The 144,179-nt window shown below is 39.0% G+C and overlaps 1 protein-coding gene, 1 long non-coding RNA gene and 1 pseudogene across 2 annotated transcripts; 1 reads left to right on the top strand and 2 right to left on the bottom strand.

Annotated features, from left to right (window-relative positions):
- Positions 1-55,883: 55,883 nt before the first annotated feature.
- LOC122680380 lies at positions 55,884-57,498 on the bottom strand (annotated as a pseudogene).
- A 24,318-nt stretch (positions 57,499-81,816) lies between these two features.
- Positions 81,817-102,668, bottom strand: MGST1 (microsomal glutathione S-transferase 1). The gene is made up of 4 exons (XM_043881591.1): positions 102,513-102,668; positions 95,236-95,383; positions 92,301-92,395; positions 81,817-82,427 (listed from the first exon to the last, which is right to left on the bottom strand). Exons 2-4 carry the CDS (start codon positions 95,359-95,361, stop codon positions 82,181-82,183), a joined length of 468 nt encoding a protein of 155 aa, XP_043737526.1. The 5' UTR covers positions 95,362-95,383; positions 102,513-102,668; the 3' UTR covers positions 81,817-82,180.
- A 12,963-nt stretch (positions 102,669-115,631) lies between these two features.
- On the top strand, positions 115,632-119,229 carry LOC122680339. The gene is made up of 3 exons (XR_006336679.1): positions 115,632-115,762; positions 117,573-117,574; positions 119,217-119,229. It is a non-coding gene; the product is annotated as an uncharacterized LOC122680339 (long non-coding RNA).
- Positions 119,230-144,179: the final 24,950 nt, after the last annotated feature.

Genomic DNA, 144,179 nt, shown 5'->3' with positions numbered 1-144,179 from the left:
AATGCAGAGTTCCAAAGAATAGCAAGGAGAGATAATAAACCCTTCCTCAGTGATTAATACAAAGAAATAGAGGAAAACAATAGAATGGGAAAGACTAGAAATTTCTTCAAGAAAAGTAGAGATGCCAAGGGAACACTTCATGCAAAGATGGACTCAATAAAGGAATAAAATGGTATGGCCTAACAGAAGCAGACGATATTAAGAAGAGGTGGCAAGAATACACAGAAGCACTATACAATAAAGATCTTTATGACCCAGATAACTGTGATGGTGTGATCACTCACCTAGAGCCAACATCCTGGAATGCAAAGTTAAGTGGGTCTTAGGAAGCAATACTATGAACAAAACCAGTGGAACTGATGGAATTCCAGTTGAGCTATTTCAAATCTTAAAAATTATGCTGTGAAAGTGCTGCACTCAATATGTCAGTAAATTTGGAAAACTCAGCAGTGGCCACAGGACTGGAAAAGATCAGTTTTCATTCCAATCCCAAAAACAGGCAATGTCAAAGAATATTCAAACTACTGCACAATTGCACTCATCTCACACGCTAGTAAAGTAATGCTCAAAATTCTCCAAGCCAGGCTTCAACAATACATGAACTGTGAACTTCCAGATGTTCAAGCTGGATTTAGAAAAGGCAGAGGAACCAGAGATCAAATTGCCAACATCCATTGGATCATCAAAAAAGCACGAGAGTTCCAGTAAAACATTTACTTTTGTTTTATTGACTATGCCAAAGCCTTTGACTGTGTGGATCACAACAAACTGTGGAAAATTCTTAAAGAGTCAGGAATATCAGACCACTGGATCTGCCTCTTGAGAAATCTGTATGAGGTCAGGGAGCAACAGTTAGAACTGGACATGGAACAACAGACTGTTTCCAAATCAGGAAAGTAGTACGTCAAGGTTGTATATTGTCACCCTGCTTATCTAACTTATATTCGGAGTACATCATGAGAAATGCTGGATTGGATGAAGCACAAGCTGGAATCAAGATTGCCGGGAGAAATATCAATAACCTCAGATATGCAGATGACACCAATCTTATGGCAGAAAGCGAAGAACTAAAGAGCTTCTTGATAAAAGTGAAAGAGGAGAGTGAAAAAAGGTGGCTTAAAACTCAACATTCAGAAAACTAAATCATGAAATCTGGTCCCATCACTTCATGGCAAATAGATGGAGAAACAGTGGAAACAGTGACAGACTTTATTTTGGAGGGCTCCAAAAGCATTGCAGATGGTGACTGCAGCCATGAAATTAAAAGATGCTTACTCCTTGGAAGAAAAGCTATGACCAACCTAGACAAGCATATTTAAAAGCAGAGACTTACTTTGCCAACAAAGGTCCATCTAGTCAAAGCTATGATTTTTCCAGTAGCCATGTATGGATGTGAGAGTTGGACTATAAAGAAAGCTGAGCATCGAAGAACTGATGCTTTTGAACTGTGGTGTTGGAGAAGACTCTTGAGAGTCCCTTGGACTGCAAGGAGATCCAACCAGTCCATCCTAAAGGAAATCAGTCCTGAATATTCATTGGAAGGACTGATGCTGAAGCTGAAACTCCAATAATTCAGCCACCTGATGCGAAGAATGGACTCATTTGAAAAGACCCTGATGCTGGGAAAGAGTGAAGGTGGGAGGAGAAGGGGACGACAGAGGGTGAGATGGTTGGATGGCATCCCCGACTTGATGGACATGAGTTTGAGTAAACTGGGAGTTGGTGATGGACAGGGAGGCCTGGCGTGCTACAGTCCATGGGGTCGCAAAGAGTCAGACATGACTGAGTGACTGAACTGAAATGAAACAAGATGAGTTCCATCTCTAGGAAAATATGATTTGAATAAGGGCAGCTTGAGCAGAGTAGCAAAATGACTCATAAGCTGAGCTATTTTGAAAGAGGCAGAAGTCTCATATACAGCATTCCTTCTTGTACTAGACTTTCCATTGGACATCAAATAAAGATTTAATATTATCTTCCTTGGATTTTAAGAAACAATATGACCTTAGTTGAGAGTTGAGAATTAGTTGTATAGAAGAGTGAAGACGTTTTGTGACTGTTCAAATACAGTTGAGTAGTAGAGAAGTAAGACAGTAGGTTTGCAAAGAAACAAAACACAAAAAACTAAAATATCTACTTGAAAAAACGTGTATTAACCTTTTCTGAAGCTACTAAAATTGACATCAAGAAAGACTGTTTATACTACACAGGAAAAACAAATTTGAAACTAAAAACTATTTCATGTATTTAACTTAGCTTTAAATTAAATTTTATAAGTTTATGTGCTATTTTTTAGGTTATATATGAATAAGACAGATGCTACTTTTGAGCTCTGGATGTTCAAAGAAAATGGCTGCTAATCTACTTAGCCGAGGACAATAAGTTTTATCTTGTGCTCAGAAAAAAATCAGGAAGACATTTTTACCTATTTTACCGAAACAGCAGGATAAACTTCAAACTAATCTTTCTCTTTCAGCAAAACCACATATAAAAGTGAGTGAATATAAAATCTTAATATAATTCTTTAGATTTGAATAGCATCTTTCTTCCAAGAGCTTAAAGCAACTTGCTTTATGTTCGTATTCAGTCTAGAAACCCTTCTGTGATGGAGATGTACATTATATGATAGACAAACATATATTTTTACCCTCATTCTATGAATAGGAGAATTAGTACTTAATAGATTAAGGCTGATTGGCTCAAGATTACAAAGCTGAATCCATATTTCCTGACTTCCTGGCCAAATCTTTTTCCAAAGACTTTATTTACACTTTAAGCAATGCAGAAACTCCTTTTCTCCCACTTGATGTCAGGGAATGACCTTGACTCCTTGTCAGATCAGGCAAATGCCATGCTGTCTTCCAAAAATTAGATTCTTTTTCACCTCCATATTTCCATCCATGCAGAATGTTCTTTCTGCTTTTGATGTATTCAAATCCTTCCTTCAGGTCCCACCTCATTTAAAAATCATCCTCTGACTAAAAGGGCTCAACTTTTGTGGATTCAGCCAACAAAATGACTACATTTATCTGATATGTTTAACCAACCATAACCATGATTCTGGTATGGTAAGAATATCAGCATATTTCGGAAGAAAGTACTCCATTACTTTGTTTTCTTTGAGGACAGGGGCCATGTCTTTGTCATTTTTGTTGGTTCAGTCCCTACATATGTCTAGAAATACAGTAGACTGTGAGGGTAAGTGCTTGCTGAGGGAAGGTTTTGTATAGAGCCATGTTGATATATTGTTCTTTTTGAAAATTCATGGAATAGCTGACATATAGACCAACAACTATTATTACATTCTTATGTTAGTATGTTTGAATCACAGAGTGCAATGTTGATTCAGTTGATGGTAAATAAAGCTGGCAACTGCCTCATAACCACTGCTGGCTCCCTGCCCATCCTGTAATGTCTTTGATGTCTGTCGACAAGCTTATGATGGTTACAGATGTGGGCAGCCTTTCATTGTGCCCTCATCCCATCACACCATTCTTAGTCGCTAGCTACATTCCCTGGGCTTATCCCACTTTTGGTTATTCTCCAAACAGCTGCTCATTTATTACCAAGTCATCCCTGGTTTTTTGAGCAGGAATATGAAAGTGGGTGCATGTGATGGTAGATCGTAACATGGCAGCTGAGGTATCTACCTCCTCTTTCTGGCCATGATCATTTTTTCCTCCCCTTTTCAATATTTTAACTCTTTTCTGAACTGACAAACAGAAATTAGACTTTTCCAGGTGGTTATGAGTTTCCTGTTTTACCATATTGTTTGATATGTGGCTCTCCAGGTACCTAACAATGAATCAGACACATAGTAGATGCTAGGTAAAAACTAATTAATTCATTAGCACCCTGGAAAGGGAGTTCAACGGAGGCACTTCTGAAATACCAGAGGGAAGAGTCAAGGTGACTAATGTTAATAAAAATTACTATCTAACCTTCAAATCAGCAGTAGAATTGCTACTTCCAAAAGCAGTTCTTAACCAATCCGATCCAGCAAGCCATATATCTATTTAGTTAAATTGCTGTCTTTTCTACTCTTCTTTTAGGAGCATAAGAAATGTTTTTTAGTAGGAATAACAGAACCAAAAACTTCCTATTTTTCCAGATTCTTGGCAAACTGGAATAGGAAAACAGAAACAGTATTGCCATTAAAACTGAAGTTACATAAGAGATATTGAGATCATCAAAAGCACTGGGCTTCATTTACCTATGAATAATTAAGAATCAAGTTTAAAAAGTATGTTTTAAAAGATGGCAGATCCCCAATAGCCTGGAGACTCTGGCACTTGCATTTTTAAAGTTATGTTCATTAGCTTTAATATATAAGGCAAAGCTTTCAAACTAAGAACTCATTGCTTCTCTTACTCTTCCTTTCCACTGTTCATTAAAAAAAAAATAGATGTGGGACTCTCTCACCCATTTTTATGAAGTTTTTTTTTTAACATTCATTGAAGGACTCATGTATATGCTAAGCCTTATTAGGGAGATAGCATTGGTTTTGCATTTTCCATGGTCTTGACATAATTTGCTACTGTAATCCACAAATGACTGCGATTGTACCTTTTGTTTCACCTTAAAGCCAAAAGCAACTCAAGTTAAATGCCAAGCTTCCCTTAGTTATAAATTTAGAATCTCTCCAATGTGCTTGTTTGCAGGGTGCATTAGCCCACTGCCTGCTGTTGATTAGCACACTCTCTCCAAGTAGTGTATTGACTCCCAAATACGCTTCCAATTTATCATAATTATGTTCATTTTATTCTTATCCCAATAATGACAGCTTTCATGTAAAATGAAGGGAGAAAATAAGATTAATATCTTCTCAGTACACTTTTCACATCATGCACAAGCACATGGGCTTCTGAATCCAACATGTGTCTTCTCGGAATTTGGATTTTAGTCTCATTATTATTATTACTCTCATTTAAAAATGGCCTGAAGATAACCATCTTTCATGTCTTTAGAAATGGTCAAGCAATAAAGATGACGCTGAGGTAGGGACAGTAAGGAAGGGGGGCACAGCTTTATCATTTGTGTTGTCAATGAGGGGAAAATAATGACAATGGAAGCTTCGGCCAGTCAAGGTAAAGTAAAGCCCAACGTATTACTTTTATAAATGCATGTATTTAGGCCTGAGAAATGGGATTTTTAAGTTTGATCATTGGAGAATATTTTGGAGGTATGTCTTCAGCTTTGAAAAAGTGAAAGTGTTAGCCACTCAGTTGTGTCTAAGTCTTTGTGACCCCATGGACTATAGCCCACCAGACTCCTCAGTCCATGGAATTGTCCGGGCAAGAATATTGAAGCCATTCCCTTTTCCCGGGGATCTTCCTGACCCAGGGATTGAACCTGTGTCTCTTGCATCTCCTGCTTTGGCAAGTGGATTCTTTACCACTAGCACCACATGGGAAGCCCTACAAAAATTTTAAAAAAGAAAAGGAATGACTGGGTAGATGGATGTTGGTAATGCACCTCCCCTCTCAGGAAACCGAAAATGAAAATTTTCCTTGTAGTTCTTCACCTGGAGCTATAAAGGCACTTTTGCATGTCCTGTCAACTTAATGCCATTTTGCCTTCTTGTTATTGGGCATGCAATGGTTAAATAAAAAAAAAATTTTTTTTTTTTGAGCAGCTGCTGTAAGAAGGGTGGAAAGGATGAGGGGATGTTTACTGATATTGCTCAAGGAATGTCATGGTGTTTATAGTTAACAGTTCACAAAGTATGCCTTTCCAACTGGAACTTGCTCAGGAGGGATCTTTTCTGGGGAAGGTTGTGGAACAAATCTCTTAATCTGGTCCAGAATAGCACAGAATGCTCAGGTTAGACACAGGGCTGCTGAGCATCCTCTTTCCTGATAGAAATAAGATGACAAAGATTGCTACTTAAAATTAACTTGAGTCCACTGCGTTCCCCATCATTTGTGAACTGCAAATAGCAACACAGGCTATGACCAATCAAAACACATGGAACACAGTCAAGAATGGTGTGGCAGGAACACCAGGGACACCAGAAAACTGAGGAAATAACTACAAGTCCATAAAACGGCTCTCTCCAGTTCTTAGAAAGGAATACTAAAAATGGATATAAAAAGTCATTTACACCTAACTTAACTTACATTATAGTGAAGAGAATTCTCATTCCAGAGTATGGTTGAACATGCCAACACTTGCTCCAACTGTGTTTCTAATGCCCTCCATTTTGAGCAGGGTTTCCATAACAGAACTGATATTTTGGACCAGAAAATTCTTTTTTTGTGGATGGAATGCCCTGTGCATTGTAGGATGTTTATCAACATCTTAGGCCTCTAGCCACTTTATGTCAGCACTTACCCCATGGGGGTGACAATAAAAATAACTCCAGAATTGCCAAGTGTCCTGGGGAGGGAGGGATGCAGAGACTAGAGTGCTCCCTTTGAGAACAGCTGACCTAGAAGGATAGATAAGACTTATCTTATGCTAAAGTCAAGATTCTGGCTGACAGATTTCAAAATTGTCTAGTAGAATTATGAATGGAAGCTTGGCAACATTTATTTCTGATTACACATGCCTCATGTTAAAGGCAAGGATTGATTTCAGCTAGATGAAGCATTTGTGCAAAGTAAGTTCTTTTTGCCTTCATGGAAAGACTAACCTATATAATGCAAGGAGCTCAGGAACCAACTCAAAGATTTCCAGATGTCTTTAGAGCTTGGCTGAAAGTAAACATTCCATCACTTATTTTAGGAAATGATGAATTTGGGGTTTTTTTGTTTGTTTGTTTTTTGTTTTTCCCTTTGCTGCCAACTCAGTACAAAGCCAATCGAAATAAACCATTTTCAACTGCTTACTTACCAAAGGAGAGGGCTTCCCTAGTGGCTCAGGGTAAAGAATCTGCCTGCCAATGCCAGAGATGCAGGAGACACAGGTTCAATCCCTGCGTCTGGAAGATCCCCTGGAGTAGGAAATGGCAACCCACTCCAGTATTCTTGCCTAGAAAATTCCACAGACAGAAGAGTCTGGTGGGCTACAGTACATGGGGCTGCAAAGATTCAAATGCAACTGAGCATGCATGCACTTAAGGAATACTTCTAAAACTCATTCACCCCCCATTAGCTATCTTTAGTTATTTATCCATGGCCATGTAGGATGTCATTATTCACAATAAGGAATAAAGCAACTTCTAAAAATATATATACCTCCAAAGACACCAGCCATTTCAGGAAGAGAGTTTATTAAATTAGCAATTGACACAGCAGCACCTTGGAGGGTGGAAATGTCATGTGACACCATCTCCACCCTCTAATGCTCGCTGTTTTTCAGCTCATCTGAGTAACCAAGTGTGCAGGTATTTACTCATATTATTTAAAACTCTTGATTTCTGAACACTGAGAAGATGGTTCCAAACAGGTGGTCACTTTATTAGTGATTTGGGCAGAATTGCTAATTAACAAAGATTCATTTTGACCCTCAATCTTTTTTTTCTGTTTGTGAAGGAGTAATAGAAAAGCTGTTTTATAAGTACCTTTCGTGGGCTAGGTGAGAATTTGACTGACAGAGTACACAGATTTTATGCACTTAGATAGAATTCCTTGAGATTATTGTGGTCTTAAAGAAAAATGTGCATAATTTACATAATTTCAGAGGAAAGTCGTTTATATTCAGTTAGGGAATGAAGTAAGGAAGGGATGAGCAAAGGTGATGGTGTTAGGGAACACGAGGAATTTGATATGATTGGAACATTAGAGAGAGGGTGTGTGTGTGTGTGTGTGTGTGTGTGTGTGTGTATTTGAACTCTACACTTAATAAGTATTTTGTTCATTGCATCTACCTATAACTTCAGAGACGGATCAAGAATGAATTTGTCTCTGTAATATTTTTTCCACAACACTGGTGAGTTGTCAGGGAAGATACAAATTTGTAGGCTTACATTCTGGTCCACCCATTAATCACTCAGCATAGGATTATTCTGGTACCATCAATAGTAAATTTAGTATCAAATTAGATAGTGTTAGACTGTCTTCTGGACCTGTAAGCTGCACTTTTGTAGTAAATACATTTTTATCTAGACTTTGAACTACAAGCCAAAATTAAAGGCTTGGTTTTGTTTTGGTTTTTTTTTTGGTTTGGTTTTTTGTCTTTTTTTTTTTTTTTGCTGCACAGCCTAAATTTCTCCATATTTTCCTCGTGTTTAAAAATCATAGCATTTTAAAAAATGAGTGTTAGTTGCATAAGATTATTTCACACACAGAAATATTATAGATTATTAAGTATCATTCACTAAAATAATTTTAACAAAACTGGCTAGCTTATTGATTAATAAAAATGTTAATAATATAAGCAGGTAAGGGTGATTCAATTTTAATACCCCGTAGTGTAAGATTACCAACTGAGAAAATAATTATTCCCCTAAAAAATGGTTTGTGTTCATGTTGCATATTTCTGTTGTTCTCCAGTGTCCTCAATATCGGTCACTGCCAGAGGCAAATGTTAGACAAGACAGACAAATGGTCTGATCTAGAATGGCAAATTCTATGTTTCCTTAATACAGTCTCCTAGAATGACAGCAGTTATGTATTTTTAAGTCGGCTCTTCCATTATGACGATAAATGGTTATTTAAATACAGTCAGGTTCAAATTACGCTAGCGGAAAATACAGCAGGGAGAAGTATCAAAGACAAAGAACTTTTAAATAAATCTCATCTCTCCTCCCGCCATATGAGGTAATTTCCATGCCAGATGGCAGATGTTTATGCTGGTACTTAAAAGAAGTAAAAATTAAATAGATCTCAAAACTTAATTGTTTTAGTTAAAAAATTGCTCTCCAAGAAAGAGGAGGTTCATGGAGATTTTATTTAGAATAATCTCGAAAACTCAGGATCTTAATGGAGAATTTTAATTTGGAAAAAAAATAATCAACTCTTTAAGCCATTCATTCTTTTGGGAGTTGTTACGGAAGTTTGAAATTACTTTTCAAGCAGTTTTTTAAAATGCCATTTTTTTCTAGAAGGGATGGCCAAAAACCTTCAAACGACTATATTTTAATGTATAATGATTTAATCAGCTCTTTAAAGTTGTACAATGGATGCCATATTTAGACACTGTTAATCATGATTTATATCAGTATAAGTGAGAAAAGTTATCTATCCAAGACTGATTTTTTATGATGAGGAACAACACAACGCAGAAAACAAAGAATCTTCCCAGAACAACTGTTACATGGGCAACTCTTCTTTCCCCAGACAAAAGCAATCAACGTATCAGTGAGAAAGCTCTTCTTCCCTTGAAAGCTTAGTATGATAGAGAAAAATGTTATTAACATAACATTTAAATTTATTGCTCAAAAAAAGTAAACTTGACCTCATTGTTATATGGATATTTTTCTGTAAATACATTAACACTGACCAGAAATAAATCTTGCTTTCTTGATTTAAAATGCAGGATAAAGTTTTTAGCAAATATTTCTGGAACTCTCAGTTGAAGGACCTCTATGAGCCCAAAGAACTCTAGCAATCTTTTCAATCTTTTGTATTTGGAAAACTTTCCCAAACGTTTCTTTTTGTACTATAAGTAGCATAGAAAAATGTCCAATTATAGGAAAACAACATTTAGATTAGTAAATTATAGTGAAACATTTTATAAATTTATAAGACTAGAAAATCCATAATATTTTTGAACTTCCAAATTCTGAACAATCAATTCAATAAACCTCAAGGGAGCCCCAAAGATGAGTTTTCTGTTTTGCTATGTATAGAAATAAGATTTCCATGTGAGCAAAAACAAGAAACAATCTCTACCCTCAATTCATTTACAGTTTTTTCATTTTGTTTTGTGTGTGTGCGTGTGTGTGGTGTGTGTGTGTGTGTGTGTGTGTGTGTGTGTGTGTGTGTGTGAAGATCTGGAGGCTTTTAGGGGGAAAAAATAGTTTAATTATCCAAGGCCAAGTTTCAGCTTCGTTTCCTTCACAAAGTTTAAAATACACCCCTATTTGTTTGAGGCAGAATGACAAATTGCATAACCAACAAAGAGCAGCTTACTCTGATCATCTGTTAGATTCTGGCCTCTGAGCGCACAGCGCCTCTCTTCAAGGAAGACTTAAGCTTTGACAGTGTTTGCCCCTAATTTACTTGTGAGCAGGCATCTTTAACACACCCTTAAATTTCTCTGCTCTTTACGCATTCTCAGTTTCTGGGTTGTGTCTGACGTTTTATGACCCCATGAACTGTATCCCCCCAGGCTCCTCTGTCCATGGGATTTTCCAGGCAAGAATATTGGAGTGGGTTGCCATTTCCTCCTCCAGGGGAACTTCGTGACCCAGGGATCAAACCCGTGTCTCCTGCTTGAGTCACCTGGGAAGCCCTCTCTTCTCTTCAACAGCCCACAAATGGGCTCACAAGCCAAGCCGAGCTGCTTTCTTAGATTATCACAGTCCTGCTGGAGGACGTGAGTGGGTCCATGGGATTCTAGGATGGCGTCTTTGGAAAAGAGCTGCGGTCCATGGGGTCGCAAAGAGTCGGACACGACTGAGGGACTGAACTGAACTGAACTGAACTGCAGAGTGCCAGGGAAGCTACAGTAACAAAACTACCTCAAAATACAATCAGTCAAATAAAATAGAACTCCAGCTTTCTCACACTTAACAGTACAGAGATGCGTCAGAGGTTCAGAATACATCATAGCTTTCCCCATCAAGATTCTCTCCCCCTCCTTTTCTGTAATCTCCTAAGTGTCGCTCACTGCGCATGGGTGAAGCTGGTTCACCACCACCCCTGGAAAGGTGAAGAGAAGTAAAAGGCAGTTTCATTGTTTAAAAAAAAAAAATGACCTAGACATTGAACATATTATCTTAGCTGCTAGCAAGACTGAGAAATGTAGTCCTTAGCTAGACAGCCATGCACCTTGCTAAAAATGGTGGCGGTGGGCAGTGAGGGAGGGGGAAGTAATGTGAGGAGCATGGGGGATTCAGTTCTTACAAAGAGAAGGGGTGAATAGACACTATGTGGGGCAATTAGCGATCTGTACCTTAAGCATTTAAGACATGGTTTATAAAATAATGCTTCTGATTAATCTATCTTCCAACAAATATTTCCTGAGTGCCTGTTTTGAATACAGCATTTACTAAACCCACAAGGAATTTTAACTATACACAAATTTTGACCCAGAAGAAACTTTTGATATGTTTAGAGACATAAGCTTTATACCCCAATAATAACACTATCAGTAGTGTTGCTAATAACATTATATCATAGGCACTCAATCAATGGTGCAGAAAATGTGTGATATTAGTATTCAGTGTTCTTTTTCCTGATAGGAAGACTACGGGAGAGGCAGCAGCCAACTCATGGATGTCCGTTCTTCCTTTGCACTTTTCACCTAATAATAAGGACGCAGACTTCCCTGGTAGTCCAGTGGTTAAAGAATTCGCCTTGCAATGCAGGGGACACAGGTTAGATCTCTGGTTGGGGAAGATTGCACATGCCTGAGGACAGCTAAGCCCGTTTGCCATAACTACTGCAGCTCACACGCCCTAGAGTCTGTGCTCCACAACAAGAGAAGCCATCACAATGAAAAGCTAGTACACCACAGCTAGAGAAAGCCCACCCACAGCAATGAAGATCCAGCACAACTGAGAATAAATAAATTAATCAACTAATTACAAAAAAATAAATAAAAAGAACCCAATACAAATAAGGCCATTCCAGTCTTCAAACCATAAAATTATCTTTAAAAAATTATGTATATGAATTACATATATATGAAATTCTATATCTACATATATAAGCGGAGCAAGAGAATGTTATTTTTATTAATTTTGGCATATATATTACTCCCATACTCACCTTTTAGTTAAACAGCATCCGTTCTTATTGTTAGTGAGGTTGAATCAATCAACTGCATTCTCTAATGATGGAAGCAGATGGAAATAGAATGAGCTTCTGAATCTTCCTCAAGGGCATTGTAGAGAACGCTGCACCCTTAACTGAAAATTGCTCAATTTCGCAATAGAGTTGGCCAATGTAGACATAGTCTTATATTTTCACTAATTTTGAATTAATACTCTAGAAACCAGCAGCTGACAATGAGCCTGAACAGTTGGTTTAACACCTGAGGCCTCTTTTAAAGACCATTCTCATCACAGTCAAACAACAGGAGGATATATTAGAGGGGAAATGAGTGCGTTTTCTCTAAGACCACTTAAGTAGGAGTTTCTCTTGAACTAATTAAGATTCAATTCTATTTCAGCAACTAATGTCTGAAACAGACATTCTGTTTGGGAATTATTAATAAATGAAAGCAGAAGGTTCCAGAGCACTTGGAATGGTAGTTTTTTGCCTGGTGGATGCTCAATAAAAATGCTGTTGAAAACAATTAAGTAGAGTATAAGATTTTAAGCATAATATCGAACATTCAAGGTGAATGATCATGGTATAAAAATTATTAGTAAGGTCTAAGAACTTTTTTAAGGTGGAATAAGAGACACTCTTGACTATATATTTTTAAAAAAATCCTTTATCTCCTCAATATTAAGATTTCAGCTCTTAAAATTCTTAAAATTTCCCCCCAGGTATTTGAGGGGAACAAAAGACTGCAATATGACTGTTTTTATTTTTTTCAGAATAGATTGGGTATAATACGATTTATAGTTCCATTCCGAAGGGAAAAAAATGTTTAAATATACATATTAAACTTACATTTTGGATGTGATGGTTCATGCAGCCCAATTCAAAAAGATGCGCTGGTCTAAACCAGAAAAATGCTAATGTAGCATGGAGGGAGATATTTTTGCCTGGCAACTTCAATAAGCACTCTAAAGTTGTCTGAATTATGCTCTGCATTTTCATATAATAAATTGCTACACATGTAAGCAGTAGGCCAGGAAGCACTGTCTTGCCTTTCACGTAAAGCCTCTTTCACAAAGTCTTGAAGGTGGACATTGCATTTTCCTGTTAGTAATCATCACACTCCATGAGGTTAGTGAGTAACAAAAGCCCTTCCTTAGATTGGTATTTTATATCATGTAACAACCCATTTTTTTTTTTTTTTCCAAATAAAAGAGCCCTCTCTGTGGTGTTTCCGGTCATTTTATTTTAACAGCAGAAATAGTCATTCACCAAGGCCATCTGCCACCCACTATGAAGTCTTAGGGTCAGATTGCCTTTTACAAGTTGCATGGAACTGGGGTTACTGGGGGCACAGGGAAGGGAGACGTGATAGCAGTACTACAAAATTGTGTGAAATGTGAAATCTTTAGGGAAAAAAGGAGGAAACATCAAAATGTTCAATAGTCAAGATTTCAAGGTGGGCAGGTTTTTAGTGCCTGATACAAAAGAGAAGGTATGTTAAGAGAAAGAGAACTAGATAGTTAATTATTTAATTCCACTTTTGACATTGGTACCAGTTTCTAGCCAGAGGAAATGCATATCTAATTGGGATTCTTGCAGTTTTGGGCAGTGGTTCATTCTGTCTCACGCTAATATAAACAATATTCTGTGTTTAACTGTCCTAGAAGACTCATTCTTCTTATGTTCAATTGGCTCATATCTAATGATCTCAAAATAGCAGTCTTTTCCTTTTTAATGTAGTGTCAAAACCAATCTTAAATCAAAGTTTAGGGGAAAAAAAATCAAGGCTTATGAATTTAAGACTTGATGACAAAAGTAAGCAGTATTAGTCAAGTTTCAATAACGACATTCTCAAAAGTGTCAAAGTCCAATTATAAGTCAAATCATTATGCTATATATTTCACCTTATACAGTGCTGTATGTCAATTATATCTCAATAGAACTGGAAAAAAGATTTAAGTTTAATTATATACAGCAGAGAAGCCTTTCTTCTTGGGCTTCCCTTGTGGCTCAGCTAGTAAAGAATCTGCCTGATATTCAGGAGACTTAGGTTTGATCCCTGGGTTGGGAAGATCCCCTGGAGAAGGAAAAGGCTACCCACTCCTGTATTCTGGCCTGAAGAATTCCAGGGACTATACAGTTCAGGGGGTCACAAAGAGTCGGACCTGATTGAGCTACTTTCACTTTCATATACAGTAGAATCCTTCAGTTTTCATCATACTCATTGTGCTTAACCTAGACAGCTATTTAAAGATATCAGGGTTCTATGAGAAGAGTAGTGGGGCAAAGATCATGAGCCATTCATAAGTCTATTTTTTCTTTTTCCAGTGCACAAGATTTGACAGCCTCCTTTGAGGTTCAGTGTGGCCCTGTGACTTCGGGCCAACACTTGTGAGAAGAAATCAGAAATGTTGTTATGTCTTTTAAAAATGTAATAACTGTAGTAATCAGTGTATTATGCAAATTAAGCATTCATTTTTTCTTTTTCTTTTAAATTTTATTGAAGTGTAGTTATGTTAGTTTCAGGTGTATAGAAAAGTGAGTTAGTTATGTATATACATACACGTGCTCAGTAGCTCAGTTACGTTTGACTCCTTGTGACCCCATGGACTGTAGCCCTTCAGGCTCCTCTGTACATGGAATTTTTCTCAGGCAAGAAAACTGGAATTGGTTGCCGTTTCTTCCTCCAGGAGAACTTCCCTACCAAGGGATCAAACCCGCATCTCCTGTCTCCTGCATTGGCAAACATATTCTCCTTACCACTGTGCCTCTTGTAAAGCCCATATATACATTATTATATACACACACACATATATATATATAGCTTTTCTCAGATTATTTTTCATTATAGGTTACTATAAGATATTGAATATAGTTTCTTATGCTATACAGTAAGTCCTTTATGTTTCTCTATTTTATACATAGTAGTGTATATCTGTCAATCCCATGTGCTCAGATGCTTAGTTGTGTCCAACTCTTTTTGGCCCCATGGAGCCCACCAGGCTCCTCTTTCCATGGAATTTTCCAGGCAAGAATACTGGAGTGGGTTGCCATTTCCTCCTCCAGGGGATCTTCCCGACCCAGGGATTGAACCCACATCTCCTGAGCTGGCAGGTGAATTTTACCACTAGTGCCACTTGAGAAGCCCATACTCCTAATTTAGCAATTGAGTTTTCAAATATACACAAATATTTACATTAAAATGAATTTTCACCCTTATAGCCAGAGAGACCTAAATAGTTAAAAAAACTGAGAACACATACAAACCAAAGGATATGAAAAAGGAAAGCTGAAAGAACTAAGGTTGAAGGGGTAAGAGATGTAAAATTTTGGGTAACAAAGCCTATCTATCACACTTTACAGACTAAGAGCTCTATCCAATTCACATAAATGTTAATCAGTTATATTTAGATCTTAAAATATAAGATGGGAGTAGAGTTGAATCTGGTTTATCATTCTTTCCTGTCAATTGCAGTTTCTTCAGAATAAAATGAATAGAGAAACAGCTTCATCTCTTCACTTTGCTTTTCATAGTTTATGAGTTCAAAGCATCCCACTTAAAAAAAAACAAAACAGTCTCCTAGTGGTCAGTGGAGCTTTTATTCCTTGTCTAAGCACACATCATGTCTCCACACTTCACTTTGCTGTTATTGAAATTCAAGTCCAGTAAGGAAGGCTTCTGGCTTCCCTGGTGGCTCATTTGGTAAAGAATCTGCCTGCAGTGCAGGAGACCTGGGTTCGATCCCTGAGTTGGGAAGATCCTCTAGAGAGGGGGATGGCAACCCACTCCAGTATTCTTGCCTGGAGAATTCCATGGACAGAGGAGCCTGGTGGGTTACTGTCCATGGGTCACAAAGAATTGGACGTGACTGAGTGAATAACACTTTCACTTTCACCAAGGAAGGCTTCTAGTTTCATGGTTAGGGTACATCTGGAGGCCAGGTTGGTCACACAGACAATTCTCTGACAAGAGGCAATGATGACACAGGAGTATAGTATTTCTAATTTGCTTTTTCCAAGTCTGTGGAACACACAGCATTGCTGTATCAGGGAAACACGTGCATGGGATAAAATGAGGCATGAGCTCAGAGAAGGCAGTCAAATGGAAATCAAAAGGACTTTCTCTTTGAGAATTCTTGTCTTCATTTTTAAGGTTATCCAATCGTTTCTTTAATTACATCACATATATTGGGTTTCCCTGATGACTCAGATGGTAAAGAATCTGCCTGTAATGCAGGAGACCCAGGTTTGATCCCTGGGTTGGGAAGATCCCCTGGAGAAGGAAATGGCAACCCACTCCAGTATTCCTGCCTGGAGAATTCCATGCACAGAGGAGCCTGGCAAATGCTTATTTCATCACTGACTATGGGACTGTGAGCAAGTTACTTAACTTATAAGCTTTATCTGTAAAGTGGGTATAAGCGTGGGAGCGGGCATGTGTGTGCTCAGTCATGTCCAACTTTTTGCAACCCCATGGACTATAGCCCTCCAGCCTCCTCTGTCCATGGGATTTCCCGGCAAGAATAGTGGAGTGAATTGCCATTCCCTTCTCCAGGAGATCTTCCCAACACGGGGATAAAAACCGGGTCTCTTGCATTGCAGGCAGGTTCTTTACCATCTGAGCCAGCAGGAAAGCCCCCCAAAATGCAGGCTAATCATTGAAATAACTCATATACTCTTAGTTTCAGTTGCCCCCCAAGCAAATTCCACTCCCCTCTGTTATTTTATCACTTTTCTTTTATTTCACTATTACTTAATTATTCAACATCCCACCCATTTATCCTACATCATCTTCCTCTGAATATTCTCTTAAATCTCTTCCACTGTGCAGGTAGGTAAAAGAATCACCAATCTCCATATGATTTAAGAGGCACCCGAGAAAGCTTCTTGTTTTACACTATCTCCATTAATATCCTGAGATAGAGCCTAAAAGTTACCTTTCTCAAGTGGTTTATTAAAAGACTGCATCACCAGACCTATTCAAACACAAAAGCCTCACATGTGTTCATTTAATTACCCATTCAAGAAAGACATATTTTTAAAAAATCCATTGCAATTTAATCTGAAAGTAGGTATGAGATTATTTACCAATGATGGAGGTTAGAGAATGGTGACTAGAAGTGATTAAACTGAAGGTGATTCACAACAAAAGCATAGCACCCAGAACATGAAGCATCCTCCAAAAAAGCTGACCCAAATCACACCCCATCATGGAAAGCACGAGGCGGTCTCAAGCAGTGTGGAACTGGCACACTCAGGAAGAGAGTGCTCAGCAGTAACAGAGACCATTCAGAGGGCAGAGGCTCCTAAAAGGAAGGTAGCATATGTGAGAGAAAATGTTTAGCAACTTCCCTGACTCTAGATCCGTCTGTGTTCAGGATAGCTGTCTCACCTTGCCCTCCATGAACTCTGATCCTCCAACCAACCATATGGCTCCTAGTGAAAGTGAAAGTTGCTCAGTCGTGTCCAACTCTTGGTGACCCCACGGACTATACAGTCCATGGAATTCTCTGGGCCAGAATACTAGAGTGGGTAGCCTTTCCCTTCTCCAGGGGATTCCCAACCCAGGGGTCGAACCCAGGTCTCCCTCATGCAGTTCCCTCAATTTCTGATTTCTTCAGCAGAAAATTGCTATGCAGGCTTTTAGCTTCTGCTAAACCCAGAAATGGGTTCAACCCCTGGGTCAGGAAGATTCCCTGAAGGAAATGGCAACCCACCTCAGTAATCTTGCCTGTGAAATCCCATGGACAGAGGAGCCTGGCAGGCCACAGTCCTTGAGGTTGCAGAGAGTGAGACCTGACTGAGCAACTGACACTTAACACTCATTGAAAAAAACTAGCTCAAGTGGACATTTACTCTTTCATCCAAACCATTGTAAGGGGACACTGGAAGAAACCAAGACTCCATCAGGCAACCCAAATGTATTAACATGTCATCCTACTAACAGCTAATCTTTATTGAGGACCCTTTCTATACCAGGCACTATGCTAAATTCTTTACATGGACCATCATTAATCCTGACATCGATCTTACACATGAAACATCTTCCGTTACTATCTTTATCCACTGAGGAAACCGAGGTCTAGAGAGATTTAGTAACGTGTCCAGTTTCTTTGGGGCTTCCCTGGTGGGTCAGATGGTAAAGAATCTGCCTGCAAGGCAGGAGACCCAGGTTTGATACCAGGGTTGGGAAGATCCCCTGGAGAAGGAAATGGCTACCCACGCCAATATTCTTGCTTGGGAAATCCCCTGGATAGAGCAGCCTGGTGGGCTACAGTCCATGGGGTCACAAAGAATCGGACATGACTAACATACTTAGCCTTTAGTTTCTACAACATAAGTGGTTAAAAACCGTAGCATTCAGATTCATAAAACATGCCTTTTCCAAAGCCCCATGTGAATAATTGCTCCTGTTTTAGATTGTTTAAGCAAAGCCCCCCTGTAGAATTTCCCCATAGGAAAGACATGACCCAAGGCCACATTCAAAGTAAACTTTTCTGCTGGGCTTTATGTATATCATCAACATCCCGAGGGCTAAAGATGTAGTTGAGAAGAGAATCTTTTGAGATATTCTAGCAAAAACCCGTGCCCCATTCTAAGCCAGATAAGATTCTCCACCTTAACTCCATAGCTCTTGGCATTCTCTTTCCACTTCTTCTCCACCATTCCTTAGGAAAATCCAAAAATAAACTTGGTTCTATATTCTAAGGTTAAATAAATCTTAAATAATAAAAATCAGACAGAAAGGTTTTAATTCCACTTCCTTCCTCCTGTACCACATTGTGCCAAGTTAGAGGGGCCCGGGCAGCAGATAATCCCAGAACCCCCAAATCATGGGATCAGCAGAAAGTTTCTTAGATGATGGTGTTATTATCTTCACACATCTTGAGATTTCAAATTTGTAGAAGGTTGGGAATCCTCAAGAGTTTACTATCCTTTATTTGATTAGGAAGTGAGTAGAAAAGACAAATAGGAACTGATTAATTTGTGAAAAACTGTCATGAAATTTTCAGCTTCCCAGGTGGCCCAGTGGTAAAGAATCTACCTGCCAATGCAGGCGATGCGGGTTTGATTCCTGGGTGGGGAAGATCCCCTGGAGGAGGAAACAGCAACCCACTCTAGTATTTTTGCCTGGAAAAAATGGACAGAGGAGCCTGACTGGCTACAGTCCATGGGCTCACAGAGTTGGAACAACTGAGTGACTGAGCATGCACGCACGTCATGAAGTTTTAATAGACACAGAGTTTTAAGCATTTTATAATTTATAATAATGGGTAGGCCAGAGTTGTTACTAAAACTTAGTCATGCTCTGGGTACACAATACTGTCCCAAATGGCTTTGGAACCATTTAGATTTCTGTTTGAATTCCAGCTTCCTTCCTCTCTCTGGGCCAGCAGGGTATGTCATGTAGCTCCCTTCAACATGCCACTGCTTACCACTGAACATGGAGACTTCAAGATGTACTTAACCTTGATGGAGGGAGACCTTGTATCTAATAAAGAGGAATCAAAATTCCAAATTACTGCAAAGCACTGCAGCAGGCAAACTGCAATTCCAGTCATATGAAACCTCTGTTTACAGTAAAATGATGATGTGATTCACGATGACTCTAATAGAAGGACTCAACTGCCTACCTAGTCATATTCCATATATTTATAATATATAATTTCATTTTCATACCAGCTTATTACACATATTAAAGCAATACTTTTCCTTGTACAGCCAAGATTCATTGATAAAACAATGAAGTGAACTAACACCCTTCCTAAATAAAGTTTCACCAATAGCACCGTATGTTAATGGACCTATTTCATTGTTAATGTGACTGACTGCTTATTGATTCTTGCAGGAATCTAGCAAGGGCTTCAGAGTACAATTTAGTTTGGAGAGCTCTGGGTCCAACATCTATGCTCAATTACAACTTTCAGAAGGGGAGATCAATAAAATTTAAATTGCTTATGGTAATCACAACTTCAAATCATTGCGATCAGCATAAGCAATCTGCTGACCCCAGCCAAGCTCCTAAATTGAAACTTGTAATGAGTGGTCATTTAGTTTGGGTCCATTCATATTATTTTGGAGGCAGGTGATGAACAATTAAAGATCAGCTAGCACCTTCTCTGCACAACATCCCCATCTTTATTCCCAAAGTATTAATATGCAGTAACCCTTGGGTTCACGCTTTTGCACTTCTTTAATGGGTATTCTGTATGAATAAGCAATTATATTTTCTATTAAACAATTTCAGTGTAATTGAATTAGCAGTTATAATATTGCTAGGGCAAGCAAAAGCTTTCCTAGGGAAAAATTAAGTGATATTGGGTAGTGCAAATTAATTTATAGAACTGAAAAATGTAACCAATTAAATAGAATTGCCTTTGCTCCCCCCACCCCACCAAAATACAATTAAGCAGCACATTGTTTCAAAGACTATGTTTCAGAGCAATTTGTTTTCAATCATAATAGCTGTTTTTCATTCATTATGAAAAGCTGTCTATTATAATGAAAATTTCATAGGCAGTTTTCCTTGACAAAGCAGGTTGCAAGTTTAAACAAAGATAGCCTGCAGATTACTTCCTTGATAAGGAGTCACCTTAGAATTACATTTTAATAAATCATTGAAAATAAATCTTCTGCATTACAGCGTGAAGGTTTAGAAAAAGAAAAAGCAAATAGAGAGAAACTAATCAATGGAAATCTCCAGCTGCCAATATAATAATAGATGGACCAATGCTAATATATAAAGTGTATTACACTCACACACACAGCCAAAAAGAAAAATGTAAGATAAATACCACGGAAGTCAACTGTCACAAATGAGACTTGAGTAATAGTCCCATCTTTACCATTCATCATTCCTACTGGGCCTCCTCCAAGCACTTTGCTGAATTATAAACTAGGGTATTTAGGCCACATATTTTGCAATCGAATAAGATGGCCATCTTTAGATTACTACTGAGATTTAAAGCATCCTACCAAGCTTTTCCAAACAAAATAAAATATAAATATATACAGATATATGTAATGTATGTGTATATAATACATATAATATATGATATATATTAATGTGTATATAGTTAGAAAAGAATTTAAAACTGTTGTTGGAGCAACTGTAAATATTTAATAAACGTGCATTAGTAAGAAATTTGTAGTAAAAATATTTAGTAATACCAATGTCATCTCTTTTATGAATGCCTGGATCTGAAAAGACCACAGGTCTGTCCATGTGAATTCCATAAAAAAAGGATGGTTTAGATTCTTTAGAATTGTTTAGATTTTTGGGATAGCACTTAAGAGGCTTTTATGTACGGAATGACAAGTCAGGTTTCTAACTTGGGTTCACTGAGGGCTGACCGGAAGGGCAGAGTGGACCAGAGCCAGGAAGGCCGGGTAGTGACTCCTGAGTTAGTCCAGGTTAGGAGGTGAGCATTTAAATTAAGGAAGAAGTGGAGAAGGAAAGGAAGTCATCAGTTTTCAGAAGCTAAATTGACAGAATTTCACTTTTGATTGGCTGTGGAGAAGGAGACGACTCGAGAATAGCTTGAAGGTTTCCATTGTGGAAAAACTGAAAGGCTGATATCACTACTTATAATTAGAGATGTAGATCAAGGTGTATGCAGAGGAGGTGACTAAGTTCATGTGTTAATTATGAGCATTTCCAAAAGACTCAATTAGATTAATGTTATTCCTGGACCCTCTGCCTCTACTAAGACAGTAGTGATTGAAAAAGGCATTTATTACAGAAATAACTACTGATGTTCTTAGGTAAGTTAATCATCAAATAATCTCATCTACCTTTTAAATCAGTGTGAGTTAGGTTCATTGTCTGTGAGGCTGTGGCTTCAGCCCTTAGAATTTTTTTGCAACCTAATAATATAGCTAATCTTTGGATTGGTACTAAGGTTTAAAGGTATACTAACAATTTTCTCAAAATATGTATTTTATTCAGACTCTAAGATTTAATGATACACACAGTGAATAATGCTTGGAACCTGTAGGAAACTTCATCTAACATTCAGAAAATAGTTGACAAAATTTTATATTCATCTAAAGGAAGTGGATATCAAAATTCTCCAGTTGGGAACAATAGTGAAGCTAAGTGTTTCTAGGTTTCTAAAGTTGAAGAAACTATAACTAGAAGGTTTTAAATTTTTCTTTTTATTTTAAAAGTAGGGAGACATCCTTGAGCCTGGCACAATATCTGGCACAGAATAGAAAGTCAATAAATGGGAAATATGTATATTTATATTTGAAATGTAACATGAACAGCTGCCCATACATTTTAATTTGCCTGAATATTAGTAGCAGTTATTTATGTATTTTAGTATCAAACAAATAAAAACATTTAATAACTCAGTATAACTCTAAACACACACACTATACTTATTTATTTATCACCTATTCTGTTTTAATAACTTACTCCTAAAAATTTTTATGGTTACACAGTATTAACAATATAGTTCATATTTGAATTTTTTGGAAATAGTTGCAAAATATATAAACTTCATGGATAAGAAAAGATTTCCATGAGTTTCATGATCATTAGAAACTTAACTTTCTTATACCTGTTTCTGGAATTTTTAAGATCTGATGAGATATGACAGTAGGTAATGAAGTGTTTTTCCTCTTACACAGTTATCTCATTTATCCATTTTCTTTAATAGACTACTATTCACATGATGAGGCTTTTTGATTCTGCTGTTTCTTTTCATTCTGTAGCATCATCTGCTTTATCCTCTGAGAACTCCCCTATGCTATTCAGCATTCCCATAGACACAATCCTTAATGTAACTTAACTTAAAACTTCATTTCACTTTATCCAATATTAAGTACCTACCATGTGCTGCAATGGGTGAAAAAAAGTTAAATTAAATTCTTTCTTATATCATTTCTTCCTCTTTGGTGATATCAATGAGTACCATATGTTCCAACTATCCTACCTCTGGATATTTATCTGAAGTTAATTTGAAAAGATTATGTGTATCCCTGTGTTCACTGCATTATTCACAATAGCTGAGATATGAAAACAACCTACCTGCCCATTGATGGATAAATAAAGAAGATGTAGTATATATATGCGGTGGAATACTACTCAGTCATAAAAAGATGAATTTTTGATATTTGCAACAACATGGATGGACGAGGGTATTATGTTAAATGAAATGTCAGACAGAGAAAGATAAATACCATATGATCTCTTTAATATGTGGAATATAAAATTAATAATAAATGAACAAAACAAAAGCAAAAGCATAGATATAGAGAACAGAGTAGTGGTTATCAGAGTAGAAGAGGGGTGGGAAAGGGGAAAGTGGGTCAATTGTATAGCGATTGATAGAAATGAAACTTGGTGGTAAGCATACTGTAGTGTATACCGAAGTCAGAATATATTATACACATAAACATATAATACTACAAACCAATGTTACCTTAAAAAAACAGGAGTGACATTGCTCTGAAAATTCAATGGACCTTTTACGCTTCAGCTTCTAAACCTCCCTTTCCTCATTTATAAAATGGAGATCAAAATAGTACCCACTTGAAAAAGAATAGATACATGTATATATATAACCGAATCACTTTGCTATATAGCTAAAACTAATACAACATTGTTAATCAATTACACTCCAATATAAAATAAAACAAATTTAAGTAGTACCCACATTATAAATTTGTGGAGGGAAAAAAAGGCAATGTTTTCTATAAACACTTTAAAACAGTCCCTGAAACATAGAAGGTATTCAATCAATGTTGACTTCTATTTTCCTTTGTAAGGATCCATTTTTCAAACCGATATGATAGATTATTATGAACTATGTATGCCTGATGCACTTACATCTAATTATTGTTCTTAAAATTCTGTGAACAAATGCCTTCCTGTAGCCAATATCAAAATTTTCATTCCACCATATTTTATTTATACCTACTTAGTAATCATTTACTGCAATCTTGGCCCAGGTGGTACAAATATGAGTAAGATCTGTATCCAGTATAGAATTTTAGTTCAATAAATACTCTCTTCCTTCATATTTTCCTAATGTGAGACATCTGACACTAACTTTTCCTGGTTCTCAAATCTCCCTAGTCTTTCCTCTTTGTCTATTTAAATTTATTGACCATTTTTTAGTATTAACTACAAGTTGTATCAATGAATCAACTTTGCTGCCTTGAATTCTTCCTTACACACTCTTACCTAAGATACATTTTTACTCACATGGGGTGTTTTTTTCCAATAGGAAAATTATATCTAAAATGATTTATCCCTGATCTCTTCTTCCTCTACATCTGTACAGGTTATTTTGTGATATCAAAAATCAAACTTGTGAGACAGCTTAGTAATTGTTGAGAAACAAAGGACTTTAGAGTCAAATAGACCTATCTGATTCCTACCTATGTAACTTATCTTCATGACCTCGGTCAACTTATTTGACATCTTTGTCCTTTTCTCATCTTTACGATGAAAATAACTGTACCTCCTTTTGAGGGTTATGATGAGGATAAATTGAGAGAGTGACGTAGAGAGCTTCGCACAATGCCCTTGTTATCTCAGTATCATTGGAAAGAGAAGAATTGAAGAGAGATTAAATTATCGCTATTTAATTATTGAACTATTGAATACATTGTTCTTGTAAGCTTCCAGAATTTTCTATATATCGTACATGAACTATGGAGTCCCAACTTTAAAAATTGTAGCAATTTAATTTGAATATTAGAAAAAATCAGTTTCTAGATGAAATATTAATGTATGCATGCTCAGTCACTTAATTGTTTCTGACTCTGTGACCCCATGAACTGTGTAGCCTGCCAGGTTCTTCTGTCCATGGGATTTTCCAGGTCAGAATACTGGAGTGGGTTGCCATTTTCTTCTCTAGGGTATTTTCCTGACCCAGGAATTGAAACCTGTGTTTCCTGCATTTGTCTCCTGAAATGGCAAGCAGATTCTTTATAACTTGAGCCACCTGGGAAGCCCTATCTTACTTGGAAACAGTGTCATTGCAGATGTAATGTTATTTCAGGACGGTGGGCCCCTCACCCATGTGACAAGTGTTCCTATAAAAGGGAATAATTTGGAGATAAACATGCATACAGTGAGAAAGTCATGTGAAGATGAAGGCAGAGATTGAGCTGATATTTCTGCAAGCCAAAGAACATCAACAAGAGCTGGGAAAGCACCAGAAGAGAGGAGAGGCACCAAACAGATTCTTCTTCACAGGTCTCAGAAGGGATCAATTTTTTTTTCTTATTTTTATTGAAGTATACTCAATTTGTGGGCTAAGTCACTTCGGTCGTGTCAGACTTTTTGTGACCTTAATGGACTGTAACCCACCAGGCTCCTTTGTCCATGGGATTCTCCAGGTAAGAATACTGGCCTGAGTTGCCATGACTTCTTCCAGGGGATCTTCCCAACCCAGGATAGAATCTGCATCTCTTATGTCTCCTGCATTGGCAGGCAAGTTCTTTATCACTACCACCACCTGGAACTTGATTTTCAATGTGTTAATTTCTTCTCTACAGCAAAGTGACTCAGTTATACAAATATATACTCGTTTTCATATTCTTTTCCATTATGGTTTGTCACGGGATATTGAATACAGTTCTCTGTGCTATACAGTGGGTCTTTGCTGTTTATCCATCCTATATATATCAGTTTGCATCTGCTGATCCCAAACTCCCATTCGTTCCCTCGGATTTGTGGCCTTCAGACCTGTGAGACTGTACATTTCTACTGTTTGAGCCATCCATTTTGCTGTCCTTTGTTATTGCAGCTCTAGGAAACTAATACATCATATTCCATAATTAGAAAATGCTTAGCTTCAATTAGAATACAAACACATATACATACATATGCATTGATATGTATGAAGAATATATAAATCAGAAAATGTATTTGATTGACTGATTGTTTAAAGTAAACTGTTGATTGAAATACTGAGCAATTAAACATAGAATTCAATAATAAACATTAGAGTCTCCAATTGAGAAGAATAAGGAAAGAAAACTTCAAAATTATAATGGCTTTTTATATCAGAAATGTCCCTAAATATATTTCCTCCTCTTTGAAGTCTAAGAGGATGTAGCTATCTCTAAATTGCCTCTCTCAGTTTTTAACAGCTCCCTAAATGGGTTTCCTGAGCCCATGAGAAGAGCAGAAGATGCTTTCCCTGTCAGCATTCTTGGTTCATATCACACTGGCTAGTTGCCTCTGTGGAATTCTGATTTTCTTATGAGACTGCTTTTCCCATTTGCCTTGCATTTCTTTTTGTGTCCCTTTCTGTGAACCCTTTAAGGGTAAGATTTAGAACAGTTCTACAAAATTTAAGAAATACCTGGTTGACCAATGCCTACAAATCAGCAAACCATGTACCCTTTTTTCCTGCAGAAAAACCATGATTGATCATTTAGGCACATCTTATCATAAAACCTTCCTTCCTAAAACTACTAGGGGACCACTTGTAGTTGAAAAGGTCTCAGTTCAGGGCTGCAACATTTTAATGTCCAGTTGTCCACTGGAACATAGTTGCAGCTGGTTCTGTTAGGAAAATATCTTAGGGATATTTTTTAGAGGATTTTTAGTTTACAGAAATGTGTCATAGTGATTAAAAACATCAGCTCTGGAGTTAAACTAGACTAGATTCAAATAGCTGGTGGTTTTGTTCTGTGGCTATAATAGCTGCTGGTCCTGGGATTATTAGGTAACCTCCATAAATAGAGTCCTCATCTCTTCTAGTAATAATGCACCCTTGCAAGGTTTTGGGGAGGATTAATGAGATAATGTATGTAAAGTACTTAGCATAGCACTTGGACCAAAATGTTGAATATGAAATGCTCTATAAAGGCATATTGTATTCTTCTTAGCAGTGGTATGTGTTAGTCAGTCGTGTCTGACTCTTTGTGACCCCATGGACTGTAGCCCACCAGGCTCCTCTGTCCATGGGATTCTCCAAGCAAGAGTACTAGAGTGGAATGCCATTCCCTTCTCCAGGGGATCTTTCTGATCCAAGGATGGAACCTGGATCTCCTGCATTAGCAGGCAGAGTCTTTGCAGTCTGAGCCACCAGGAAAGTGAACTTTAAATGGGGTGGTGGTTCAGTCGCAAAGTAGTGTCCGACTCTTGGGACCATATGGACTGTAGTCTGCCAGGCTCCTCTGTCCGTGGGATTCTCCAGGAGAGAATACTGGAGTGGGTTGCATTTCCTTTTCCAGTGGTAGTCATGTCAATAGCATTTCCAATTTTCAGAGTCATAATCAACAGTGGGACATTTCAGCTTGGCAGACTGAATGCCTTCACAGTGATCATAAGGCAGCTAAATGTGTTCAGGATTATTTGGCCACTTCTTATTGACACAATCTAAGTTGGGCCTCTGAATATTAGGACGTAGAATTTGAAATCACTTACTGGTATATGATGTGGCACTCTTTGCTACCCACACAAATACAGGGTTTACTCAAGGAAAAACCAATATGTGACACAAAGATATAATAAAGAAACGAACTGTAAATAATTATTTTTAATCGCATAGTTCATTGAAAGGCAAAGTAAGAACTTTTCAACACTCTACAGTTTTCAGGATTTTGTACTCTGCCCACGTTTAGTTCCTCTGTCAGACCTGCCATTTTGTGTGTAATATAATACTGCTTAAGGTTATCAATCTTTAAAAAAGTATACCATTGCTTTATAGCCACTCCTGCTTTGCAATACAAATGACATAATTACTTGTTCTGGCTGGAGGGGGTCCAGTTTCTCTAGTTCATTTTTTAAATGCAAATCTTATTAAGTATTTTATCCTAAAATGGCTAATGCAAAAAGGGCAGTCCTAGACTAAGATGGACAACATGCCTAAAAAATAAATACTAGGCAAATAATGAAACCTGAATTAAATCAGTGCACTGGAAACCAAATTGATTACTTATTGAAATATGTTAACATGGTGTAATGGGTAACAGCCAAAGTCAGATATACAATAATATTCCATGAATCATTGTCAGATAATCACAAAGTTTTATATGAGCTATAAGAAATTTTAAAAATCTTTGCCACCAAAATCTAGATGCTCATAAAAAAATTACAGGTAGTTATCTGTGTATTATATAGTTCAGTTTAAGGACTCTTCTTTTTTCAGGTCCTCTTTTTTTTTTTTTTGCTTTTCTCTAGAAGTCATAGGTCTGTTGTCAAATAGAATAATGGACAATTCTTCTATTAACATCTTGAAAGAAACTTTTACAAATGCTAAATGCATTATTTCTACTCAATTCATTTTAAGATTTCAGCTATGCAACAAGGTTTTTTGAAAAATTATTTTTATTTGGAAATGTGTAATACATATAAAAATATAGTTTTCATACTTTCATATGTGTGCAGTTTAAAGAATAGAAAAATAAATGCTTTTGCACCATACAGACCACTGTCCTAGCCTAAAATATTTGTAGTTTCTGTCTTTGGAGATACCTGGGTGGAGCGATGCCTTTTAAGAGACTGCTTTAATTTTGAAACTATACTGAAAACAACTAATTGTTGGGTTGCTTTAAATATTGGTTTCTAGAATGTATCCATTCCCACTGTAGTTTAAAAAAATTAAAAAAAACATTGTTTTGAAGTCCAGTTCAAAGAATTTGCAATGTAATTTTGAAAACTGAAATGTTAATACTTCCAGTGTGGCTCAGCGGTTAAGAATCACCCTGCAATGCAAGAAAATGCCTGCAATGCAGGAGATGCGGGATTGATCTCTGGGTGGGGAAGTTCCCCTGGGGAAGGGATTCATACCCACTCCAATATTCTTTTTGGGATAATCCCATGAACAGAGGAAACTTGTAGGCTACAATTCATGGGATCGCAAAGAGTTGGACATGACTGAGCGCGCGCACACATACACATACATGTTTGTTCAGTGTTTAACAATTACAGAGCAATTCACAACTGTTGTTCTTTTTCAAATTATTTATAAACTTGAAAAATATAATTCCTGAGCAATGTTTATTAATTTCACAACATTTAAATAGTAGTAGGGAAAAGCTGGGACAGCAAATCAATGCAAATGTTAATAAATGTACTACTTTTGAACTTTAGATTTGGTCTTTTATGCCTCAGTTTCCCCATAGATATGCTTGAAAAACATATGAACCACCTCCCAGGATTGACAAGATATTTGAGTATTTCAGTACGTCTGATCAAAGAGAGCTCAGCAAAGTGGGGAAAGACCATTGACTCATGCTGGGAAGAAAGCGACTTCATTAGCACATCCTAGGGGTGCCCCTTTGAAAGTGTGTTAAATTGTGTTAACAGTTTGGTTCAGAGGCGGGAGTGAGACAAGTTTGAACTTGTCTCATTAATATACTAGTGTGATTCAGAGGTGGGTTTTGCAAGCCTGTTACAGTATTTTCTCACTGCTCTGTCCAGAATTCTTACACTGTCTACCTCTCAGCAGCTGACTGTTATCAAGGCTCCGTTCTTGAGTGATTTCTAGCCGTAAGACTCTTGTTTGGTTTCAGTCATCACAGACTATTAGCAATTCATTTTCCCAAGGAAGGGTCATTTCAATGTATTATTCTCTTGTTTCAGCAGCCCTTTGTCTTCCCCTTGAAGAAGAAACTAACCACCTTGCTTTCCTGAGAGGCCGGCACTGAGGCAAGCATATTGTTTTTTGTGATGAGAGATGTAGAAGGAGGCCCAAGTGACTGGACATACGCACCCTAAGGGTTATCTGTGCAACCAATAATTAAGTTCTTAGAGGCTGATTACTTTCTGTTGCTTAGATGCAAAGCAAACAGAAGTGTCGTACACAGGATAAAAGCCAAAGCGCTGAGTATGTGTAAACCTCTTTTGGAAGATTTATTACATGTCATGATGTGGCTATAACTTATTCTCATCTGTCCCCCTTGGCACTTACCAACAGTGATGAAAATGGAGAGTCTTTACTCAGGGAACTCTTGACTGCATTACTATTAAATTATTTGCATATTGGTAGCACAGAGGGATCCTAGGATGGCATTTTTCCAAGTTTCATTACCCTAACCCTCACCACTCAATAATAGTTTCCACAATTCCAATGAGGTGGAGAGAAAATCATGTAACTGTTTGCCTTCTGAGTATTTTCACTGTTAACTAATAAAAAATGCAGTTAATGACAATAAATGAAAGAATGGAAGGATGGAGAAATGGATGGGTAGAAGGACTCAGTTGTTAACAGAGAAAAGTATATGGGTCATGGGGGGAGGGATTTAAATGAATGAGTGCAATTCTATTGCAAAGCCACAGAGCCCCCTATTGGTAATACAATATAGTTTATCTTGCTTATTGCCATGCTATTTTGAAGAACACTTCCATCATTAGATCACTCATTATGCCATAAACAGATAGCCATGGATCTTTCTCCGTCCAACTGTGTGCCTCTCACTAACTTCCAAATATATTCACCTGGATATGCACTACCATATACTCACCTTAACAACAAGTCTTAATGTAGAGTTCAACATTACCATCATTTTTTTTTCCATCTTCATATGCTTAAAATTGGGCTTTCCTGGTGGCTCAGTGGTAAAGAACTGCCTGTCAGTGCAGAAGACATGGGCTCACTCCCTGATCTGGGCAGATCCCCTGGGGAAGGAAATAGCAACCCACTCCAGTATTCTTGCCTGGGAAATCCCATGGAGAGAGGAGCCTGGCAGGCCACAGTCCATGGGGTTGCAAAAGAGTCGGACTTGACTCAGTGACTAAACAACAAATGTTTAAAATTACCAGTGTCTTTATGGGCTATTTCTAATCATTGTTAGCTTGTCTTTTAAACATCTAATCTTCCCCCACCTTACTTACAAATGAGTAAGTTAAAGTGAATTTCTGCCTTTCAGATCTATTAAGGTAATGTTTCCTACTTTCCCCTTGGATTTAGAATCTTCCACCCTGCTCTACTATCAACACATTAATGCATTTTATTAGCAGAATCAGGATAGTTTGGGATGACATTGGAGAAAACTAAAGGGCTCTCAAATCTGTAGTAACCTCCCAAAGTCAGCTCAAGTTGATTCATATAATTATTTAAATAATAAGAGAATCAGCAAATATGTGTTTGAAATCATTTTTAACCCAATATTATTTTTGCTGATCTGTGTTACACACTTTAAACTTTTAAACTATATTTGCTAGGGTAATGCAACCTGAAGGCAAGTCACCTGAATCTGTTTTCAGGTACAGATTCACCCCGAATCGCCACCAACACAAAAATTCAGGAGCCATTACTCCTTTTCTTTCACCCAGACATTTTTCAGGTTGGTTTCCTCATGTGCATCCCTGCAGTAAAATCTTAATCCTGCTCACGCTCAGCTGATAGCTGAAATAACCATAGTCTCCACATCTATCCCATTCCATAGTGCTTTAATCCAATTAGTCCTCAATTCAAAACTCTTACTCTTCTTAGAAATTCTTCCCCATTGAACCCAAATCCTTGGTTCATCCACAAATCTATACAAACCCTCTTTTGTTAGTCATACAAATTAGTTTAAAATTCAATAAGTATTTAATTAATTTGAAGTACAAGAGAGTTCGTAAATATAATGTTTACATTTCTGTCCCATTTTCAGCCTTTTCTGGATTCTTTTAATCTGGTATCCTTTAAATATTGTTCTTCCTTAATCTTATTTTAAAAAATTCTTCTTAAAAAAAACATTCTTCTTTCTTTGGCCCTTGTTCAATCTCCCTTGAAAAATCTCAACACCCCTTACAACTTCTTTTAACTACTACCAGCATACAGACAACTGTCGATGCCTATTCAACATTCTTATCAGGGTATACTGGAATTCATTCCAACTCAACAAACCTATTTATTCAACAGTCATTTATTAAGAGACTTTCAGTTTGGACCATGACAAAGTACTTAGTCTTGTAATTAAATTTCCACCATAAACAAACAGAAAACCTAGACAAGACCTAAGTTACAAGACTTGAGCTACCAGATTTTAAAATACAGTAATTAAGAAAAACTTACCAGTAGTATAGAATAGACAATCCAAAAGGAAACCAATACAAATAGGATTGCCCAATTTCCTACATTGTTTCCAATAGAAGCTAGTGGGAGTAAAGATGATCTTTTCAATAAGTGATTCTGGAGCAACTGCATATCTCTATGGGATATAAACACCTTGAACCTTTCCACACACCGTACAGAAAAATTAATTTGAGGTGGCTATTAGACCTAAATTTGAAAGGTAAACAATCAAATTTCTGAAAGAACCACAACACACTATCTTCATGAAATTGGATGAGATAAAGTTTCCTTAAAAGAACATATAAGGAACTAATAGATAAAGGGAAAATAATAAATTGGACTCAAGAGCTTCTGCTCAACAAAAGAAAGGCAAACCACATCTGAGAAAATATACTTGCAATACCTCTGACAAAGGAATTGCATCCAGATTTATAGAGAACTCAAACAAATGAATAAGAAAAAGACAACCAATCCGACTAAAGATGTGCAAAAGTATTAAAGAGGCGGGGACTTCGCTGGTGGCCCAGTAGTTAAGAATCTGTCCTGCAATGCAGAGGACTTGGGTCTAATCCCTGTTCAGGGAATTAAGATCCCACATGCAGCAGAGCGGTTAAATCCATCTGCTGCAACTACGGAGCCTGAGAGCCACAATTAGAGAGTTCATGTGTGCCTCAAGGAAAGATCCTGCCTGCACTTAAGACCAGACAAATAATAAATAAATATTTAAAAATTAAAAAAATAATTGGAGAGGCACTTTACAAAAGATGGTATTCAAATGGCCAATTCATATATAAAAACTTGCTAAACATCATTGTTCATTAAGGACATAAACGTAAACTCTATCGACAAGACTAAAATCAAGGACTAACAATATTGATTGTTGGCAAGGATATGAAACAACCAGGACTTGTATTTAATTTTGGGGTGTATAAACTGGCCCAGACATATTTAGGAAGCAATAATACATTATAAGGCTAATCATGTACCTATCAAATGACCAGTCAATCTAATGCCTAGGTATATACTTAAAAAATAGTGTGTGCTTAGTTGATCAGTGATATCTAACTCTTTGCCACCCCAGGACTGCAGACTGCCAGGCTCCTCTGTCCATGGAATTCTCCAGGCAAGAATACTGGAGTAGTTTGCCATGCCCTCCTCCAGGGGATCTTCCCAACCCCGAGATCGAACCCAGGTCTCCCACATTGCAGGTGGATTCTTTACCATCTGAACCACCAATAGTGGAAACAGCCACAAAAAATAATAGGTACAAAAAATATTAATAGTAACTTTGTTTGTACGCATGTGTACTTTTATTTATTGGTAAATTGTATGATATGGTAATGCACACAAATCTAAGTGTAGAGCTCAGTCATTTTTACATTGTATACTTCCACACAAGTGCTGTTCAGATGAAGGCATAGAAAAGTTCCAACTTCCCAGGACATTCCTTATTGCCCCTTCTAGTCAACACCTTCTCTGCACCACCAGAGGTAACTTCTGTTCTAACTCTTATACAGTGAATTAAAGTACACATGTGTACAAATAATCTTTATATTATATTATTATTATATCATTATGATGTAGTTGCCACTGTATTTAGAGTTAGAACTTGAATGAATATCCTAGCACAAAATCTATGGGTAGAGGTAGAAGTTGTCGCTTCAACAGTCAAATTATAATATCATACCATTAATTCATTTTCAGAGTTATTATCATGTTATTGTGAAAATATCTAGGATAGAAGCAACTAAGTCTTTTGGAAGTTGATGGAGAAGACTTCACTCAAGAACCAATTTTGAGCTTGGAATTTCAAAAGAAACAGAAATGTGTTGGAGAGAGAGAAAATAGGTTAGGTGGAATTTGATATTTCAGAAAGACTAATACATACATACATACATACATACATACGTATATATATATATAGTGAGCTCTCTACCTGAGAAATTTTGTCATAAGAAGCCACCATACTGGCAGGAGTATAACAAGTACCATCAGCATTTGTGGACAGAAGGAAAGATTGAGACTGTTTTAGGGCAAGACCACAGTGAGCCAAGAAAGGAAAGATGAGGATCTCATCAAAGACAAAGGCAGAATTTCAAGCTGCGGGTGTGCATGCTCAGTCATTCAAACTTGTCTGACTCTGGGACTCCATGGACTGTAGCTCGCCAGGCTCCTCTGTCCATGGGATTTCCCAGGCAAGAATACTGGAATGGGTTGCCATTTCCTTCTCCAGGGAATCTTCCCAATCCAGGGATTGAAGCCACATCTCTTGTGTCTCCTGAATTGGCAGGTGGATTCTTTACCACTGCACCACCTGTGAAGCCTGAATTTCAAGCTATTTCTGCATTAAACATAATTGGACTTATAGTCTGATTGGAGGGGCAAGATAAAATTTATTCTTCCAATCATGGAGAATATTATCCTTGTATATTTCTGGGTTTCCACCTTGTCACGACACTGAAATAGACACTTCCTGACCTACCTATTTCTTACTAAAACAATATTACATTAATTATAAATGAATGAGAATTTTTCTCAAAGAATGTATTTTTAAGGTTCACCATGTCCCTCTTGGAACCTGAGAAATGCTACTCTGAAATAGTCCTCTGGTTTTGTGGCAGGATTGCATGCTATCGTAGGGGAATATGGGTAGTTTTCTATCTGACTTTTTTACATGTCTTACTCTTTTCCATACAATTTATGTTACACTGAGAAGTTGGAGATTCCCCACCTTTCATCTATAAAAATATTCTGTGTTGTCAAACCCTTTGAGCAGTACATCTGCCAAGCTTTCATGTTCCATCTTTCCCATTAAAAATCTGCACCATGAATAAATACCGCCCCCCAGTAGTTAGTTAAAATAGTACCCTGCCACCTTTCACCCCTTTTGCTCACAAAGTAATCTAAACCCAGCACATTAAGGGAGAGATCAAAGTGATGTTGCTGTTTTATATACAGTAGGTGCAGTTGGCTCATTTGTGAGTTACCACTCTCTAGGGCAGAGATAAGACATATGAACAGTTAGCTGTGGCCTTTCACCTGCAAAATCGAGTTCATAGTGAAATATATGTGATGCACAAAAGAGATAAATAGGAAGAGATGTAGAAATCAACACAAAGAGGGAACGGAGGCAGAAACTAGACAAGATTTAAACGTTTTCTCGATGTTGAAATGTCACAGGATTTAGAATGAATAATTACCACAGAATTTAAATTTCTTTGTACCTGCTACCACAGGGAATAGGCCTTATTATCTCCGTCCAACAAACACAGGACAGACAGACCAGGCGCCATGCAACCTCTATTATATGTTAACCCCTGAAAGTACCCTGCTAAGCAACTTCTGAAAACTCTTTTCTAAATTTGAACCTGATTTATCTCCCAAGTTACGAGCTTCATCACCAGACAGTCTGGTTCAAATATCAAACATTGTTCTTGAAAGGAGAAAAGTTACTCCCCCACCGTTAATGTAATTTTATCCCAGTGGCTGAGGATCACGTTTGCCATCGTGAGGCACATTTTGCTTTTTCTTTTGTCCTCCACTCCTTTTATAGAAAAAGCACATTAATGCCAGCCAGTATGTGTAATGCAGATGTCCAGACACTTCAAGAAAGTTCCGGAAGGAAAATGGAAGGTTTGACAAAACAGGCAACGTACATATCTTGCAGTATTTCTCTTAAGGATGTCTTCAGTTTTGTGCCACATAGCAGATTTTGTGAGCTGAGGTGCATTGCACTATATTTAGCATAATGTCTTCCAAGAGCAGGCAATATTTAAAAAAAAATCTTTTTACTGTGCCACATAGGTAAGTCCAGGCATGCTAAATAATTATATTTTAAAAAATCTTTTTAATATTTATTATTTGGCTGCACCAGGTCTTAGTTGCAGGGGATCTTTAGCTTCAGCATATGGGATCCAGTTCCCTGACCAGGAATCAAACCCAGGTCCCCTGCACTGGGAGCATGGAGTCTTAGCCACTGGACCACCAGGGAAATCCTCAAATAATTTTAAAATGATGTGTGCACTGTGACGATAACTGGGTCCTTTCAGAAAGGCAACGGGGGATACTGTAAGACATTTAATCTGGATTTCTCACTTTCTATGTGACAAACTACCAATAAGTTAGCTTCTGATAAAACTCATGAACAAACACATCTGTAAGGCGTTAATGTCCATTTATTCTAACTCTTACTGTCTCTCATTTCTGCACTCACTCATCTTTTCCAAGCCAATTTTGTGATCCCTTCCATTAGGGCATGTTTGCAAAAGGATGGACAGTGTCTTCCTTCTCTTTTGAAAATGCTTAAACTTTGGAAAGTGATCCTGCTAAGAGCAGTGGACAGGGGGAGAAGAGAGTGATTTGCCTTCACAAATGGCCAGAGGAAGGAAAGGCTATTTCCCCAGGCTGGGGAATCTGAGGTCTCCAAAGCATCATGAATTTGAAAGCCAACTTGCTCCAGCCATCCATGAAGATGATAAAATGGAAGAGTAATGGGGGCTAGTCTGGGGCAAATTTCTGGAAGCCACTTAATTCTGGGCACAGGGTCTTCTTATTTTGCAAGAGTCAAGTGTCACCAGATTTGAGGGATCAAAAAGAACCAGAGATTCAGCCTGGCATACAGGTGCTTCTTCCATATGCTTCAAACAGGCATTTCTGACAATTATCTACCACTCTCAAAGAGATTTTTTTCCAGAGCACAGCCTTTGGTTGCCTAAAGTCACCCAACTTTGATTCATAACATGCCCTCTCTCTGGGATATGCTCTAAACATTTCTCCCAAACTGTCTAATCTTACTCATCTTCTAAAGACTAGTCTTCTTTCTACAGGAAGTCTTCCTGGAGTATTCTAGGTTTTAATAAGCTTCCTTTTCTCTAACTAAATCATTTATGTCCTTACTCCTCACTTCAAGATTAATTGCAACAGTTTTAATTTTAATATAGTTATTACTATTCAATTATTTAAATGGCCTGAACTTATATAATTTTAAGCTCTCTGAAGGCAGTAATCATGTCATATCATTCTTCATATTAACCACAGTGCTTTGAAAAACATTATTGCTTGGTGGTTAAAATTTAGCATAGATATTGAAATCAGACTCCCTGGGATTAAGTCCTGGTTCAACCACTAACTAGTTCCATGTCCTCAGACAAGTTACTTAATTTTTATGCCTCAGTTTTCTCTTTAGTGCCATATAGGCATAACAATAGCAATTATTTCAATAGAGTTGTGAAAATTAAATGAGTCTATACATTTAAAGAGTAAGAGTAGCACCTAATAAATGTTAGCTGTAGTAACAATTTTTAATTATTACTGCAATTTTGTTCACAGTTTTCCTGGAATATCTTTTTTCATTGTTTTTACTTGTGTAGATTCAAGTAGAAAATATTTCTTTTGTTTCTATTAGTACAAAGCACTGTTCTACACACAATGGAAATGGAAAAACATATGCAAAATATTTCTCTCTCAATAAACTTAGAAGGTGAACAATACCTATTCTTTAAGAAAAACTTACTCCATCTGCTTGATCAAGTCTTTCTGAAAGCTTTCTCTGAATGTGTCCTTGTTAGTCAGCCTCTCCTTCGTGTCCAACTCTTTTCGACCCCAAGGACTGTAGCATGCTAGGCTTCCCTATTCTTCACCATTGCCCAGAGTTTGCTCAAACTCATATCCATTGAGTCAGTGATGCCATCCAACCATCTTGTCCTGGCCTATCACATGTCATAGCTTGCATAATGAGATTATGAAATGCCTGAGGACAGGGCCTATCTTATTGTCCATTTTAGCACTCCTAATATCTACCAGAATGTTTTTCACTTTGTAAGCACTGAGTAAATACTTAGTGATTGATTTGGCCCTGATGGCTCAGGGGGTAAAGAATCCACCTGCAGTGCAGGAGACACTGGAGACACTAGTTCAATCTCAGGGTTGGAAAGATCCTTAGGAGAAGGAAATGGCAACCTACTCCAGTATTCTTCCCTGGGAAATCCCATGGACAGAGGAGCTTGGAGAGCTACAGTCCAAAGGGTCGTAAAGAGTCAGACACAACTGAGTGAGCACATCTTGGCTTTATTTGTCATTATTTCTTTAGCACAAATCTCAACAAAACCAAATGTGTATGTGCTCAGTCACATCTGACTCTCTGCAACCCCATGGACTGCAGCCTGCCAAGTTCCTCTGTCTATGGGATTTCCCAGAAAGAAGAGTAGAGTGGGTTACCATTTCCTTCTCCAAGGGATCTTCCCAACCCTGGGATTGAATCCACATCTCTTGTGTGTCCTGCATTACAGGCAGATTCTTTACCACTGGGCCACTTGGGGAGCCTCAAGAAAAGCAAATACTAGTTCTATTAGACATGCCTTATTGTTGGAAGAGGCAGAGTTTCCACAGTGTTGATCTTTGCAGTAATACTAATTAGAAGTTCTAATAATTTTAGTGGAGTCAAGAAATTATGAAGTCAATTTTCAAAAACTGTTATATGTATATATATATGTATGTATAATTCTTGCAGTAGGGTGAAAATAACTTTTTCAAGGATATTACATAGGTCCTATGTTTTGAATTTTTCTAAGTGGATCTTACAACTCATAAGCTATTAAAAATTCAAGGTTGTCTTGGAATAGAATCTGAAGTTACAGTGTCTCTAAGTACAACACAACATTTGATTCTATATTCTATAAAAAGATAATAAGCAACACAATCATGTATGATTTTTAATTTTCCACATTTGATCCTGAGTGGTTTGCCTGTTATTGATCTTCTTGGAGGTCTAGGGTTACAACTGTATTCATAACTTTTATAATTAGAGCTCTGATTTGATTATATACCTTTTTATAACCCTACATCTAGCACTCAGCATGGAAGGAAGGACTAATTACTATTTGCTGCATGCAGAATGGATGAAAATTCTCTTCTGTTAATACAATATCAAAGAATAAAAGAGATTATTTGACAAAAGAGTTTTTAACATAAATCAAACTTCATAGTAAAAATTTGATTGAAATAAGATATATTTTAGCTATAATTTGAAGAAATCACATTTAGAAAAAATAAAACTCAAGGTGGAAGTTACTCTTTGTTTATACATTTAATAGAGATAAAAAAATAAAATCAGTATGAATAATGCATAACAAGATTCTGCTGCATAAACATTCTGCATAATAAACATAAATTTATTATGTTAACTGGGTCCCCTGGAACTAGAATTGTGCCTGGCACATTGGCATATTCTAGGTGCTCAATAAATACAAGCTGAAATTTTTTAAAAGTGAACTTCTTAGTTAAGAGCTCAACTGCCTTCTGTTAGATATATTTAAAAGAGAATCTCAGATAAATTTTAAAATAAACAGTGTGAGTTATACAAATCTTCTGAGTTAAGCTAACTGAAAATATCACTTCTATTCTAACTTTCCTTGCTTATGTTCTTTCACGTTCATAGAAAAAATTGTTTTCTAAATGAAACTAATATCAAATGTGATCTTTGCTTATGAGGAAACCACACAGCAAAGCGATTGAAGTATGGTTAAATTTACATTCTGTCAAATCGTTTTACTCTAAGAGTTCTTGGAAATCAAGCATGCTGGCTAATTCCCCAAAGAGAACTGAATATTCCAAAAATAATTCAGAACTCCCACTTGTACCTGCTAAAAAAAAACAGAAGAATAGAAAGAAAGCATAGGAGGTGGGAGAAGAAAGAAAAATGTTAAAAAGAAGAATGGCTGTTCAATTAAGGTGACAATGAATCGTTGAATTACCTAGAGACCAAACAAGTCATGGAATAATTCTCTAAGAGTCTTTCCAAGTATCCAGCTTATAGACACAAGCCAAATCTAGTTGAAGCATGTTGAAAATTGAACAGAATCACACACACTCACACACAAATTGAAATAAAATAAATGAGAATTACTTGGAACTATAATGAGACATAACAAGTGATCACAAGAACTAGTAATTTCCATTGTTTAATCTTGTGTTTTAAAACTAGAAAGTATTTTATAATGTTTTGTAGCTCAACTTTATGACTTTCTACCACCATTCATAAAATGAATCTCTTTCTCATTTGCATAATGTTTCATGATTTTTACATTAAAGATTTGTACTCAGTGATAATTCCATTCATCCATTCATTATTCATTCATTTATCTGTTCATTTAACGAACATTTATGGTGTGCCTATAGGAGGAGTATTCTTATTGGTCCAGCGAGATAGAAATAAATACATGCTTACATAGACATATACACAAAGTATAGTTCCCTAATGGGTTGGTTGAATGGGCAGTGTAATGGAGACTGGGGAAAGAGACAGATACAACAGAAATTAGTTTTGAAAAAGAGAAGCAATTTTCTCTAATACAGGGGGAAAAAATACTAGTGATAATATATATAATTTAGGAATTATAAGTAGGAGATTCCTGACAAAATGGAAAACTAGTACAGACTGCTTACTTTCTCTACTAAATTAACCCTGCAGATTTCAGAGATGAGAGATAGAAGCATAGGTATAAGAAATCAGTATAATAACTAACAGAAAGCTTGGGAACATTGAAGCCTGCCTCAAATTGGGCAGGGGAGGAGGAGGGAAGTGTTTGATGGTTAATTTTATGTGATCCTGACTGGGTCACAGGGTGCACTGTTATTTGGTCAAACTATTCTGGGTGTTTCCATGAAGATATTTCTTAAAATAAGATTAACATTTCAATCTGTAGACTAAGTAAAGAAGATTGCCCTGCCCAATGGGGGTGGGCTTCATCCAATCAGTTGAAGGACTGAATAGAACAAAAAGACATCTTTCTGAGTGAGAAAGAATTCATCCTACCTTACTGCCTTCAAATTCAGACATTGGCTTTTCCTTTCTTTGGGCTTGAATGAAAGCATCAACTTTTCCTGGGTTTCAAGCCTGCTTGTTCTCAAACCACAGCTGTTCTCCTGGTTCTCAGGCCTTCATATTAATCCTGGAACTACACCGTCAGCTCCTCTGGGTCCCCAGCTCACCAGTTCACCCTGCAGACCTTGGGACTAATCAGCCTCCATAATCATAAGAGCCAATTCCTTACAACCTCTCCTTCTCTCTTTCTCCTTCTGTATCTCTGGAGAACTCAGATTATTTGTGTGTGTGTGTGTGTGTGTGTGAGACAGAAGAGAGTGAGATTTAGGGGTGAAGATGTACTATTGGCATGACAATGTAAAGTGCCGGATAACAAAAGCAAAAGTAAGAGTTTAGGATGCTGAATCATTTTTAAGCTGTATTTTTGGCTCTCTCCCATTTGTCCCTGAGAGAATCATTATTTGCCCCATCACAACCATGTAGCAGAAATCAACAGGAAAAAATGTTGACTAGGTTATATGCAGGCTGCCCTAGGCATTCATTCATTGACTCCCACTACTCCAACTCCTAACTGAGCTTAAGAGGCATGGGGGGAGGGAGAAGCATGCCATTTAAGAATGTCAAAGGGGTGAGTGGGACGAATTGAGAGAGTGGCATTCACATAAACACAGCACCATGTGTAAAATAGCTAGTTAGTGAGAAACTGCTGTGTCAAACAGGGACCTCAGCTCAGTGCTCTGTGATGGCCTAGAGGGGTGGGATGAGAGGGTGGCAGGAAGGTTCAGGAAGGAAGGGATATATGTCTACATATAGCTGATCAATGTCATTGTACAGCAGAAACTAACACACACTGTAAAACAATTATACTCCAATTTTTAAAAAATTAAAAGATTAAAAAATCTCCAGATTACTTATAATATTCAATACAATTTAAATGCTATGAATATAGTTTCCCAGCATGTGGCAAATTCAACTTTTGCTTTTTGGAGACTTCTGGAATTAAAGAATATTTTTCTACCAAAATAAAAAAGGACAGAGAATGTCAAAGAAAAAAAAATTGTAACATGTGGTGATGGATGTTAACTAATTTTGTCATAGTGATCATTTCTCCACATTTACAAATATTGAATCATTATATTGTGCATCCAAAACTACCATATTTTATGTCAAATATATCTCAGTTTAAAAATATCAAAAAAAAATTGTAAGAACAAAACATCAACTAAAAAACAATACGAATTTCAAACTTTCAACCTCAACACTAGAGTAATTATAAGAGAATTAGAACATGGCTAAAATGATCCCATATGCATGTATCTCTGAAGAAGAACAAATGTTAAAAATAGTAAGTTTTATAAATGTGAAATTAAAATAACAGTTGAAGCTAGATATACAAAGAGCATAAAATGAGTAGGTGGGAAAAATGAACTCTGAAGAACCTACACCAAGACATATCCTTTCATTTATTTAGAAAAATATTTTTTTGCATTTTGTCTGCATGGCATATGGGAAGGTTCCCTGAGCAGGGATCAAACCAGCAGTGAAATTGCTGGATCCTAACCAGTAGGCCACCAGAAAACTCCCCCATATTCTTTTAAGCACCACTCTTCTAATTTGGTCCTTCTGATTTCCTTTGGACTAAGAAATCAAATTACAAGGATTCTTACAAGAAGGTGTAAATTGAGTCAATATAGCCTGAGAGCAGGACTGGGTTTTCTTACCTCTACATCTACATCTCGGTAAAATTCTCTGATTTTATGTTTGCTACTATTGTTAAGCTCACCTTTCAATGTTTGTTTTCTCTTCAGTTTCTTGGATATTTTCTCATCTTTTTATATATCAGTGATTTTTAGGCTTTTGATACATTCAAGAACATGACTTTTTAAACTGCTAAATATACCCCCCATATAAATATATATAACATTTTCTCTAGAATTTCAGGGAGTTCCTAAATCCTTGAACTCTTAGAAAGTTCATAGAATTTGATAGATGGACCATATATAAGATATATGGACTCTTAGATTAAGAAATATATAAACTGTTAGGCTGAGGAATATACAGAGCAATGTCACAGCTCTGGTATGAGATTAAAAACCTCTAAACATTTAGTTTAAAATCTTCAATATTTGAGGATGGGGATACTTGTGTTGAAGGAACTCAAGGCTCATATTTCTGATGGGGAAAGCAGTTATATCTTGGAGGTGATTCCCATTTCTTCAGAGAAAGGAATGCCAACTCTCTAAATGCAATTCTTTTTCAAATCAGCTAGAAAAAACATTCTCCCTAGCAATAGAGCAGAACAGAGCAGTCTATAGTCCATATTCCATATTCATTTCCTTTCAACTGTAGTATCATGAAAACTCCTTCCGTTTGTGTTTTACTTCATCTTTACCAACAGGTAGTACAGAATTTATTACTCAGACAAAGAACAGTTGGGTAAATTGTTCAAAGCCGTACAGTAAGATAGTGGTACAACCTCTCCCAGACCTTCAAATTCTCAGTCTAGTATTCTTTCCTTACTAGACTGGAATATGGAACTGTATTCATTCATTCATGTCCTCATTCATCTAAGAACTATTTATTGAGTGCTCAGTTTATATATGACTTCCTGACAGTAAATTTAATTATATTACATGGCATGCATTTTTTGAATGCTAAATCAATCAAATGCATCATGCTTAGTCCTGTTGTAGTTATAAAAGTGAAAAAAATAGTTTCATTCATTCATTGAACAGATATTTATTGAATTCTTTTTATGTGCCAAACATGCTGATTAAAAGGTATGCGCAGTGAAGTAGGTAACTTATGGTCTGGCAATGAAGATTTTAAGCAATTATTCATGTAGAGTATGATATTAAGGAAAAGTTCATGCAACCATAAATGTTTTTTGGAAGATCAACATTTTCTAAGAATTCAGGGGAGACTCTCATTTATAAAGAGACACTTAGACTAAGCCTCAGGAGATGAGCAGGAATTATCTAGTTAAACAGGGGATTAAGGGCTGAGGGATATAGATAAAATAACCTGTATTTGACCTGGCAAACTTCTTACAAATATAATATAAGAAACATCGATAAGCATTTTAAATAAGTATTTAATTTATTTGATATAAGAGGAGGAAAAACAATTAAAAGAACACAGAGAGAAGTATTATCTAATTTCAACTGGAACAATTTTTAACAGAATGGTCATTTGAATTTTGCCAAGAAAAATAGAATTTTTGACACAAAAGAGTAGAATGAGTGAATATTCCAATCAAAATGAATGAGTGTTACAAAACTATGGAGACAGGGAATCATGGTGCATCTGTAGGAAAGAACTCATATAGCCAAAACGTGTACAGCCAGACCAGCAGTGCTTATAGTGAGTAGTAAGAAACAAAAGGGGGTATAAAGCAAATAGAATCTTGATAGCAGAAGAAAATGTATATTAAATGTTTTGAACACTTATTTAATGACTGATTTCAGATCAAAACCATGAATATCACACTATGAAATTTGAATTGTATTATAATGGCAGTGAGGCATCCAAGTTTTTTGGATCAGAGAAGAAAGTGACCAGATATCCCTTTAAAAGACAAGTCTATTGGCAGTGTGGAGGGTTACTGGTCAAGAGAAGAGATCAGAATCAAGGAGTCAATGAGGAGTCTACTGCAATCATCAAGACAAGAGATACGAAATCAGAATATATTAGTGACAATAACAGTGAAATGGGGGAAAAATAAAGGAAAGGTGTTTTTTTCAGAAATGAAAATTGATGTGTGAGATTTCTCTGGGGGTCCTGTGGCTAAGACTCGCAGTGCAGGGGGCCTGGGTTCTGTGCAGGGGGCCTGGGTTCTGTCCCTGGTCAGGGAACTAGATCCCCTATGCTGCAATTAAGAGTTCAAATGCCACAACTGAAAGATCCCTCATGCCGGAGCACAAATCAAAGATCCTGCATGCCACAACTAAGATCTGGTTCAGCCAAATAGCTAACTAACTAAATAAATATAAAAATAAAAAATAAAATAAGAAATGAATGTGATTAACTTACTGGTTGAGAGAAAGGGATTTGAAAATATGTGCACACTTTCATGCTTGAGTGACTAGAAAATAGGGACTAAAGAATGGATTTATGGAAAATGAGGACTTGAGTACATACAGATGGAATGGCCCAGTGAGCAGTTAGCCATGAGGGCTTTAAGCACAGGAAAGTTGTAAATGATTGCAGTGTGTTCCGTGTGTTTCCTCTAGGCTGTGCTTTATAGTTAGGCATCTTTATTGGTATGGTGTACTATAGTATAAGAATTAGTGATGATTTAGATCAAAGGAATATTCCACTTAATGATCAACAGTGCTGATACAAAAGTAAATGTTTATGATAAATGAAACCACAAAGTTAACTCATGTGTACATATAAAATAATGAACCACATACTATGAAACAAACAAACAAAAATAAATACACAATGAACTATCACCTCTCCCTGGTCAGACGGCCATCATAAAACCATCCCTAAAAAATAAATGCTGGAAAGGGTGCAGAGAAAAAGAAAATCCTCCTACACTGTTGGTGGGAATGTAAACTGGTACAATCATTATGGAGAACAGTATGGAGGTTCCTTAAAAAACTATATATAGAATTACCATATGATCCAGCAGTCTCACTCCTGGGCATATATCTAGTGAAAAATCATAATTTGAAAAGATTCACATACCCCAATGTTAATTGCAGCTCTGTTCACAATAGCTAAGACATGGAAGCAATCTAAATGTCCATTGACAGAGGAATGGATAAAGAATATATGGTACATTATACAATAGAATATCACTCAGGCATAAAAAGGAACAAAATAATGCCATTTGCAGAAACATGCGTGAACCTAGAGATTATCATACCAAGTGACGTAAGTCAGACAGAGAAAGACAATTATTATATGATAGAACTTATTTGTGGAAGTTAATAAAAATGAGGCAAATAAACTTATTTACAAAACAGAAACAGACTTACAGATCTTGAAATCAAGCTAATGGTTACCAAAGGGGAAACATGGGAGAAAATGATAAATTAAGAGGTTGGGATTAACATGTACACACTATCTATATAAAATAGATAACTAATAAGGTAACTGATAATATCTATATAAAATAGATAACTAGTAAGGACCTCCTGCTTACACAGGGAACTCTACTCAGCATTTTATAATAACCTATATAGGAATAGAATCTGAAAAAAATGGATATATGTATATGTATAACTGATTCACTTTGCTGAAACTAACACAATATTGTAAATCAGCTGTACTAAAATAAAGTTTTAATGAAGAAAAAACAATCTAGGTTTCAAAAATATGTGTCCCTTCTTAGTACTTCTACCTGTAGGATCTTGTGGTCATCTTATTGCCTTTGATAGAATCCAACCATTTTATCATGCTTAAGTAGATAAAATATAAAACAAATCAAAACTAAGCTAGACTACATTGGCTATAGATTTTTTTAAAAGTCATTTTCTAATTCCATATTGTGCCCACCCAAATCAAATCAACTCAGGGTCAGGGCTGGAGATATTAGATTCCCAGAAGCTCCAATGAGAGATGGTTGGGTGAAACAGATTTTATTCCTTCTTATATATTAACTCTACTATTTAGTTCAAAACATGTCTGGTTTTGTTTCTTTGTTTGGCATATATACAGGTGAAGAGAGATAGAGGAAAAGATTCATTTTGGGAAACTATGACTTGTAGACTTGATCTCTATGAGTAGGGTAATAAAATAGAGGATATACTCCATATTCTAAGTCTGATGATAGTTTTAATGATGGGGAAAATGACAAGGTGATGGTTTAAAAGGTGAGTTCAATTTGTGCCAGATTTAGCTTGGATGGGTGGCAATGTATGTGTAGTTCATGTCACTCAGGTAAGAGTAGGTGTAAAACTGCGGCACAGCTGAGAAAGTTTGTGTTGAGACAAAGATTTGGAAACCATCTTATACATATAGGGGGAGGGACAAGTGAAGAAAGAAGTAACAAAGCACAGATTTCAATCTTGGACCTCAGAAGAAGAAACAATTAACTGGAAGAAAATATAAAAATAGCAAATCAATGCCCAGCCTTGAGAAGGTGTCCATCAGAGACGAGAGTTGGAGGCAATCCATGGAAAATTATAGATTTGGAGACTGTAGACTAGATTTTTGCAAAAAACATTGGAGATAGTTGCAAAGTGGTATATGAAGGACTTTACTCCATAGAAAAGAGAAATTCACATTTCCTATCCAATAGTTCTCTCAGGAAGGCTTAGGTCAAGGTGAGGTTGATTCTATGACCGTTTTATTGGACTTAAAGACAGTAGCATATTCATATACATATAAAATAACATTGAGTTGGCCAAAAAGTTAGTTTTGGGTGTTCCATAAGATGTTAAGAAAAAACCCAAATGAACTCTTGGCCAACCCAATATCTCCTTCACAAGAAAGATGTTTAAAACATTTGATGATTGATTGCATTTAATGCAGCATTTGGTTAACATCACATCTCTTCTTGGTCATCTACAAGACAAGAAGATGAATAAATCACGGGTCTTGCTCTCCACTGGCTTATAGTCTTGTTGCAGAGATATACACAACCACAATAAAAAGCTGGATAAGTTATTTATAAATGTAAATAGAACTGTCCTCTGGATATCTTATGGAATAGAAAACACATTGGATGGATTGGGGAGACTCTCAGGATTGATGGGAGGCTTGAGAACCAAACTAAAACACTGAGAATCACCAAGGCCAGACAGGAAGCTACGATGCCACCACAGAGGAATGACAGCAGGCAGGATCTCGTGAGGCTGTGGCTGCCCAGGTTGAATGACCATCTTCAGAACAGAAAGGGAGTACAGGGGACTTCCTTAGAGGTCCTTAGCGTGGCTAGGACTCCAAGCTCCCAAGACAGGTGGCCCAGGTTCGATCCCTGGTCAGGGAAGTAAGATCCCACAGGTAGTGAAGCAGCTAAGCCCACGAGCTTCAGCTACCTAACCTGTGCACTGTGGAGCCCAAGAGCCACCACTAGAGAATCCATGTGCCACAACAAAAGATCCCACACGAGACACCAAGGTCCCACGTGCTGCATCTAAGAGCCGGTGCAGCTAAATAAATAAACAAATATTTTAAAAAAGATGCAACTGGCTCCCCCAACCAAAAGACATGAATCTGCAGTTAGAGTGTTTCCCCTGAATGTTCATGGGCATCTTTATGAAGTGATCTGAGATATCAAAATGTTCCTGAGTGTGATTAAATTCTAACAACTTGATATTTTTAAGCCTTTGATGACAGATATGAGAAAAATTATCTTGCATAATTGTTAAAGCTAATGCATAAAGACAAACTATAGAACCAACTGTAATAGAAATGAATTGTCAGCATAAACATTTCCTTCTAAATCACCCTTAATCCTTACACTGGAATCAAACTGCTTTCAGCATTAAAATACTTTGGGTTTTCACCAAAAATCCCTCTAGACAGCCTTCATCGGCTGCCAATACATCTCCATCACAGACCCAAGTAGTCTGTTCATTCTGATTAGACGGTGTGGAGCTAATTTAAAATATGGCCTTTGTTGTGTCTACAGAAGCCTAATCAGCTAGGCAGATTCTCTGACACGCTGGCATCCAATCCGTCTCCACGTCACTGAAGCAGAAAGACAAAGATTATGGCCATCAAAGTATATCTTCAGGCAGAGATGTAACTCTCCAAACTAGGGCTTAGTTAAAATTGTCATGTTTTAAAATCACTGTAAGGATACTCAGATTTTTTTTTTTTTTTTTTGATACTCAGATTTTTGATAGAATTTTCAGGAAGCTTCGGAGTGTCTCAGTTGTTTTATCTTGACTAGGTCTTAATGGTAAGCGTCTTGCTTTTCCTACAGTATCTTACAGATAGAATGGTTTTATATACATAAAACAAGGTGATTTATTGAGAAAGTTTATTATTATTTTAAGGTTTTTTTTCTGATGTAATCTTATCAGAATATAATACATAGTCTCCTCTTTCATCAGTAAGAGTACACCGGAATTGTGTTTCTTTTTCTTTTTTTCGATTTTTTTTTTAATGTGGGCCATTTTTAAAGCCTTTATCAAATTTGTTACAATATGGCTTCTGTTTCATGTTTTGATTTTTTTGGTTCCGGGGCAAGTGAGATGTTATCTCCTCAACCAAGGATCGAACTTTCACTCTCTGCATTGGAAGGTGAAGTCTTAACCACTGGACTACCAAGGAAGCCCCCAGAACTGTGTTTCTCAAGTTCTGGGTTTTGCCCTAATGCCCTTGGTAAAGAAAGAATGCCTTTTCAACATGCCAGAGAAGAGAATCTTCTGTTTGGCTGTTTTGAAGGTAATGACTACAAAGGGTTGTGTGTTAACGAGATGTAGGCTCAGGTGTCTTAGGACACACGGGGACAGAGGATATTGAAAAGGTAATGCCTCAAACTCAAATGCCTGGATAGATTCAGGCAAGAAGGTTTTTGGATTTGGGTTTACGCAATTGGTGATGACCTGGACGCAATCAAGTGAGTGGCAGAAACTTGGATAGAAACAACAATTCTAGGAAGGGCCACCATCTCAGAATAGGGCACATAAGCCTGGACATCACCAGTGATCCTCCTTCAGTGAGACTTATAAACTCTAAACATATCTTCTCCAAAGGGTAGGATGAGATCTCCAAATTCATCAGAGGATGTTTTACTAATCCTTGAAGTGAACCAAACTTTGTTTACAATCTAAAGAACTGTATCATTTCTTGCCTCTAAGATCAGGGAAACAACTTATTTATACCTATCATATTTGCTTTTAAAATAATAATAGGAAAACTAACATTTCTTGAACACTCACTTTGGACTAGACAATATGTTCTTTCTATGTATCATCTTATTCACATCCCACAAGTTTTTATAAATATATATATATATATATTTAATATATAAATGAGCTTCCCTTGTGGCTCAGCTGGTAAAGAATCTGACTGCAATGTGGGAAACCTGGGTTTGATCGCTGGGTTGGAAAGATCCCCTGGAGAAGGGAAAGTCTACCCACTCCAGTATTCTGGCCTAGAAATTCCATAGACTATATAGTCCATAGGGTGGCAAAGAGTTGGACACGACTGAGTGACTTTCACCTTGAATAATACAAATTTTAAATATATTTTATATATTTTAATATAAAATTCAAAAAACATTTTATTTGTTTATTTGGCTGTGTCAGGCCTTTGCTGTGCCATGTGGGATCTTTTCTTGTGGTTCTCAGACTCTCTAGTTGCAGCTTGGGGGCTTAGTGACTCTGTGGCACGTGGGATCTTAGTTCCCAGGAATCTTCAGACCAGAGATTGAACTCAAATCCACTGAACTGCAAGCAGATTCTTAAGCACTGGACAACCAGGGAAGTATAGGTGGTCAAATTTAGGAGTGAAACTTCATTATTATTTTCCCTACGGAGATAACCAAGATATAGGAAGGTAAAATAATTTGTTACATATATCTAGCAAGCAAGCAAAGTCGCTCATTCGTGCCCGACTCTTTGTGACCCAATAGGCTGTGGCCTACCAGGCTCCTCCATCCATGGGATTTTCCAGGCAAGGGTACTGGAGTGGGTTGCCATTTCGGCTGTAAATGTGGTATTTAAACACAGATTCTCTGCCTCCAGAGCCCAGGATTTTATCTTTCTATTCCTCCATAAAGGCAGAATCTTTCAGAAAATTCTCAGTGAGGTTGAGCATTTCCTTCAGGGTCAGGACAAGTAAAGGAGGAAACTGAGCTTGCTTCTGACACAGTATGTTGAAAAGTGATGTTTGATCAGAGAATAACAAGGATTATAAGCGCAGCCTTTCTGCAGATATATATTTGTTAATTAAACAAAAATCTAAATTAGCTCTTCCTTATTTATAACCTTCCCTACTTCTCCTTCTGGTGTTTTTTTCTTTCATTTAAATCTTGTTCTCATCCCCAGAGGTGGCCTGGTACACTGCAGAGAACATGAATCTTGGAACCGGTTCCAAGCTTCCATAAACTAGCCTAGTTTCATTTATTTATTTATTTGTTTTGACTGTTCCTGCAACATCTTATTTCCCCAACCAGGGTTCAAATACATGCCCCCTGTAATAGCAGAACAGAGTCTTAACCACTGGACTGGCAGGAAAGTCTCATCATTTCTGAGTCTACCATTTACAAACTGTGTCCTTCAGCACAGTTCTTAAAATATTTGGATTTAGGGAATTCCCTGGCTGGTCAGAAGCTAGGACTTGTGCTTTCACTGCCAAGGACCCAGTTTCAATCCCTGGTTGGGGAATTAAGAGCCTGTAAGCTGCAGGGTGTGGGCCAAGAAAAAAATTTAAATTTAGTTTGCAGTAAGATAAAGACAAGAAACCCTACCACACAAGGTTGTTTTGATGATTAAAGACATAGCACACGTAAAACTCAGGGCCCCTCAATGACACTCAACACTCCTGAGTTCCCTTTGCTCTGCTTTGACCACCTTATTTTCCTGATAAAGGGACACAAGTGCAAATAGCTACCAGGTCTTAAAAGCCTCTCCCTACAGCAAGGAGCAAGGAAGAGCTGCTCAAACTGGAAATTGAAGATTTCCTATCTCCCCCATGTGTAGAATCACTTTAACTGAGTCATTAAGAAATGACCTCAATTACATTTAAATACTCATCTTGATACTTTAAATACTTTCTTTAGTGCTTTTGTGTTTTAAAACCAACACCTTTGATGCCTTAATACTTTTCTTTAGGAATGTTTCTTACATACTAAATTTGATCCCTTTTGTAGAAACTTTAGGGACCATTAGCTCAGACTCTGTAGGGTAGTTTTAAGAGTTCCAGAATACCCAAGCCCTTATTAACCTACGGTGAGTTAGAGGTACTGATTTACTTACATCACTCTGGAGCATTTTCTGCTTTCAGTACTGGTCAAACTTCTAAACTTCAGCAAAAGCACTGAGGTGGAAATCATGACAGCTGGGTTCTCACCATGGCTCTGCAGTTCTCTAGCAGCCAGACTTGGAAACAAGAGCTCTCCGAGTTCCTCCAGAGGGCACATTTCTCCTTCATTCTCTCTTTTTTTAACATTTATTTTATTTATTTGGCTGCATCTGGTCTTAGTTGCAGCATACAAATACTTGCTTGTGGCATGTGGGATCTAGTTCCCTGACCAGGGATTGAACCTGAGCCCCTTGCATTGGGACTGTGGAGTCTTAGCCACTGGACCAATAGAGAAGTCCCTCTCCTTTATTCTTATACTCAGAGCATAGCAAAGCACTTGGAACAAAGTGCATGCGTGCCACGTCACTTCAGTCGTGTCCAACTCTTTGTGACCCCATGGACTGTAGCCCGCCAGACTCCTTGTCCATGGGATTCTCCAGGCAATAATACTGGGATGGGTTGCCCTGCCCCACTCCAGGGAATCTTTCCAACACAGGGATCAAACCCACAGGGCAACTAAGCCCATGGGCCATAACTACAGAGCCCATACACAACAACTACTGAAGCCCACAAACCCTAGAGCCTGTGCTCTGCAACAAGAGAAGCCATCACAATAAGAAGCCCATGCACCACAATTAGAGAGCAGTCCCCATTCACTGCAACTAGAGAAAGCCTGGATGCAGCAATGAAGACCCAGAACAGCCAAAAAAAAAAAAGAGAGAGAGAGATAGTCAAAGAACTAGACTATGAAGTAGAACCTCATGTGGTCAACTAATCTTTGATGAGGGTGTGAAGAATAAATGATGGGAAAAGGATATCTCTTCAATAAGTGGCATTGGGAAAATTGGACCACTATCTCATACCATACCCAAAAGTCAACTCAAAATGAATTAAAGCCTTAAATGTAAGACCTCAAACCACACAACTCCTAGGAGAAAACATAGAGAAAAAGCTTCTTGACATTGGTTTGGCAATAATTTTTCAGATATGATGCCAAAAGCACAGGCAACAAAAGCAAAATAGACAAGACTACCTTCTAAAAAGCTTCTGCACAGCAAAAGAAACCATCAGGAGAGTGCAGAGGCAGCCTATGGAACGAGAGAAAATATTTGTGAATTAGATATCTGATAAGGGATTAATTTCCAAAATATGTAAAGAACTCACACAAATTAATTACCAAAAAAAAAAAAAAAAACACACCCAAATAATCCAATTTAAAAATGGTCAAGGACTTAAATAGACATTTTTCCAAAGAAGATATACAAACAGGTATACAAAAGATGTTCAACATTACTAATCATCAGGAAATGCAAAAAATAAAAAAAGGAAATGCAAATCAAAACCACAATGAGTTTATCACTTCTCATGTGTTAGGGTGGCTATGTTGTTGTTGTTTAGTCACGGAGTCATATCTAACTCTTTTGCAACACCATGGACGGTAGCCTGCCAGGCTCCTCTGTTCATGCAATTCTCTAGGCAAGAATACTGGAGTGGGTTGCTGTTTTCCTCTTCAGGGGATCTTTCCCATCCAGGGACTGAACTCAGCTTTCCTGAATTGGCAGGCAGACTCTTTACCACTGAGCCACCTGGGAAGCCCTAGGATGGCTGTAATAATAAAAATAAAGATAAAAAAGGTAGATGATACGGAGAAAAGGGGACCCTTGCACACTACTGGTAGATATTCAAATTGGTGCAGCCACTATGGAAAACATTACAGTGGTTCTTAGAAAAAATAGAACTGCCATATTATCCAACAATCTCATTTTCATGTATATGTCTGAAGGAAATAAAATTATATCTGTAGGCCGTGTTCATTGTAGCATTATTCACAGTAGTCATGACATGGTAATAACCTAAACATCCATTGATAATGAAGGGATAAAAAATGTGACATCTATATCAAGGTCTATATATCTATCTATGTATATGTCTTTCACTTTGGTACAACATACAATAAGCACATGCCACTTTAAAACTCATTTCTTTCTGTCTTCCAAATGAAAATTTAAAGGTTACATCCAATTTGATGATTCGTACTATCGTCCTACTCAGCCTGGTTCTTATTTTCTAACTCTGCAATGTTAAATAAAAAGAGATTCTTCTCTCAAAAAAACACACAAAAAACATAGAGCTTGAAGATGGACTGAATTGTTGCAATCTCATGATGAAACTTGAACTGATGAGGGATTGCTTCTTACGATGTAGAAAGAAGGTGCTTGATTGAGATGGAGACTGGTGAAGATATTGTGCAGATTGTTGAAATGACAACAAAGGATCTAGAAGATGACATAAACTTAGTTGATAAGGCAGCAGCATGTTTGAGAGGTGGACTCTACTTTTCAAAGAAGTTGTACTGTGGGTAAAATGCTATCAAACAGCATAGCATGCTACCAAAAAATCATTCAAGAAAGGAAAAGTCAACTGATGCAGCAAACTTCACTGATGTCTTTATCACCACTACCCCACCCTTTAACAATTGCCATCCTGATCAGCCAGCAGACATCAACATGGAGACACGATCCTGCTCTCACAAAAAGATTACTACTCACTGAAAGTTCAGATAATAGTTGACAGTTTTTAGCAATAAAGTGTTTTTAAATTAAGGTATGTCCATTTTATCAGTGACCTCAGATATGCAGATGACACCACCCTTATGGCAGAAAGTGAAGAGGAACTAAAAAGCCTCTTGATGAAAGTGAAAGAGGAGAGTGAAAAAGTTGGTTTAAAGCTCAACATTCAGAAAACTACGATCATGGTGTTTGGTCCCGTCACTTCATGGGAAATAGATGGGGATACAGTGGAAACAGTGTCAGACTTTACTTTTGGGGGGCTCCAAAATCACTGCAGATGGTTTTTGCAGCCATGAAATTAAAAGACGCTTACTCCTTGAAAGGAAAGTTATGACCAACCTAGATAGCATATTAAAAAGCAGAGACATTACTTTGCCAACAAAGGTCCATCTAGTCAAGGCTATTGTTTTTCCAGTGGTCATGTATGGATGTGAGAGTTGGACTGTGAAGAAAGCTGAGCTCTGAAAAATTGATGCTTTTGAACTGTGGTGTTGGAGAAGACTCTTGAGAGTCCCTTGGACTGCAAGGAGATCCAACCAGTCCATCCTAAAGGAGATCAGTCCTGGGTGTTCATTGGAAGGATTGATGCTGAAGCTGAAACTCCAATACTTTGGCCACCTCATGCGAAGAGTTGACTCACTGGGAAAGACCCTGGTGCTGGGAGGGATTGGGGGCAGGAGGAGAAGGGGACAACAGAGGATGAGATGGCTGGATGGCATCACCAACTCGATGGACATGAGTTTGGGTAAACTCCAGGAGTTGGTGATGGACAGGGAGGCCTGGCGTACTGCGATTCATGGGGTCGCAAAGAGTTGGACATGACTGGGTGACTGAACTGAACTGATGTCCATTTTCAGACATAACGGTATGGCGCACTTAATAGACTACAGTACAGTGTAAACATAGCTTTTGTATGCACTGGGAAAAACTAAAATCCATTTGACTCACTTTATGGCAATACACCCTTTATTGTAGTGACCTGGAACCAGACCCATAATATTTCCAACGTATGGTTGTATTTGTTAGCTTTTCTTTAAAAAGTTTTTACCTATGAACATATACACTTTTTTAAAATTTATTTTTAATTGGAAGATAATTGTTTGACAATGTCATGCTGGCTTCTGCCGTACAACAATGTGAATCAGCCATAAGAATACTCTCTTCTCTTAGAGTCTTCCTCCTGCCCTCGCATCCCACCCCTTCAGGTTGTCAGAGAGCACTGAGCTGAGATCCTTGTGTAAAACAGCAACTTCCCGCTAGCTAGCTATTTTACACTTGGTCGTGCATATATGTCAATGCCACTCTCACAATTTGTCCCACCCTCTCTGTCCCCTGCTGTGTCCACGAGTCTTTTCATTTTTTTTTTTAATTCTCTTAATATTTTATTTTGATGTTTGGAACTCTTGATGCAACATTCTAGAGCAAGGTCCTGAACAGGACCTCTTGTGCCCAAGGGACGGATAAAGGAAAAAGATCTATTTATTCTTTGTGATTTGATGCACAGATGAAAAACTTACACAATAACAGAAGTTGGTCGTTAATAAATTACACCCTAGTTTCTTTCAGCGCTTCCGCAAGCAGACATCTTCAGTTTTCCCATATCTCGACTTCTAGCTCTTTTGTAGTTGTAACACTGCAACATCAATGATGCCTATGTCCAGAATCAGTTAAAAAGACTGTCAAATTCCTTTTCTCTCAGTTCATTTATTTTTCACTGTCTTGGTCCCAGCTGCATCTGAATGATTACCTTCCTCACTTGCTGCTATTGCTTGTTTGGGTGCTCTCGATTGTCCCCGTATTTCGTGGGCGGGTTGGGAGAGGGAGCTTGGGAGGGATGTGCCACTGTGGGGAGGTTGTGGATCACCAGGATGCCTCTGGGATTGATCCCTTCCTTGGCAGCAGGAAGTCCTCCAAGAGCCACGCCCACAATCCTGGCGAGTAACTGTATGTGGCACCATTCAGCTCTGGATGAATTGCTTGCTGATCTATTACTGACCAGGGAGCTGTTGTGACGGAGTTCCTTGTTCACACAGTTTATTAAGCTCTCTGGGATGCGACCTGTGATAGCCCATCGGATCTCAGTGGCAGCCGCCTCCCTCATCTCCAGTGAGGCTTGCTCACTCTACCAGGCTGTGTGGGGAGTACAGATGAGATTCGGTGCATCTTTCAAGGGACGCTGAGCAAAGCTGAAAGGCTCCCACTCGTGCACGTTGAGGGCCGCCCCTCATACCCTGCCTTCTATGAGGGCTTGGGCTAAGGCTTTCTCATCCACCAGTCTGCCGCTGGCTGCGTTCACTAGGAAGGCGCCTTACCTCATCTTCTTTATAGTGAAGCCACTGATGAGGTGGTGGTTATGTTCGTTGGGATTGCAGTGCAGGGAGACGCAGTAGCTCTGGAACAGTAAGTCCTGCAGGGTATAGACTACACGCCCAGGGACCGCTCCACCCCATCCTGCAAGTAGGGGTTATAAAATAGGACGCTGGATCCGAAGGCCTTGGCCCGAACCGCAACTGCCTGGCCCATTGTGACCGAAGCCAATGAAGCCCAGTGTCTCCCCGCGGATGTGCGCCCCCCGCCCCCACGCCCGAGGCAACCTCCCAGATCGGCTAGACGCTCTGCACCCGCGTGCCTTCACGCAACGCCTGGTACAGCCAGATGTTCCGCCCGGACAGATTAAGGATGTGGCAGATGGTTGAGTCCACCGTCTCTTCCGCTGCTGCCTACAGGATGTTGCGATCCCGAGTTCACCTGCAGCCTTGACGCTGACGTTGTCGTAGCCACTGCCTATCCGCACAATCACTCTCCGGGCCTTGAACTTCTCCAGGTCCTCCCTGGTGAGCGTAATGGTGTGATACATCATGGCGCCAACCGCCTCGTTTAAAACCTTCTCGTGGATCTCCTGAGTGAACTGTGCATCCCAGAAGGCCACAGTGGCCAGGACCTTCAGGATGGGCATCTCCACCGGTGCACTCTCTACCAGCCAGAAGCGCCACCAGGGGGCAGGGTGCAGGGGGCCATTCATGATCTGGGGGCGGATACCTTTGCAAATTCTGTCCAATCGCTGTCGCTTGACTTTGTGCTTATCCACAACGGCCATTCTTTAGCGAGCTTTGCACCTCTCTGATTCAAAAGGCAAAGTGGTCCTGAAAGAACTTAGGGGCACTTGCAGGAATCTGCAGGCATTACGCCACTACGCGCCCAACATAAATTTGTCCACAAACCCTGTAGTTCACACGATGGGCTGTCTGTCTTTTTTAACAGAATCCAGCTTCATTGGTTCAAAACCGTTTAAGGCGATGAAACCCTCGTCCTGGGCAGCCGGTGTCCACCACAAAGGGCTTCCACATGGGAGGTGCTGCGGCGGCGGCAGCTGCGTGGGGCTCGGGTCAGCACGGCGTGGCTCCTGACTCCGTCCCTCGCTCCTCAGGCCACCGCCGGCTCCTCTGGGCCGCTTCCTGGTCACCTTAAAATGACCCTCAAGTCTGTTCTTTCTGTCTGCATCTCTTCCTACCCTGCAAATAGCTTCATTGGCACCATTTTTCTAGATTCCACATATATGTGTTAATTATACGATTTTTGTTTTTTCCAACTTACTTCTGTATAACAACTTATACAACTTGCTATACAACTTCTGTATAACAACTTACTCTGTATAACAGGCTCTACATTCATCCACCTCATTACAATTGACCAAATTCATTCCTTTTTATGACTGAGTGATATTTCACTGTATATATATATGTATACCTATATACTACAACGTTGTTATCCATTCATCTGTTGATGGACATCTAGTTGTTAGCTTTTTAAAATGGATATATTGTTTTTATTTATTTTCTTTTCTAAATAAATATATATTTTATACCTAATTTTATATTTTCAAGTTTGCTTTCTTCCCCCCTAAAGCGCCAACAAATTGCATAAGCTTTTGGTTCCATGAAAACTGTATGTTTCCCACCTGTATTATATTTCCCATCAGAGACACTAAAAATGTTGATCCACACTAGAGTCATCTTTCTGGAAGGATATATTTAGGGCCTCTCCTGTGGGGCTTCAGCCCCCGAAATGTGAATATATGAAAATAAGCCTTCATCTGTGGAATTTCAATCCCCTATGACAAAGCTGCATATATTGTCCTTCAACTCTCTTCTCATATAAACACGTCTCTCATCTTCCTTTTTCATTTGTGTGGCTTCATCCTGGTCTTCCAGTTGATAACATTTGATTCAGTACTTTTATATCCCATCATGTGACTTTTCCTTCTCCAAAGAGGTCACATGCCTGACTCCCAGCCACCCCTGCACAAAGGTCCCAAAACTGCTCATGAAACATGGTTTCATACTTCAATTTCTAAATAAATAGTTAATAGAACCCTTCATGCTGCTTCTTTGTTAGCTACTGCTATGAGGGACTCATGTGATCTTGTTGTCCATCCCCACCAGAGCAAGGAGGTCTATACAAATCCTGTTTCTCCACAGGGCATCCTGAGAAAGAAGAGAAACCTCTTCTATCAAAATTTGGAACTGGGATCTCAAACACTTATAACAATGTTCTCTGCTGCTTGACTTGACCCATGGAATCATAACAAAGAGAGAAATAGTGTTTATTTAACTCAATTACTGCCTGGTTTAAATGGTTTTCTGTGAGTGAACAGGAAAATTAACCACCATTCTCAACATTGTTTTTAAGGCAAATTGTGCTCTTACATTACAAATAACTGGCTTAATAAATGATGGTTGGAGCACAAACTGTTGGTGCGTTGAGTAAACAAACTATTTCTTTTCAGTTTGTGAAGTTAAAATTCTTCCACTATTTCTATAATTGGAGCTGGTTGCAGCATAAAGCAGCAGACGATTGACCACCTAGGTGTCACTATGGCTAATTATTAAAATGAATCCAGGTACATGGTACTTACCATCCTTCATCACCTTTGTTTCTCTTTTAAAGTACAGAGCAGACAAGATTCACTTAATTTCTGCAAAAAAGTCTGTAATAAAGAAGAACCTTTGTGTTCTATTATACGTTGATCACTAGAGTCATGGTGCCTGTAAGTTTATATTATGCACAATGGTCCACCTCTGGGAACACTGCCTCCCAGGTAAGGAGCATTATACCTTTTGCTCACAGCAAACATCCTGACCAGGCCTACTTGGGAATGAATACAGGAAGGAAGAAACTAACACATCCTCTCTGGAGACTGACCAGAAGCAGGAAATGTTTGACTTTACTTTTTCCCCTTTTAGTATAAAAGAAGTCTGAATTGTAATTCAGGCAAGATGGTTCTTTGGGACACAGATCTGCCTGCTTGCTGAATCAAGTCGCTATTCCTTGCCCCAACAGCTCATCTCTAGATTTACTGGCCGGCTGTTTGCCTTACAGAACTGTTTGGACTTGATAACAGGTTCAGAAGTTGCAAAAACTTTCATTTCCTTGTTGCTGCTGTGGTCTCTGGGGATCACCCATTGCATTTTGTTTGAGTGAAAGTGTTAGCTGCTCAGTTGTGTCCGACTCTTTACGACCCCATGGACTGTAGCCTGACAGGCTCCTCTGCCCTTGGGATTCTCCAGGCAAGGATACTGGAGTGGGTAGCCATTCCCTTCTCCAGAGCATCTTCCCAACCCAGGGATCAAACCCTGGTCTCCTCCATTGCAGGAAGATTCTTTACCATCTGAGTCACTAGGGAAGCCCGGTTGTTTTGTTTAATGTTGCCCTAATCTGAGATTCAGGGCAGTAGCTCAGTGGAAGATCCAGGCCTGATCTGGGGCAGAAGGACAGAGACCACTTCTTTCTGCGCATTGCGTGAGTCTCTATTCAAGTCATCTGAAGCTGCCTTGAGCTGCGCCAGTTCCCCGCTGCCCATTAGTTTTCATTCAAGGATGTAGAACTAAGCCTTACGATGACATCTTGCCCAGTGGCACGCAAAGCATGATGCTCGTATCAGCAGTGGTCTGCAAGCTATTACCAGTCAAGGACAAAAGAAGTACAGAAATCAAGGGAATGTTTTTAAAACAAAACCTTGTACAGTCAGCTGACATTGCTGTGCAACATCACATCTAAATATATTATCAGTCATTTCATTGGACAGGAAACATCCACTTTGGTTGTTATCAAACTCACCAAGTGAGTTACCTGTGATGTCAAGCACAGTAAGACTGTGTGTTGGTCTGTAACAGAGCAGAAGTGAAAAAAAAATTTTTTTAAACCAGTTCTCCATGATAGTTTTTAAAGCTTTGGTCTAGGTTACCAAGAGGGCACTGGGAGGCAGGGAAATTTTGATGAATGCAAGTTGTAAAGAACTGGGACCTCTGTGGATATAGTCCTGATTTCTGTGCAGACTCAAGATAACTCTCCAGCTTCGTCATGCCCGTAGACTTGAATGAGTGTACTAGGGCTAAGATGTGCCTGGTCCCAGCTTGGATAATGTATGTGTGTTAAGTCACTTCAGTCGTGTCGACTCTTTGCAACCCCAAGGACTGTAGCCCGCCAGGTTCCTCTGTCCATGGAATTCTCCAGGCAAGAATACTAGAGTGGGTTGCCGTTTTCTTCTCCAGGGGATCTTCCCGACCCAGGTATTGAACACGGGTCTCCCACATTGCAGGCAGATTCTTTACCACATGAGCCACCATGGAAGCCCAGCTTGGATGATATTCCACAATAAACAGCCCCTTCAGAGATTGCGATGCACTTTCCTTCCATCCAGCAGAGCAGAGGTAACTGACGTCCGGTACAGCTCTGGTGTCCAAAAGAAAAGCCACACAGGGACATCTAGTGGTAAGGAGAAATCGCCAACCTGCTCCAAAGGAGTCCAAGAATTTCCAAACCCCAAGCCACCTGGGGACTTTGGATTCATTTATTGAATTTTACCTCACACTCTAGCAAATTAGTCACTGTGTTTGAAGGAAAGCAGACGTCAATGTGATGCCTGGCCCCTGAAACGGAGCTGGACACTCCAGCCACCTGTTAGGACACCTCTAACAAGTCTCTGTACATCCAGAATGGAGCAAAGAGTGAAGGCAATAGATAGATTCTTCAGGCAAGAGTGCCAAGGAGAGAACACAGATAGAAGATCATCATTTTACGAACAATTACTTCAATACTGTCTTTCTGGTTGGCTGTAAAATGGACCTAACTGCAGAGAGGCAGAAATGATGCAAGGCTCCAAAATAAACTGAATACTTTAAAAACAGTCCTCCAAACTTGCCGATCTATAAATTAACATCAGCAAAACTCTTAATGAGATTTACCTGTGAGTTCCCCAGCAAGATGACAAAGCCAAATCAAAGCTAGCCACCCAGATTGATAAAACAAAGGCCTTAGAAGAAGCAGATCTCTCCTGGCATTTGACTAAAAGACTGAAGCTAAAATAAATAAAGTTGTGTCAGGCTTTTGCTGTCAAAAGCGGACTCTTACACAGGCTGACACATGTGTAAATAAATTCAGTTAGGTCCAAATTAATAGCTGGTAAAAATCATAGTAGATTTTACCATGAGAAACATATCTAAGGTCTATAATTGGTGGGTTTTGCCTTTTTATGCGTTGTTGTTTAGTCATTCACCAGAAAAGCCCTATATTATAACTCATGTATCATCATATAGCTTTTAAAACATATCTAATGGAATGGGCTTCCCTGGTAGCTCAGCTGGTAGAAAATCCACCTGCAATGCAGGAGCCCTGGGTTGGGAAGATTCCCTGGAGAAGGGAACGGCTACCCAGTCCAGTATTCTGGCCTGGAGAATTCCATGGACAGAGGAGCCTGACAGGCTACATACAGTCAGTCTATGGGGTCGCAAAGAGTCTGACACAACTGAGTGACATTCACTTTCACTTTCAACTGATGTAATATCGAAGTTCTTCCTTCAACTCACTTACTTCCATTAATTTTCAGCTAATGACCAGAAAATTATTGCAGTTGTTCAATTCATGCTCACTGACACCCTTCTTGATTACAATGGCCCATTGCAGTTGAATTTGCATTACAGCTGAAACTCTTCTAACAACTCAAGTTTCTCCCTCTTTCCCAAAAGAAATTTGGGACAAGAAGAAGATGAAACTGGGGAGGTGATCTCTAGTCCCTGAGTAGTATTTCTCTTCTTGCTCCTACTTCTCTGAGCTGAAACTGAATCCCCCTGCTCTCTGACTGGATTTAGGCTGTCCTATCTAAATTCATGGGGCTTCCTTGGTGGCTCAGTCAATAAAGAATCTGCCTGCAATTCAGGAGACCCAGGTTTGATCCCTGAGTCAAGAAGATCTCCTAGAGAAGGGATTGGCCACCAATTCCAGTACTGTTGCCTGGGAAATCCCATGAACAGAGGAGCCTGGCGGGCTACAGTCTATCAGATAGCAAAGAGTCAGACACGACTTAGCGACTAAACCACCACCATCTAAATCCTCTCTATGTCCACACTGGTGAAACCCATGGCTTGCTGTCGGCTCATTTGTTCTCTGGTATTACTTCATCCTTCCCAACCAACTTTGTCTTAGGTCTACACCTATTCTCTCCACCTACAGGTCCTGCTACAGCCCTCACTGGAGTCATCCTTCGGGACAGGGATCTCTTGATGGGTCCACTGATTTCTCAGCGATGCCATCAAGAGCATGGCAGAACTCCAGGAAACAGTTTGTGACAGTGAGTCAGTGGAGAGCTGAAGCTCTAATTTCTGGACCTCTCCCAAACCACGTGACACTGATGTGACTACTCCTTGAGCCAATCTGGTCACTCTGGAGCACGCTGTGGGGTGCACTCCTTTCATAGTTCCCTATGAGAAGCAGGTGTTTTCATTTCATGTGGCTGCAGTAGCACGTTGTCACAGATGCAGCAGCTTAAAACAACAGTAAAAATATGGATTCTCTTCCAGCTCTAGAGGCCAGAGTCTGAAATCAAGTGATCAGCAGGGTGGGTTCTGTCTAGAGGCTCTGAAAGAGAATCTGCCCTATGCCTCTCTCCTAGCTCCTGGCAGCTACTAGCAACCTCGTCATTCCTTGGCATTCCTGGACTTCATAACTCCGGTCTCCAGCTCCATCTTCCCATCACCTGCTTCTCTCTCTACGGTAAGTCCCCTACCTATAAACGAGTTCTGTTCTGAGAGTGCATTCGTAAGTCCAACAAAGTTAGTCTAGGTACCCAACTAACACAATCAGCTATACAGTATCGTCCTGTAATAGGTTTATAATACTTTTCATACAAAGAATACATAAAAAACAAACACACAAAAATAAAGAAAATATTTTTAATCTCACACTATAGTGCCTTGAAAAGTACAATACTACAGTACAACTGCTGGCATATGGGGGCTGACATCGAGTGAACAGACAAGAAGAGGTATTGACTGGAGGAGGGAGAGGATATGAGAGATGGTAGAGCTGAAGGATTGTCAGTCGTAGGAGATGGAGGGTAAGCTACAATTTCACTCACACCTGACATTGATGGAATGCATGTTCATATCTTTGAAAGTTTGCAGCTTGAAGATGTGTATGTAGAGGATGTACTATGTCTGTGTCTCTTTTCCCTTCTTATCTCTTATGAGGATTTACCATTGGTTTTAAATCTCATCCTAATCCAGAATAATCTCATTTTGAGATCATTAATTTAATTATACCTGCAATAACCCTTTGTCCACATAAGGTCATATTTATAAGTTCCAGGGGTTAGAACATCTCAGGGTTGGGCACTATTAAACCAACGACATAGGCCTTCTCATAAAGCCCAGAGGTGTGTAGTTCCCTCAGGGGATCCCAGTAGCACCCCAATCCCACATCCAGTCTCTCTGAACTCCTTCCTTTTTGCACCAGAAGCATTTTTACTTCCTGCCCCTGTTCCAGGAGGAATTCACCTGTCAGATTTGTCCTCTTCCTACTTCTGAGCCTCTTTTTTCTAGCAGGTGCCTACTTTCCTCTTTCTTGGAGTGATAAAAACTCAGACATGCAGTAATGGCACACAAAAAAGCATGGTTTAAAAGAGAGATTGTATTATTTGTGAGCAAATTTCAAAAACATTATCTCCATTATATATATACAGACATACACAGAGTCTATTACATCAAAACATTGGCCCCACATGGCAACATCTTAACAAAAACTTTAAAGGAGAAATTCCTGGTGGCTCAGATGGTAAAGATTCTGCCTGCAATGTGGGAAAGCTGGGTTCAATCCCTGGGAAGATCCCCTGGAGAAGGGAATGGCTACCAACTCAGTATTCTTGCCTAGAGAATTCCATGGACAGAGGCTACACCCCGTGGGGTCCCAAAGAGTTAGACATGACTGAGCGACTAATACTTTCACTACTCCACACTTGGAAAATAATCTAAAGTTTTGGGACTTCCCCAGTGATCCAGTGATTAAGACTCTGTGCTTCCAATGCTGGGGGCATGGGTTCCATCTCTGATTGGGGAACTAAAATCCTGCAAGCTGTGCAGCATGACCAAAAAATAAATAACTATGTAAAACACACATTAAAATAAATATAAAATGAAAAGTTTTATTTATAAAAATGATAATCACAAGTACCCACTAATACACTTCAGCTTAGATATATTTTCCTCTCTAGAGGACAAAATATTGTTAAAGTATTAGTTCAACAGGCAACTGCAACTCATTTAGGTTTTGATAAGCCATAGTTCTAGGTCTTAGAAGAATTTGCTCGCTGCTACCCACTGTGTTTTACTATTTTATTTTAATACATTTTAAATATAAATATAAGCAGAGAAAACAGTATAATAATTCTCTATGTACCTATCACTCAGCTTCGACTGTTCACAACTCATGACCAAACTTGCTTCCTTGATACTTGATACCTTCGTGTCTCTCTCTAACCCATCCCTGAGTTTTGATGCTATCACATCATCTTTAAATATTTTTCTAAAAGATGGAGACTTTTTTTGTACATTCAATAACATGATAATCTTTGAAATTTCTAAAACAGCTCCTTTTAAATTTAATTTTTATTTTTTTAATACTGGAAACATTTTGTACTGGAGTATAGCTGAAGAAGAATGTTGTGATAGTTTCAGATGAACAGTGAGGGGACTCAGCCATACACATATATGTATCCATTCTTCCCCAAGCCCCTCTTCCTTCCAGGTTGGCACATAACATTGAGCAGAGTTTATCAAATATTCAATCATGCTTCCATTTCCCCATTTTTTATAATTTTCACTTTGTTTTTAGCTTGTTTTTTTAATTAAAATCCAAACGACATCCATACATAAAGAGATGATAAATCTCTCAAATTTCTTTGAATCTTTAAGTTGTCTCCATATGTCTGTCTGTCTCTCTTTTTCTTTTCTCTCTCTTCAAGCTTTTGTTGAAGAAATGCATGGTTCATCCTATGAAGTTTTCCTCAGTCTACATTTTTCTGGATTTATCCTCATGGTGATTTTTGTCCTTTATATTTTCTATAAATTTGTTTTCAAAAAGACAATCCCTGGTTGTCTTTGTGTGTGTGTGTGTGTGTAATGTTAGCAGTCATTGATAATAGTTGCTTAGATCCAGTAATTTTTAAGGTGTTAAAAAGATAACTTATTTCTTTAATTCTTAGCTGGTAGGCTTTTAAGAGCTATTTTTCCCTCATAAGCAATTGTTCATGCTGAGGTACAGTTTGCATAGGAGAGACAAGATAAGTGCTTGGTTATTTTATATGTATATGTGACCTCCTATATATATTGTATATGCTTGTGCATGCGTGCTAAATCACTTCAGTCGTGTCCAACTCTTTGTGACTCTATGGACTGTAGTCTGCCAGGCCTCCACGGGGATTCTCCAGGCAAGAATACTGGGGTGGGTTGCCATGACCTCCTCCAGGGGATCTTCTCAGCCCAAGGATTGAGCCTGTGTCTCTTACATCTCCTGCATTGGCAAGCAGATTCTTTACCACTAGCACCACCTGGGAAGACCATATATAGGTACACATCTGTGTGTAAATGTATATATATGTGTTTTATTAACACATTAAGAAATCTTTGATGTCTTACAATTTATTGCAATTATTACACTTACTAATACTTAAGTCATCCTCCTTTTGTTAAGGGAGTCAATGCACTTAGGCCCCCAATTCCTTTAGAGATGATGCTAATAGTCTTGAATAGTATTCTTATTTTCTGATGTGACAAGATTCATTTTGCATTTCCTACATATGGCTGCTAGTCCTTTTTAGTGGCGAGAGATAGAAAATATCATCTTTGTTTTGTTTTAGATAAAACACATCATAACTTCAAACTAATACTTCCAATACAAATTTAGAAATAGAGGGTTTTTACATAACCTAGCTGATTTCATATCTAGTTCACTCTCGGCCGTGCCCCAAACCCTGGTTTCAATGACATAAATACAATTATTTATTTCCTTTATCCATACTATGTATATGAAGGTCTTAGAATAAAATAAACACTACCACCAATTATATCATTACTGAAGAGAGTTTTCCCTTTTTTTAAACTTTGTCCCACTGGGGATGTACAATCAAGTCACCTGGAATAATTTCTCTCTGAAAGGTTGTACCATCAATAGGATACACTTTGAAATTTCTTTTCTTTTTGCTTTCAATATTTAGGAATTCCATTTTGTGTCTAATCTTTTTACTATGTAAAACATTTACATTCCCAAAGTTGCATCTTCAAAACAAAGAAAGTTAAAAGAATTGAAGTAAAGGAAATTAAAAGAATAGCTTCTATCTCTCTCTCCTCCATCTATTCCCTCCTCTTCTTATATTTAGCTATTAATATACTTTTTAAACTTTATGGTTTGTCTTTGTCTTTTCATTGGTTTATAATCACACACATTTTCTTATGTCCTGGAGATTATTCCATAGTAACACTGAATTTTTCTCATTCATTTTATGCCTGCATAATAATCCATTGTGTGCACACATTATAGTTTATTCAACCATTCCTTATTGGTATTTGAATTATTTGCAGTACTTTGTCATTACAAATGGTGCTTCAGTGACTAGGCTTGTTCACAAGTACACTTTTAAGTATTTTTTCTTTTTTTTTTAGTTTTATAGGGATTTAATAGTTTACCAATTGGTACAATAAGATTTTTTTAATATGCAGAAAACATGAATAAATCTTGTTTTACACAGTCTGAGAGCAACAAATCTTACTGTAAAACACAAGAGCAATATTATATACATTCCTTTACTGATTTTTTTTAATTGTGTCAATATCTTCAGTTAACTCTTACAATCTGGGGAACGGTTTTCTCCAATCACCACCTCTGTAACTGTTCGTTTGCATGAAATCAACGTTCGCCTTCATGTCAGTGTCAGGATCAACTTCTAAACTCGAAGATTGTGTGTTTGTTTCTACCATCTTCAGGGTGAGCGTTAGGGACGCCTGAAGGATAGGCAGGACAAGAAAGCAGCTACTTACATGATAGAGTGGAAAGATTAAAAGGCCAGTTCAGTCCAGTCGTGACTTGTAAATCCAGCTTGCCCTCCCCCCACCCCACTGAAAAAAACTGAAAACAGACATTCCAGTGCCACCCTGACATAACGTGCCCAAGACGCGCTGGCCGCGCTCCTGACAGCGCGAACCACGGAAGCTGGTTGTAGACATGGCTTGGAGAATAGTTGCTTCTTGACTTGGCATCTTGCACTTTAGTAGGAGACTGAGACTGTCCTGTTCTGTCCATTGTGGTGTGACCAGTTGTGTGCCCGGAGCACTGCTGCAGAACTCACTAGTGTTAGCACGCCGTCCGGGCTGTGGGCACTCGCTGTAGTCTCCGGAAGCTTTGGCTGTAGGTCACCAAGCCCGGTCTCCTTAGTGTCAGTGCCCTGCTCTCGTTTGCCTCTCTCTGTTTCTGTGTGAACTTCCAGATAATATCACTCATTAAATAGTTTTTTTTTTAATTTATTTAAAGAAAAACTATTTAGAAGAATATTTCGTTTTGTTGACAGTGGTGGCTTGATAATCCTTAAGCAACTGAAAGTAAAATTGTCGAAGGAAACAGCACTGAAAAGATAGTTTATTCTGTCCAGCTGTATATAAGTCCAGTGTGTTAACTAATCTAGATGATGAAAAGAAGAATCACCTGGTAGAGAAGCAACATGTACAAATAAGTATTTTTTTAAGTTGAAAAAAATCTTTATTATGCTTTTGCTATTTTGTTTATCTTTAATGAGAATACTAGATCTCTTAAATATTTAAACCTTATATTTTATTTGCAGATGATATTTAATTGAATAGTTCTAACATTAGTTACAGTGCTGTGATGTGGGTATGTGAAATCAGTTAATACCTCACATTTTTAGAAATGAAATGTTGATTCTAAGCCCAATCAGTTTGAATTATTTGCAGTACTTTGCTACTACAAATGGTACTTCAATGAACAGGCTTGTTCACAAGTACTTTTTTAAAATATTTATTTACTGATGGATGATTTTTGGCTGCACTGGGCCTTCGTTTCTGTGCACGGGCTTTCTGTAGGTGTGGGGCTTGGGGTCGACTCTCTAGTTGTGGTGAGCGGGTTTCTCATCGTGGGAGCTTCTCTGTCTGCGGAGACCAGGTTCTGGAGCGTGCAGGCTTCCAGTTACGGCTCATGGGCACAGACTTAGTTATCCCTCGACATGTGGAATCTTCCCAGATCAGGGATTGAACCCATATGCCCTGCACTGACAGGCAGATTCTTAACCCCTGGACCACCAAAGAAGTCCCATAAATTCTTTTATATTTTTGATCCATGTATCTTTGGAATAGATTCCTAAAAATGGAAATCTGTGTAATTTTTCTCATTCATATTTTTTTTCTCATTCATATTTTGAAACATACTTTAAAATGTTAACTCAGAATTCTAAACATAATGGTCATTGGTTTTGATAAAGAGTTTGGGGTAATTTTTTAATTAGAAAATTTCACATTTGTGTGGCGGAGCAGTCATGCTTTTCCTAGAGGAGCAGTATACTATTTCTCCATAAAATAGTGATAAATTTAAATCCATCAAAGAAACTAGGAGCAATTCTAAAAGCAATAACTGTGACTATGTTATATGTATGCAATATAAAATCACTACCATGAGCATAAATGTCCCAGGAAAAAACAAAGATGTTAAATTAGATCTCATCAACTGTTTCTGAGTTTTCTGTTCAGTTTCATTTGGCCTAGCTTATTCTGCTCTCTGTTAGTGTAAATTCCTTGGCATAGGGTATGAAATGATGAAACATTAATGATTTTAACTACCATTTTTGAGAAGTGAGTGATGTAATGGAGTTACATTGGAAGCATCATAATTTCTATATATTTGTGTGCGTTGTGCTAAGTCACTTCAGTCGTGTCTGACTCTTTGCAATCCTATAGACTGTAACCCACCAGGCTCCTTTGTCCACAGGGATTCTGTAGGCGAGAATACTGGAATGGGTTGCCAGGCCCTCCTATTCATCTACTCCAAGCAAAAGGAGACTCTTCCAGCCAAAGGGGCTTTAAAACGTCAATATCCATCAGAGTAACATCAAGAACACTGATCTCAGAAGACAAATACCATATGATATCACTTACACGTGATCACTCATTCCACTTATGTGACATCTAAAATACAACACAAAGGAATATATCTACTAAACAAAAACAGACTTACAGACATAGAGAACAGATTTGTGGTTGCCAAGGGTGAGGGGGAAGGGAGGGAAGGACTGAGAGTGTGGGATTAACAGATACAAACTATTATGAATAGGATGGATAAACAACAAGGTCCCGCTGTATAGCACGGGGAACTATATTCAATATCTTGTGATAAACCATAGTGGAAAAGATTATGAAAAGGAATATATATATATATATATATACATATACATATAACTGAATGTCAACCCATCCCAGTATGCTTGCCTGGGAAATTCTATGGACAGAGGATCCTGGCAGGTTACAGTCCATGAGGTTGCAAATATTTGGGCAGAACTGAGGGACTCAGCACAACATAACTGAGTCACTTTGTTGTACAGAAGAAATTAAACACAACCTTGTAAATCAACTACACTTCAATAGAATTTTTTTAAAAAGAGCTCTTATCTCAGAGAGTAAATGCCACTACCAAGGAGAACACATACAGACTCAAAACATACTGGTAATAAGCTGTTCTTTGGTTGTTGTTCAGTTTTTTGTATTTAATTTTTATTTTATATTAGAGAATGGTTTATTTACAATGTTGTGTTAGTTTCAGGTGTAGAGCAAAGTGATTCAGTTCTACATATACATATACCCATTCTTTTTCAGATTCTTTTGACATACAGGTTATTACAGAGTACTGAGGAGAGTTCCCCAATGCTATGCAGTAGGTTCCTGTTGATTATCTACTTTATGTATAGCAGTGAATGTACGTTAATTCAAAACTCCTAATTTATCCCTTCCCCTACCTTTCCCCTTTGGCAACCACAAGGTTGTTTTCAAAGTCGATGAATCTGCTTCTGTTTTATAAATAAGTTCATTTGTATCATTTTTTTAGATACCACATGTAAGTGATATCATATGATATCTGTTTTTCTCTCTGATTTACTTCACTTAGTATGATAATCTCTAGGTCCATCCATGTTGCTACAAATGGCATTATTTCATTCTTTTTTGTTACTGAGTTCAGTTCAATTCAGTTCAGTCGCTCAGTTGTGTCCAACTCTTTGCGACCCCATGAACCGCAGCACACCAGGCCTCCCTGTCCATCACCAACTCCCAGAGTCCACCCAAATCCATGTCCATCGAGTCAGTGATGCCATCCAACCATCTCATCCTCTATCGTCCACTTCTCCTCCTGCCCTCAATCTTGCCCAGCATCAGGGTCTTTTCCAATGAGTCAGCTCTTCGCATCAGGTGGCCAAAGGATTGGAGTTTCAGTTTCAACATCAGTCCTTCCAATGAACACCCAGGACCGATCTCCTTTAGGATGGACTGGTTGGATCTCCTTGCAGTCCAAGGGACTCTCAAGAGTCTTCTCCAACACCACAGTTCAAAAGCATCAATTCTTAGGTGCTCAGCTTTCTTTACAATCCAACTCTCACATCCATACATGACCACTGGAAAAACCATAGCCTTGACTAGATGGACCCTTGTTGGTAATGTCTCTGCTTTTTAATATGCTGTCTGAGTTGGTCATAACTTTTCTTCCAAGGAGTAAGCATCTTTTAATTTCATGGCTGCAGTCACCATCTGCAGTGATTTTGGAGCCCAGAAAAATAAAGTCAGCCACTGTTTCCACTCTTTCCCCATCTATTTGCCATGAAGTGATGGGACCAGATGCCATGATCTTAGTTTCCTGAATGCTGAGCTTTAAACCAACTTTTTCACTCTCCTCTTTCACTTTCATCAGGAGGCTCTTTAGTTCTTCACTTTCTGCTATAAAGGGGGTGTCTTCTGCATATCTGAGGTTATTGATATTTCTCCTGGCAATCTTGATTCCAGCTTGTGCTTCCTCCAGCCCAGTGTTTCTCATGATGTACTCTGCATATAAGTTAAATAAGCAGGGTGACAATATACAGCCTTGAAGTACTCCTTTTCCTATTTGGAACCAGTCTGTTGTTCCATGTCCAGTTACTGAGTCATATTCCATTATATGCATGTATCACATCTTCCTTATTCATTTCTCTGTTGATGGACATTTAGGTTGCTTCTATATCTTGGCTACTGTAAATAGTGTTGCAATGAATACTGGAGTACATGTATCTTTTCAAGTTGTGGTTTTCTTCAGATATATGCCCCGGAGTGAGATTGCTGGATCATATATTTTTGATTTTTTAAAAAACTGTTCTCCACAGTGACTGTACCACTTTTCATTTCCACCAGTGATGTGGGAGGTTTCCGTTTCCCCATACCTTCTCCAGCATTGATCGTTTGTAGACTTTTTGGTGATGGCCATTCCGACTGGTGTGAAATGATACCTCATTGTAGTTTTGATTTGCATGTCTCTAATAATTAGCAATGTTGCATATCTTTTTAAGTGCTTTTTTGTCATCTGGATGTCTTCTTTTCACACTGTTCATGGGATTCTTGAGGCAAGAATACAGGAGTGGTTTGCCATTCCCTATTCATTGGAAGGACTGATTCTGAAGCTGAGCTCCAATACTTCAGTCACTTGAGCTGACTCACTGGAAAAGACCCTGATGCTGGGAAAGATTGAGGGCTGGAGGAGAAGGGGACGACAGAGGATGAGATGTTTGAATAGCATCACTGATTCAATGGACATGAGTTTGAGCAAACTTCAGGAGATACTGAAGGACAGGGAAGACTGGTGTGCTGTAGTCCATGGGGTTGCAAAGAGTCACACACAACTTAGTGACTGAATAACAACAACAAATGTCTTCTTCGAAGAAATGTCTATTTAGATCTGCCCACTTTTTGATTGGACTGTTTTTAGTATTGAGCTGTTTGAGATATTCTTATATTTTGGAGATTAATTCCTTGTCAGTCACTTCATTTATACATATTTTCTCCTGTTCTGTGGGTTGTCTTTTTGTTTTTGCTTTTTTTTGAAAAATAGATTAAAGACCTAAATGTAAGACCAGATACTATAAAACTCTTAGAAGGAAGCATAGGCAGAACACTCTTTGACATAAATCACAGCAGTATCTTTTTGGATCCACCTCCTAGAGTAATGAAGATTAAAGGAAAAATAAACAAGTGAGACTGAAATTTAAAAGCTTTGTACGGCAAAGAAACCATACACAAAATGAAAAGCTTTGTTTTCACAGAGGTCAATTAACAATATCTCAATCCTTTAACAAATAAGAAAACAATTGCTTATAAGATTACCAAATATTCCAGCATATACCATACCATAGAGGACATAATAATTTAGAACAAAGATAGATAATAATCTAAATATGAAATGATGCTGAAATAAAGCTTTTTAAAGTTGTTTTGATTAAATTAAGTTATTTAGTGAAAAAGAACTAGAAAAATTCCTGTATCCATTCATATTCTTTGTATTCAATTGTATAGATTAGGCATTGACAAACTTTTTCTGTAAAAAGGCCAGATAGTAAATACTAGACTTTCTGAGCTAAAAGGCAAAATCAATCATGCTATGTAGGAACTTAGGAACTTATATAACAAATAAAAAAATAAATTTCCACATCTTTTATTCAAAAAATAAAAATGAAATTAAAAAAAAATAATGATAGAGAACAACTTCGTTTTTGTAATTCAGATTTACTAGTGAGAAGGAAATTTTATTCAGAGGATAACATTTTGCCAAAGTGGAATTCAAGGTTAATGTTCCCTATCATCAGATTTATTGCAAATGTTCATTAGGAAGAAAAAATTTTTTTAGCTTGTAAGCCAAAAAAACAAGTAGAAGACCAGATTGGACCCACAGGCCCTAGTGAACTACCACTGGCATAGAAAATTCTTATGATAGTATGGGTTCAATCAGTTCCACAAATCTTTTTGCTTTCTTTACAATTCCCAAATTAAAGAATTCCCACTAGAAGGCAAAATGTGTGTCTATTCACTGATGTATAGCAAATGCCTAGAACAGAACCTGGCACATAGGAGGCTCTCAGTATATACTTCTTTCATGATAAATTAAGCAATATACATAAAATATCTATTTTGCATATAAATATTTGAACTAAGTAGAAACTAACTCTTAGAGTCAAGATTCAGGGAGCCCAGGGTGAAAAAAGATCAAGAAACTCTACTTCATTTCTTCTTGAATCCTATTTGTTTGTTCCACAGTCACTACTATTAGTGACTGATCTACTTAAGTGACAGCACGTTCAATGTCTGAAGAAAATGTAATAGAAGGAAATCTTAAAGTAAGGATGTGTGTGTATGTGTGTTAGTTGTTCAGCATGTCCAACTCTCTGCGAGCCCAAAGACTGTAGCCCACCAGGATCTTCTGTCCATGGGATTCTCCAGGCAAAAATACTGGAGTGGGTTGCCATTTCCTTCTCCAGGGGATCTTCCCGACCCAGAGATTGAACCCAGGTCTCCCACATTGCAGTCAGATTCTTTACCATCTGAACCAGCAGGGAAGCCCCAAAGTGGGGGTAACTCAGTGCATTTCTTTTTTCTGAAATTAACACACAACCCTTTGAATTTGGTAGCATCACAATCATGATTCAGAGAAAATTAATTTAAAGATTATTATCCTAAGACACTAACCACAAAATGCTACTTAACACACAAATCTAGCTTTGACCCCATTATTAGAGGCTACAAGCTTCCTACCATAATTATTCCCATAACTTTCTATTCATATTTTCTCACTGGAAAAGGAGGATACCAACACTTGCCTTGAGAACAAACAGAATTTCTAGAATCAGAGACTGTTTTAAATATTTTTCTAACTTAATCCCTTGATTTTAAATGTGAAAACATGGAGAAAGAGTAGGTGATTTGCCTGTGTCTCATGCAAGCCAATGGGAAGCTATGATTAGAACCAGTTCTTGGTTCTCCACACTATATTGTCATGAAAGATGAGTTATAAAAAAAAAGTAAATTACATTCCATCAGCTCTCAAGTTATAGACATAGCTCAGACAAGGATTTAGTACAGCCTTTATTTTCATGATTAATTCAATCCATAGAAAGATAAAATACAATGATTCCAGCAAATACTAACACAGAAATCTGTGCCAGTAATGTTGTCTGTGCTACACTCAATGCACCAATAATCAGAACTTGATTAATTTTGATGAAACACTTGGTTGGGAGCAGGGTGCAGATGATAATTTCAAGAGAACAGACTGGGCACCGTTTGGGAACCAACTTGATTATAGAGGCAAAAAGGCTATCCAAATATTTGTTCCTTGTCCCATCTGTCCCCTCAAGGAGCACATTGCGAATGAGAGCAAGAAGGCCAAGTTCACATACCAAATAGTTAGCTATAACTATTCCTATCACACCAAGTATATAACAGGTTATAACCACTAATATGATAAAATTAGGGTGCACTAGAATGAATGCTGTTTTAATCACATACTTTTGTAGAGTTTACATGTGTCTGACTTGAACCCCTCATAATAGTACCCTAAAGTGGGCAGGTATGGTAGATTGATTGCATAAATAGACTAAATTCCTCATCTCTTCAGGCATCCAGGTCCCTTGGCCACATGATGTTGCTATTCTTCTAATAGACTGAGTCTGTGTCCCAGCACTTTAATTCTGCAGTCATGCATATGACTTTCTTTGGCCAATAGCATATCAGCCAATCTGATATTTGCAGAATTTTGAAAAGGTGTTTATGCATTTTCATTTTATTTCTTACTGTTTGCCGTGGCCATGATAACACATCTAGGCTAGCCTACGAGAGCAAGAGTCAGCACACTTTTTCTGTAAAAGACCAGATAGTAAATCTTTTTCGTTTTGTTGGCCACATGGCCTCTATTGTGACTCTTCAACTACTCAAAGCTGTCTTTGTGGCCTGAAAGTAGCCACAAAAAATATGGAAATGAATGAGCACAATTGCATTCCAATGAACAAATTTATGGAAATATGTATGATAATGTTTGTTATTTACAGAAACAACCCATGGACAGAATTTGGCCAATGAGCCATAGTTTGCTGACCTCCACCCTAGAAGATGAGACGTATGGAGTAGAGTTGAGTAACTCTAGTTGAGATCATTTAGAATCAGCCAAGCTCCAGCCAATTGTCAGGCACATCAGAGAGTCAGACACATGGCCAGGAAAATCACTTAGCCAACTTGTGGCTCACAGAAGACGCATGAGCAAACTCGGCCAACGTCAGTCGAACCCTGCAGAATCATCTGCAAAGCCCCAGAGTCATGGATGATTTGTTATGCAGAATTATTATGGCCAGAGATTATTAATACCATAGGTAAAGGCTTAATTTTGCCATTTTAGAATTAAAGATGGGATTTAAAGAAGTTAAATACCTTGGTCATTATCCCAGGCAGCCAGAAAGTGTCAGAGTCGATTCACATATAAGTGCTTCCAAATCTAATGTTCTATTCACTATATAAAACTGCTTCAATTCTTTACTTTCTCTTTATTTTAGATGGTTTTGTTTATATAGCAATGCAGATATAGATGGGCTTCCCTGATGTCTCAGGGGCAAAGAATCCGCCTGCCAATACAGGAGACATAAGAGACACCAGTTTGATCCCTGGGTTGGGAAGATCCCCTGGAGGAGGAAATGGCAACCCACTCCAGTATTCTTGCCTGGAAAACTCCGTGGACAAAGGAGCCTGGCAGGCTACAATCCATGGGGTTGCAAAAGAGTCAGACACAACTGAGTGACTAAACAAAAGCAGCAAATAGATATATAATGTATAGCAAGTGAAAGTCGCTCAGCCGTGTCGGACACTTTGTGACCCCATGAACTGCAGCTCGCCAGGCTCCTCTGTCCATGGAATTCTCCAGGCAAGAATACTGAAGTGGGTTGCCATTTCTTTTTCCACAGATATGTACAATTTAGGGTAAAAGATGAAGGATTTTAGACAGCTCTGACTCCACTAACTCCCCTTTTAGCTATAAAAAATCATGTCATCCAGGCTTAACATTTAGACAATTTTCTTTAAATTGCTAACGCAGATCTCTTCATGATGTACCCTAGTCTATATCATCCTGGTTCTTATTTTCCGGAACTCCAGTAAGGAGGAAATAACTTAAATGGCTCCTCTTGCACGCAGCTCCTACCTCTCCATTTTACTGCTTCCGTTTTATGCAGGGCTGTCAGGGCTTTCTGAATTAAATGTGACTTAGGGCCTGTGCTTGCTGACTGAGGAGGCTCATAGGTCCTATAGCTCATCCACAATCTTGTACTTGAGCTGTCAAGTGTGAGAGATTGGTGCCAAATTCAAGCCAACATAGCCCCTTCCCAGTAGTCTGCCTTCGACAACCCCTCCTTGTCAAATCCAACAGTTTACGTAGGATGTATGGTGAATAAAGTGCTCTGAAAGATACGGATGTAGAGGTGGTGCTTTCACTGATAGCAGGAACACCTACCAGCTTCCCACAGGGCTGACATTTCAGGCTAGCAGGGGGGAGATGATCATAGGATTTTTGTGCTGCTGTTTCTAAATGGATTGTAGAGACTTTCAAGGCAAATTGCCTCACTTCTCACCACCTGCCTCCAAGAAGACGCAGTGTGAAGCAACTTTGCAACTCAAAAAAAAATTTTTGGGGGGGTAGTTATAAAGGAGAACCCTCAGGTGAATGGTTTCTAGAACTTAAGTTATCCTGGATTCCCTAGGCTTGAGCCTCTCTACGTGAAAGTTCAATGCTTTGGGCACCAGAATCACTATTCCCCTCTTCTCAATGCCTAGAGAAATATCTGGCCTTGGAATCACTGAATGTTACACCTAGCTGTTAGCAGTGCTTAGGTGTTGCTTGCAGGAATGTGCCATGGCTTAGTTGTGTCCAACTCTTTGTGACCCATGTACTATAGCCCACCAGACTCCTCTGTCCATGGGATTTCTCAGGCAAGAGTACTAGAGCAGACTGCCATTTCCTATTCCAAGGGATCTTCCCAACACAGGAACTGAACCCACATTTCCTTCACTGGCGGGCAGATTCTTTGCCACTGAGCCACCTATGTGTTTCTTGAGGTTCTAAAAAATAGGAATTGGAAGGGTTGTACATTTGACCTTTGATAATTAACCACTTAGGCCAACACAGCATAGACATGGGAAGTTGCTCACTTTCAGGTCAAGAAGACCCAAGAGGTAGACTCTGTCTTTTACTGTGGTGAAAAGAGAACTGTTTCACTCGGAAGAAGGATTAGATAGCCAAAGAAACAGACAAAAAGAAGAATGCAAATGTAAATGTTGACTGTACTTAAGTGCTCACAATGGTGAGGAATTTGTGTCTTTAGACTTGGTCTTTCAATCCCAGGTGTAAGACTGGCCCAGGTGTGGAGATGAATGTGCGGTACTATAGTCAACGGACCATGAATATTTTTTGTACCACTCATGATATCATCTTTATGAAATGGATCCATGTATGTGAAAATCCACTTGAAATGGATGTATCAGATTGCCTTAATCTTATGCCATTGAATATTTGATTCATCCAACTCTGGTCTAAATCCACGCTCACCAGACCACACAAACCTTTTTTTTTTTTTTTCCACATAAGCCTACTTACAATATGCAGAGCACTGGGTCATGGAGTAACTTTGGTACCTTTGGCAATGCTCCCCCAGAGAAAATCAACAGGTTATTTCTGATCACAATTTAGTTTCCAAAGCAGCTTAACCACAATGCCAGATCCCTGGGTTTCAGACCACTTGATCATGAGGAAATTACAAGACTGAGTTTCTATGAATTCATTGCTGCTATGGCTTACCCTCAAGTTTCATTTATGAGCCTACCTCTCAGGGCCTAGTCACGCTGATACCCTGATAAAGTAATGAGTTTTCAAAACAGAGGGACTCACCCACTTCACATTGATTAGTTAAGGTTTGCTCAGTCTTTTAAAACCAGAGAGCCCTTTAATATATATAAAATTCTGATGTCCCACAACCAGCTTTCAACATGTCCAAGCCAAATAAGTACATCTTAGAGGTATATGTCCCCACCTGCTAAGAAGATTCTACTCTATATAATACTACATGAAATAACCATAGGGAATATGTCCTAAATAATGTAGATTTCATATATATATATATATATATATATATATATCTTGTGTGTGCAGATGCTAGCTACAGAGATTCTGATAAAACCTGCCCCATCCTCCAGCCCCATTTGAGAGCCACTCACCCTCTCCCTTAAAATTCCCATCACTGTAAGAATTACAGATAAACACCTTCTGATTTCTGCAGAAAGATCTTGACTTACTTATTGCAGAGTTTGTTTAGGGTTGGTGACGAGACACTAAGGTGTGAGTGAAGGGATTGGTGAAATTTGAAAAAGTAACTTGTTACCTAATTACAAAGTATATCCATAATGGCTAATTTAATACTGGTGATGATGGTGGCATAATATTAACTGTGTGTATGTGTGTCTGTGTGGAGTCTGAGAATGGGGTATGTGAATACAGATGTGTATGTCCATGTACATGAATCAAAATATATATATAAAGAAACACAATTGTTGCTTTCAAAGAGTTCTAATTAAATGGTAGAAACGTAAGCATGTGCATCACATCCCTCACAGGTTAACAGTGTTAATACAAATTGTGCAACCTTTTCTCCACCTCTGTCTCATCATAAGGCAAAGCCATTTCTGGCACAGACTCCCCCCAGAGCCCAATGTGTCATGTGATCAGGTGGGGATTCTTTGGTGCAGGGGACACTGAACCAGTAAATATTCTTATCCTTCATCCACCCTCTCCCATTAAAAGTTTCACTAATAAATTCTCCAACACCTACAGCTTCTCTTCTGAGTGAATATACAGTTAGAAACCACTTTAAATCATCTTTAAAACTATTATTCAGACTTGGAAATGGAAGTTAGTAATCTCTAGACGTTTTCATTTCTTCTTAGGCATGTTCTGGACATATACATAGTTCTTAAACCTCTCAGAATACATAACTTAAATGTCCTTTTTCCTGATAGTCATTAAGTAACGGCTATCAAATATTAGCAGCTGAGTGTGTACCCATTATAATAACCACAATGCATTCTGATGCTACTCTGAGAAGCAATACCAGGGAAGTAGAGAATTTATTAAAACAATTATAGAAGTGATGATGGTTAAACAAGTATCTCATATAGAACTCAGCTAACTGAATCTTTGTTAGATAGATTACCCAAATAATTTACATATGGAGGACACTTTATTGTTTGGAATATCCCTTCTTCATACGTTTCATGTACATAGATCATTTGACCTTAACAACTCTCAAAAGTATAAGGGAACCACATATTGGACAGTGTAATAGGTTGTCTAAATCCAGAGGGCTGGGGGGGCGTGTGTGTGTGTGTTTATGCAGGTAGAGATAATCCTTAAGTTTTGAACTTTCACTTCTGAATTCATGGTCTTTCCCATTATTTACAGCACAAAGCTTTCCTGATAATGCAAAGCTGCTTTTAACATTAGGAAAAGAAGTAAAAAGAAACTTGTACTGAACTCTCATGATCAATTGTCCAAAACATTTTATGAACTTAAGAGCTGCTCAAATTATGAAACTTATAATACAACACAGTAACTTTTCTTTTGTGTGCTAAACCTAAATGAACAATTATGAGAGCCACTAAAAGCACTATTTAAGAAATATGTATTAAGATCAATCAAGAGATAGAAAAACTAATAATATAAATGTCAAGTATAAGAAAAATATCATTATTTTAAATGCTCATCATTTATTAAAAAGGTTTAAGTACACATAATTCCATTTAAGACAAAAAAATCTAAATGTGTATAGATGTATACAAGTGTTTATAGGCTTGTAAACACTTAAGTTTTATGATTATTTATTTTTATATAGAAACAAAACTGAGCATTTTTTATGCTAAATCCATCAAGTAAAAATTTGTAGGAAGACAGACTTTGCAGTCTCAATTTATCACCCAAATATGATTATAAAGTTAAAAAGATAGCTTTACAATGAATAAATCTGGTCAATACTACCTTACTAAATTGATCACCACTAATGGGACAAACTGACATATGTCTATAAATGTATTATAATCTGAAGAACACAACATTACCAAAAATGTTTAATCTGAATCCAAGAATGAGAAAATAATAGACAAAATCAAATCAGATTAAGGATCATTCTGTAAAACAACCAGCCTCAAACTCATCAAAAAATGCTAATGTCATAAAAGACAAAAAAAAAAAAAGAACTCATCCATTTTATTGAAAAGAAAATAGAAATGATAACAAAAGGCAATGTGAAGTCCTTGTCTGATTCCTAGATCAAAAATAAAGTAGTTCTAAAGGACATGACTGGGAAAATTAAGGAAACGTTAAATATGAACTATGTATGTTAAATATATATGTTAAAATGGGCTTCCCTGGTGGCTCAGCTGATAAAGAATCTGCCTGCAATGCGGGACACCTGGGTTCGATCCCTGGGTTGGGAAGATCCCCTGGAGAAGGGAACCGCTACCCACTATAGTATTCTTGCCTAGAGAATTTCATGGACTGTATAGTCCGTGGGGTCGCAGAGTGGACACGACTGAGCAACTTTCACTACTCACCATATATGTTAAATAATGCTAGTGTATTAGAGTTATATTTCTTTTTTAAATTGGAGTATAATTGCTTTAAAGCGTCTCATTAGTTTCTGCTATTCAAAGAAGTGAATCAGCTACATATATACATAAATATTCCCACCCCCTTCGACCTCCCTCCCAGCCCCCATCCCATCCATCTAGGTCATCACAGAGCACCAAATGAGATCTCTATCCCTTCCCTGCAAATAGGTTCATCTATACCACCTTAGTTAAATTTCTTTGGTGTGATAATGAGAAGGTTATTTGGAGACTGTTTTGTACATAGGAGATACATGTCGAAGTATTTACAGTGAAGTGTCTTGCGGGCATGATACCTATGGCTCACTTTCAAAATGGATGGATGGCATCACTAACTCAATGGACACGAGTTTGAGCAAACACCGAGAGATAGTGAAGGACAGGGAAGCCTGGTGTGCTGCAGGCCACGGGGCCAAAGAGTCAGGCACGATGTAGCAATTGAACAACTTTCGAATTGTTCAGAAAAAACATTGAGTGATGGAGCTAAAGCAAACATGGGGAAATGTTAACCATTGGTAAATCTAGGTGAAACATATATAAAAGTTCATGGTACTACTTTTCTGTAGCTTGAAACTTTTGAAAATATTTTGGGAAAGATAAAACTAAATGAAATCATCCTTTGAATTCTTTATTTCATATGCCCATTTCATCAGTTTTGAAATACAGGTTTAATATACATGTACTTACTCTTTTTAAAGATTTAAAATATGAAATGTTGAACAAATGTTACAAATTATAATAAAAATTTATGACAAAGTACTTCATGAATAAGACAAAGGAATTAAAAATTATGTTAAATGTCCTGTGTAAATACAAAACAAGAATAAAGAATATCAGTGGTATTAATATGCAGACTAGGTTTTCTCTAACTTAATTTCTCTGCTCCCCTCCCACTTAAAATCATAAAAGGATTCATTACAAATTGGAAGTACAGAATTTTTAGAAAATCATTGGATGATGAGTTGTATGATTCTCTTTACAGGTACAGATTACTCTTCAGCAGTCTGTAAGCCATTGAAAATGTAACTCCATAGCCAATGAAAAAAGCCAAAGCGCGATTTGGCTGGGGAAGGGGTGTCAAATACGCAATCGTGTGGTAGATTCGTGCTCCGACAAAGAGTCTGAAGTGCAGGATGGCTGTAGACAGGTCTGGACCACTCAAGGAATACAGAAGGCCAATACCAAGAAATGGCACAATGTTTTCAAGGTCATTCAAGTGGGCTCTGTGGAAAAAAAGATGACTTGTAAAACCCTAATTTCAAAATCAGCAGAAATACATTCACTTTTCCCTCTCTTCTGAAACTAAATAGAAGTGTTAATGGATCTTAAACATGCAAAGTAAGATTCATTTTATTTCTCTCAAATTCCCTTGCTTCCCTATCCACTTGGCTGTTATTTAGAATGACTCATTATTTTGTTTCTTCTATTTTCAGTGTATCTCAACATATAAGAAAGAAGGATTTTTGCACTTTCAAGAATATCAAAAGTGCATCTACATAATAAAACTCCCATCATTTTTATACATATAAAATATTTTTTCTTCTGAAATCTGTACAACAGCAATTCAAGATTCCTCTTATAAAAATTCTTCTTCCCAAAAGAAGAAAATCCCTTGGGTTAGTATCTTTCTTAAGAGCCCCCTCACTTGTGATAGGACGCAAAATGGTCACTGATACCACCCTTGCCCATTCACCCAAGCCACTAGGTTACCAGAAATCAATTTACCAATCTTAATATCAAGAATTTCACTTTCTCCACATACAGATAACAGAATATATAACTAGTCTTTCAAACATGGGAAAAATGTCAGCCAACCTATCCTAAAATTACAAAAGGAATTAGTTAGTAGTGATGGGGCAAAATATACACAAACATGATAGACAATAATAAAGGGAAAGTTATGCAGCCTAGATATGAATTTTATACCACAGCTAGAAGAAAACAGAAAGCATGGTTTAGACACAACTTTTTCTCCAATTCATGGCACCTCCAGCTAAGATCGTGAACACAAGGCACGTCAATTACTGGCGAGATTTTTTTAAAATATAAAGTGTATATTTATAAAAAATATATATTTTTATTTTTATAAATATATTTATAAAGTGCTTAATTCTCAAATCTGGTAACCCTGTTCCATTTTCCACAGTTAAAAACTGCTTAATAATCTAGACTATAAATTGAGATTTTGATAGAACTTGTAAGCTTTTGATACATATTTCAAAATGAAAGATAAAGACCTGGGTTCGATCCCTGGGTTGGGAAGATTCCCTGGAGAAGGGAAAGGCTACCCACTCCAGTATTCTGGCCTGGAGAATTCCATAGATTATGCAGTCCATGGGGTTGCAAAGAGTCGGACCCAACTGAGCGACTTTCACTTTCACTTTTTTCTTTTAGTCAAAAAAAAGTGTAATTACTAAATAATCTTTGCTCAAAGATCACCATTATCACCTCCTTTCCTTTCTCCTGTTTTCTGTAGATTATCTCTAAGGTCTCCTGACAAACAGAATAACAAAAAATAAAGGTATGCAGAAGGTAAGAGTAACTTGGATAAATAACAATTTTGAAAGATTTAAATAAACAACCACTTGTTCCTAAATAAAGCCGAGACAGAAAGGGTATGAGTGTTCTTGTTCCCTCTGTTTCATGGAACAAACCAAGGGTTACTGAAAGCGAGGTGGGCAAGAAAGGACAGAAACACTATTTTCTAGTAAAGATGAGCTCACATCACCAATTACATCAAGGGTATTTGTTTGGATCCTTTGAATTCTCCTGCTGGACCACAGATATTTCTTCACCTCCTATCTAGGCCGTGTTACTTCCTCCTTTACCATATTCTAAAAGGACAGACATTTTTAAAGTTGACAAAGAACCTAGAATGATGAGACCACGTAGAAATATGTTTGTGCTCAGTCGCTCAGCTGTGTCCAACTCTGTGACCCCATGGACTGCAGCCTGCCCATGGATCCTCTGTCCATGGGATTCTCCAGGCAAGAATACTGGAGTGGGTTGCCATTTCCTCCTCCAAGGGATCTTCCTGACCCAAGGATCGAACCTGTGTCTTTTGTCTCCCGCACTGGCAGGCAGATTCTTTACCACTGCATTACCTGGGAAGCCCCAAGTCTATATTAAACAATTGACAAATAGAATACAGTGTGAAAACAGAGGAGAAAGTCAAGGAAAATTAGGGGTAAAGAGCTCCAGTGGTGGGGGTTGGGGGAGGAAATTCAAGGGCAGGGGTTCCTTGGAACTCACTGGCCTCTCCATTTTTTCTGGCTTCCCTCTATTTATCTCTTTCATTCAGTTCTTTTTCCTTGCCCTCAACCCTCAAAATGGTCTCACAGTATTCCTCACTGTTCTAGTAAGGCCAGTTTTCAACAGAGCCTCACACTGTGTTAATTTATGCCTTCTTATATGCTCTCCTTTTTTTAGTTTTATTTTTTAACTTTTTGTTTTATATCGGAGTATAGCCAATTAACAATGTTGTGATAGTTTCAGGCCGACAGCAAAGGGACTCAGCCATACATACACATGTATTCATTCTCCCCCAAACTCCCCTCCCATCCAGGCTGCCACAGAATATTCAGCAGAGTTCCCTGTGCTCTATAGCAGGTCCTTGTTGGTTATCCCTTCTAAATATAACAGAGTGTACCTGTCGATCACTTCTTTTTAGACCCCAGTGTAGGCACACCCTCTCCCAGTGAGCATCTGCTTAGTTCAGTATCACCTTCCCACTGTAACCCTTTCTCTACTCAAACAACAGAATGCATCCTAAAGGAGCAGCTTCCTTCATTTCTGTGTCATTCCTAGATGGCTACCGAAATCTAGTAGCAGATGGACATCCGTCTTTATGTATGACCACTCTCTACCAGGGTCTATTACTTCCTCTCCATCATCCCATGTTCCCATGTCCTTCCTCTTTTGGGCAGATGCCCCTTGGTGCAAGCTTGTTCTGGACTGACCTTAACTCCAGCCCTGCTCTGTGCTCAAGATGCTTCAGAACCACTCGGATCTCAGCATCGACCGGACCTAAACCAGAGTTGTTATACATCACTGAAAACGGTCAGGGGGTGGCCAACCACAAAAGGAGCTTCACACCAGACTAGCTGACTCCTTTCTCTTACCCAAAGCTCTTCATGCTCAGCATGTAGCAGTGTGTTCAAGTTCCTGCAAGGAAATTTTTCCAAACTGCCATGATTTCACATCTCCTTTTTTCCTTCCAAATCCTAACAGTCTTCAACTTCCTCCCTTATGAAATATCCCCAAAGACCCTAGGAAGTTACACTGTTATCCTACTACTTAACATCTAATGGGAGATAGCTTTATATCATTCTTTAAGTACTACATGCACGTGAGTCTGCTTTTCCGCGGAAAAGTTATAAACCCCTCAAGGGCAGGAAGTCAGTCTTAAAGCCATTTTACAGTATCCCAATAAAAGAACTGACAGTGAGACACACAGTAATCTCTCAATAAATGCTTCATTCATGTATTGGGGCCAGAAAGGAATCATCTAGCTTTAAGTTTTATCCCATCCTCCACTTCTTTGAAGAATTCCCAGTGTGTATCAACTGGACCCCACTGAAGAGTCTCAATAAAGAGGTATTCTCTACCGTTGAAGGTAGCTTATTCTAAACATCTCTTCCTAAGTACTAAAACCCTTTTTTTCTCTTTTAAATGTTTCACCTTATTTCTTCAGCTGCCCTGGTTACCTTACAACTTTATCTTGTTGTAAGGAATGTACATGGGACTTTCCAGGTAGCTCAGTGGTAAAGAATTCGCCTGTCAATGCAGGAGATGCAAAAGACGTAGGTTTGATCCCTCGGTCAGGAAGATCCCCAGGAGGAGAAAATGGCAACTCACTCCAGTATTCTTGCGTGGAAAAACCCATGGACAGAGGACCCTGACGGGCTGCAGTCCATGGGGTTGCAAAGAGTTGGACATGACTGAGTAACTGAGTGTGCGCATGTGCATGCTCACGGGGAATGTATATAGCCTTGAATTCTTTCTAGAACAATATGGGATAGGATTAAATAAATGCATAATGTAAAAGGCTTTCTAATCATCACTGATTTCCCTGTGCCCAGAAAATAAATAACTTACTTTAGGCTACTTATCTTGACATTTCAACGCATATTACTTTATATTTTTAATTAAGGGTCCCATATGTGTAGTGTATATTTTCTCAATATTGCATGCCTAAAAGCATAACTTTCACGTCCTTTGTAGCCAAATTCAGTCCCTGTCACCAAAACATGCTAATAGAAACAATTTGATCATTACAAATAGAAGTAATGAAAAAGAAAAATTCTAGGTTAAAAATGGAGAGGGGAGATTGTGGAAACTCTTATTCTGAAAAGTATCTCCAAAAGTGATTTAGTAAATCACTTTGTTAACAGAACTGATCTGATCTCAAAAAATACACCTGGAAACTAGAAGCTTCTCTTTCCTGGAGATTCTTTCTTGCCACATTGAAAAGCCAGTGTCTGACCACCAGGGGGCGCTGTACACAGTCCCTGCACCTCCTCAAGGACACTCCTTTCACTACTAAGGGCAATTGTTCTTACTAAATTATTTGTTGTTCACAATCTGATGAGAAGGTTAGCTTAGGTAATGGCTTTCTCCTCTAGAAATATCATCCCATGGGCAAGGAGAGACCGAAGTAGGGGCTGAGAAGGGGGAGTGGAAGGCATCTAAAATCCCCAAATAAAATTTCTTTTGCTAAGCTTTCATGGGCATACTGTGGTCCATGGAATCACAAAGAGTCAGACACAACTTAGCCACAGAACAACCTGAAAAACAACAATATAAGTGTAAAGAGAGAAGTTCAGGAGTCCCCTGTGTCACCATCTTGACTGACCTCCCCACTGAAAAGTTTTTTCTATTGAGATTCTATTGCCAACCCATTTTCCTAACATGTGAAACACTGAAGTTATGTACCATCTTCATTTAGTATTTTCTAATGCACATCTACACTGTGGTATAATTCTAGACACATTTCACAGGATAAGCAAAATTATATAAAATTAAAGAAGCAGTGAGGAGTTTTCACAGCCATACTTAAACATGTAGATATTTAGTTTTGTGATGAATAGTTGAGATAGGAAACACCATGAATATATTTGACTACACTTCTACAATTTGGTGAGTATAAATAGATAATGAAATGGAGACTGAAAAAAAATTTACTTCTCTAATTCAGGTATCAGCTGCAGCATCTAATCCCTTTAGAATCAAGATCATATTTGCCTTATCACTTTTGATTCCCTGGAAAGTCTGAAAGTGAAGTTGCTCAGTTGTGTCTGACTCTTTGCAACCCCATGGACTGTAGCCTACCAGGCTCCTCCATCCATGGAATTTTCCAGGCAAGAGTACTGGAGTGGGTTGCCACCTCCTTCTCCAAAGTCTGAAGCCCCTCCAAAGATTTCTGCAGATTCCCTTATGGTATACAGTCTCAAGATTAACTTAGTCTTCAAACCTGCATTTATGCACATCTTCATATTCTTCATTTTGATATAAACTTGGCTCTTTCCTCAACTTTCTCAATAAATCAATTAGAAAATGTGGCTTAAGATTTGTTGTTGTTGTTGTTTAGTCAATAAATCATTTGCATGCATTAAAAGCTAAGTTGTTATCAACTTAAAATAGACTAGTATTAATATAAAACAGGATGTTTTACATAAGACTCAGGGTAACCACCAAGTAAAAACTCATAGTAGATACACAAAAGATAAAAGGAAAGCAATCAAAGCTTACCCTTAGAGAAAAATCACCAAGTCACAATGAAAGAGAAAGGAACAAAGGAATTCCAAAACAACTAGAAAAAAATTAACAAAATGGCAATAAGTACCTGAAGTGAAGTGAAAGTGTTAGTCACTCAATCATGTCTGACTCTTTGTGACCCCATGGACTACAGTCCACCAGGCCCCTCTGATCATGGAATTCCGCAGGCAAGAATACTGGAGTGGGTAGCCATTCTCTTCTCCAGGGGATCTTCCCAACCTAGGGATCAAACTCAGGACCGCTGCATTGCATGCAGATTCTTTACCATCTGGGACACCACGGAAGCATCAGAAATTACTTTAAATCAAAATGGGCTAACTTCTCCAATCAAACAAGAATGAGTGAACAGATAAAAATAAGACAAGACCTAACAATATGCGGCCTATGAAGAGTTAAGGACATAGATAGACACAAGGTGAAGGTGTGGAAGAAGATATTCCATGCAAATGGAAGCCAAAAGAAAGCTGAAAAACCTATACTTATATCAAAACAAACTGGAACAAGAGACAAAAAAGCTCATTATATAATGATAAAGGGGATCAAGGCATTAAGAGGACATAACATTGGTAAATATATATGCACCCAACATAGGAAACGTTAATATACAAAGCAAACAGTAACAGATCTGAAGGAGAAATAACAATACCATAATTATAGAGGACTTCAACATCTCATTTTCAACAGTGGATAGATCATCTAGAAAGATCATTTAGCTCAGACGGACCTAAAAGACATTTATAGAACTTTACATCCAACAGCAACAGAATACACATTCTTCCCAGGCACGCATGGAACATTCTCCAAGATAGATCATATCTTAGGCCAAAAAGCAAGTCTTAATAGATTTAAGAAGTGCAAAATCAAGCATTTATTCCAACCACAACAATGTGAAACTAGAAATCAATTACAAAAAGAAAACTGAAAAATTCACAAACAGGTCAAAGAAAAAACTCAAGAGAAATCAATAATATATTGAGACAGATAAAGATAGAAACAGAACATACCAACCTCACGGGGACTCAGCAAAGGCAATCTAAGAAGGAAGTTTATAGTGATAAACCCCCACATTTAAGATTGAAGTCTCAAATGAACAACCTAACCTGACGTATCAAGAAACTAAAAAAAGAAAAGCAAACTAAGCCCAAATTAATAAAGGAAAGAAATAACAGAGATCAGAATAGACACAAATGGAATAGAAACTAAAAATACAATAGAAAAGAATCAATGAAACTAACAGCTGATTTTTTGGAAGGATAAAATAGACTAACTTTACTGCTGCTGCTGTTGAGTCACTGAGTCTTTGAGTCCCCATGGACTGTAGCCCACCCAGGCTCCTCTGGCCATGGGATCTCCAAGGGAAGAATACTGGAGTGGGTTGCCATGTCCTTCTCCAGGGTATCTTCCAGACCTAGGGATTGAACCCAAGTCTCCTGCCTGGCAAATGGATTCTTTTCACTGAGTCACCTGGGGAAGACGAACTTTAAAACAGCATCAAAAAGAATAAAATGCTTAGGAATAAATTTAACCAAAGAGGGGAAAGATCTATTTACTGAAAACCATAAGATACTGATGAAAGAAATAGAAGAAATATAAATAAATGGAAAGATATTCTCTGCTCATGGACTGAAAAAATTAATGTTAACACTGTTAAAATGTCCACACAACCCAAAGTAATCTACAGATTTAATGTACTCCCTCTCAAAATCCCAATGGCATTTTTTGAGAATTTTTTTTAAAAAGTCCCCAAATTTGTGTGAAACCACAAATGACCCTGAATATCCAAGCAATCTTAAGCAATAAAAGCAAAGCTGGAGACTTCATACTTCCTGATTTCAAACTACATTACAAAGCTATAGAAATCAAGTCAGTATTTTTTTTGGCATAAAAGCAGACTCACAGATCAATGGAACAGAATAGAGAACCCAGAAATAAACTCATGCATGTATACTCAATTTTTTACACAGAAGCCAAGAATACACAGTAGGAAAGGGCAGCCTCTGAAGTAAATTGTGTCAGGAAAACTAGATTTCCACATGCAAACGAAACTGAACCCTATCTTATATCATACACAAAAATCAACTCAAAATGAATTAAAGACTTGAACATAAGACCTGAAACCATAAAATTTTCTAGAGGGAATATAAAGGTTGTAAGCTCTTTGACACTGGTCTTGGCACTGATATCTTTGGATTTGACACCAAAAGCAAAAAAAAAAAAACAAAGCAAAAATAAACAAGTGGGACTACATCAAATCAAAAAGCTCCTGCTCAGCAAAAGAAGCCATCAACAAAATTGAAAGAGAAGTTATGGAATGGGAAAAAATATTTGCAAAGCCCATATCTGATAAGCAGTTAATATTAAAAATATATAAGGAACTCACAATGTCATAGCCCCAAATTAATAGATAAACAAATAAAATAATCCAATTTAAAAAGGGAGACCCAAATAGTCATTTTTCCAAAGAAGACATCCAAATGGCCAAGAAGTACATGAAAAGGTACTCACCATCACTAATCAGCTGGGGAAATGCAAATCAAAACTAAAAATGAGTTATCACATTACACCTATTAGGATGGCTACTGTGAAAAAGACAAGAGTTAGCAAATACTTACCAGAATATGGAGAAAAGAGAACGCTTCTACATTGCTGCTAGGAATATAAACTGGTATAGCCACTATGGAGAACAGCTTGGAAGGTCCTCCCTGGCGGCTCAGATGTTAAAGAATCTGCCTGCAATGCGGGAGACTTGCATTCGATCCCTGGGTTGGGAAGATACCTGGAGGAGGGCATGGCAGCCCACTCCGGTATCCTTGACTGGAGAATCCCCGTGGACAGAGGTGCCTCGTGGGCTACAGTCCATGGGGTCACAGAGCTCGGACAGAACCGAGCAATTAAGTACAGCACAGCGTAGCACAGAACTTCCCTACCATTATCCCCAAAAGATTAGAATATTACTCGGTCTTAAAAAAAAAAAAAAAAGGAAATCTTGTCATTTGGATGAACCTGGAGGACATTATGGTGAATGAAATAACTAAGACAGAGAAAGATAAATATTGTATGGTTATCATTTATAAATGAGATCTACCGAAAGGAAAAAAGGCTGAACTCATAAGAAGAGAAAGTAGTCGTTGCCAGGGGCTAGGGGTCGGGGGAAATGTGGAGAGGTTGATAAAACAGTACTAACTGTCAGTTATAAGATGAACAGGGTCTGAGGATCTAAAGGGTAACACGCTGACTACAGCAGATAACACTGCATTGTGTAATTGTATAACTGAAACCTGGGGCTTCCCAGGTTTCACGGTGGTAAAGAATCGGCCTGCCAATGCAGGAAAGGTAAGAGATGGGAGTGCAATACCTGGGTCGGGAAGATCCCATGGAGTAGGAAATGGCAACCCACTCTAGTATTCTTGGCTGGATAATTCCATGGACAGAGGAGGCTGGCAGGTTAGAGTCCAGACATTACTGAGCAACTGAGCACATAGCACATATAACTGAAAGTTGCTATGAGAGCAGAATTTAAATGTTCTCACCAAAAAAGAGGGGAGGAGAGAAGAAATCTGAGAGGTGATGGATGTGTTAATTAATGAAACTCATTAATTAATGTCAACTAATTCAATGGAAGGACTCTGACACATATATGTGTATCAAATGAATGACATGGTACACTGCAAATGGTACACTTATAATTTTGGCAATTAAGTCTCAGTAAAGATGAAAGAAAAAGTTTGTAATTTACATCACTTTATGGCAAGGAATAAGAAATATACCTTCAGAACTAGAATTCAATGTGCTTTTAAAATAAGTTTATTAATGGTATCATTAGGAAGCTGGGTAGATGGTATCTTGGCTTATTGCTTTTCATTGTTCACTGAATTCTCTGTACATTAAATATAATATCTACAAAGGAGGGAGAGAGAGAGAAGATAGGGAGAGATTTCCCAAGTTCATACTTTCTATTTTATGCAAAAATACCTAGTTCTTCAAACTTTTACCCAAGCTGACAGTCTCACCTCTGGAGAAAGAGGACAAAAACTGCAAGAATCTACCGTCCTCGTTTCACCTCCTACCTGTCATTACTTTTGATAAATCCCTACACAGAACAAAGTCATTAACCCTAACAAAGTGCACAGAAAAGCTAAATTGGAAATACATGCAATCACAGTGATAGTTGGAGACTTCTAGATCGCTAATTTTCTATAATTATACAGAGTAGGTAAAATGATTGACTTTTCTTTTTCTTCAAGACCCCAACAGCCTCACTTGACTCTGAGACCAACATCTTGTGATCAAATGAGTCATTTCAGGAGACACTGGTTTACCTTCTAACACGTTCCACCCTGTCATCTGTCCGAAGATACTTCTTGGCATTTTCTCCTTTGCCAAAGCCTGCGCAGTCTTCAGGGTTGGCAAAAACCTATTCCAAATGCCGAGGGGAAAAAAAAAACCTGTTTCAAATACCAAATAACATGGGGGGTACTCTACCTGATATTCACCTTTTATCAGAAGAAATACAGGCATCCACGTCGGTCATTATAAAAAAAAAAAAATTGGGAGCTATAGATCAAACCCAGGGGTAGGAGAAAGCATGCAGATTCTCTGGTAGCTTAGTGGTAAAGAATCTGCCTGCTGACATAGGAGACACAGAAAATGCAGGTTTGATCCCTGGGTCCAGAAGATCCCCTAGAGTAGGAAATGGCAACCCACTCCAGTATTCTTGCCTGGGAAATCTCATCAACAGAGGAGTCTGACAGGCTACAGTCCATAAGGTAGCAAAGAGTTGGACACAATTGAGCACATACACACAGGAGAAAACATCTCTTCTAAAAACCTGACTTTTTAAGAACAGTGTAAAAAAAATTTTAAAGAGAAGCATAAAAAGAACTTATTAAATAAAAACCAATATATAAAAACAGTGAAAACAGGCAGCAAAACCAGAAAAAAGCATAATTCTGAGTCCTCATTAAAATAATAAAAAGCTATTATTATGGTGAACTGGCATTTTTTAATAGTAATATTGATGCACTTTTCCTTAAGAACATTGTTTCCAACTGATTGACTCATATGAAAGTCATAAGTTTATTTGCCAAAGATACCAGAGAACAGGCAAGCAGCATAAAAGAGTGGGGACAGTTTTGTACTTCGTTAGGATATGTGTGCCTCTTTTTCTTCTGAATTAACTAAAACTTTAGGTTGAACAATCCAGTGAAATATAAGAAGCTGAATTGCATTCCTATAAACACCAGGCACATGTTCCAGGACATATTTTCACATAGTCCTTCCTTTCATTATTATGCTCTTTGAAATGATTTCCCCATTCCCTGAAACTTGAAACATGCATTTAAAAATATTTATATTCCACTATTTAATGATTTATAATAAAGAAAAACATGAACTATAAAATTAGCCTTAATTTAAGCTGAGAAACTTCATAAATAATATAGCATTTTTCTTAATATGACATGAGCATTTATTTCAGATAAAGATGTTGAGGAGAACCGATCAGCTCTTGAGGGCAGATCTGTCTGTCTGGTTCTGAAATAAATGCATGGCACATACTGGATGTTCAATAAAGAGATTTTGAGTAAGTAAATAATGTATTACAATGGAAAGTGCTTGAAATAGGAGTTTAAAACCAATCTGAATTTGAATCCCAGCCTCAGCCTTGGTTGGTATGTAACTTTGGGAAAGCTACTTAACCGCTCTGATTTTGATTTCCTCATCCATAAAATGGGAAGAGTAACGCTCATCTCTCAGGATAATGCTAACAATTATGTAAAATGCTTCCATGACCTGACACACACAGTGTCACAGTGCCTAGCGTAGATCACTGGCACTTCACAAATTTGAATTCCCTTCCCCTTTTCTTCTAAGACAAGCAACGTTTCTGCTGTCCTTGATGCCACAGTATTTCTAGAGGACAGTGTGGATCTGGTGGTTGCTTGTTGTTTAGTCTCTCAGCTGTGTCTGACTCTTTGGAGACCCCATGGACCATAGTCCACCAGGTTCCTCTGTCCATGGGATTTCCCAGGCAAGAATACTGGAGTGGGTTGCCATTTCCTGCTCCAGGGGATCTTCCTGACTTAGGGATCAAATCCGCATTTCTTGTGTCTTCTGCACTGGCAGATGGATTCTTTACCACCTAGTCAAGACCTGCTAGAAGCAGCCACTTTATAGCCAGAGGCTCAAACACCTTGCCCTGTTAGAGGTTTACCTGTGTGGATATGTGCCCCATTAAAATGCAAACATCATTGGGAAGGAATGATACCTCAAGACAGTAATGAGGAAATACCTTAGGGAGGACTGTGACTTCTAAATAAAAGTAAGGCTCTGGAGGACTGAAACTCAGGACCGGGACCAAGAGACAGAAATGATGTTTTCCAGAAAGAAGTTGGTGAATAGGCATAGGAGTCACACCAGTGAAAATCATCTAATTTTGTAGCTTTGCTTTACCCACATCACTGTTATCACAAAACCTGCTTGCATACAGGTTGCGTGCTCAGCCGCTCAGTCGTGTCTGACTTTTTGTGACCCCCATGGACTATATAGCCTTCCAGGTTCCTCTGTCCATGGGATTCTGTAGGCTGGAGTACTGGAGTGGGTTGCTATTTTCTCCTCTAGGGATCTTCCCAGGCCAGGGATTGAATCCATGTCTCTTGTATCTCCTGCACTGCAGGCGGATTCTTTACTACTGAGCCATCAGGGAAGCTCTTCCCCTGTATATGGGTTATGTGTTTCAAAACTTTCTACCACCTTCCCCAAGCCTCCACTTTAAAAAAAAAAAAAATTCTTATAATGCTGGGTCGAAATACTATCCACTTAAGAAATCATAACCACACAAAATTCAAATGTCTTGTCCCAATCATAGAGACTCTATTAATAACAATAAGAACTTAATTCTGTGCCCTAAGGCATATCCCTGATCTGTAATACAGCTGAAAACACCAATATACTGTCTAGAAAGTGACTATTTTCTAAGCTCTAGTTAGCAAAATTAACTTCAAAATCACAAAGTTTCCTTGAAAAATCTGATACTTCAGAAATCTCATATGCTAACTGAACAATAAAAACAAACAAAAAAAATTTACTCATTTCTGGGAAAAACTACCTATTCTGTAAATATATCAGAACCACTCGAACGAAATGCCTGCATATTCATTTACAGTTTTAAACAATATGCCATTGGGCTTTACAAAAAAGAAAATTGCTTTTCAGAATCCCAACTGTTAAAACAAAATACTGCCTCCCATGTCTTACCTTTCTTGTCAATCTATAGAACGCAGTTGCAGTGCTCATAAACATCATTTTTGAAAGCACAATCGTTGTGTAGGAGGCAAAGGCCATGAATACTTCATTCTCCATTAGCTGCGAAAGGCTGACCATTTTTTTTATTTTGGTCTGGAACCTTAAAAAGATTTTAGACAAGATAGGAAAAAACAGACATAAACACCCCCAAATAACTTGATGGGCACTTGGTGTCCTGATACTGCAGCATTAACCATATTATTCTTAAAGATATTTTGGGTTATTTGAAGAAGAAATAATCATTTAGTTGTTTTTTTTTTTCTAATGAATAGTATCATTTTTTTTCTAGTTCTTTTTTCCCCATTTTAATCATTTATTTAAGTTACTCTTTTTATATAAGTCAAGAAATACATGTAATAGTCTTTGCTCTTATCCATGGTTTTCTTTGTTTTCATTTGCTTTTATTAGCGTATAGCCGCTTTACAATGTCATATTAATTTCTAGTGTACAGTAAAGTGAATCAGCTATACCTATGCAATATAGCCACTCTTTTTTGGATTCCCTTCCCATTTAGGTCACAACTAAGCACAAAGCAGAGTTCCCTGTGCTATAGAGGAGGCTCTCATTCATTAGTTATCTATTTTATACACGGTATCAATAGTGTATATATGTCAATCCGAATCTCCCAATTCATCTCACCCCCATCCCTAGTTTTTTTCTGGTTCTATATCATTAAGCTTGAACATACCAAACAAGCACTGTGTGCAAATGAAAATATAGGGGTTATCACAAGCAAATATACATAGGCAAATTTTGCTAAAGTTAGAATAAAATCATATTTTGCATCACGATGAGCCACAAATTGGACCCAAACCAGAATCCATGGATCTCTTTCAAAACATCAAACTATGCACATAGTAGTACCATTAATGTTTGAGTAGAAATACCTAAGTTCTAATACATGCCCTTCTTTATAAATCCAGTTCACGACCTTTTGTCATTTCAGTGGTAATCAAGATCTCAGACTCCAGAGTTTGAATTCCAGCCACATCATTTGGTTATTGTCTTTGATTGAGAGATTTAGTCTCTGTGAAACTGGATTTCTTCATTGGTAAGATAGGAATAGTTGTTCAGTTACCTAGTCATGTCCAACTCTGCAACCCCATGGACTGCAGCATGCCAGGCTTCCCTGTCCTTCACCATCTCCCGGAGTTCACTCAAACTCAGGTACACTGCATCGGTGATGCTATTGAACCATCTCATCCTCTGTCGCCCCCATTTTCCTCCTACCTGCAGTCTTTCCAAGCATCAGGGTCTTTTCTAATGAGTCGGCATCTCCCAACTTAGTGGGTTACTGTCAGGATTTAAGTGAGATAATGTGTGGAACATACCTAGCACATGCCAGGCCCATGAAAACCCTCAATAAAACTGATTAGCTCCTCATCATGATCATCACTATCACCACGACCAGGGTCATCATTCACACCAACACAAGTGAAGAGGGTGAAACAGGATAATGGAAACATAAAATAAAAGGTGTGCAAAAGTAAATAAATAAATAAAAAGCTTGCAAACGTAGGGGAGAAATAGGTATTCATGATACTTTTGTAGAAGGGACAAGGGGAGGAGGATTAGCTTTACAAAACTCTTCAGGTCACTTCACATTCTATATTTACTCCCATTGAAAAGCTGTCAAGAGTAAATGGAATGTGACTCCCTGAATCTAAAGTTGGAAGAATAACTGGAGAAGTGCTCAGGAGGAGGAAGAAGAGGTACACAGATGACACTCAAATCCAAGTGGGTAAGAATTTAGGGAAAAGCTGAAATTCGGCACTATCTGACATTCTTTTTAACCTCCTCTGTTCTATTATCAGCCCCACTACCTACATCTTCTCTTTCTTCCACATAAACACACATCTTTTATCAAGAGTGCATGTATGCATGCATGCTAAGTCGCTTCAGTCATGTCCAACTCTCTGCAACCCTATGGACTATAGCCCGCCAGGCTCCACTGTTCATGGGATCCTCCAGGCAAGAATCCTGGAGTGGGTTGTTGTGCCCTTCTCCAGGGGATCTTCCCGACCCAGGGATCAAACCCACGTCTCTTATGTCTCCTGCATTGGCAGGTGGGTTCTTTGCTACTAGTGCCGCCTGAGAAGCCCATCTTTTCTCATACCCAAGCTTAAACACCATTTTACTGCCTTAGCATGGAGTGTTGTCTCTTGTAGACATATCTGTTCCTGCCTTTAAAACTCAACCCCTGCATGCAACCTATTTAGAGCAATTATTCTAATCATTCTACCCATCTACCAATAATCTATAAACCTATATATCTTTCTAGACTCTGCTACTGGTCATTCAGTTGTCTGTATGTTACTGTTGAATGTGACATGTCTATATATATATGTCTATATATATATAATACATATATATTTAATTTTATAAGAATTGGCTATATTATACCATATACTTTATGTGCATTAGCTTATATAATTTCTATAACTATGAGACTATAGTCCTCATGAGTATATCTATTCTACAGATGAAATAAATGGAAATTACAGATATTGAGCAGCCACACTGGGACAGGAACCCAAGTCTCTGATCCCACATCTCATATACCAACCACACTGCACTGTCTCCTTCAAGAGACTGCAAACTGCTTAATTCGGATTCAACTAACATTGAGTGATTGCCTACCCTGCACCTACCCTACACCTGCACCAGTGCCAGCACCCATTCCACCAGTTATCTTCCTTCTTCCAATTATGCTACAAGGTAAGTATTAGCCCCATTTTGGAAATAAAAACCCAAAGCTTCCTAAGCAATCTCTATTTTGAAAGGTAGGCTAAAAATAGCTTCCTTGGGTTCAGGCAAATAGAAATGTATGGTTAACCCTTGAACAACACAGATCTGAACCATGTGGATGTACTTATATTTGTATTTTTTTCCACACTAAATACCAGAGTGGTACACAATCAGTAGTTGGTTGAATCTGCAGATGCAGAGCCATGGATACTGAGGAACTGTGTATAAGGAGGAGGTGACTATAAGTTATACATGGATTCTCATCTACCCATAGGATAGGCCCCCAACCCCCATGATGTTCAAGGATCAGCTGCATTTAGTTTAAACACTCACTCACACACACACAGTAGCAAATTAATCCACTTCCACAGGTCAGTAGTCCTGAAAGCAAGTATGACAGATTCTGCCAGCTAAAGACTGTCACTTGCCATCTGATTCTATGAGAATCTTTATCATGCCCTGAAAGGAGTTCAGAGTTAATCAGAAAGAAGTCACCCTGTGTTCTAGGAAAACTGGATAAACTGGCTTTCAGATAGTTAGACATTTTCCGGGAGAAATTTTTATGAGCCAAATTTCTTGCATCTTCTTATACCTAGAAAAGCACTAAAATCATTAATGGAAAAACCTATTCCTCATAACCAGCAGCAACCTTCTACCAAGATCTGGGTTTGATTGCACATACCCCCTTTACCAAATTCATTTATATACTGACTTCCCTATCTACCTTTTTAGAGAAGTTCCTCAGCTTTAGAGAAGCTAGCTGAGGGGCTGTCTCCTAGGCTACAGTCCTCAGTAAGCCTCAACAAAAACTGAACTCATAGCTCTCACATGATGTTTTTTTCAGTCCACATTTCTCAGGGCAAAATAATATTATACTTTTAGTAACATTTTTAAAGATTTTTTTTTTATGTGGATTTTTTTCCCCCAACTGTTGCTGTGCAAAAAACCAATTGTTAAAACACCGGTTCTGTTTTATGAGGTTTTTTTTTTTGGCCACCAAGGCATGTGAGATCCTAGTGTCCCAACCCCAACAGGGATCAAACCCACACCTGCCTACATGGGAAGGTCTCAACGGGCTAGACTGCCAGGAAGCCTCCACCCCTTGCTTTTTGCAACATTTAATGTATCTACTATTGTTCTAGTCACAAATAAACTGCATTCTTCTCCATCATTGAATTTAGAGTAATTAGCTTAATTACTAAGTCCCTAAGCCCTATGCCTCTGGACAAAGATCTGAAGAAACACAGCAGGGAGGTTAATTTTAAAAAAAAGAAAACAACTTAAGAAAATTTATCAAGTAGGAGGTGCTACTACCCAACCCTAGTTTTAAAAGTCAACAGGTTTCTCTAGGTCTTCACCAATGTTCTCAGAATGAAATGCATTTACCAGAAAGAAAGAAAAGTTGAGAGGATGGTTTTCTCTCAGTGAACATGGGTATTGGAAGAGTAGAGAAAAAGTAGAAGACTTTCAGACTGTTGCTGGGAAAAGAACACAAAATCTTGAGCAGTTGGGGACAAAGGTCAACGGCAGGATTTTTTTTTTTTTTCCTCTAAATGTGAACAACACACAAAGTGTACTTCACAGAGAGAATTTCTTAATCACCAAGAATGTGGCTTAGCTCTTCCAGTCTGTGGTTTTGGGAAATGGCCAATACTGAGCTCCTGATACAGCATTCTGTGGGCCCACAGATCGCCTCTCAGGATAGACGTGGTCCACTCCCAGCACATCTGAGGGTGTGGTAAGCAGAGCTAAAGGTAAGACATTAAGAAATAGGAGTCATTTACAGCATGAAATTAGGCGCCGCTAATCTACAGGTTTTTTTTTTTCCAAGGTTTATTTGTCGATAAGCTGCCTTGAACTTGCATCATGTCCTTGCACTGCATTCCAAAAAGAAGTTACTAGAAGCTTGGTTCAGGAAAGATCATCGAGAGAGGAAAGCAGTACAGCAGTAATAATAATTCAGAGGTTAAAGTGTTCAGTGATTTGAGTAGTCAAGGAATGCAGTAGAAATTATCTCAGAAAAGTAAGCAGAGCAAAACATGAAACTTGGTGATGAGTTATAGGAATTATTCCAGTGATGAGTTCTATTTGGACAGTGTGTTGTCCCTTTCATTGTCCAACACTGGTTGGCATAATAGAGAATATATCTACCTATCTCACCAGAGAGGGGGACTCAATCACCTAATGTGGAGGGGGTGCTTTTACAAAGGACAAAGACAGACTCCAGAACTAGACGTAGTGGATCCAATTCTGTCATTTACCAGCTGTCATTAACTAATCTTCCCTGAAACATGAGGTTAATAAAACCTCCTACCTCACAAAACTCTTGGGAGCATTAAGTGAATAAAGCATAAAGTGGGGAGTCTGGGAAAGAGTGGATGCATGCTTATGAGTGGCTGGGTCCCCTTCTCTGTTCGCCTAGAACTGTCGCGGCATTGTTAATTGGCTATGCCCCAGTACAAAATAAAAAGTTTAAAATAAAAAAAAAGAAAGGCAGTGGGACCTGGTAAGTGCTAGGTAAGTATTTGGTGAATAAATAAGCTCTTACCTTGGCACTGTTCTGGCACTGAGGATACAATTTCAGAGTTTTCAAAGGCCATAGCATTATCTCTGAGAGCTTGGAGAAATTCAAGTAGAGCAAATGATATTTGTCACTACCTTGAACATATAATGAAACTGAGACCCAGAGAGGCAGAATTAGTAATCTGACCCAAATTCACAGTGGAGGGCCCAAGACCGGAACCCAGTTTTCTCTGATATTGAAGCTGTAGGCTATCCACCATCAAGGCAAAGAATTCTGGACTACCCTGGTCTTCTGGGGAATTCTTTGCGTCAAATCCCTTTCCTGTCTTATCCCCCTCACCCTCCCCCAAGAATCCCACCCCCACCCCCTTATTGTCTATCACAGTTTAGTGATAGAAACCATTTATTAACTGAGAAATAGTCCTCTTCTCTTTATAGGCTCTTGGCCAAAAAGAGCAAAGTTACTTATTTATGGCGGCCTTTCTCCATCAATATTGTGCAACACATAGAAAATGTGAGCACACATTCCCATGGTCATGACTCTGCAATTTCAGACCTTCTTAAAGCAACAGAACACTGCCCATGAGATAAAGAGAAAAGACAATTCAGTGGTCTCCTTGCTGTTTGTGAGTTCTAGAATTTACTGAATAGACTGAGTGACTGTGGACACGGCCCCCTATGCTTCAGGGGCCAGGTGTTGGGGTGGGGGTGGGGGAGATGCTGCTGGTTGTGGGGGGAAGGGGACTATGCTCAGGAAACTATGCTGACCTCCTTTTCCAGTCTCAGCATTTAAGAAACTCCACTCTCAAACAAACCCTCAGAAAAACCGCCCTTGCCACAGAAAGTAATATTCAAATTTGGACCGATTTGCTATTTTTCAAGATGGCCAAAGATGGTCAACCACACACACACAGAGGCTTCTTACTTTGGAAACCTCAGAAGACAGCAAAACTCAATACCAGCCTAATTCCCAGGGAATACAAAAGGTGTGTCTACTTCGGTATTCACAGCAGGGTAGGGCTCTGAGAACACTGGGCTGGCCTGGTTTAAAGCCTGTTAGCTGGGGGCCTGAACAAGTTTCCAAAAGCTATTCAACCATGTTTGATGACAGCCCACTTGGCACTTTCTTAGAGAGTAAACAGCAGAGGGAAAAGGAGAAAATAAAAAGTGGTGTCGGGACTACCAAAAGATCTTGTGACTATTTCAAAGAATGCAGCAGAGAGAGAGAATCTGCAGGCACCCTGACCCCCAACGCCCAAGTCCAGCGATGGCAGTCACAGATGAGGCCTTAACTCCCAGGGAAGGGTTCCTCGCTCCTCTCTCCTCTACTCCTTCCACACGCTTCCACCTGCAGTCTGGGCGCCCTCCTCTCCAGAACCCTCCCAGGGGGTGTGATCCTTAGCTTTCCTGTCATCTAACAGGATCTGATTCAGATCCTGCTGCACTTTGTTCATTATTTCTATTATTTTTACCTTGCTGATGTTTCTCTGGCCTGTCAAAGTGAACCAAGAGAGGCAAGTTCTATCTTTCAGGAGATGCAAAGTCCAGTTTGTCCTGGATCTCAGAGGTTCTGCAGGATTTTACACCCTTAGGATGAACAGAAGTTGCTTAAACTGCAGCCATTCCTCAATTACTGTTACTTGAGCTCACGTTTTACTCCCCCAAAGCTCAACGGGCGCCCTTTCCAAGTGGATGCTCCCTTGGCTTGAGAATTCAAAGTGGGTAAATCATCACTTAAACACAAAAAGACTTATTCTCTCAAGTTGTATTCCTGGAGTTTGACAGTTTATCTACGGGGCTGGGGGGTAAAGGAATGAAACTCCCTTTTAAAAGTAATGGATTGAGAAGCAAACTGTTAGCGGTTACTCTGTGCAAACAAGTTTCAGGTCGGCAGAGATCCCCCGAGCCTGCACCTGCCACCCCGGCCCCCTTCCTGCCGCCACTCTCTTTCTGCTTACCCTCTGCTTACAGACCACTCCCGAGTAGGTGCTGTGAATCCGAGCAGGAGAAAGACCGCGAACCGGTCCCAGGAGCGGGTCGCTCGGGAGCTGTGGGAATTTCACTGCACGGGGCTGGCGGGACATCTCAGAGGCCACGCCCCCTCTGGTTAATTTCCTCCGCTTTTGGCTCTGGGTAGCTGAAAGCACAAAGGCCGACCTCGCCAAACCCCTCCCCTAAATCGCCTGATTTTTCTCTCGCGGAGTAACCCCCGCCCACCGGTTGCGCTTTCTGAGCTCTTTCTTTTCCGTGCTGGCTGAAGCTCTCAACCCCAAAGGCCGTTTGCCCGCCTGCGCCTGGGGACCTTTCAAGTTTATGTAGCCGCAATTTTTAAAGGTCTCAGTGTTGAAACCACTGAAAGCTCTAGAGAAGGTTTAAATCTAGGGGGCGGGGCAAGGAAGGGACCTGATTAGAAGTCGCTGATACTTCTGTTGAACTTTGCTTTCCCTGCTTCTAAAGGCTGGCACTGACAACAATGTAACCTTTGGCGTAGATTACCTAAAAGTCTTCCAAATCCGTGATCCTGGACAATTTGCTTCCCCACTCTGAACCCTTTCTGTTCAAAGTCCAAAATGGCACTGGAAGAAGTTAAACTGGGTCAGTACTTACACACGGAGAAGGCGATGGCACCCCACTCCAGTACTCTTGCCTGGAAAATCCCGTGGACGGAGGAGCCTGGTGGGCTGCAGTCCAAGGGGTCGCTAAGCGTCGGACACGACTGAGCGACTTCACTTTCACTTTTCACTTTCATGCACTGGAGAAGGAAATGGCAACCCACTCCAATGTTCTTGCCTGGAGAATCCCAGGGACGGGGGAGCCTGGTGGGCTGCCATCTATGGGGTCGCATAGGGTCGGACACGACTGAAGTGACTTAGCAGCAGCAGCAGCAGCAGTTCTTACACAGATTAGTATAGCTTTTGTAAGGACTTAAGGGGAGTGTTTAAGAAAGGTGTAGTTATTACAATACCAATATCTAGGCTGCAAGGAGATCAAATCAGTCAATCCTAAAGCAGATCACAGCCCTGAAAATTCACTGGAAGGACTGATACTAAAGCTGAAGCTCTAATACTTTGCCACCTGATGTGAAGAGCCCACTCATTGGAAAAGACCCTGATGCTGGGAAAGATTGAGGGCAAGAGTAGAAGGGGACAGCATAGGGTGAGATGGCTGGATGGCATCACCGACTCAAAGGACAAAGCTTGAGCTAACTCCAGGAGAGAGTGAAGGACAGAGGAGCCTGGTGTGCTGCAATCCATGGAGTCGCAGAGTCTGACACAACTTAGCGACTGAATGACAGCATCTCAAGCCTCCTTGTCCCACAACAGTATTTATGGATGTAACTTCAGTCAACTACACATTGGCACTTATCATCTATCTCTACAAGAATTAAATATGTGCTACTGCAGCTGCTGATTTTCAACACCTGCCAAAAAGAGTTCAGAGTGGAGCAGAAATGAGGCACTCTGGCTGGATGTGGGGACAGGACGAGGCAGGGCAAGAAGTACCGGCAGAACAGGTCTTCAGATATGTATTTTCAGGAGGTTAATTTATGAGCCCAATTCTTGTATCTTCTCATATCTAGAAAAACACTAAAATCCTTCATGGTGACATCTGCTCCTTGTGACTAAGAAAACTTCTGCCAGAAAAAAAAAAAAAAAAGTGATTGATTGCATATACTCCCGCTTCACCAAAATCACGTGTATATTGACCTTTCCCCCTGCCTCTTTGGAACAGTTTCTTAGAGCTGTCTGAGGTGCTGTTTTCCCAGGCTGCAGTCCTCATTTTGCCCCAAATAAAACATAACTCACAACTCTCACATTCTGCATTTTTTTAAAAGTCAACACTCCCGTGGCTTTATCGAAATATGTTTAAGGGTTTATGTTTTCCATCTATGTTACTTCTCATGTGCTCATACCTGTTACACGTTTACCACATGCTGTGTGTAGTGTACTTCCTTTTTTTGACCTCATTTTACCTCCTTTTGGCTTTAAAAGCTGCCTCCAGGACTAGCTGACTAAGATTTGATGGACAAATCCATATTCTATCAAAAAAGGAAGTAAGATTTACCAGTTTGCTCTAGGAAGCAGAACTTAATCACAGGCCCGAGAACACTTTCTACAGAAGTATATCAGTAGAAGAATTAGAAAGTCTAGCATCAGCAGACAGTAGTGCTGCACTTTCATTGTCTGAGTCTCTTGAAAACTACATATATTTATTCTATCTCAGTCAAGTACACTGGAACTTGGCTGTGACGCTCACTGGAATCAGACAGAATTTGAGATAATTCTGAATTCTTGTCAAGGGATTTTAATACTACAAGTATTTAGAAGACTCTTTTCATTTATTAGGAGGTAAAATGTCTCTAATCTTATGGATAACATTACAGAAAAAGGTACAGAGAGCTATTATTTAAATAATTTGTTATGCAGAATTCCAGTTGAGCGGTTCTAACAAGTGTTTGAAATGATCACCAGACTCATCTGGTGCGCTAATTATAAAATGAATTCAAACTATTAATCAATCAGTGAATAAGTACTGAGTTCCTATTATCAATAAATCATGTACAATTATTGCCTATCTGTTATATATATGACATTGTCTTTGGTACAATAATCAACTATTGACTATAAAGAATTAATTTGATAGATAGTTATGAAATGAATACAGGGCACTTGGTTTGATGCTAAGATTTGAAACTAAGATATGTGTATTAGTTGCTCAGTCATGTCCAACTCTTTGCGAGCCCATGGACCATAGCCTGCCAGGTTCCTTTGTCCATGGAATTCTCCAGGCAAGAATACTGGAGTGGGTAGCCATTCTCTTCTCCAGGGCATCTTCCCGTCCCAAGCATCAAACTTGGGTCTCCTGCATTGCAAGAAGATTCTTTACCATCTGAGCTACCAGGGAAGGCTCATGAAACTAAAATAAATGACATCAAATAATTGTGCTCCAGGAGTTTGCAATCGAGTAAAAACAGTAGCCAAAAGTAAGAAGCTGCTACTAAACCAAAGGATGAAGAATTTCAATTTAAAGATGAGAATGATAATTGGGGTATGATCTAGGGTAGTAATAGCTTCCCTTGTAGCTCAGCTGATAAAGAATCTGCCTGCAATGCAGGAGACCTGGATTTGATCCCTGGGTTGGGAAGATCCCCTGGAGAAGGAAAAAGCTACCCACTCCAGTGTTCTGGTCTGGAGAATTCCATGGACTGTATAGTCCGTGGTGTTGCAAAGAGTTGGACTTGACTGAACGACTTTCACTCACTCACTCACTAGAGTAGTAATAGGAAAAATGTTATGAAAGAATTTACACTTCTACTCATCTCTGTTGCATGCTCTTAAATGAGTGAGGAAGAGAAAGTTATTTTTTAGCTTGTTTTAGTTTAAGTAAAGGGAAGGGTTCAAACTCTGAACCCTTCTGCTCACCACCGTTTTAAGCCTATAATGAGATCTTTCAGGGAAACTCAATCCAAGGTTCAAGACAAGTAATTCCACAGTAAATATTAAAACAGTTTAAAAGGTCACTGATGTGGAGTGGAGAGAGCAAAGGTCATTCAGCAAAGAGTAGCTGCTACAACAAAGAAAAGGGAGATCAAATCAGAACGATCTGGAAGAATAAAGCATTAGAAATCTAATAGTTCTTGCCTTAAAAAAAAAAGAACAGACAAATGAAAAATGTCAGAAAGTATTGCTATCACTGCTAGACTAGGCTTCACATAAATGGGAAGGAATCAGATGCCCGTCACTCCTTTTGATTCTCTTGGACCTTTGTTTATTCTCTAATCCATACAGTAGCTGCCTCTGCAAATCTGAAACTAAGGATATAGACTGTTCTTGGAGATTTCAGTAAATATATGTGAGAACACGGCTTAAGATGAAGGGAAGCAAAAAGTGAAAGATAAATAAGCAGCATTCTAAACTTACAAAGATTATTTTAGAATTATAATACACTTTTTAAAGGTACTGTGTTGTTGTTTAATCGCTAAGTCATGTCCAACTCTTTTGAGACCCCATGGACTCTACCCACCAGACTCCTCTGTCCCTGGCATTTCCCAGGGAGGAATACTGGAGGGAGTTGCCATTTCCTTCTGCAGGGGATCTTCCCTACCCAGGGATGGAACCCACATCTCCTGCATTGGCAGGCATGTTCTCTACCACTGAGCCACCAAGAGAGCCCCTTTTAAAGGTATACTAGATTGTTCATCTCTCCCAACAACCCTATAAGAGAGTTTTTATTTTTCCTATTTTACAGTCACTGAGGTCCAGAGGAGTTTGAAAATTGTGTTAACTTTTAATATAAAATCTGAACCTAATACCTGCTGGAGTTAAAATTAGCCACAAAAACAGAACTAAAAAATGATGAAACTCATGAAGGTAATCAAGAGAATATGGTAAAGGTTTAGGATAAACAAGTGGGCCAAAAGAACAGAAAGGAATCTAGAAATAGAATCACACTTAGTTGGTCAGTTGATTTTTCAGGACATTGTACACTGTGCCAAGTTCTTCAGGCAAGTCTGACTCTTTGTGATCCTATGGACTGTAGCCCACCAGGCTCCTCTGTCCATGGGATTCTCCAGGCAAAAATACTGGAGTGGGTTGCCATGTCCTCCTCCAGGGGATCTGCCCAACCCAGGAGTGGAACCCACGTCTCTTGAGTCTCCTGCATTGGCAGATGTGTTCTTTACCACTAGTGCTAGATTTTCAGCAAAGGTTCCAAAGCAATGCAATAGAGAAAGGAAAGTTTTCAATAAATGGAGCTGGAACAATTGGATAGCCACATGGGAAAAGAGGAGCTTCAACCCCCAGCGCACACTGTACATATAAAAATAATTCAAGATAGATCATAGATTTAAAAGCTAGTAATATCCTGGAGAAGGAAATGGCAACCCACTCCAGTATTCTTGCCTGGAAAATCCCATGGCTGGAGGAACCTGGTAGGCTACAGTCCATGGGGTCCAAAGAGTTGGACATGACTAAGCACCAAAAAAAAAAAGCTAATACTATACTATAAAACTTCTAGAATAAGACATAGGAAAATATCTTCATGACCTTGGAGTTGACAAAGATTTCTTAGGCTAGACACAAAAAGCATTATTTATAAGAGAAAAAAATTGATACACTGGAGTTCATCAAAATTAAGAATTCTGCTCATCAAAAGATATCATCAAGGAAATGAATAGGGGGCTTCCCTGGTGATCCAGTGGTTAAGACTTCACCTTCCAATGTGGTGGGTTTGAGTTCCATACCTGGTCAGGGAGCTAAGATCCCGCATGACTTGCAGCCAAAAAAGCAAGACATAAAACAGAAGCAGTATTGTAACAAATTCAATAAAGACTTAAAAAAAAAAAAATGAGTAGGCAAGCCACAGTCTGGGAGAAAATATTCTCCATCCATTTATCTAACAAAGAACATGTATGTAAAATATATAAAGACTATCTCTAGCAGTAATTAGGAGATAAAATATATAATTAAAAACAGAAATTGCAAAAGTTTTGAATAGACACTTCACAAAAGAAGATATATGAATGATTAAGAAGCATATGCAAAAGTGTCCAATGGCATTAGTCTTAAGAGATATGCAGTCAAACCACAGTGAGATATTTCTTCCCAAACATTAGAATGGCAAGAATTAAAAAGACAGATAAAATAAAATACTGATGAGGGTGTGAAGCAACTTCTCACATGTTGCCTGTGAGTGTAAAAATGGGGTATCCACACTAGGAAAACCATCTTGCAGGTTCCTGTAAAGAAAAACAGGCCTACACTATGGTCCTAATCCAGGTGGGAGAACTGGGATTGATACCTGGGTCGGGAAGATCCCCTGAAGAAGGAAATGGCAGCCCACTCCAGTATTCTTGCCTGGAGAATCCCATGGACAGAGGAGCCTGGTAGGTTACAGTCCATGGGGTTGCAAAGAGTTGGACATTACTGAGCAACTAACATGCACACACATGTATATGATTGAATTTTGTGACTGGAGTTGTTGGAATTCTTCCTCTGGACCTATAGTAGGACCTAATGGAACATTTCCACTCTGAGGTATCACTCAAGAGAAATGAGGACGTTTAGGCACAAAAGGGATTGCTTAAGAATGACTTCACTGCTTTATTTGTAATTGCCTCAAACTGGAAAAGCCTAAATGCCCATCAGCAGAAGAATGGGAAAACAAATTGTGTTATATGTGGATAAAAACACTATGCTAATTCACTTCAGTCATGTCCGACTCTTTGAGACCCTATGGACTGTAGCCTGCCAGGCTCCTCTGTGCATGGATTCTCCAGGCAAGAATACTGGAGTGGGCTACCATTTCCTCCTCCAGGGGATCTTCCCAAGCCAGGAATCAAACCCAGGCCTCCCACATTGCAGGCAGATTCTTAACTGTCTGAGCCACCAGGGCCAATCCAAAATTTGCTAGTTCAACATTACATGTGTGTGTTAGTAATCACATACATAGTTAGGTTAATTAAATCAAGCCCTTCAGGGGAGATGATAGGTTGGATATAAATATTAAAACAAAAACCTGAATTCACAGAAGCAAACCTGAAAATAGTCTCAAGTTTAGAGACCAAGCAATGGGCACCACTTGCTATGTCCATAATTGCTTTTGTCTCTTTGACATCATAGAAGTTCTGTGATAACAATTATCAGAACCCACTAATAAAAGTTATCATCATTTCTTATCGTGGAGGCTTCCATTGTGTTGAGAGAAATCACTTGGCAAATCTTGTAGAATCTTTTTTTTTTCTGCCAAGCCCATTTAAAATTCTTCTTTTTCTCCATTTTGACTTAGTAACTTTAGATCTCTGCATTATGTTGTGTTTTGCACAGAGCTATTGACTTCAGCTAAGGAACCGTGAACAATAATTATTTTGCATGAATGAGCGCTGGTACACCATTGTCAGACAGGCACTTTACAGTACCACTGGTTTCAAAATTTAGGACAGAACTGTCAAACAAGCAAATGCCTACACCAAAGACTTCTATTTTCAAGCTACAGGAATGAGTTCTATGATGTGCAATAATAGAGTGAATCTTTGCGTTCTCGTGAAAGCTTCTGATTTGACAGTCCTGGAAACGACAGCCTGTTCCTTTCTAGAACAGATATATCAGTGGTAGCAAGAGTACAAATTTTCAAGCAGGGCTGAGGAATGGCATGATTGCAAGAAAAGGGAGACTTCAGCACTGAGATTATTCAATGTTATTAAGAAGTATTAGTTTTATGGTGAGCAGAGAACAATTTATTCTGAACTGAGAATATCTGATTTGGTTCGCTTCAGTAGACATCTTTCTAATCATTCCAGGAAACTTTTATGGACTTATCAATGTAAACCCACCAAAACTTTTTATCCTAAGAAATAATATGCCTAATTCAAATGTTTCTTGACATTTTACAAACCCCAGGAATGTAGTAAAGAATCTGCCTTCAATGCAGGAGACCTGGGTTCAATCCCTGGGTTGAGAAGATCCCCTGGAGAAGGGAATAGCAACCCATTCCAGTATTCTTACCTGGAGAGTCACATGGACAGAAAAGCCTGAGGGCTACAATCTATGGGGTTGCAAAGAGTCAGACATGACTGAGCGACTTGTCACTTTCAAGAATTAAGCTTGTGACAGTAAATATTTGTAGACAAGGGCATACATTTTATATAAATTAACATATTCTGAGTTGGGCTGTAAAGAAGGCTGAGTGCTGAAGAATTGATACTTTTGAACTGTGGTGTTGGGGAAGACTCTTGAGAGTCTCTTGGATTGCAAGGAGATCAACCCAGTCAATCCTAAAGGAAATCAGTCCTGAATATTCACTGAAAGCACTGATGCTGAGGCTGAAGCTCCAGTACTTTGGTCACCTGATGAAAACAGCTGACTCATTAGAAAAGATCCTGATGCTAGGAAAGACTGAGGACAGGAGGAAAAGGGGACAACAGAGGGTGAGATGGTTGAATGGCATCACTGACTCAATGGTCTTGAGTTTGAGTAAGCTCCAGGAGATGGTGAAGCATAGGGAAACCTGGCATGCTGCAGTCTATGGGTTGCAAAGAGTTGGAAACAACTGAGCGACTAAACAACAACAATAACCTTTTCGGTACAGCCAGGTGTGACTGACAGGAACATAAGGCCAAACAATTTCCTATCATAAATTTAATTTTAATCCCTTTAAATTTTTATAACACCTCATTTTTTCTCCCTAGTGTCTTTTCTTCTACTGATAACTTGATTTTTCTTTTTCCTTTTTTTTATTTAAAGAAATTTAATTGGAGATTAGTTGCTTTACAATATTGTGTTAGTTTTTGCCATACATCAACATGAACCCACCATAGATATCCATTTGTCCCTTCTCTGTTGAACTTCCTCCCACCTCCCACCCAACCCTACCCCTCTGGGTCGTCACAGATCTCTGGGTTTGCGCTCCTAGCATCATACAGCAGATTCTCACTGGCTATCTATTTTACATATGGTAATTAGATGTCTCTATGTTGCTCTTTCAATTTGTCCCCTCCCTCTCCTTCCCCGACTCTGTCCACAAGTCCGTACTCTATGTTTGTGTCTCCATTGCTGCCCTGCAAACAGATTCATCAGTACCATCTTTCTTGATTCCATATATATGCATTAATATATGATATTTTTGTTTCTCTTTCTGACTTACTTCCCTATGTGTAGTAGGTTCTAGGTTCATCCACCTCATTAGAACTGACTCAAATGTGTTCCTTTTTATGGCTGAGTAATATTCCATTGTATGGTAACTTGCTTCTTAAAAGAATACTTTAGAATAAGTATTGTCTCCCTTACATATATTAGGAAACTGAAGAGCAGAGGTAAATGACCTTGAAATGACATATAGCAGTTAAAAAGTAAAGGGGAAGTGGGGACAAAACTGACTAGGATGCCACACAGATTCCTCTGTCTTGCTATTTTACATATAAGTATTTAATTTAATATTAAGATATTTGAAATATTCCCCTTTTATTGGCCCAGATGAGTTTTCAGTCTCTCCAAAATGAATTCATACTTGTATATTTAGTATTGCTGATTTATAAAAGCAGAATTTTAATTTATTAGGCTAAAAAAAGAACAGTCGTGCCTTTCCACTGACCAGATTAGTCAAATCTTCTTTACAAAGTGCTGCTTTCCTAGGTGGAAAAGCAAATGGGAAATAACAAATTGTCCAGAAAAAAAAAAAAACCTCACCCAGCCTGTAGTAGAACTTGGAGAATTATCTTAGGTTCCCTGCAGGGGACACCTTTCCAGTGGCCACAGAAATAACAGAATTTTTAAGCTGGATTCTCCAGTTTTAGCCTCTTCCCCCACCAGTACAGCCTACCCAGCATTGCCACAGCGCCAATTAAGCCACTCTTCTAGGAACTTGCTGTAGAATTTAAGCAACAATTATTTCAGCTGATCCGTCTTACCATTCTCATCAGTGGGATGAATAAGAGGGCAGAAAAGGTAAAGTACTCAGGAAATGGGATGGTCTTATTATCTGGTTCAGTCAACTTCTGGGACATCAAAACCTTGACACTGAGAGTGAGGTCAACTGGACATGCAACCAGTTATGATAGCACCCAAAAGAGTGCTTACATGTAACCCAAATTTCTTTCTGTTGAAAGAGTATGAAAGATTTGTTGACAATTACTAAACAGACATTCTGAAAACAGACAATACATCTGAGTACACATATAAAATTGTGAAATTCAAAGTAGGGAAAATTTGCAATTTTACAATTTTCTGGCACCCTCAAAAGAAGTTGGCAAAAAATAAAGTAATATGAAACATTTTTAAAATAAGTTTTAAAAAACTGAGGGGAAAACAGTTGAAAAAAAAAGAGAGAAGTTTTAAATAGATCTGTATAAGAGAGAGAGAGATAAGAAGCGAGGGTTACTAGAGCATATACCTGACAAACCAGAGCCAGTAGATCAGCAGGAGCAGCTAAGGGAAGTATTGAGAAAGAGATGAAGTGGCTGGTGAAAAAGAGGAACTTCGGAGGGAGGAGAGATATAGCTAAAGAGGGTTTTCATGAGGATTTCAAGCATAGTGTGTAACATAACCCTCTTCTTCTTTTCCCATTAGTCTTCAATAAAGAATCCAACTCTCTAAAGACTTAGGGAGTTGGTTTTTCTTTAAGGACTCATGAGAGGTGCTGAGTTGGGCTCTACCAAACAGGTTCAGAATGTAAATCCCCTTGAAGCCTAGCTACGTCTTCGTCAAACAACTAATACACAGTGAACTTGCAGCAGGTTCTGATCCCAGTGTCAGTTCTTCCTTGGAAAGAAACTGGCAGTCACCAGATTCAGTGGCTCAGTAACCAGCAATAACTTGATTCAGATTGAATTTTCCACCTACATATTCTACTGTGTTTTGTCCAGCAAAACCTATGCTGCATCCTGTTTTGGAAAACTTAGGATGAAGTCTCAGTCTTTACTTTACTTGCTCATAGTGCAGTATATATATATATATATGGAAGTCTGTATGTGACATCTGTGGAAATTGCTGACTGACTACAGACAAGGATGATCTTCATGTTGCCGTCTCTGTAAGATCAATGATGTTCTATTCTGGTACTCACATGGCTTAAGAAAGATAAGGGTGGGGTTTTTACTCCCTATTATGATAAAAATAGTTGCTTCTTACTTCACATGGTATCTGAAAATAGATTGCTCTACACTGACATTCAGTTCAGTTCAGTTCATTTCAGTCGCTCAGTCGTGTCCCCAACCCCATGGACTGCAGCACCCCCAGGCCTCCCTGTCCATCACCAACTCTCGGAGTTTACTCAAACTCATGTCCATTGAGTCGGTGATGCCATCCAACCATCTCATCCTCTGTCATCCCCTTCTCCTCCTACCTTCAATCTTTCCCAGCATCAGGGTCTTTTCCAATGAGAGAGCTCTTCACATCAGGGGGCCAAAATATTGGAGTTTCAGCTTCAACACCAGTCCTTCCAATGAATATTCAGGACTGATTTCCTTTAGGATGACCTGGTTGGATCTCCTTGCTGTCCAAGGGACTCTCAAGAGTCTTCTCCAACACCACAGTTCAAAAGCACCAATTCTTCGGTACTCAGCTTTCCTTATAGTCCAACTGTCACATCCGTATGTGACTACTGGAAAAACCATAGCCTTGACTAGACGGACCTTTGTGGGCAAAGTAATGTCTCTGCTTTTTCATGTGCTGTCTAGGTTTGTCATAGCTTTTCTTCCAAGGAGTAAGCGTCTTTTAATTCCATGGCTGCAGTCACCATCTGCAGTGATTTTGGAGGCCAAAAAAATAAAGTCTGCCCCTGTTTCCATTATTTCCCCATCTATTTGCCATGAAGTGATGGGACCAGATGCCATGATCTTAGCTCTCTGAATGTTGAGCTTTAAACAAACTTTTTCACTCTTCTCTTTCACTTTCATCAAGAAGCTCTTTAGTTCTTCATCGTTTTCTGCCATAAGGGTAGTGTCATCTGAGTATCTGAGGTTATTGATATTTCTCCCGGCAATCTTGATTCCAGCTTATGCTTCCTCCAACCCAGCATTTCACATGATGTACTCTGCATAGAAGTTAAACAAGCAGGGTGACAATATACAGCCCTGATATACTCCTTCCCCAATTTGGAACCAGTCTGTTGTTCCATGTCCAGTTCTAACTGTTGCTTCCTGACCTGCATACAGATTTCTTAGGAGGCAGGTCAGGTGGTCTGATATTCCCATCTCTTTCAGAATTTTCAGTTTATTGTGATCCACACAGTCAAACATTTTGACATAGTTAATAAAGCAGAAATAGATGCTTTTCTAGAACTCTCTTGCTTTTTCGATGATCCAGCAGATGTTAGCAATTTGATCTCTGGTTCCTCTGCCTTTTCTAAAACCAGCTTGAACATCTGGAAGTTCACAGTTCACGTATTGTTGAAGCCTGACTTGGAGAATTTTGAGCATTACTTTACTAGCATGTGAGATGAGTGCAATTGTGGGGTACTTTGAGCATTCTTTAGCATTGCCTTTCTTAGGGATTGGAATGAAAACTGACCTTTTCCAGTCCTGTGGCCACTGCTGAGTTTTCCAAATTTGCTGGTATATTGAGTGCAGCACTTTCACAGCGTCATCTTTCAGGATTTAAAATAGCTCAACTGGAATTCCATCACCTCCACTAGCTTTGTTCATAGTGATGCTTCCTAAGGCCCACTTGACTTCACATTCCAGGATGTCTGGCTCTAGGTGAGTGATTACACCATCATGATTATCTGGGTCATGAAGATCTTTTTTGTATAGTTCTTCTGTGTATTCTTGCCACCTCTTCTGAATATCTTCTGCTTCTGGTAGGTCCATACCATTTCTGTCCTTTATTGAGCCCATCTTTGCATGAAATGTTCCCTTGGTGTCTCTAATTTTCTTTCCCATTCTATTGTTTTCCTCTATTTCTTTGCACTGATCACAGAGGAAGGCTTTCTTATCTCTCCTTGCTCTTCTTTGGAACTCTGCATTCACCTGTTGGGTATATCTTTCCTTTTCTCCTTTGCTTTTCACTTCTCTTCTTTTCTCAGCTATTTGTAAGGCCTCCTCAGACAGCCATTTTGCTTTTTTGCATTTCTTTTTCTTGGGGATGGTCTTGCTCCCTGTCTTCAGTACAATGTCACAAACCTCCACCCATAGTTCATCAGGCACTCTGTCTGTCAGATCTAGTCCCTTAAATCTGTTTCTCACTTCCACTGTAAAATCATTAGGGATTTGATTTCTGTCATACCAGAATGGTCTAGTGGTTTTCCCTACTTTCTTCAATTTCAGTCTGTATTTGGCAATAAGGAGTTCATGATCTGAGCCACAGTCAGCTCCCGGTCTTGTTTTTGCTGACAGTATAGAGCTTCTCCATCTTTGGCTGCAAAGAATATAATCAATCTGATTTTGGTGTTGACCACTTGGTGATGTCCATGTGTAAGAGTCTTCTCTTGTGTTGTCAGAAGAGACTGTTTGCTATGACCAGTGCATTCTCTTGGCAAAACTCTATTAGCCTTTGCCCTGCTTCATTCTGTACTCCAAGGCCAAATTTGCCTGTTACTCCAGGTGTTTCTTGATTTCCCACTTTTGCATTTCAGTCCCCTATGACGAAAAGGACATCTTTTCTGGGTGTTAGTTCTAGAAGGTCTTGTAGGTCTTCATAGAACCGTTCAACTTCAGCTTCTTCAGCATTATTGGCCGGGGCATAGACTTGTATAACCATGATATTGAATGCTGTGCGTTGCTGGAGTGGCAAGAGGAGATACCCCATGTTCAAGGTCAGGAGCAGCAACTGTGCTTTGCTGGAACATCTGTGAAGAGGTACCCCACATCAACACTAACAGGGCTCTTTGCATCAACTGTGATTCTTCTATCCTATGTCTGCAATGGCTTAGGAAAGCCAAAATATGTTAATAGTTTATGGGACCAGGAGACAAATTATTTCTCATTGAGATATCATTGATGTGCAATATTATATATGTTTCAGGTGTACATCATAATGATTCACAATTTTAAAGGTTATATTCCATTTATAGTTATTATAAAATATCAACTATATTCCTTGTGTTGTCTGTATATCCTTATAGATTATTTATTTTATACATAGTAGTTTCTACTTCCTAATGCCCTACCCTTATTATGCCCCTCCCCTCTTCCCACTCACCACTGGTAACCACTAGTTAGTTCTCTGAGTCTGCTTCTTTCTTGTTATATTTACTAGTTTGTCTTGTTTGTTAAATTCCACGTATCATATGGTATTTGTCTTTGTCTGATGCATTTCACTTAGCATAATACCCTCTGAGTCCATCCATGTAGTTGCAAATGGCAAAATTTCATTATTTTTTATGGCTGAGTAATATTCCATTATGTATATTGTATACATATATTGTATATAAACAATACACATATTTTATATATATTGTACATCTTTATCCATTCATCTGTTGATGGACAGCTAGGTGCTTCCATATGTTGGCAATTATAAAAGATGCTGCTACTTTAGTTATATAGATATAGTTTGGAGATATTGAAGGTTCAGTTTCAGACCTCCAGTATAAACTGAATATCACAATAAAGTAAGTCACAGGAATATTTTGGTTTCTCAGTGCATATAAAAGTTATATTTGCATTATATGTAGTCTCTCCAATGTGTAATAGCATTATGTCTGAAAAGAATAATGTACACACCTCAAGTAAAAAGCACTTTATTGCTAAAAATTCTAACCATCACATGAGCCTTCAATGAATTGTAATCTTTTTGCTGGTGGAGGCTTTAAAATATTGTGAGAATTATCAGATTGTGACACAAAGACATGAAATGAGTAAATGCTGATGGAAAATTGAGCTGATAGACTTGCTCAGTGCAGAGTTGCCATAAACCTTTAATTTGTAAAAAGTGCAGTATCTGTTAAGCACAATAAGACGAGGCCTGCCTCTGTGTGAAATGCCAAGCCAGGAACAGAAAGCAGAGGCTAGGGAGATAGCCTAGATGGATTTCTCTGGGACTGATCAATCAACACATGTTCCTCTCATTTCCATTTCGATAACCTCTCCTCTTATCTGATAATATCTTCTCTCTCACATCAGTCTATCTAAAACCCATTGGGCTTCTTTCCCCTTAATTCTGAAACTTCTACCCAGTTAAACATGATCTCAGGGACTTCCCTGGTGGTCCATTGGGTACGACTCCATGTTTCCAATGCAGGGGGCATGGGTTCAATCCCTGGATAAGGAGGGATTTCTGCATGCCTTGTGTTGCAGCCAAAAAATAAAATATTGCTTTTCTTTAAAGTGATCTCATTTCTGCTGAACTTTTTTTCTTTTTAAAAAAAGGTTTATTTTTATTTTGTTGTTGTAGTGGGTCTTCATTGCTGCACTTGGGCTTTCTCTAGTTGCAGCGAGTGGGGGTTACTCTTCATTGCAGTGTGCAGACTTCTCATTGCAATGGCTTCTGTGTTGCAGAGCACAGGCTCTAGGGCACCTGGGTTTCAGTTGTAACTCATGGTCTCAGCAGTTATAGCTTACAGGTTCTAAAGTGTGGGCTCAGTAGCTGTGGTGCTCAGACTTAGTTGCTCCAAGACGTGGAGGACCTTTGATCCCTAGTTTTCCCAGACCAGGGATCAAACCTGTGTCCCCTGCATTGCGAGGCAGATTCTTAACCACTGTATTACCAGAGAAGCCTTCTGCTTAACTTTTGTATAAGATTGTATTTATCTCTTTTATGATATGTATACATGGTCTTGTAATCTGGTTACTTTTGTAATATTTTAACACTCCTACTCCACTATTCCTACTCACCTCAAAATGTACAGAATATAAATAAGGGGCCTAAAGTTTGTTGAAAAACATTGTGGTGTGGGCATGCATACACACAAACACAAAAAAGACAAGAAGGAAATAAATGAAATGGTGATGATTATTTTCTCCAGCTTAAAGGCATCCATATGATTTCCGTCTTCTTCCTTATACTTCTCTTTACTGTTAAAAAAATTGTATTATATGTAATACATCAGAATGTGTACTACTTTTTAATGTAAAATATGATTGCAAATATATTTGACCAGAAATCCAAATATCTGATTTCTTCCTTTGCCAAAGGTACTTTAGGCCCTTTTCTTCATAAGACACTCTCAAGTGATATCAATAAAACACAAATCACTTATCATCTAAGGTTATTTGGTGGAAGGATAAATAATTCTAGTTTATAGCATAAAATCAGACTCTAGTAGCATCTGTTCAAGTGGCTTTCAAACTATTTTTTTTCAGTAGAGTTCTATTTTCAAATGAACTCTTACACAGAACCTTAATATTTAAAATAATTTTCAGCAAGGTGCAGGATTCTCAGATGGTCTAAAATCTTTAGTGACTGGAACAAATATGAACCCTGAATCACCCACTTGGAACCTTGGGTTCCTCTGGCCCAACCCTCTCATTTTACCAGACAGGAAACTGAGTCACAGAAAGGTTATAAGGCCTGTTCAAGATCACTCAGCTGAAAACTAGAACCTACATTTTCTAAGGCTAAGTTTCTAGCTCTTACGTTGTACAGTCATGATTCTTGTTTGGGATTATTTTATTTTATTTGGGGGGTGAATTATTTTAGAGCATTCCATTTCTCTGACCTAACTCCAGATTAAGACCTATATCTGACTTAAATCAGAGAGTCCTTACCCTCTGCTTACACCCCTAATCTCAATGCCTAAAGTCTTGGTTTCATTTCAGACTCCAAGTAAGGCTTCCTTGCCAAAAATTTCTGTCACTGGCTATTTCCTGATTTCCAGGGCTTGTTCTCAATGCCTGATTTGTTATCAGACCATGTGCTCATCACTACATTACTCCTCCTTTGGCAGACTGATGATACGTTTGAACCTGAAGGTACTGACATCCTTTTTGTCTAAGATGGTCTGATTTTGCAACTGAAAGCATACCAGTCTCCATATGCGTATCTCTAAGTTAAGGTTAAGCAAAACATCTAGATCTTTCCCTGTTCTGCTTTCTTTCTTGCCTGACCTATAGGGCAAATCCTTGAGTGCATTCTAACTTGGTCTTCTAAGAATGAATTGGAGTAGTTCATCTCTCTTTTTCTTTCATGGATACGAGTCTACAAGGTAATCATACAAGACATGACTAAGTGCTCAGATGAGTAGAAAAGGCAATACCAGCCTTGATGGTTTTAGAGAAAGATCAATCTGAGTGAAAACAAACAGGAAAATTGAAGAGGACAGCACTTTTTGGTACCATCAGATTGACAGTTAGCAAGGAGACAATGTGAGCAAAAGAAAAGTCTGAAATACAGTGAGACTGACCAGGATTGAGGAAAAAAAGGAAAATGTTTGTACAAGGGACTTGTGAAAGATTATTTTTGCTGGAGCTTAAGATGAATTATTTTCTAGAGTACATTAAAGTAATTTTAGTCACCAAGCCTCCAAAAAATTCTGGTTTTATTTTATTGATGTATGGCCACATCCTTCTCTTTATTTGTTGTCATTAAGAGAGTCTTAGGTGAAACCATGAAGCAGGCAATAGTTCATCTGGCAGGAAAGGTCAGCCTGGCTTTTCCTTGAACCTAGAAATACTTGAAAATGCCTGCAATGCTTTCTTGGATCTGTCTAACAGTCAGCTGCCACAGTCTTCTTGATGGTGTGTGTGTGTGTGGAGGTAGGGGGGGGGGGGGTAACGTTCAGTCACTCAGTCATGTCCAACACTTTGGAAATCCATAGACTATTGCCCTCCAGTCTCCTCTTTCCATGGAATTTTCCAGGCAAGAATACTGGAGTGGAGTGCCATTTCCTCTTCCAGGGGATCTTCCCAACACAGATTGAACTTGTGTCTCTTACATCTCCTGGCAGATTCTTTACCACTACAACATCTGGGGAGCCCAATAAATCATGGTAGTTTCCTATAACCTGAAGTTGATCTCAAAACCTTTGGGATCATTCTCTGCCAAATTTCTCTCTATATGTTTGTTAGAACTTTTTATGTTGCAAGTACCAGAATGCTCAACTCAAATTCAATTAGAAAAGATTTATCAAGTCTCATAATTGGATAGTCCACAGGTATATCTAGCTTCCACAATGCTTGGATCAAGTTTCATAAGATAAAATTGGAATGTCTCTCTACCACTCTGCTCTTCTTCCTTGGTGTTGGCTGAGCTCCAGGCAACCTCTTCCCTCATATTAGGAAGAGAGTCCTGTCTCTGGAAACACATTAAGTCACAGAGATAAGCTTTCTTGGACCTAATTGGTTTTAATCAGGTCAAGAATCCATCTCAGAAATAGTGTAGATGAAATATGCTGAATGGCTTACACTGATGAGGTGGTTAGGTCAACTTGGAAGATGTTTTTGAATGAGATTAATTTTTAAATTGTTGAACACTGAATAAGCATATTGTCCTTCATAATATGGGTGGGCTGCATCCAATCAGTTGAAGACCTAAATAGAACAAAAAAAGAAAAATTGGCCGCCCAGAGCAAGAAGGACTTTTTCAGCCAATTGCCTTTGGTCTCCATCTGCACCATTAGTTTTCCAGGTCTTCAAGCTGCCAGCCCACACTGAAGATTACGGACTTCCCAGCTTCTATCATCAGATGAACCAGGTTTTTTATAATAACTCTATCTATCATCTATCTATCTGTCTACTTATCTACCCTACTGTGTCTTCAAGAACTCTAATACAATCACTGAGTTGCTCATAATAAGACAATGAAGAAATGTCCACTAATATGCAATTTTCTACGACCTTTGGTCTCATTTCTGAGACCCAGAGACTGGCTTTGAATCTCAGTTCAGCTTTTTGTTAGATATACAATCAATAAAGATACCTGACTTCTCTGTTCCTCATTTCTGTCTCCTCCATTCCCCATTTAAAGATAATAGCTCCTACCTCGTAGTGTTGTGGTGGTGATTACAAAAATAAAGAAATATTTGTAAAATGACTTAGGGCCAAAACATAGAAAGTATTCTACTGTGTTGTTATTATCATCACCATCTCCTCCCATCTCTTCTTCTTCCTCACTATTTATTGGGTTTCCAGTTTTTCTACATTATGTTGCCCAGGGCTTTCAACTGAGCATTCCTGGCCTAGTTTTTTCAGTTGCTTCTGCCTCTTTAATCATAATTTACTCATGCCAAGAAGATTTTCATCAGTGTCTTCTTTCTATAATTTACAAAGCTGAACAGACAGCCTGGAATCATAGATTTTGAAAGCTGATGGAGATCATCTAGTCCTGCAGTTTACAAAGTAGGGTGCATAAGAGCTTGATATCTTGATTCAATCCTGAGGGGTAAAATACAAAGATTTATATTTTTAGTGTAAAATTTAAGAAAGCAATAAGCTCATTATTTAATGAATGGATTCCGAATACTGTATGTGTGACTTAACTATAAATGCATATTCGTATATAAATGCTCCAAGATTTTTTTTAATTAATAAAATAGTATAATCAAAAAAGTTGAGAGACCAGTAATCTTACCTATTCTTGTTACTTTACTGAGGAGGCAAGTGACCCCAAAGAAAGGAACAACTTACCCAAGATCTCAACTGTGAAAAATCTGGTAATCAGTGGGAGAGTATGAAATGCCCAGAGCTAAATTATTTAACCTCACTGGGTCTCAGTTTCCTCATCTTTAAAGGGGAAATTAAGAACCTTAAAAAGAAAATTGTTATGAGTTTTAAATTAAATGAGAGAATATTTAAAGAGGGTAGTACATTGTTTAGGCCAACTTTTGGCCTAAACACCTAAAAACGGTGTGGAATTTATTACAATATTGCTTCTGTTTTACGTTTTTTGGTGTTTTGGCCCCAAGATATGTGGGACCCTAGCTCCCTGACCAGGGGTCAAATCTGTACTCCCTGCATTGGAAGGTGAATGCTTAACCACTGGACTGCCAGGGAAGCCCCAGCTTGATCCAATTTAAGGGCTGATTAATGTTCCTTCTCTTCCTTTGGTGTCTGTGTGTGAATGTTAACTGCTCAGTCCTTGCTGACTCTTTGTGACTCCATGGAAAGTAGCCCACCAGGCGCCTCTGTCCATGGAATTCTCCAGGCAAGAGTACTGGAATGGTTGCCATTCCCTTCTCCAGGATTTAGTGTCTAAGGAGTTCTTTCTATTAAACAATAGTGTCTTTCAAAAAGTGGAATAAATAGCTCTGCATTATTTAGGGCTAAGTAAAAAAGGAAATGGCAACCCACTCCAGTATTCTTGCCTGGAAAATCCCATGGATGGAGCAGCCTGGTGGGCTACAGTCCATGGGGTCGCAAAGAGTCAGATATGACTGAGCAACTTCACTTTCACTTTTCAAAAAATGTCACTAAGCAAAATTTTCCCAATTCAAAATATTTTTAGAGGATGGAAAGACTATAATAATAATAAGCCCAAGTACCACGGTAGCCTGGTGGGTCAGGGATGCAGGGGGAAAGGGTTCCTTTGCTATCCTCCACATCAACCCACATGTCAACACTGTGGTTGGTACCAGGATTCTCTATTGAGGAGTTAGGATTAGCACTCTGTTTGGAAAGGGAAACCAAGGACTTGTCTTAAAGTTGGTATATATAGAAACACACTGATTACTTAATGAATATTCATTTGGGATCATATTTTTAGAGGGTTGTTCTATTTTAATAGGGTTGTCCTATTGCTCATGCCAACCCCCCAGCCATCACTGCATTGAGGCCACTTATTGTCACACATGCCAGTATTCTTAGCCTGGCAGTCCTTCCATTCCTTCTCAAAATCCTATGCAAATAAGAGTAAATCTCCTTCATATTCCTATGTGCTCTAAATAGCCACTATACTGTGCGAACTCTCCACTTTCAACTTAATAAGTCTTCCCATCCCTAAATCAAAACTAATTAGCTTTGTTTTTCAAATTGCTGACACTGGGGGTCTTCGCTATAACCAACCTGTGTGTGATTAGTGATATAACGGCTGGTGCTGAGCTTGGGCAAATATTTATAGAGTAATCATATTGGATAGGGTTGAATAACCTCTTGGATTAAGTGTGAGCTTCTGCCAGACGGTGCTGCAAAATTGTGCTAATTTAATGGTACAACCCATTGTTCTGTCTGCTGATACAACCTCTACGACACTGATACAAATATAATCAGGGATATTAGGGCATAGTATGATTCCTTTATCGGCGCTCTTGGCAATAATGTGCCAGAAGAATCCAAATATCACTTTGCAAATATAAATTATGTGGTCGGTAAATGGAAGCTCATACAGAGAGACAATTAACTACACCTAGCACAGAGATGAGCTTAAGGTAAGTTGTCACTGAATAAATACTTATTATGTTATTAGTATATTAGATACCAGAGGAACAATTTTGCTTTTATTTACTTCCAGGAACAATGAACAAATCCTAATGAGGCAAGCCGGTTTTGAGTGTAAAAGGGGGATTTCTTCTATATCAAGCTGATTGATATGAACTCCAAGTTATCACAAAGACGCAGCGAGTGAATCTGAAAATACACAGTTCATTCTTAATATGTAGTCCCTAACCTGGAGTCTGAAAGGAGACTCGGACCTTGGGAAGGAAGAGTCGAAGGCAGTAGTTTATAAAGGTCATGCAATTAAGCGGTGACCAAACAGAGACTAGAAATCTCATCTTCACATACCCTGCCCCAATGCTCTTCCAATCTGGGCATTAGGACCTAGTAAAACAATATACTGTAATATTGATGTCCAAATGACTTTAGGAAACAGGGTCATTTTCCTATATTCCTGTATTTCCTATATTCCTTCCTCATATTGTTATATAGTTTTTAGTTTAATAAAGATTATGTATTTGCTATACATAGGTAATAAGACATTGAGCTTTTTATTTGTGTAGATTAATTGCAATTGTGCCATTTTAAAAATACAGCTTAGCTATCTGCCTTAGACACTCCAACCAGTTGGCTATATTTAGATGTGAGGAGGAGGCAGAGTAATTCTTAAAGAGTTCTATGTTTCTTACAACTGACTTGACTGACAGTCCTTAAGTGCTATTTCTTTCAAAGCAGATATGACTCACAGCCCTTAGGTAGAGTGTGCACAGGCTGGAAATATTGATCTGTCCACATCCCAGAAACATTAAGACACAATAAAAAGAATTCTTAACTTAATTCTGAATAATGCAATAGGAAAAACATAGAAAGGGTACACAATCGACAATGGTAATGGATCTGTAATGTTTCATAATGTCAAGGATTTAATTTAAACTCCAGAGAAAGAAACTGTCTTTCCAGCCTGAACTCACCCCCTTCAGCTTAACTGTGACAGTTCTGAGAATAGGAGGTGCCTAAAGAAACTTATTTAAAGATATAAATAAATATGCATTATTTAAGTCATGGAGGACCAGGTGCCCATCTTGGAAATCGCTCTAAGTCAACAGTGTCAGCATTTAGAAATGAGAACAACCAAGAGGCAGTTTGGTAACTCTTCCCTTTGGAGTTTGCTAGTGTTCCCAATGGCTTCACATCAACACTGGCCAGAGATAAATGGAGGAGGAGGTGCTTGCGAAAGGCAGCGGGAGAACCAGAAGTCCCACTTGGTAGTGCTCCCTCTCTGGCGCTTCTTGAACTACTCAGAAACCTGTTTTTCTATTTGCCCCCAGCCAGCCTTCTTGCTAAAATCATTTCTTGTTCCCACAGAAGGCAGCAGAGAATAATCAATACTGCTGTGGGTTACAAAACATGAAGTTTTCTCAATTTGGGCTTCTCCCAGCCCCACAGAAGTGCCAACAGCTGGGTTCTTCCTTCCAGCAGTGGTTCAATGACAGGGTTGCAGGCTGCACTGTGGTCACTACCTGAGGAGGAGTAGTTTCATTTTTTTTATTTTAAAGTTAAGCTCTCTGCAATAGCTCTGTTTCCATTTAATAAACGTGTATAACGCTTTCCTAGGGCAATAGAGATTGGCTTCCACAATTACATTATTTGGGGAGCAAATGGCAATGGATGAGAGGAAAATGGTCTAAAGGCAGAGACAGCCGGTGAGTGTGGGAGGAAAAAGACTGACAGGTCTCTGAAGGACTTCTCCTTGCCTGCTGAGATCTCTTTTCTCTTTCCCTGCCCCCACCTCTGCAAATCACTGCCATCCTCTCTCACCCACTCCTTTCTCAGTCTCTCGCTGGAATTTGCAACACTGGGCTTCTCCATCATCACATAGATCAGAGTTATTGCTTGGATAATTGTCCACTAAGCCTTCCTCTGTAGGCTGCAATTTGACCCATAGGGCAAAATCAGCCCAGTCCTTAGGCAGAGGACTAAGTGTTCTTATTTAAGAAGCTTTATCACCACATTACATCAATTTGTTTGCTATTAAGACCCTGTGACTCATGCAGCCAAGTCTCCTCAAGGCTGGATTCTAGTTGCTGAGTCATCTTTACCACCTAGTCTTTCACCTAATTTGTACCCCATCCCTGCAGCTAGGCTCTTGGCATCCACTACTGAGCATCTGAATACGTGTCTCTCTCTAGAGGGTTGGGGTCTCGGTGGACCCTGTAACTGTCTGCTCTGTCTCTGCTTAAGGTGACACATGAGGTTCTTTCTAACCCTCATTCATATCTTAGCTGCTTTTCCACACTTGGAATCATTTCCCAATTTCAGATCCCCTTTCTGTACTCACATCCTTGCCCTCCCAAGGCTAGATCAATAACTTGATTATAATCCTATTCTAGAGACTCTGGGAGTGTCTATGGACTCTTGGACCTGATCTTCTCTGGTCTGGTTCAGTTCCACAGTAATACATGTAATAAGTAATAAAAAGCATGAATGCTAATAGTAACTTTTACTTTTTGAATACCTACAGGATTCTGGGCACCTCAATGTTAAGCATTGTTTTAATATTCCCAACCATCAGAATTTATTGAGAGCTGTTAGCCTGCTGATAGGCATAAGGACATCGCCTTCCCAATTATGGAAATACTGTAATACTTTCTCATTGCTTAGTAAATACCCACAGCCTTAGTCTTCCAAATGCTCCCCACCTGACTCCAACTCCCAGGCTCTCTTGCCATCAACTGCTCTCTCCATGAATGGAAACTAAAAAGTTGATGCCTGGGGACTTCTCTGATGGTACAGTGGTTAAGACTTCATCATCCAGTTCAGGGGTTGCAGGTTTGATCCCTACTCAGGGAGCTATGATTCAACATACCTCATGGCCAAAAACCAAAACAGAAAACAGAAGCAATGTTTTAACAAATCAATAAAGACTTTAAAAAAAATCAATGCCTGGCACAGAGCTCTGGCTAGTATTGATTCTAATTGGTGGCTGCCATGCCACCAGGCTGTCAATTTTTAATATCAGTCTCTATTAGTATTATCCTTAATCTATTGCTTAGAAAAATGAGGATCAGAGAAGTTTACTTGCCAGGCCACAGAATTGGGAAATGAGAAAGCAGAGACTCAAGTCCATGTCTGCCTGTCTTCATAGACCATTTTATTTCCCCTAGACCAACAGCTCATAGACAAAAAGTAATGTTTCCCAAAACTGTCTGATAGTAAAAGTAAGCCTTTGTCAAAACTATAGATTCCTGGGCTCCTCCCTCTGTAGATTCTGATCCAAGTCAATCTAGTTTCTGGCGAGAATCTACACTTTTCAAGAAGGTTATTCTTACAGTCAGAGAAGGCAATGGCAACCCACTCCAGTACTCTTGCCTGGAAAATCCCATAGATGGAGGACTGGTAGGCTGCAGTCCATGGGGTCGCTAAGAGTCGGACACAACTGAATGGCTTCACTTTCACTTTTCACTTTCATGCATGAGAGAAGGAAATGGCAACCCATTCCAGTGTTCTTTCATGGAGAATCCCAAGGACGGAGGAGCCTGGCGGGCTGCCGTCTATGGGGTCGCACAGAGTCGGACACGACTGAAGCGATTTAGCAGCAGCAGCAGCATTCTTACAGTTATTAGAGCTTCAGTAACAATGCACTAGAGCATTTTTTTCCAGGACACAATCTGAGACCAACTAGAATTATCATGATATCTGAGTGTCTTAAGTGAGCAAATAAAAACTTTAACACCACTGCTTTCCTGGACTCAGTGGTAAAGAATCTGCTTGCGGTGCAGGAGATGTGGATTAGATCCCTGCAGAAGGAAATGGCAAGCCACCCTAGTATTCTTGCCTGGGAAATCCCATGAACAGAGGAGCCTGGCAGGCTACAGTCCATGGGGTCACTAGATTCAGATACAACTGAGTGACTAAGCCACCAACCCTGAATCACAGAAAATGTTTTTGAACAGAACAGGGTATGTGTATCAAGAAGCGGGCTAGTCGCTGCTTGTTTTAAGTGAGGTGGTACAATCCACGGGACAGCAAGTGGAACTCTGCTCCGTGTTATGTGGCAGCCTGGATGGGAGGGGAGTTTGGGAGAGATGGAGACATGTATATGTATGCCTGAGTCCCTTTGCTGTTTGCCTGAAACTATCACAACATTAATACCCCCATACAAAGCAAAAAGTTTAAAAACAAAGCAAAAAATTAATTTAAAATACATAATTTTAAAAATAAAAATTCCCCAAAGTGTCATTGTTTTGCATCTCTGGAAACATCATTAGAGATAGTCTATAGTTAGAATGAAGCAAGATAACAGTTTAGAGATAGGTCAAGTGAAAAAGACTTAGAAGGAGAGTTAAAACAAAAATGATTCCTTGAAACCTGGAGAGGGGACACCAAATTTACTAAGAAAAACATCCTGGTTCTAAAAGCTACCAGTTTACCCCAATAGCATTCCAGAATCTGCTTTGCAGAACATCTACCTGTGAATGAAGAAGCTAGAGGAGCTTAAATGCACATGGTTATCTGTGGGGGTCATTGGTGTCTCTCCCTGTGTTTTGTCATTGTTCTTCGGTCATATTTTTTCCGGTAATGCTTGACAATGTGGTTCATCACATAAAGCCTTTCAAGTAGTTTCTCTCTCCTGACATCCTCTACCCCATTTCTGCTGCTAGCAAAAGCTCATCATGAAACATAAAATGATGTCCAGAAAAAAAGGCAAGGATCACACATTAACTACACAGGGCAGGGTTAGGATGCAATGTTCTTTCTCAGGAAAAGGCTTAGAAAGAAACAGGAAGAAAAAGAGCAAAATAGACAAGCGATTGTCTCCAGCCTACTCTTATAATAGGAACTGATTCATTAAATATTTCTGAGGATGGCAGAGTCATCTAACTCAATAGAACCTCTTAGAGGCTCTTCCCTGACAAGTAAATCATCGATGAGCGGGAGAAACCTACAGCGGAGCTGAAATTTACTACCACAGGACATGGCCCAAGCTGGGTTGGTTCTCTTCCAAGTGACAAATCCTGCCAAACGCTTAAACACCTGCCACAGTTATCAGTACACATACTCCCTTAGACAACTGAGAAACAGCTCATCGGATAAACCAATAAGTAAAATAAAGTGCCAAATGCACGCTCAGCAGAGGCTGATAAACTTAAACATTTAAATAAATTTAGCTGAATATTTCCAAATGGCACACCTGACAATGAGGGGAACGCACACGGGCGGAAGCCATGGAGAGAAAAACAATATTGCGCCATTTTTCTATAATTCTAGAAAGCCAAACCCATGTGTAACCGCACCCGCATCATCTACAAATAATGCGACTTTCCACCCTAGAGTGAAGAAAAAGGAAATAAAATAAAACAATAGCAACAACAAAGATCATCAAGCTTAGAATTACACGGTACAAGGGACTTGGAGTAAGCAACGCTGTCTTCCCTTATTTATTTGGGTGAAGAATAAAGCTTTTCTTCGTTGACTGTTAGGGTTTTTTTTTTCCCTCCAGTACTTAACACCTGTATGAAACTCCCTGACTTAAGAGGTCGGTCTTAGCTAATGAGGTGTGTCAACACGATTGGAAGCCCATTTCTAAATGAAAATTGCCCTGTGCTGTGAGCACAATCCCTTCGGGTTGAAGAGAGCATTTATAAAGCAGCAGGGGTGGTAGCCGGGGCTTTCTCTGCAAGAAGGGACTGGTGGAGTTGCCGCAGCTGGGGGAGAGAGACGCTGAACGACAGCTATGGGCTAACATGATAATTCTCCTCCAAATTAGTCGTATTTCTCCAGGTTACCTTGGTAGACAGTGAGCAAAGGCAGATATAATCCCTCTCCTAATTGTAAACCAGCACCAGCCTAATTATATTCCCATTTACCCCAGATACTCTAAAATCATAGGCTTTCTGTTTGCTAATTCCTCTTATTCATGGTTTTATGGCTCCAGAGGAGGCTTTGGGGAGAATGAATTGAAAAACAGTGCAGCCAGTTAGTTCCACATAGACATTAACTATGAAAAAGTAATGGAATGAAGGAGAAAAGTGGGGAGGGAAGGAAAAGCCTTATATTTAGTTTAGTTTGATTTCAATTAAGACTGGAGAAGGACTGGATGGAGGCCTTGCCACACAATCCAGGGAGTCAAGGTCATAGTTCCAAGAGTACAAAGTAATGTTACAGCTGTCCACCCTGTATTTCCTACCCACTGAACAGAGCCCTTCTGTGATGAACTACACTGCCTTTATTTTAGAAAATGTTTTATCTGTATCCCCAGTTTTTATTTAAGATCTATGTAATTATGAGTGTTTTTATGTCAATTGATTAACGTTAGCCTTGGGAGGGACCCAAGCACCAAAGCTCTTGGGATAATGCTGAAAATCTGACCATGTTGGAAGCTGACAAGTAGGATAAACAGTGAGGGTCACAGTGGTAAACAAATTCATTCAAGTCTTTCAATTAATGTTACCCCCATGCTCCTTTTCCCAGTTCTCACCCCTTATGATGTCTATGGGTCTAGTCTGTGTCAGGGGGATGATAATATTAGAATATTATATAACTGTGTACTGGGAGAAGGCAGTGTATGTGTGTGTTCACATGCATGTCTGTGTGTGTACTAGAGAGATCAAGCTACATAATCCTTGATTGAAAACAAACTCTTTTTAAAATTTATTTATTTTTAATTGGAGGATAATTGCTTTACAATGTTGTGTTGGTTTCCGCCATACATCAGCATGAATCATACATATGACCCCCCTCCTTGAACCTCCCTCTTACCAGACCCGGGCCTCCAAATCTCACACCTCTAGGTCATAACACAGCACCAGGTTGAGCTCCCTGTGTTACACAACAATTTCCCACCAGCTATCTGTCGAAAGTGGAAAAGGAGAGTGCAAAATTTGGCTTAAAGCTCAACTTTCAGAAAACTAAGATCAAGGCATCCGGTCCCATCACTTCATGGGAAATAGATGGGGAAACAGTGGAAACAGTGGCTGATTTTATTTTTCTGGGCTCCAAAATCACTGCAGATGGTGACTGCAGCCATGAAATTAAAAGACGCTTACTCCTTGGAAGAAAAGTTATGACCAACCTAGAGAGCATATGAAAAAGCAGAGACATTACTTTGCCAACAAAGGTCCGTCTAGTCAAAGCTATGGTTTTTCCAGTAGTCATGTATGGATGTGAAAGTTGGACTATAAAGAAAACTGAGCTTTGAAGAATTGATGCTTTTGAACTGTGGTGTTGGAGAAGACTCTTGAGAGTCCCTTGGACTGCAAGGAGATCCAACCAGTCCATCCTAAAGGAGATCAGTCCTGGGTGTTCATTGGTAGGACTGATGTTGAAACTGAAACTCCAATACTTTGGCCACCTGATGCGAAGAACTGAGTCATTGGAAAAGACCCTGATGCTGGGAAAGATTGGGGGCAGGAGGAGAAGGGGACAACAGAGGATGAGATGGTTGGATGGCATCACTGACTCGATGCACATGGGTTTGGGTGGACTCCCCGAGTTGGTGATGGACAGGGAGGCCTGGCGTGCTGTGATTCATGGGGTCACAAAGAGTCGGACACGACTGAGCAACTGAACTGACTGACCTGTTTTACATATGGTAATGTATATATTTCCATGCTACTCTCTCAATTTGTCCCACCCTATCCTTCCCCCTCTGTATCCATTAGTCTTTTCTCTATATCTGAGTCTCTACTCCTGCTGAAGTATAGTGTGTGTTAGCTGGTCATTTATGTACTACTCTTTGTGACCCCATGGACAGTTAGCCTCTGTCCATGGAATTCTCCAAGCAAGAAAGCTGGAGCAGGTAGCTGTTCCCTTTTCCAGGGATCTTCCTAACCTAGGGATCCAATCAGGGTCTCTCACATTGCAGGCAGATTCTTTACCATAATGTTGTGTTTGTTTCTGCTTATAGCAAAATGATTCAGTTATACATGTATATATTCTTTTTCATATTCTTATCCATCATGATTTATTACAGAACCATACTGAATATAGTTCCCAGTAAGACCTTGTTGTTTATCCATTCTATATATAATAGTTTGTATCTGCAAATCCCAAACTTCCAGTCCATCCCTTCCATACCCACATCCCTATTGGCAACAACAAATCTGCCTGTGATCTTGGACCTTTCTTTTCCAGGTCAGGAAACACTGAGAAATTGAATTTAAATTTGAAGGTTACTTGGTAAATACACCTGGCCCTCTGTACCCACAGGCTCCACATCTACAGATTCAACTAATTGAAGATTGAAAATAATTGGAAAAACATTCAGAAAGTTCCAAAAAGCAAAATTGGAATTTGCTGCAAACTGGCAACTATTCACAGTCTGACATTTACATTGTATTTATTACTATTTACATAGCATTTACATTGTATTAGGTTTCATAAGTAATCTAGAGATAATATAATATATACAGGATGATGTGCATAGGTTATGTGTCAATATTTTTCCATTTTATACAAGGGACTTGAGCATCTGGAAATTGTTGGTATTGTGGGGGAAGTCAGGAAGGTCCCTTGGAGGAGGGCACTGTGACCACCCCCTCCAGTATTCTTGCCTGGAGAATTCCGTGGACAGAGGAGCCTGGCAGGCAATAGTCCCTGGGGTCACAAAGAGTTGGACACAACTGAAGCAACTTAGCACACACACATGGGGCTGTGAGGTTGTCCTGGAACCAATCTCCCATGGATACCAAGGAGTCACTGTATGGAATCAGTGAATTAAAAATTGCATGGCCCCTAGAGAGGATTTTTTTCATCAAGCTATGAAGCCTCATGAATCATTCCTCTCCACTGAAGGGTTCTATTTGCCAATTTTATCATGTATTTGTGTTCTCTAGTCAAGTTACCCTCTTTCTTTGGAATGCCGTTCTTTCCCTGGAAACACATTCGTTTATCCTACTTTTTTCTGGATTCTATAAAAACCTTATCACCTGTATTATCAAAATGTTCCCTGTTTTTATTTAATCATCATTTTTTTCCTGATGACCTCTAGAATATTCTTTCAACTAACTTGTTGATTTTTAAGGTCTAGCTTAAGACTTTTCTTTCCTCACCTACCCTGCTGAATTACGATTCAACCTGATATATGACCATCACATGTAAGGTAGAGAATTAACTGCTAAGTGGATATGAACAGTTCTGAGCTATGATCCTTGCTTGCATCATTCAGTATCCGTATTGTGTTGAGGAGCCTGTTAGACTACCTTAGGGAGTCATAGAGTTGGGTAGCTATGTGGACAAGATTGTTGGATTCACATCCTCCCCTCACATTTGCTAACTGTGTGATTTGAGCATCAGTTTATTCAACTCCTTTGCAACTATTTCCTCATCTATAAAATATGAGTGCTAATAACAGCTTCTATTTGGTGGGGTTATAGTGAGACTTAAAGAATTAATATGCTTCCTTTTCTTAGAACAATGCCTGACAAACAGACAAAAACAATGTGTTTGCAATTACTATGCACTACTTTCTCAGCTGTTAAAACCTTCACATTTACTTCTTCTCAACTACCCGTAGGCACAGAGACATCTTGTATATTATCATCATTATGGCTGGTCTTCATCATCACTTCATTTTCTAACTCTCTTAGTCATGGAAACTTGGATGGTCAATAATACTGCTTCGTGTTCATTTGTTTATTCATTTGCTCACTAAACAAATATTTACTAAGTACTTGTTCTATGGCAGGCTCATTTAACTTTGCAGATACAACACTAAACAAGATAGAAATAAGGCTTCTGGCTTCATGTAGCTCTTACAGAAGAGAGAGGCTTGTACAAATGAAATAATAAGAGAAATAAGATAATGACAATGAAATTGTGATATAAGGGCTATAAAGAAAAAGAAAAGGGTGATCATTTGTGAACACAAATTTGTGACTTGTCATGAACTTGGAGAGATGAGACCAGTGAAAAGGCAACCAAGAAAGAAACAAAAAGGGCTTGATATATTTTTTTTATTTATTTTTATTAGTTGGAGGCTAATTACTTTACAATATTGTAGTGGTTTTTGTCATACAATGACATGAATTAGCCATGGATTTACATGTATTCCCCATCCCGATCCCCCCTCCCACCTCCCTCTCTACCCGATCCCTCTGGGTCTTTCCAGTGCACCAGGCCCGAGCACTTGTCTCATGAATCCAACCTGGGCTGGTGATCTGTTTCACCATAGATAATATACATGTTTCGATGCTGTTCTCTCGAGACATCCCACCCTCGCCTTCCCCCACAGAGTCCAAAAGTCTGTTCTGTACATCTGTGTCTCTTTTTCTGTTTTGCATATAGGGTCATCATTACCATCTTTCTAAATTCCATATATATGTGTTAGTATACTGTACAGGTCTTTATCTTTCTGGCTTACTTCACTCTGTATAATGGGCTCCAGTTTCATCCATCTCATTAGAACTGATTCAAATGAATTCTTTTTAATGGCTGAGTAATATTCCATGGTGTATGTGTACCACAGTTTCCTTATCCATTCGTCTGCTGATGGGCATCTAGGTTGCTTCCATGTCCTGGCTATTATAAACAGTGCCGCGATGAACATTGGGGTGCACGTGTCTCTTTCCGATCTGGCTTCCTCGGTGTGTATGCCCAGGAGTGGGATTGCTGGGTCATATGGTAGTTCTATTTCCAGTTTTTTAAGAAATCTCCACACTGTTCTCCATAGTGGCTGTACTAGTTTGCATTCCCACCAACAGTGTAAGAGGGTTCCCTTTTCTCCACACCCTCTCCAGCATTTATTGCTTGTAGACTTTTGGATAGCAGCCATCCTGACTGGTGTGTAATGGTACCTCATTGTGGTTTTGATTTGCATTTCTCTGATAATGAGTGATGTTGAGCATCTTTTCATGCGTTTGTTAAGGGCTTGATATTTTAAGAAACAGAATAAGATCTGTGGCTGCTTTTAATGATATCGATGTGACAGAAATCTACAGTGGAAGTCGTGACTAGGAGTTTAGATTTTCCTCTAATCAAAACAAGGGCTTTCTTGGTGGCTCAGATGGTAAAGAATCTGCCTGCAATCCAGGAAACCCAGGTTCAATCCCTGAGTCAGGAAGATCCCCTGGAGAAGGGAATGGCTACCCACTCCAGTATTCTTGCCTGGAGAATTCCATGGACAGGGGAACCTGGCAGGCTACAGTCGATGGGGTCACAAAGAGTCAGACATGACTGAGCAACTAATACTAACTAACAACTAACAAACTAAAACAGGAATCAATTGAACTGTTCTCAATACAATCTCTGTGTTAAGCGGAAAACAGATTGTAGGGCAAAAAAGGAAAATGAGCTCCAACAGGAGGTCACTGCCATTGTCAAAGCCATGTATTAATAGATGGTGAGAGACAGACAATTGAAGGTGTGTCTTGGAGGTAAGGCAGACCATCCACCTCCAAGTGAATGAGCGAGACTTTAACACTGAAAAGCCACTTTCTCAGGAAAGCTAAAAAGCAAATGACACTTCCACAGGGGTGGGGGGAGAGGTCACTTGGAATCATTCAGTTTATTTATATTATGAATAATATGAATTAAGAGAAAAAAACATATTCCAAGCCTAAGTTTACTAAAAATGATCATCCATTATCCGAAAGCCCTTTTCTAGACTGAATTATAAAGTAGGTAATGTTTGTCTTTGGCTTTCCCAATCATACTTTTAAAAATATTATTAATAATTTTTGAGAGCTTAGCATAAATGAAGTACCCTTCATTCATATTTCCATTTAAATCACATAATAGCCCTTTAGGTATTTATTATGATTATGCTCAATTTTATAGATATGTTGTAACTGAATCTTAGTGAAGTAATTTTTCCAAGAGCCAAAGACAACAGGTCTAGGATGAAACCCAAGTGACTGACACAAGAATCTTAATAGAACCACTATTTTACACCATTGATGACCCCCTTTCTCTCTCTTTCTCATACACACACAATCTTCCCTCAGAGAGAATCTATTACTTTCAGTCTCTCCAAATCCACTAATGACCTACCAAATTTTGACAGATTACATCCTTCATCTCAATAGTAGAACCACTAATTGTGAAAATCCAGCTTGAGCAAGGCAATAAAGAGATACTTCCTGAAACAGAGCAGCCTTACTGGTACCTCTGATAGCACATCATAGCCAGCCCTGTGGATAAATGTGGCCTTAGCCAGGAAAGGATAAATGATAGATGATTTGGAAGAAATAAATGACAGGAGTGTTAAAATGTTTTAGGGCAGGGGACATTCAAATAAATGCTATTGGATGATTTATTTTCCAAAAGGTATTATATTCACTGCTGAAACACACCTCCATGTCTGCCAGAAATGTGGCCATAAAAAATCTATGTGTATAAAAAATTTACACTGTAGCAAGCTGACCTCAACCTTGCATTTACCAAAGCCACCACCTTAGCTGCAAGAATGCATTTCCAACTTCTCCTAGACTTCAACACCTGGATGTTGTCCCACTAGCACCTCAAGCAGGATTTATTCAAAATTCAGCTCATTACCTTCTCTCCAAACATTTAATATTTGAAATCTTAGTTAACACATCATTTCAGCAGTTGCCAATACCATTAACTTCAAAGGTTTTATAATTGCCTCTCTTCCTCAGCTCTTCAGTTCTAGTCCAAAGCAATAGCAAATACAGACAGTTCTTCTCTTGAATTAACTCAACCATCTACCTCTCTTTACCTTCTGCACTGTGACTCAGGTAGTTCAAGTCTTCAACATGCCTCATGTGCAATATTTCAGGCCAGGTTTTCTAATACCTCAGAATCAAAGGCAAAACCAAAGTGCTAACACTTAATATTGAGGGGAGGGGTGAGGGGGGAAAAAATTGAGACAGGGAAGAAGGAAGTACAAGATGATGTGCTTCTGAACTGGCACAGCTTCTCAAGGAAATCCTGGTGCTTCTCCATTCCACCAGACAGAATGAAAGCCCCGCTAGGTAGAATCTATGCGAGAGGATGAGTGAGCAGATTTTCTTCGGATCATGTCTTCCATCTCTTATTGGTCAAAAAGATAAGCAATCTCTTTTGAGCTTTAACTTTCTCCTTTGGGCTTTAACTTCCTCAACAATTCCATCTTGGCCTCCAGGTCCCTCTGGACAACCATGGGAGAAACTGGAGCCTCCAAGTACCCGCACGCAGGCTGGAACAAAGCACCTAGCACTACTCTGGCTTGCTAGATGCGGGGGTGAGATGGAGTGTGTGTGTGCGCTCAGTAGCTCAGCTGTGTCCAACTCTGTGAGACGCCATAGACTGCAACCTGCCAGGCTCTTCTGTCCATGGGATTTCCCAGGCAAGAACACTGGAGCAGGTTGCCATTTCCTTCAGCAGGGGATCTTCCTGACTCAGAGATTGAACCTGCATCCCCTATGTCTCCTACACTGGGAGGTGGGTTCTTTACCTGCTGAGCCACTAGGGAAGCCCATGCACTTCCAAGGGGCATAGAGGTTGTGCCAGAACTCAGCCCTTACTTCCTGGGGAAGGTGTGGACAACTGGAGGTTTGGCGGCTATACAATTTCAGAGTGTAGCACAAAAGGCTGTGAGCAGTTTCCAGGGCCGGTCTGGACAGAAAAGAAAGCAAACCGCTGAATTTGGGGTGGGGAGGCAAGCTGATGTGGGGCAACACGCACTGAATGCAATAAACTTTACTCAGTGATACTCAGCTCTGCTCACAAACTCCAATGAAATACAAATGTTAAGGATTTCCCTGGCAGGCCAGTGGCTAAGGCTCCATGCTCCCAATGCAGGGGGCATCAGTTCAATCCTTGGTCTAGGAGCTAAGATCTCACATGCTACATGGCATGGCCTAAAAATAAATAAAATGACAGACAACAAAAAACACTATGGAAAAAATACAGGGGCAGAAAATGCAAGCAGATAATTAAATAAACATTTTTTTTAAACTACCAATCTTAGATGTATAGAAGGTGTCCTCACTTCTTCCCCAGGTGGTTGTGGTGGTTTAGTTTCCAAGTCGTGTTCAACTCATGCAACCGCATGGATTGTAGACTACAAGGTTCCTCTGTCCATGGGATTTCGAGGGCAAGAATACTGGAGTGGGTTGCCATTTCCTTCTCCAAGGGATCTTCCTGACCCAGGGATCGAGCCATGTCTCCCGCATTGCAGGCAAATTTTTTATCATCTGAGCCATAAGGGAAGCCCCACTACTTCCTCCGTTGTCATTCAGTTGCTAAGTTATATCTGATTCTTTGTGACCCCATGGACTGCAGCATGCCAGATTTCCCTGTCCTTCAAAATTTCCTGGAGTTTGCTCAAACTCATATCCATTGAGTCAGTGGTGCTATCTAATCATATCATCCTCAGCCTGCCCCCTTCTCCTTTTGCCTTCAGTCTTTCCCAGCATCAGGGTCATTTCCAAAGAGCTGACTCTTCACATAAGGTGGCCAAAGTATTGGAGCTTCAGCTTCAGCATCAGTCCTTCCAGTGAATATTCAGGATGGATTTCTTTTAGAATTGATTTACATGTGGATTTTTTTTTTCAATAAATTCATACTACAGTACTACATAATCTGAGTTTGAGTAAATCCACCTCTATGGAGCCACAGATACCAGTGGCTCACTGTGAAGTTATACATGGATCTTAGACTGCATGGGGTCAGCACCCCTCACCCCAGTGTTGCTCAAAGGTCAGCTACATTAGTTCTTTATTACAGTTATAACAGATCATAACAAGTAGTCACTTAACACAACATAAATTGTCTTACAGTTTTGTAGATCAGAAATCTGCTGTGGATCTCAGTGGGCTGAGATCAAGATGTTGGCAGGCAGAGTGCATTCCTCTCTGGAGATGCTAGCCAGGCAGCAGAAGAGGGGCTATTTCCTTGCCTTCTCCAGTTTCTAGAGGCTGCCCACAGTCCTTCCTTCATGGCTTCCTTGCTCCATCTTTCAAGCAGTGAGTCCTTACACTGCCATCTCTCTGGTGGTTTTTTTCAAGTCTCTCTTCTAAGGATCCTTAGCATTAACATTGAAACTTGCCAGAAAACCCAGGAAAATCTCTCAATCCTAAGGTCATCTGATTAGCAATTGTAATTCCATCTGCAAGGTTAATTCCCATTTGCCATGTAACCTAACATACTCAGGGGTTTCAAGGATTAGTCTGTAAACACGTTTAGGGGAATAGGTATCATCATTCTGCCTGCCATACTCATATCCAGAATAATGTCCGTGATTGAACCACATGAAATTGTCATTTATGTAAGACAAAAATGGTCATTTTATATATATATATATTTTCTCGACCATGCTGCATGGCCTGTGGACCCCAGTTCCCGATCCAGGGATTGGACCCACACCCCCTGCATTGGAAGCATGAAATCTTAACCACTGGACCCCAGAGAAGCCCCCAAATGGTCATGTATTGACAAATTCCTCTGCTTCTATTATTAGTTCTGGTAAGAATGAATTAGTACTTCCTCTAAGATGGAGAATTTCAATGTCATTGTCACCATGTAGCTGGCTCTTCAATCCATTTTTTGGATAGCTGGCTCTTCTATCCAAAAAATAGTGGCAGATGAGAGCTAAGTGTTAAGTCACTACTGCTGGTGAATTGTACACTCAACAGTGCCAGTGCTCAGGTCCAGTCCTGATTGTACCACCTCCATCCGGCAATGATTCGCTGCTGTGTGCATTTAACATGATGATGCATGAGAATCAAAAACACTCAATTCATGAGAGGCAGCTCACATCCCATTCTCATTTGCTGTTCCATGATCAACTCCTCAGTTTCCATGAGGGCTCTGAAACATCGAGGGAGCTATTCTTTAAAAAGAAGGAGTGGTAGTCCAGTGGTTAAGAATCTGCCTGCCAAAGAAGGGGACACAGATTTGATCCCTGGTCCAGGAAGATCCCACAAGCAGTGGAACAACAAAGCCTGTGTGCAAAAACTATGGAGCCTGTGCACCTAAAGCTTGTGCTCCACAATGAGAAGCCCAGGCACTCCAAAGAAGAGTGGCCCTTGCTCATCACAACTAGAAAAAGCCCATGTGCAGCAATGAAGACCCAGTACAGCCGTAAATAAATAAATAAAATTCTAGAAAAGAGAGAGAGTGGCCTCATTTTAGAACCCTAAAGGACTGCACTGCAACTCACCCCCTGGGGAATCCTCATTCATCATGATAGTTACCTCTAGTTGAGAACCGTGGGTCAGATGCTCTAAATGGCAGGGCGGCTTGACTGTAGCCTGCACGTTGGACATGTCATGCTGGCACTGTGCCCAGATATAAACTGGCAGATTTCCAGAGTACCTTGATAAATAAGTTATATATTCTGCCTTCTAAATCCAAAAAGTCCCATCAAGACCTGCGCCTCTTAGTGATAAAAGATGCAAAGTACAAGGCACATCCTTCTTAGTGATAAGAGATACAAGCCCTTTATTAATAGTTTTCCCAATGTGCTCCAAACCAGTAGGTCCCTAAACTGATGTTTTATGAAAGCATTTGGGCCACTTGCCTCCTCTTGCTCATCAGGTGTAGTTAATATGATGTCATCAACACAGATGAGTTACATGACAGACTGAAGACCATCAGATAATCCAGATCCCTGTGTTACGACAGAAAGGAGGGGATTTGTGCAAAACAATGAAGGGCATTTATTGATGGAGGTTTGAAAGCATTCATCAAATCTAGAGCTGCATGCCACATACCAAGGCAATGCTGATCTATCACAGTCAAGAACCTACATGTGTAGCTTCTGCTACTGGGGCTCCAAGTTCCTGGTGATCCCATCATAATTTGTCAGGTTATTGCAGAAACTGGACAGGAGAATTGAGAAGGCAGGGATTAAGACATAATCCCCATTGTCTTTGTACTCTTCAACTCTTGAATAAAAGCACTAACTCTGCAATCCCTTCTGGGACATAATATTGCTTTTGATTATAGGGACTTACTTGGCCCTTCCTATCATAATGGACCTTACTCCACAGATCAAAGAACCAATGAGAGGGTTCGGCCAGCAGCTAAGAATATAGTAGCAATTAACCTTAGGGGGAGGGGAAATAGACACAGATAGGATCCATAGACCCACAAATCGCACTATGAAGCCAGCAATTCAGTTCTCACTTGCCTTCCATAAACCCCATTAAAGCTAAGGGATTATAATACAATTTAACGTCAGATCAGGCTTTCCTGGTGGCTCATCAGTCAAGAATCCTCCTACCAATATAGGAGACATGGTTTTATCCCTGGGTGAGGAAGGTCCCCTGTAGAAGGAAGTAACAACCCATGCCATTGTTCTTGCCTGGAAAATCCTGTGGACAGAGGAGCCTGGTGGGCTACAGTCCAGGTGGTCACAAAGAGTTGGACACAACTGAGCAACTAATTAACAACAAATGTCAGATCACATATCTAAGATCCTTGAAAACATTATGTATTCCCTTTGCACTGTTCTCCAGTAAATGGGCACGTGACCTTTTCTAAGGTTCAGAGAAGTATTTACCGGATAAACTCTTGGTAGTATTGTGGGGGTGGTCTTCCCTCAAAGGAATTCAGTCTGCCCTTCAATGCGATCTATGTCTGTAAAAATGACTGAGATTTGGAAACTACATGCAGGCTTCAATTTTCCATTATAGCAACTAATTTCTACTTGCCAACCCTATTTTATTTTTATTTCTTAATTACATAAATTGAGCATCCCCTAGTTAGCTGTTTCTATATCTTATTCTCAGGATTACCATGACCTATTGACCTTTACCACAGATTCCTACCGGTAAACAGACTTTGATTGTCACAACTGATTTGCTACTTTCACTTCTTATTCTGTAATTAAATCAATTTTATCTATGATAGTTAAGCACTATTACCTGGCTCCTGACATTCTATAATCCCAACATCCTTACTGATAACAGGGAGTCTAGTTTCATGGCATATTTTACTGCTAATCCCCAGCTTGCAGAAAACATCTACCAGTAAGTTTCTCCAAGATTTCAGTGTCCTCTCTAGTGACTTCCATATTACCTTAGCGAAGAGAATATAATCACTTATACTCTTCTGCCTAGTCACTCCCAGGGCCCAAAGTCAAATAGTGGGTCTTACCTTATAGAACCATCTAACAATTCACCTCTCTGAGCCTTCCCTCAATTTCCTCAAAGTGCCAAGGAAATTCTGGCCTCTCCACTTCATTTACTACTGTCCATTATCATGTCCAAGTTTTTAGGAGTTATCCTGACAAAATCCCAGAACCAACCTCAGGCACTGACTCCTAAATCATTGCTTTTGTTTCGTTTTGGTTTGTTTTTCTTTTCTTAAAGAAAAAAATTTATTTATTTGGCTGTGTAGGGTCTTGCTTGCAGCACATGGGCTCTTTTGTTGCTCCTCATAGTACATGGACTTCCTTGCCCTGGGGCATATAGGATCTTACTTCCCCAACCAGGGATTGAACCCACATCCTCTGCACTGCAAGGCAGATTCTTAACCACTGGGCCACCAGGGAAGTCCCCTGAGTCATTGTTAAGTGTCCACCATGTCAGTGAATGTTTCCATATTCAGATATCTATTACATTATCTCCAAGTCAGCATGTCAAGATCCAGTTATCTGTATTATCCTAATCCCTGATACAGAATAGTAGCAAGTTCTAGAATTTCTTTGTCTTGTCCTCCTTATCTTTCAGAAATAGGACTTTTACTTCCTCACTGAGGCTGTGTTGAGATTTTTTTTCCGGGTATTTGGTCTACCAGGATTGAAGGGATAGTGACCACACATCTTGAGAAGAACAAGCATCATCTCAGGTGGCAGCTTCTCAGCTGAGGTCACTGAATGGTCTTTGCACAAACGGAGTCTGTTCTCTTCTAAAGAAGGAAGAAGGAGCTTCTTTAGCCACCCAGAAGCATTTAGAAGAACTGTTGGCCTTAGTGTTCTCAAATTTGTTTACTTAAATATCTCAGGGGTCCGCTCTCTCCCTATCAGACCTCTAACTTTGATCCTTGATAAGACTCTTCTTTTAGTCTTCTTTGCAGCACTGATTTATAATAAGACCCTCGTCCTGATTTACAGCACAGTCTGTCATGTGGCTATATGAGGTGACAAACTCCTTTAAAGCTGCTTGAAGCTTTAAAATCAGTAGGTTTTAACTTGCCAAGGAGGTGCCCCAAGCCTATCAAAGGTAACTCTCCTACACGGCAATCCTTATATTATCAACGCTCAAGTGTAACAGCCACTTCCTTCCCCAATACCTTGCCTTGCAGATGCATCCCTTTTTCCAATTAACCACAGGAGTGTCCATCACTGTGATTCTGCTGGATGCTAAGGGTCCTTTTACCTTGAGACCAGTGGGCAATTCAACTTCAAAATTCCAATCTGAGATTCTGCTTTCTGATATCACTCCTTATAGAGTTGTCTCAGCCTCTCCCAGAGATTAAGAAAAACTGTGCATGCTGGTGTTTCATGGTATGGGGAGGACAAGGCAGAATAGCCCTAAGAAAGTGAAGCAAGAGATAAAGCAAAGCAAAGCAAACATAAGGTGAGTTGGTTACAATATGTATCACCACCACCAACAAGCCACAGAAAATCTGCAACTGGATTTCCCTGGTGGTCCAGTTGTTCAGAAGCTGCCTGCCAGTGCAGGGGACATGAGTTTGATCCCTGCTCTGGGAGGACCCCATATGCCTTGTGGCAACTAAGCACCATGTGGAGCCCATGCTTTAGAGCCGGGCTCTGCAACAAGAGAAGCCACCACGATGAGAAGTCCTTGTACACAACTAGAGAGTAGCCCCTGCTCACCGCAACTAGAGAAATCTCACATGTAGCAACAAGATCCAGCACAGTCAAAAATAATAATAAATTAATAAATAATTATAACAAAAAAATCTTCTAGGACACCCAGACAGAAATGATCATTTCCTCTTTTGTGTTTCCCAGTAACTTAGCCTGAATCTTAAGACTCATATAAGTGACCTCTATTTAGAAAATGCAGCTGTGATGTATAAAAAGGACACATTTCTGGTGGTTTGCTGGCAATCCTGGAAATTCCTTGGCGTGTAGAGGCATCACCTCTCTCTGCCATCTCCCCATGCAATTCTCCCTTGTGTGTGCCTGTCTTCAAATTCCCCTTTTACAAAGAAACCAATGATGCCAGGTTAAGGGCCCATCCTGCTGCTAAGTATGATGTCATCTTAACTAACTACTTCTGAAATAATCCTATTTCCAAAGAGGGTCACATTCTGAGGTGTTGGAAGTGAAGACTGCAGCATATGAATTTGAGGGGACACAATTCAACCTATAACAAAATCCCAGGAAAGTTTCATGCATTTTCAGGATCTCATTCTTTTTATTAGAAAAATAAGAATGAGTTTAATAATGCCATTTGCAGCAACATGGGAGGACCTAGAGATTGTCATATTGAGTAAGCTAAGTCAGACAGAGGGAGAGAAATGTCATATGATATCCCTTATATGCAGAATCTAATATAAAGATACAAATGAACTTATGTACAAAACAAAAACAGACTCAGAGGATGAATTTATGGTTGGGGCAGGGAGCAGAAAGGATGGTTAGGGAGTCTGAGATGGACATGTACACACCACTATATTTAAAATGGATAACCAACTAGGTCTTATTGTATATAGCACAGGGAATTCTGTTCAATGTTATATGGTGGCCTGGATGGAAGTTAAGTTTAGGGGAGAATGGATATTTATACCTGTATGGCTGTCCACCTGAAAATCACAACATTGTTAATTGGGTATACTCCAAAATAAAATAAAAAGTTTTAAAAATAAGAAAAGAAAAACAAGAATAACAGTACAGAAATGAGGCCTAAATTAAATGAAGACCAACTGCAATATTTGAGAGCTGCTACATGGAATAGCAGAGAAAGAGAAGGGATCAAAACAAAAGGAATTTTGTCTAATTACTAGCAAAAAGCTTCTGCATCCAAACAGC

The sequence above is a fragment of the Cervus elaphus genome, chromosome 22 (genome assembly GCF_910594005.1).
Source record: "Cervus elaphus chromosome 22, mCerEla1.1, whole genome shotgun sequence".
NCBI classification, from domain to species: domain Eukaryota; kingdom Metazoa; phylum Chordata; class Mammalia; order Artiodactyla; family Cervidae; genus Cervus; species Cervus elaphus.
This window is presented reverse-complemented; position numbering and strand designations above follow the sequence as displayed.

Excerpts from the sequence above, each read along its gene's own strand:
- MGST1 (XM_043881591.1), bottom strand. The coding sequence starts at position 95,361 with ATGGTCAGCCTTTCGCAGCTAATGGAGAATGAAGTATTCATGGCCTTT. Across the intron at positions 92,396-95,235 it reads TCTATAGATTGACAAGAAAG|GTTTTTGCCAACCCTGAAGA; the intron begins GTAAGACATGGG and ends CATTTGGAATAG. Across the intron at positions 82,428-92,300 it reads AGGGTGGAACGTGTTAGAAG|AGCCCACTTGAATGACCTTG; the intron begins GTAAACCAGTGT and ends TTTTTTCCACAG.